The sequence below is a fragment of the Mytilus californianus genome, unplaced genomic scaffold (genome assembly GCF_021869535.1).
Source record: "Mytilus californianus isolate M0D057914Y unplaced genomic scaffold, xbMytCali1.0.p SCAF_10, whole genome shotgun sequence".
NCBI classification, from domain to species: Eukaryota; Metazoa; Mollusca; class Bivalvia; order Mytilida; family Mytilidae; genus Mytilus; species Mytilus californianus.
Genome location: NW_026262582.1, coordinates 22,572,375 through 22,695,218, shown reverse-complemented (window position 1 = coordinate 22,695,218; position 122,844 = coordinate 22,572,375). Strand labels below are relative to the sequence as shown.

The 122,844-nt window shown below is 32.9% G+C and overlaps 2 protein-coding genes and 1 long non-coding RNA gene across 3 annotated transcripts; 1 reads left to right on the top strand and 2 right to left on the bottom strand.

Annotated features, from left to right (window-relative positions):
• The first annotated feature begins 38,842 nt into the window (after window positions 1–38,842).
• Window positions 38,843–56,590, top strand: LOC127717780 (uncharacterized). The gene is made up of 2 exons (XM_052223613.1): window positions 38,843–38,988; window positions 54,088–56,590. The coding sequence occupies exon 2, from the start codon at window positions 54,436–54,438 to the stop codon at window positions 55,936–55,938; it is 1,503 nt and encodes a 500-aa protein (XP_052079573.1). The 5' UTR covers window positions 38,843–38,988; window positions 54,088–54,435; the 3' UTR covers window positions 55,939–56,590.
• A 16,977-nt stretch (window positions 56,591–73,567) lies between these two features.
• LOC127717779 (uncharacterized) lies at window positions 73,568–77,841 on the bottom strand. The gene is made up of 2 exons (XR_007989368.1): window positions 77,488–77,841; window positions 73,568–77,193 (listed from the first exon to the last, which is right to left on the bottom strand). It is a non-coding gene; the product is annotated as an uncharacterized LOC127717779 (long non-coding RNA).
• A 4,445-nt stretch (window positions 77,842–82,286) lies between these two features.
• Window positions 82,287–117,388, bottom strand: LOC127717778 (protein CASC3-like). The gene is made up of 12 exons (XM_052223612.1): window positions 117,250–117,388; window positions 111,790–111,817; window positions 108,650–108,702; window positions 105,418–105,564; window positions 101,803–101,936; window positions 95,899–96,084; window positions 93,854–94,989; window positions 92,928–93,092; window positions 91,844–91,921; window positions 90,080–90,309; window positions 86,738–86,863; window positions 82,287–85,945 (listed from the first exon to the last, which is right to left on the bottom strand). The coding sequence occupies exons 1-12, from the start codon at window positions 117,352–117,354 to the stop codon at window positions 85,112–85,114; spliced, it is 3,222 nt and encodes a 1,073-aa protein (XP_052079572.1). The 5' UTR covers window positions 117,355–117,388; the 3' UTR covers window positions 82,287–85,111.
• Window positions 117,389–122,844: the final 5,456 nt, after the last annotated feature.

Genomic DNA, 122,844 nt, shown 5'->3' with positions numbered 1-122,844 from the left:
CAGTTTGCAGAAAAACCTTTTATACCTGTCAATTATGTTTTTTTTTTTCAAATTAAGTTAAGAGGGGGCTGATTATCATTGATATAACTATGTCAAGTCAGTTTTTATAACACTTTTCAATTACAACTTGATGTAGTTCCTAACTGGGATACAATTTAAAGTAGTTTGTAATAGACAAAAGGTCCTTAAATTTAATAAAACTTAAGTTTAAAACATAATTACTAAATTACAAATAGAATGCAACACTAAGAGAATAGTCATAAAGAAGGGCAATCAATGAACAAAAGACAAACCCGGGAACAGATAAAACACAAACATTATAGACAATCAACATTGAAAAATAAAAATAAATGAGAAACATGGATCTCAAAAATCAGTAAGAGGGTGAATAGAACTTGCTTCTTGCAAGACACTTCCCGTGAAAACAATTTGATATGAAGACAAGCTTTTGTTTTGAAATTTCCAACATGAGGCATTTGCCTCAATGTAGTTACGGCCCTGTAATAAAAGTGAGGTAAATGTTCACGAGACAATATACCTCAAGTGAAATGAAACCCATTTTCAAACATTTCAAATACATTTATTAATTTAATATTTATATTATTAAAAGATTTGGGAAGTTTTTCCCGAAAAAAATATGAAAAAAGACGAATTTTGGAAGAATCTGGTGCCATCTACTTCAGAATAGCATTTATAAAATAGCTTAAAAGACCTACCAAGTTATTTTCAATACATTGTAAGTCAGGTTATTTATTTTCAAACTACCACAGAACAAACCTTTCATTTTTGTTATTATCAAGACTGAGTTATTTATTTTCAAAATCCTCCAGCCGTCCCCTTAAGCATATGGATTATATGGATTGAAATAATAATTTAATGCCATATCTTTCGTACAATATGCAATTAAACTTAAATAATACTGAGGTTGGCACTCACTCATATAAAGTGTATTTATACTTCGGTTGTTCTGTCTAGATGTCCTAGAGCATTGTTATTTCAGGAAAACTATAGCGTTCCATAGGTGTTATCGGAAATAATTGTAAGAAAATAGTCAAAGCATCATTGCTCCATATAAATTGTCTAATCAAATGACTTGGCTATCTAATGAAGTTCACAGCATGGCAAATACGTCTACCAAACGGTGTCAGAGGAGTGGTGTTTAGAGAATGGACATGTGTTCAAAGTATGAGAACAAGCATAAACATCCAAATAAAGCTCTAAAAATTATCATATAATGACAACAATGATACCATGTGTTAAGCCATTTCAATTGATATTTTATAGTGTGTCTTTCTATGTTGTAATGTTACACTGCTATTTCAGGTTAGGGTGAAGGTTTGCGCCTGTTAAAACGTTTAAACCCGTTGCATTTGTTTACACTTGTCCTAAGTCAGGAACCTGTTGATCAGTGGTTGTCGTTTGTTAATGTGGTTCTTAAGTGTTTCTCGTTTCTCGTTTTTTATATAGATTAGACCGTTGGTTTTCCTGTTTGTTTGAATTGTTTTACACTAGTCATTTTGGGGCCCTTTATAGCTCGATGTTGGGTGTGAGCCAAGGCTCCGTGTTGAAGGTTATACTATGACCTATAATTGTTTACTTTTTACACATTGTGACTTGGATGGAGAATTATCTCATTGGCACTCATACCACATCTTCTTATTTCTATGAAATCTTTCTTGAAATCTCTCAGAAAAGGAGTTTTTTCCAAAAGATGTCATTGTGCAACCATTTTGCACAAATAGAAAAGCATATATCATGTAAAAAATTTCTATATAACATGGTCAAAAGAATTTGATGCCAAATAATTCTTCAACATAAGAATGTTTTGATGAACCATAAATTGAATCCCTCGGCACAGATTGGTAAAAAAGGGATTGTTTTTAAAAGTGTTCTCATATTGACAGTCATGGTCTGGGTTTGCTTTGAAGAAGACATAATTCCAAAATATGATACGTGTTTAAATATGCAAACATTGATAAAGTTAGAAATCATTCCACTTGATTCATTTTATATATCAAAGGATATGTGTACACTTAAGGCGACAGTAATTGTACAATTAAGGAAACAGTAGATAAACAGGGAGGTATTAATTGTCGACACTATTAACAAATAGTCCCCATTAAAAGCTTAAAACAAACTAAAAGAATTGATCTTCGTTTCATACACAATGTCCAACGTAGATACACAAGTCTAGGGTAGCGAGTGATAAATTATACTTATCTGATTCATACAAAACATACTCTGAACCTGTCATTGTCAAGATACTTTTTTTTTATTTACAACATATTTTTCACGTTTGGATGACCTGTTTTGTAACAAACAATGGGCAAAGGAACAAACTGTGTTCCTCTTCCTTTTCGACTTATTCCTCTGTTCATATACAACAGATTTCATAAAGACTTTCTACATGTTCTTAGAAGAATAAAAAGATGCTAGCTAGTTTTGATGTCCCTTTTGTATCTTTTGCCTCTATTCTAGCATTAACCTTAAACGTTACGTTCCGCTGTATACGCAATGTCTTCTCATTAAAACCTTTAAAGTTTGGTGCCTATATTAAAATCATTTATTCTATCCAACTTGAAATAGTATAAAATGTGTATAACGGTTTTCAAAATAATAGACAAAACTTGCATTTAACCCCTATGTTATATTTTTAGCCATGTCGGCCATCTTGTTTGGCAGGCGGATTCATCGGACACATTTGTAAACTAGATACCCCTATGATGAGTGTGGCCAAGTGTGATTACATTTGGTCTTACAGTTTCAGGAGAACATTTGTGTAAAAGTTAACGGACGACGGATCCCAAGTGATGAAAAAAACAGTTCATACATATATAGCTGCTGTTTCTGAAAAAAAGAAGTAAAATTTCCTAGATGATAAAAATTTTAAGGGTTCAGGGACTTCATTTATTGTGTATTTATCATTTTATAACTCTATTCGTAGTATGAAAAATAAAAAAAATACGCTTTACTGCTAATAACAGCTAAAATATCACGCTAGCTCATTTCGTTATTTTAGGGGTATTTGTTCATCATACGACCACTTAAAATGATTGATACATCAAAGATGTAATGACTATATTTTACACCATTCAAGTAGAGTTTGTCTGAAATCAACTTTGAAGAAAATATATGAACTGTAGAAATTTTTCAATGATTTTTCAAAGAATTTACGAGCTTTAAACATCGGATAACTACTGGGGCCTCTTATCAATTACCAATTTAAATTTTACGTAGTTCTGTACTCACAGCTTTGCGCCTATTTCAAAAACCAATCATTCTATTAGATTTCAGAAAATAAATCATTCAAAAGAATATTTATTTCGTTCAATTTACGCTTAAAAAAATATAATGCCATAGAAGTTTACAAAATCTTGATAAATTCTGTGGCATCGCGGCAAAATCCATAACAAATAGAAAGTTTAATCGTAATAAACTCATTGATGAAATTATGTCGTCTTATAATTTGAATGAAGATTAGGGGATAGACCCCTAAGTGAGTAAATTCCATCCAGACCCTTCTAAGTGTTGAATTGTCTATAGAAATATGTATTTTTTCTCCCCGGCAATAAATATCTTGCTAAAACTGAGCGTCCATTTAAGCTTTGGGAATGTATAAATACGCGTCTTGTCGTAATGAGGAAGTTAAATCCTGTGCCTCGTGTAAAGTCTCACAGTCAATGCTCCCCCTCTAAAAGAAACATGGGTGACCCATGAAATTTCTCGAGGAGGGTTTACAGGTATTAAGTTTCACACGAAATTTTTAACATTTTTGTATGCCCCCGCGACAAAATGTCGAGGAGCATATTGATTTACCCCTGTCCGTCTGTCCGTCCGTCCGCTCGTCCGGATATAGATACATGGTTTTTCGGCTATCTCCTCATACAGTTTTTGAGCTACAGCTTTTATATTTGTAGAATGTTTCTATACATAATAGAGGTGTGCACGTCCCGGGATTTAGATGTTTTTTTAAATATTCTCAAAATGCCAGGTATTTGGTCATTTTTTTGTACTAAAATCAGAAAGAGGGATGTTACATATTCACAAAAACAGGTAGATGGACTTTATTTCCTTCTCTTTCTATATAATTGAAAACATGGTTTGTACTACTACAGTTTAATGTCCCTAATGCAATTATTTAGATAATATTTTTTAGGATTGTCAAATTTTTAATCAATACCTGGACGTTGAACTTGGTGACCACTGGAAATAGAAAATTGAACTTGGTGACTACTAAAACTGGAAAGTTGAAACCTTTTGGCTGGACATCTAGTCCTGCAAGTGTAGACATTCAGATTAGAAATAAAAGATATATCATCATACATAGTGTAAAATTTATAATTACTTATGGTCAGGCGTGGGCAGTATTTGTGTTTTACAGACAGCGCAACAATTTCAAGCTGTACTTCAACAGCACTGTTTGTCAAATCTAAAGTATGTGGAACTATACTCATAAAGCAGAGCAAAGGGGGGCATCGTCCATATATTGTTTATATTCTCATATGCTTATAAGGAGTCGACTGACAGTGTAAAAACTTAGTATCTCAACATCTTTGTCCCTATCAGATTTCCTCTGTCTATAATGACGTGTTTTTTTTTTATTAATATTTGACAATGAATTGTATTTCACCGCTATATCCTATTCTAAGACAAAGCGGTCATGTTGTTAGTCGGTAGATTCATCAGACACCAAAAAAGGCGTGGATATTGATTTTTATGAGCGCTCAATCCTTTCTCCATGTTTTTCCTACACCATGCAGGATCATGTACCCCATACAAACGTATTGTTTTCACAGACACATTTATTTCTATGAAATTATCATCATAACATATACCTTACAGTACATTTGTAGGCAAATGTTGATGTTTTGATGCCTTAAAATAAGAATTTAATTATTTATCTGGATAAAACCTCATTAATCACATATTTTGGCCAATTTTTCACAGTTGTGTGCACGTGTACTTTCTATGACATGATCGTCACATCATACCTTACAGTACAATTGTTGCCTTCAAACAATTAATTATATATCTGGAGAAAATCCTATTAATCTTAAACTTCTAGTCATTTGGTTTTCACAGTCACGTGTAATTTCTATGAAATGATGGTTATATCATACCTCACAGCATCTTGGTGTAAAATTTTGATGTTGTTTGTACTTTAAAATCAGAATCTAATTATTTATCTAGATAAAATCTCATTAATCACATATTTTGGCCAGTTTTTTACAGTTATGTGCACGTATACTTTCTATAAAATGATTGTCACATCATACCTTACAGTACATTTAATGCCTTAAAACAAGAATTACGTCTTATTGATCTAATTTTTTTTAACAGTCACGTGTTCTTTCTATGTAGTGATCATTATATCATACCTCACAGCATCTTGGTGTAAAATGTTGATTTTTTTTTTTGGTCCTTTAAAATAAGAATTTTAATTATTCATCTGGATAAATAAAGGAAACAGTAGTATACAGGTGTTCAAAAGTCATAAATCGATCTAGAGAAAACAAATCCGGGTCACAAACCAAAACCGAGGGAAACACATCAACCATAAGTGGAAAACAAACAAACAACAAGAACACCGAAGTGCAACAAAAACAAACGCCAACACACATAGAAACGAATTATGTGATAACAACTGCCATATTCCTGACTTGGTACAGGACATTTTAAGAAAAAATCTAAATCTAGATAAAATCTCATTAATCACATATTTTGGCAAATTTTCACAGTTATGTGCACGTATACTTTCTATAAAATGATTGTCACATCATACCTTACAGTACATTTGGTGCCTTAAAACAAGAATTACGTCTTATGATCTAATTTTTTTTTAACAGTCACGTGTTCTTTCTATGTAGTGATCGTTTTATCATACCTCACAGCATCTTGGTGTAAAATGTTTTTTTTTTTTTGGTCCTTTAAAATAAAAATGTAATTATATATCTGGATAAAATCTAAGTAATCACATATTTTGGCAAATTTTCACAGTTATTTGCACATATACTTTCTACAAAATGATTCATCATACCTTACAGTATATTTGGTGCCTAAAAATAAGAATTACGTCTTATTATTCTAATACTTCTGGTAATTTTTTAACAGTTGCATGTTCTTTCTTTGTAGTGATCGTTATATCATACCTCACAGCATCTTGGTGAAAAATTTTGATAATTTTGGTCGTTTAAAATAAATATGTAATTATATATCTGGAGAAAATCATATTAATCTTATACCTCTGACCCTTTTTTCACAGTCAAGTGTACTTTCTATGAAACGGTCGTTATATCATATACCTTACAAAATCTGTGTGTAAAATTTTGATGTTTTGGTGCCTTTGAACTAGAATTTAATTACATATCTGGAGAAAATCTTATGAATCAAATATTTCTGGCTCTTTTTTCACAGTCACATGTTCTTTCTATGAAATGATTGTTATATATCATACCTCATAGCAGCTTGGTGAAATATTTGATGTTTTTGGTCCTTTAAAATAAGAATTTAATTATTTAACTTGATAACATCTCATTAATCAAACATTTTGGCCATTGTTTTTCACAGCCACGTGTATTTTCTATGAAAAGGTCGTTGTATTATACCTTACAATACCTTCGTGTAAAATTTTGATGTGTTGGTACCTTAAAATAAGAATTTAATAATATATATCTGGAGAAATCACAGTCATGTGTACTTTCTATGAAACGATTGTTGTGTCATATTACCCTACAGTGCCTTCGTGTAAAATTTTGACGGTTTGGCGCATATAAACTAGAATTTAACTATATATCTGGACAAAGTCTCATTAATTAAATATTTTGACCATTTTTTTTACAGCCACGTGTACTTTCTATATCATACTTTTCAATAGCTTCGTGTAAAACATGTTAAATTTTGATGTGTTGGTACCTTAAAATAAGAATTTAATAATACATCTGGAGAAATCTAATTAATCAAAAGCAAAATTATTTTTCAATACATTAATTATTTGTTTGTTACAGTGTTTGTTACCATGGTAATGCCATTATTTTAGAGTATTTATTCTGCATCATATTCAACATTTATCAGCAAATTAACAGCAATTTGAAAGACAATTACGGATTAACTTAATAGAGGATATCATTTGCAGCATCCTTTGAAATCATCAAACAACTAGACGATTCAATCGTGAGTAAACAAAATATATGTCATTATGTCATTCTTTCTTTCTTTTTCTTCTTTTGGTTTTCTTTGTATATGTAAGAGAATGATAATCCCTTTCTTCATGATTAAGTACGAGCGTTAGCGAGTACTTATAATGAGGTAAGGGATTATCATTCTCTTACAAACTTGAATATTGTTAAGTCCAAGGCTAAAATGATCTCTCGATTGGTTGTTTTCAAGAATTAGCTTCTTTGTCAGTGCAATATTCTAATTGATGCATGACTTCCTTTTTGGGAATTTCATTTTTGGAGTAGTTTTAGTGATGTAAGGACTTTCTTATAATTTGGGAAATATTAAAAAAATGCGTTATGGACATTAGGTGACAGTTCAAAGAAAAGGTAGGAATTGTATATGTTTCCTGGTTGTGAGTATGAATGTAAACCATGTAATATTTTAGTGAGGAATTATCCTTTTTTATTTACAGTTTAAATCAATAAATACATACTTTCATTTCACAGCCAATGTTTTGGTCTTGCTTTTTAAATCAAATACTATTTCATTATGTCGGGGAATGTCCAAATGAAATGCCTTTAGAAGTTTTAAATTAAATTCCAGTTTATTTTTTTTTTATCGGAATATTGGAAAAACAATTCTTCCCAAACGCTAGTCCAGTAATCAGTTTACAAAGCTAAAGATTTAGGTTATTTTTTTTATTCTAAAACTTTTTTTCTTTTAATGCATTGTTTTAATATTGTTTACTTTTTTAGTAATTTGAAATTATTAATAATTTCATAATAAAATTAACGATACCAATTTTACTACACCAGTAAATTTCAACTTATTTTGATTGTTTTGTTTGTTTCACAATTAATTTATTAGTCAGTTTCAATCACTTTGTGATAAATCCTTTCAATCTGAAAAATGTGCTATGGGGCAGTTGTATCTCATTTATAGAAACTCTTTTGTTTTGAACTGTAAATAGGCCTAAACAATATGATAATCCCTTACGAAGAACATGAACTACATTCCTTCTTCACAATTAAGAAACATCAAATCCTACAACTTCATTGGTCGAGAGCACTTTGCTATATTCTAAACATAAAAGGCAGTTTGGTTCACACTGTTACAACACACGTTTTTAAGACAATACAAAAGTGAGTACAAGTCAATTCTTTATACTTTAAAATGCCCCCTTCACATACATATAGATTCTACCACTGCATCGAGTGTGATACGATATTTATCCACTCGAGACAGTTAAATTTTCAAATTGAAAACGCGAGGCTCGCCGAGCGTTTTAAATATTCAAAATTTAACTGTCGAGAGTGGATAAATATCGTATTACACGAGATTTGGTGGTGGAATCTGTTTCTCTAATGATTTTCAACAATACGCAGGCAAATGTATTCCTTCTTTTCGAATGATCTGCAAAAAGATGTGTTCTTTCTATGTGACGTCATCAGGCATAGTCGCCTTTTTTCATGCCGTCACAATAGGAAATTCAGAGGAAAGCAAGAAAATTCGACGTCATAATCGGATTTTAACCAATGAAGAACTGAGATCAAACGAACCACACGTTGATTAATTTTTTTTTATACAATGGGTGCAGAAAGGGATAAATTGACGAAGAATTAGAGAAACTTATTTATCTAACGAGTCCTTACTGATCGCACGAATTCATGGATCCTTACGATTTTACGACCGATTTAAGAGTTGTTTCGAGATATTATGACATATTTATCATTTATTACTGATCTTCTTTTCTACAGAATATCCACCCTATTTGCAGGGTCACCGCATTAAAATATATGCGTTAATTTTTTTTAAATGATTTAGCTTGTTAATATAGTTATAAGTGTTGACTGAATAATAAAAAAGGTAAAAAAAAAGAGAAAACATGTATTTACATCATTAAAACTTATATTTTTATAAAATGGATAAAACTCATTGATAAGACTTTGGTTAGACTATCTGAATTTAAAAATCCCATTTATTACAATAAACGTATTCATGGTTTCTCATTGTCTAAACCAATGGATAGGGTTTTCTATATCGCGTGGGATTCCTCATGTTTGAGTGATTGAGAATGAAAAATCTTAATAGCATAAAATTTACTTTTTAAAATTTGAGTTTTGTACGATTTTAGAATACAATTGTTAACTTTTTATACATTGTGACTTGGATGGAGAATTGTCTCATTGGCACTCTCACCACATCTTTCTATTTATATTAACCTTAAAAAAGTCTATAAAGTTTAAAAATGAGTAGTTATACATATTATCTATATGTTAGAGACATTGGTGCTATAGAGTTAACTTAGCAAATTGTATAAAATACGTTGCATACTAAGAATCCAGTAAAATAGATTAAAATACAAAAAAAAACATATGTAATTATAATAAAATAATATATAAATAAATACAATATTTATACAACGCATTATATAATAACAACAATTACTCTAAGCGCTTCACATTTGAAAATAAATAAAATACAAAAATACATAAAACATAAATTACAAAGCACCAACTTACAAGAATCAAACAAGCATATAAAAATTAATAAAATACTAAAAATGAAAAATGCATGTGCCCTAAAATATACAAAAAAACAGTCTAAAACTAATGCAGTCAATTAAAAGTATATAAAATCTACAAGAAATCCTTAAAAGCAGTCCGAAATAAGTGAGTCTTGAGTTGCTTTTTAAAAACATCCAAAGAATTTACACTCCGCAAGGACGATGGCAGACTGTTCCAGAGTGTAGGTGCAGCCTTGTCAAAACGCCTCTCACCGTAGCTTTTCGTTCGGACGTCATTCGGAGGATGTAAGAGCATACAATTTTCCGACCTGAGGGATCTACTGGGTTTGTAAGGCGTAATTAAATCTTGAAGGTAGCTAGGAGCCTTGCCATTCTGGGCTTTGTACACATATAAAAGAAGTTTATATTGGCAACGGTAATGTATGGGTAGCCAGTGTAACGATATTAGAACAGGCGTAATTGAGTCAAATTTCTTTTTTCGTGTAATCAAACGTGCTGCTGTATTTTGGACCCGCTGTAACTTACTGATAATGTTGGTGTTAGTACCGTACAATAATGCATTGCCATAGTCCAGCCTTGATGTAACTAGGGAGCATACTAGTGTTTTACAGGATTCTACTGAAATAAAAGATCGAATTCGACCAATATTCCGAATTTGGTAAAAACAAGCCTTAGTGATCGCACTGGCTTGATGTTCCATGTTGATGGTTTTATCAAAGTACATGCCCAGATTTTTCACACAAGAAACGTCGCTTAACACAGTTCCATCAAATGTCAGACGGAAATCGGAAAGATGCTTCAATTGATGCTTTGGTGCAAAAATGATTAATTCTGTTTTGTCTTCATTAAGTTTCAGCATGTTGACACTCATCCAATCACCAATATCAGACAAACATTTTTCTAGGCGTTTGGACAGATCGCACCAGTCTCCTTGCGGTCTTATGATTTGATAAACCTGAGTATCGTCTGCGAATGAATGGTATGACATTCCGTGGCGCCTACAAATTTCACCTACTGGTTTTGCAAAAATACAATACAGTTTCGGCCCTAAAACCGAGCCCTGCGGTACACCAAAATCGAGTTTTATATCGTCAGATTGTACTGATCCTATAGCAACACGTTGAGTCCTGTTCATAAGATACGATTGTAACCATACAAGGCATCTCCGGTAACGCCAAAGGAATATTCCAAACGATCAAAAAGAATTTGATGGTCGATGGTATCAAAGGCGGCCGATAGATCGAGCATGAGCAAAACGGCACAACAGTTATTATCTAGTGCATAGGCAATATCGTGATGAACACGTAAGAGAGCAGTTTCCGTGGAATGACATGCACGGTAGGCTGACTGAACAGTATCATGTAGAGAATGTGAACTCATGTGATTTTCCAGTCGACTGTCGACAACCTTTTCCAGTGTCTTTGAAATGAAAGGTAAGTTGGAGACTGGTCGGTACTTTTTGAGCACCTCTTTATCTAGACTTGGTTTCTTAAGTAATGGTCTCACAACAGCTTGTTTGAACAACAGTGGTACACATTGTTCTGATAGCGACGTGTTAACTATATCTGTGATTGACGGCAACAAATGATCCACACAAGGCTTAAGAAGTTTTGTTGGTAACGGATCAAGTTCGCAAGACTTTGTCGGAGCAGCCAAGATAATTTTACGAAGTTCGTCATCTGAAACTGGTGATAACGATCTTAATGGTTCACCTTCGAATTTTATATCAGCTCTCATTGTATCACGGTTGTAATTGGATGCATCATTCTTGGCCGTTAGATTGTCACGAATGGCACTTATTTTTCCAACAAAAAATTCACAAAATTTGTCAGCCAGAACTTTTTCATCATCATGCGAAGGTAGTATGACTTCTCGCCTATTGCCCATTAAGTCATTTGTCAAACGATGCAATTGCTTTTGATCATGTTCTATTTCGGATATTTTGGTTGAAAAATAGTCCTTCTTGGATTTAAGGAGAAGCTTGCTTGCTTTCAGACAGGTATCTTGAAACATTTGACGATGAACTGTTAAATTCGATTTCCGCATACGTCGTTCTGCTTTCCGACGGTCTCTCTTAGCTATGCGGAGTTCGTCTGTATACCACTCAGTGTTAGGACGCATTATGATGTTCTTCGATTTTAATGGTGCATGCCTATCGATGATTGAACTAAGCTCGGTGTTATACAAGTTAACGCAGTGGCGGATCCAGTGGCGGATCCAGAGGGGGGCGTAGAGGGCATACGCCCCCCCCCCCCCCCCCCTTGCTTGAACTTTTTTTTCTTTTGTAAAATGATGAACTTCGTGAACTTTGCCATTTCCCGGTCGTGTATTTAATTTTTATGCTACAATTCTTTACTTATAAAGATATTTTTCGCTCGTATTTACTGTAATATATTATTGATTATGTCAGTCATGTGGTTCGCTACGGTGGAGTTGATCAGTACGTTTGAAACGTCACTCAGTCATTTTGAAATTCAAATTACAGTAACACACTGCTTAGGCGGAGGATGACAAGCATTACGCCTTCAAAGCGACAAAGGATTGAGCAAGAACGTATTGACTTCTATTTCATATTTCCACTCAACAGAAAGCAGTACTCTATTACACTCTCCTGAAAAAAAAAGTTCCACGGCAATATTATTTACCTACGAAAATATGTTTAACCCCACACGCCCCAGCCAATTAATAACATTGCTGAATAATGACCCCAAGTCAGTAAGCTCTAGATATATTTAAAGTCTAAGGTACGGACCATTTGATTTGATAGGGCAGTCTGAGATATTTTAGAGAACAAATTCTGACCCTGATTTTTGCCTTAAACAAAATTCTGGCCGTATCTGTAATGAAAACAATTATCGTGTCCTCTTTTTTGCTATAAGAAAAAAATATCCAACAGAATTATTCAGCATTAAATGAACATGGTGAATAAAAAACGGGCGTAATTTTTTTTGGGGGGAGTTGCATGCAAATCCCATATCTGACCGGAATGTCTGTTTCGCCGAACTGATATACTGAATACTTTTTTCAAGGCCCAACTGCAACCTGCCTGCTGGGTGTGGCCTTTATGTCTCCATTTGTCGACCGTTATTCACAACTTCGTTGTCATTTGATTTTCAGACTCAATCGTAGCCGTTGATTGATTTGGAACCCCTCATTTCCTTTGTTCAGTGAAACATTTCAACCAAACATTTGAATAAAAATTGCTTGTTTGTCTTTGATCGTGTCGGTCGTATTATAAACTTCATTGAATAGCCGTATATCATGTTTACAACAAGTAATCTGTGAGGTTATGCTAACTAACCATACAACAAACGAGAATTTTCCATGTTCATTTTTTACTGACAAATCCCACATCAAATATATTAGTACATAGCTTTAGATCCTTTCAATCATTTTATAATAGACAACTAATGGGGAGAATGCGGCATTAAAAATGTCCAACCCAAGCTTACACTTTAACTATAAAATAAACATACCCCACGTTAGGAACCATCACTAAAAATGTGCATTTTACACTTATTTTATGTTTTGTAGCCCAAAAAAGGTCCAAAAATTTTTTACATACTACGACCCCCACCTTTCCAAAATCCTGGATCCGCCCCTGTACCGTTTCTCATGACCGATAGAACAACGATTATTGCATACTTGTGCAGACTTTTTAGTCGATTAATGTTAGGTTTCTTAGAGATATAGGTATGTAGGAATTGATAGTGCAACTAACCGTTTCATTAGTAGTTATTACGATGTATATACGACAAAAAGCAGCGATTTGTTAGAAGTTGTCTTGGAAAAGTACGAGCACCTTTCTGGAAATTTTCTAGCTTTTTACGGATTTTTACGAGTATATAACAGAATGTTACTATTCATCGAAGCGTTTACGTGTTATATACGACATGTCTACGTGTTGTTATGAGATAGTTACAAGTATTTACAAGTAATTACGATTTTAAGGCATTTACCCTTTCCCAAAATCAAAAACAATACGTAAAATGTAGGTATTTATTCATAAAGTTCTCGTACGTACACGTTAAGAGCTCGTAAAAACTCGTTACAATCCGTAAAGCTATCGTAACTAGACCCGAAATAAATCGTAGGCAACACGTAAGCACTCGTAATAATCCGTAAATAATCCGTAAACAAATCGTAAACTTACCACAATTAATCGTTAAAAAAATGTTACGTGTCATTTATGGATTCTTTTTGGGTAGTATACGGATGGTTGCCTGTTGTTGCGAGCGGTTTACGATACTTACGGATGTTAACGAGTTATTTACGGAAAATTCAATCCGTGGACAATCGTTAGGTAAAAAAATATGCCTCTCTTTTCACGGATATTTAAGAGCGTACCCGAGTATTTCCGAATTGTGACGAGTTATTTACAGATGCAAGTTATTTAAGAATGCTTGCGGTCCACTACGAGTTGGCGATCCGTAAGGACTCGTAAGAAAAATCTGTGTATGTGGAGTGGGCATAATTAATTAATCAATTGTCACTAGCACAATAACATATACTAAATATATGCTAATGAAATAACTGATGAGTTAATTTATAATTAACTGATAAATGAATACATCGGAGAAGAATAATGATCCATTTTATGTATTGGATACTAAAAAGTATGTTCTACGTTTAAATGCTTGGAAAAGAAATGAACACAGTGTACATATCTCTTTTACATTTTTTGAACTGAACAGCTGTACAAGCCGAAATGGCGATGGACGTCTATAACAATATAAATTAATGTAATATTTTAACAACAAATATTTAGACGATTTAAGCAGGCGTATATACAAATTAATGTAATTTTCTCTTTCTTTCTCTTTCTTTCTTTCTCTTTCTTTTTTTTTTTTTTGTTTTGTTTTTCCTTTAAAGTAAAACGAAGTCAAAACATTTGCTTACATTGTTACAAAAAAAATACAAAAAAAAATGTTACTTTTTTCATTTTATAGTTCTTTCTTTCTTTCTTTTACAACAAAAAGAAAAATTAGTTTTTACGCTATAATAACAATCATTGAGACGATTCAAACGTGAGTACAAAAAAGGTGTAAATACGTCTTTCTTTCTATAATTTTTTTTAAAGTTAATTTATGTTTATATATTTTACAGACCAGAGAATGGACGATCTTCTTGCTATTAATGTAAGTTTACGATAAAGCATTTAAGATGGTAAAGTCAATAGTTTTATTTTATTGTGATTTATTCTTTAATAATCCGCCGTCCTCTTTTTTGCCGAATGTGACCCACCGAATTATAATTATCGCAGGGTATGTAGCTACATCAGCAACACGACGAATGCTTCATGTGGAGCAGTATCTGATATCACCGTTTCGGAGCACCTGATATCACCCCCGGTTTATGGTGGAGTTCGTGTTGCTCATTATTTAGTTTTCATGTTGTGTTTTATATACTGTTGTTTGTATTTCGGACTTTTTTAGTTTTAGCCTTTGGGTTGTCAGTTTATTTCCGACTTATACGTTTGAATGTGCCTTTGGTATCTTCCGCCTCTCTTTAATAGTTTTGATTATTTTGCATCTTCATCTTCTGTCTTTTTTTTTTTCTTGTTGTTATCTTAAGAATCACCACTTCAAATTAAACGTTATATGGGAAACTTCTACTTTGCCAAAAAAGGTCTTGTCTTGGTTTTCGGCCATGTCTTCGTGAGAAAAAACTATGGTACACGTGTTAATTAAAGACACGGAAATATGAAGGTCGTGATTGGGGTCCTTCTTTTCTGTATTCTTTAATTTTTTAGACCATTATTCTCTATTCTTTATACTGTTGCCCATCATTCTCTATTCTTTATATTTTTGCACCTCATTTAAAAGGAGGGCGAAAGATACCATAGGGACAGTCAAACTCACAGATTGAAAACAAACCGACAACGCCATGGCTAAAAAATAAAAAGACAAACAGACAATTAATTGTGCACAAGACACAACATAGAAAACTAAAGACTAAGCAACACGAACCCCACCAAAAACTGGGGGTGATTTAATAATCTCTATTCTTTTCTTTTTTTTTGGTCCATTTTTCTCTATTTTTTATATTTTGTTGCCCATTATTCTCTATTCTGTAAACCCCCATCCACACCCTCAAATAAACTAATATACCTATCGATAGTCTTTGTTCAACGATAAGATTATTTTCTTAATAAAGGCTAGCTGCATAAGATTTAAATTAGCATTACCTTATTCACGCTTTTCAAGTATGTTTTTTTTAAAAGAGTGGTAACTCTTACCACAACTAGAGCAGGATCTGCTTACTCTTCCGCATCACAAGATATCCACCCAGTTTATGATAGAACTCGTACTACTCGGTTTTTCTATGCCCAGTTTATGATAGAACTCGTACTACTCGGTTTTTCTATGCCCAGTTTATGATAGAACTCGTACTACTCGGTTTTTCTATGCCCAGTTTATGATAGGACTCGTACTACTCGGTTTTTCTATGCCCAGTTTATGATAGAACTCGTACTACTCGGTTTTTCTATGCCCAGTTTATGATAGGACTCGTACTACTCGGTTTTTGTCTCGCCTTGACGGAATCAAAAAGCGAGACAAAGGTATGCTGTTTCAGGGTGTATCTAACACAAATATAAACACATTTGCTTTTCTTCTGTCCTTTTGATGTTCTCTTTTCTATTTTGTATATATAAAAAAGAAGTGGAATGATGCCAATAAAACAACTATATTATAGTACACACAAGAAGAGAATTTATACAACTATTAGGCAGTGTGCGGCTTTCAACAATGAGCAAATACAATACTGTATAGTTGGCTATAGAAGACCGCGGCATGCCAATAGTTCTCAAAGGTACCAGGTTTATAATTTTTTACGCCAGACGTGCGTTTCGTCTACATAAGACTCATCAGTGACGCTCAAATCAAAAAAGTTATAAAGCCAAACAAGTACAAAGTTGAAGAGCATTGAAGACCCAAAATTCCAAAACAGTTGGCCAAATAAGGCTGAGGTTATCTATTCCTGGGAAAAGAAAATATTTAGTTTTTCGAAAAATTCAATGTTTTTTAACAGGAAATTAATTAGGCACTATTACCAGTGAGTTAGAAAAATCACCTAATTATCTTAAAGGATTCACAAGAAACAATCATTAACTAGAAGTATACAGGAAGTGGATACTATCATGATAAAATATTAAAACAAAATCACATGCACTTTCAGTATACTGTACTGAAATGTCCAATCAGTTATTATGCGTCTGAATATTATCCGTAATTACAAAATAAGAAATATTCAAATTTAATTCTAAGTGTTACCGAAATTTCTAGCAAGAAAGCTCATTTAAGGCACATCCCGATTTACTCGCAATAGGGATTTCCGAATAAATATTTGAAATGATATGTATCAAAACAGATGAATAAATAAAGGAAACAGTAGTATACCGGTGTTCAAAAGTCATAAATCGATTGAGGGAAAACAAATCCGGATTACAAACTAAAACCGAGGGAAACACAGCAACTATAAGAGGAAAACAAAGGAACAACAAGAACACTGAAGTGCAACAAAAACATACGCTTACATACATAGAAAAGAACTATTTGATAACAACTGTCATATTCCTGACTTGGTACAGGACATTTTAAGACAAAATGGTGGGTTGAACCTGGTTTAATGGCTAGTCAAACCTCCCGCTTTATGACAATGTTAAAAAATGTCGCTAAACTGACAACACTACGTGACAGAAATACAACACAAACACACGAAAGAACATTCATCACAGAGAAACGCACAAACAAATAATATAATAGTCGACACAACATGCAAACCGCAGAACAACAACGAACATATTCCATCAACGACAAAAACCACAGGATATCACAAACAATGACGCGTTTACGTAACTAACATGCAATCTCTAACTTTATACAATTATTTTCAAAATCCTAGTCCGAACAATTTTCATGACAATGATGGTATTGAAAGGCAATTTTATAATTATTTGGACTACAAACGATAATACATAAAATGTTATCCAACAGAAACCATCAAACATCAAAAATAAATACATGAATGTTGGATGTACAAAATACCGAGACACGTCATTTTCTTTTCAAATACGTGAAATAGCCAATAATAATCCAACAATAAAAGGGAAAACCCGCTTTTAGTACAAAAATATCCATAAAAACATACTAAATACCAAAAACGTAAAAATTAAAGAAAAGGGTTAACAAAGGGTAAACAGGAATTCGAACCTAAACCGACAAATCTCTACTTTTACCTTGACTCTACAACTCATTCATCTAAACCTCGCGGCTACCAACTCATACTATACGATTGTCTATTATGTGTATATAACGGTACAAGACCTGTGTGTCAGTTGTGCCGATGTGTATTATATGTTCATTGATATATATAAAATAGACATCGAAATTGCAACACATTGGTAGGCGAGAGGTTTGGTCGATGTGTCAATGTTAGTCACACATAACAGACTTCAATTAGGGGTTCGATTCCCAGTGAAGGCATATAAAAATTACAAAGGTTAAAGGTTACTTTTAAAATTAATTCTATTAGTGAACAGAAATCAGTAATTTAGCTAATTCAAACTTAATGAAATTCAGAATAGAGCAAAGTGATATCGACCGACAGATTTGGGAAACAGTGATTCTAGAAAAAGAAACCACGGTTAATGAATAGGCTGACGTAATGGCAATGGTTTAACTACTTTACTTAGACAACCCGGTTATCAAGGCCCTCCTATGAAAAAATATAGAATTCACAAGAGCAAACAAAACAAAACATAATTTGTTAACGAAAAAAGGTTTCTTATTGTTAATCAATTAATATTCCAATAAAGAAAAGTCGAGACCATTCAATATCTATAGTTCAAATGCATTAGAAAACATTTTTTTCTATTTCAGATTTCGTCGGGACATTCCTCAGTGCATGATACCGAAATTCCACCAGCTGTAAGCATAGCCATTTCTATTTTAATGGGATTTTCAATGACAATCAATGCTGTATGTGCTACAGCATGCTATAGAAAGATGAGGAGTGATTTCTATCGGCTTTCCGTTCTTTTACTTTTATTAAGTGATGCCTTTATGGCATTGTCGTGTATGTGGTATGGTCTCCGTGCGTTCTTTCATCCTTTAAATCAAATGGTCGGCATGTGTTTGTTCCAGGTATTTGCGTTCTCCTTCGGATCTATGACACAGTACAGTATTTTATTTTTTATCTGTTTACAAAGGTTGCTCACAATAAAATCTTACAACTTCGGATCCAATAAGATCTTTAAAGATTATAGATACATGCTGATGATAGGAACTATATGTTTCTTGTTTTTGTATGCTCTGGCAGTAACTCTGTTCACGCCTTTTGAAAAATCAATAGCTGTATGTTCATCTAATGAGTTGTATGGACAGAACTTTGTAATCTTCTTCGCCTTCATTTTCGGACTAGGAACAATTTTGATGTTTACCGTAATTTCAATAACAGTAATAACAGGAATTCGGATCTGGAAAATATTCTTTTCAAGTTATGTGCATCCAGTCAATATCGAAAGAAAACAGAAATGTAGCAGTCTTGATAAAGAAGCCGACTTCTCAAACCAGATCATGTCCAATCAAGGAACGCGATGCCCAAATTTTGTACACATTAAATATCACAATAATTATGTAGGAAATGACATCATTCAAAACGTAATCGACGAACAACCGAAAGGAAATAATGAAAGCAATGGTGTTGTTATGAGTTCTAAACGTAGGCGCAAAGTTTATTCAATATCATCTGTACCACTAACACGATTTCAAAGAATGTCTTTAGCCTGGAAATCTGATCAATATCTGAATAGAAAGGCATGGGAAATTCGGGCATTTTCAACGTGTGTTATAATAGCAATGTCAACAGTAATTTTCACTGGTCCGTTTGTTGCTTCCTATTGGGTAGAAATATTGACGGGTACGGTTATTAAAAAGCAAACACACGTAGTTTTGTTTATCTTACATATGTTAAACGTTGTTGTAGATCCCTTTATTTATGCATGGCGAATACCTGAAATCAAAGCACAGTTGAAGAAAATTTTAAATGTCGGAAAAGGAATTCGAAGAAAATTCTAGTTAATTAAGTTCCGAAAGATAATGAACAAAAACACTTCAGCCTTATTTTTATAATTCATAATCTTGTTCATTAGTGACAAAGTAAATTAAATTGCTATTACATATTTTAGCTTACTTGCATGTCAGTAACTGCATCCTTTGTTATCATTTTGAGAAATAAAAATCAATAAAATGCAATAAACTAAAATTTAATCATTTGTTCATTAAGATTTGTGTTATGCTATAATATCATCATTGGATTTGTTCAATGTTGTGTAGAAGTGGGTATGCTATAATGTATCAAATATGGTGTGTATACTAAACTCATCATAGATACCAGGATTAAAATTTTGTACGCCAGATGCGCGTTTCGACTACAAATGACTCATCAGTCACGCTCGAATAAAATAGATTTAAAAGACAAACAAAAGTAAGAAGTTGAAGAGCATAGGGGACTTGAAATTCCGAAAGGTTTTATCAAATACAGCTAATGTTATCCATTCATCGTGTAGAAAATCCTTAGTATTTCGAAAATACTTATAATCAGTTAATTTATAATTATGACTATTTAATGCTAACAAAGAAGTGCTGACTACTGGGATGGTTATAACCTCGATAAGAGATCAATGATGTAACACTGGGGTTTGATTGAGTAGACATCAATTGGATTTGTGTAATACGGTATCAGTTATTCATTTTTTTGAAAATTAATGATGTGCTAAAATGTATCAAGTTATTGTTTGTTTCAACGAGACTTGGTTTCAGGAGTGGAATCAGACATCCAAGGGTTTGTGCAATACGATATCAACAAGGTTTGTGCACTACTTTAACAATATAATTTGTGCAATTATTTATCAATATGATTTTCGCAGCATGAAAATGGTATTAATAACAGAATTTCGATATTTTCCATTAAATTTATTCGTGACTTTGTTAAGGCTCGGGGTGCTCTGAAGAGTGATATATTTTAAGGAAATATATCACATGTTGAATGCCTAAATAAGAATATGTGGTATATAAAGGCAACAGTAGTATACCGCTGTTCAATAGTCATAAATCGATTGAGCTAAAACAAGTCCGGTCACAAACCAAAACCGAGGGAAGCACATCAACTATAAGAGGAAAACAACGGAACAACAGAAACACAGAACTGCTACAAAAATTGCCAATGAGACAACTCTCCACCAGAGACCACATGGCCATAGAAGGTACCAATTATAGGTCACCAGCAAACAACGAGATAAACCCATACCTCAAAGCAAGCTCCGTGTGGCATCAACCAACGAGATATACCCATACCTCAAAGCAAGCTCCGTGTGGCATCAAACAACGAGATAAACCCATACCTCAATGGAAGATCCGTGTGGCATCAAACAACGAGATAAACCCATACCTCAAAGCAAGCTCCGTGTGGCATCAAACAACGAGATAAACCCATACCTCAAAGCAAACTCCGTGTGGCATCAAACAACGAGATAAACCCATACCTCAAAGCAAGTTTTAAAAGGCCATGACAAATGTAAAACAATACAAGCAATAAAACAGATTTATGCAAAGAGAAACAATAAACGAAAAACAAGGTATATATGAAACACGCCATATATAGCAACAAACGACAGCCACTGAGTTACAGGCTCCTTCACTGCTTGGAACTGGAACATGCAGAATGTGGAGAGATAAAACATGTTGAAGACAGTATACTAACCTTTAAATGTAGTTTGGTCTGTTTATCATTCTATACAACAGATGCACCTGTTGTCCATAAAAGACGCTTCAGTGACGCTCGAATAAAAAACGTTAAAAGGCCAAATAAGGTACGAAGTTTTGGAGCATGGAGGACCCAAAATTCCGAAAGGTTTTTGCCACATACAGCTAAGGGAATATATTCTTTGGGTGGAAAACCAAATAGTTCTTGAAATGTATACTTTCCTCCGAACTGTATATTAAACGGGATGTTTATTTTTATGTTAAGTATACTGATATCAATGAACTGTGTTGCTCTCAAAATACAAACACAATTTCGGGAGATGACGACCGGGTATTGTATTTCTCTGTATTATGAATATATACAAAAACAAGGAGATGTGGTATCATTGTCAATGAGACAACTGTCCGCTAAAGACCTATGAATAAAGATGATATCAACTGCAGGTCATCGAACAGCTTTCGACAAAGAGAAACACAATGCTGTAGATAGTAAGCTATAAAATAAAACCAATTAAACCAAATTTGAAATGATTCAATCGCGAAAACTAACTGCCTAATTTAAGATCACAACAATAAACGAAAAAACAATTTTAACAGACGACAATCAACAGACATACGTATATTCCTGACCATGCTGTTCTCGGACAACGTGTGCTTTCTATGAAATTATCATATATATAAAATGTTAGTGTTAAATTTTAATGTTTTGATGCCTTTAAACAAGAATTTAATTATGCATCTGGAGAAAATCTAATTATTAAAATATTTCTGACCATGTTTTTCACAGACAGGTGAAATGATCGTTATAATAACACCTTACAGTACCTAAGTGTAAAATTTTGATGATTAATGATTAATTATTTGACACAGTGTTTGTTACTAAGGATTTTCTTATCCCAGGCATAGATTACCTTAGCCGTACTTGGCAGTTTGTTACTAAGGATTTTCTTATCCCAGGCATAGATTACCTTAGCCGTATATGGCAGTTTGTTACTAAGGATTTTCTTATCCCAGGCATAGATTACCTTAGCCGTATTTGGCAGTTTGTTACTAAGGATTTTCTTATCCCAGGCATAGATTACCTTAGCCGTACTTGGCAGTTTGTTACTAAGGATTTTCTTATCCCAGGCATAGATTACCTTAGCCGTATATGGCAGTTTGTTACTAAGGATTTTCTTATCCCAGGCATAGATTACCTTAGCCGTATTTGGCAGTTTGTTACTAAGGATTTTCTTATCCCAGGCATAGATTACCTTAGCCGTATTTGGCAGTTTGTTATTAAGGATTTTCTTATCCCAGGCATAGATTACCTTAGCCGTATTTGGCACAACGTTGTTTGAATTTTGGGTCCTCAATGCTCTTCAACTTTGTACTTGTTTGGCTATTTTGATCTGAGCGTCACTAATGAGTCTTATGTAGACGAAACGCGCGTATGGCGTATCAAATGATAGCCTGGTACCTTTGATAAGTATTACTTTGGTAATGTGATGATTTTAGATTTGTTTATTCTGCCTCATATTCTATCATATTATCATCAAATTAACAGCACTTTGAAAGACAAATACGGATTTACTTATAGAGAACATCATTACCAGCTTCTATTAAAATCATCAAAAAACTAAACGATTCAAACGTGAGTAAAGAAATAGATGTAATTAGGTCTTTCTTTCTTTCTTTTACAATAAAAAGTAAATCTTTTCTTTTTTACTAAAACAAACAAAAAAACACCAGAAGATTCAAACGTGAGTAAAACAATAGATGTCATTATGTCTTTTTTTCTTTTTATTTCATTTAAGGGGGTACACAACACTTTGACTAATATAAATTTGGCTTGTTCAATTTTCATAACATTTTGACAAAATATTTACTTTGAACTGTTTACAAAAAAATAAAATTCCAAGAAACTTGAACCACTCAATTTACACGAATAATTTTATTGGTTATATACCAGTTTGACAAATACTAATTTCTATGTTTGAGAAACTTGAATTCTCTTTTCTAATAGTGTGTGATTTAAAAGAGGGACGAAAGATACCAAAGGGACAGTCAAACTCATAGATTGAAAACAAACTGACAACGCCATGGCCAAAAATAAAAGACAAACAGACAAATAGTAGTACAGATGACACAACATAGAAAACTAAAGACTAAGCAACACGAACCCCACCAAAAACTGGGGGTGATCTCAGGTGCTCCGGAAGGTTAAGCAGATCCTGCTCCACATGTGGCACCCGTCGTGTTGCTTATGTTATTACAGATCCGGTAAATAGTCTAATTCGGTAAGTCACATTCGTGAAAAGGGAAGAGTATTGTGGTTACGACATAAGGAACATATCCGACATCATCTGTGAAACGGTTATTCCATAACGGTCAACCAACTCGTGATGGCGTCCGTAAAATTTACGAAGGGATGATTTCAACTTCACCATTTGGGACTCTTGGCTTAATAGCCTCATTGTGAGCAGCAATCCTCTATCAAGGAAATCATGATAGGAAACACAAGCCCGGGAAGATCGTATCAATTGGGAGATATATACTCCGTATGCAGGCGCTGCTGGAATATTGCTACATAGAAATGGAAAGTTCACAATTGGGAAGCTGAAATCATCTCTTTTGTCGTAAAGTTTTGTTTTCAACCGACCCTTATTGTCAATTTCTAGATGTAGGTCAAGATATGAGGCAGACTTAACTGTATCTGTAGTATCCTTTATCTGTAGTTCGATGGGATAGATTCGTTCAACATAGTCACCAAATTTTGTATTATTTAGTGAGAGAACATCATCTATATAGCGGAACGTAGAGTTAAAGGATATTGCTAACTTCTTATCTTTCTTCCTAAGAAGTTCCTGTATGAAGTCAGCCTCATAATAATAAAGAAACAAGTCGGCAAGAAGAGGGGCACAATTAGTTCCCATTAAACGTTCAACTAATTTTTAAAGAGTCAACTCCCTTAGGTGTTCTGTACTCCCTTAATGTACAATAAAGGGTTAAGGTTTGCTCTAATTATTTCAACTAACACCCAGACGTTTCAAAACGGGAGTACAAAAATAGATGTGAGTATGTCTTTCTTTCTTTCTTTGACATTATATACTTATATGGAGTTATTTCCGTTCAGAACGACAGGTCATTGTTTTAAAGAAACAACCTGGACGATACCAAGTTTCAATGAAATGTGCTTCAAGTCATAAAATAATTACCTGGGTCAGGTCATTTTTTGCCCTGATTAAAATGCAAACTACAGAGTACTTAAACATTTAATTGTGTGTTGTTGCCAATTGGGTGTTATTTTACAATTAACTATTTAGAAACAATGTTTTCGTCCGTTTTTTAGACTGAAAGAAATACCGTTTACCCTATTAAATGACAAAATATTCCTATTTTCTATAGGAGGACAGCAACGTTCTTTACAAGAGGAGTTACGATATTTGATCCTGATTCTCAATTTTTTAAGACAAATATTGTATTGCCAGGCATAAGAGAGAAAACAATTATTTTGAAAAAAATCGTTATAAGATTTGTTGAAAAAAGAATCTGCCTTTCCCTGATAAAAATGTCCTGAAACAAGAGAAATAATATAGCACTCCTTTATATAGCTTATATGATAAATTACTTACAAAGCGACTTGTATTTGTCATACATCTAAACAATTCATTTGCTTCTTACTCAATGCAACAACTGTAACATTTATATCGTGACTGGAAAATTATTTCTAACGTTTATATCTAGATTAATTAGTGAGTTTTATTTCACATAAAAAATACACCGTAGTGCGTGTTTTACCTACACACGAAACAAAAGAATATCCCACTTCACACGAAACAAGAGAATATCCCACTTCAATGTAATTGGTAAAAAAGGATACAATTCCTGAAAATCTAAAACAAAACAATAATATTGCCTCGTAGTGTCGGAATTGCCCAAGGAAAGACATTCCTACAGTCGGTCTTTCATTTGATCAATCCTGACACACCTTAAATAAGCATTATCTATAACATGAAAAGAAACAGTTTGCTTATAATGTAACAATAAACATAAAGATCAATAAAATATGAGTACGACAAAATGGTATCATGTCTTACTTTTTTTTTTTCGTTCATTCTTTCTTTTATTTACTCTATAATAAAAAGAAAATATTTGCTTACATAATTACAATAAAAATATTCAAACGTGTGTACATCAAAAGATGTTATTTTGTCTTTCTTTCTTTCATTCTTTCTTTCTTCCTTTAACAATGAAAAAAAATTGCATGACACTCAAACGATTCAAACTTCAGTATAAAAATAGATGTGAGTATGTCTTCTTTTCTTTTTGTATCAATAAAAAGTAAAACTTTGCTTTTACATTGTAACAAGAAAACATCCAAACGATTCTAAAGTGGGTATACAAATAGATCTTTTTTACATTTGTTTTATTTTACAACAAAAAAAAAATAAAAAGTGTAACTTAAACGTTAGAACTGCTGAAGATGTCAATATAATTCTAAAAACATAATTACGTAAACCATAAATATATGTCTACGATGTTTATCGATTGCATTGAGCAAAGAATGGACAATCTTTTTGAGACTGATGTATGTTTAATATAGATCATTTAAGATGTCAGAGTCAATATATTTCGTCATTCTACGGTTCTATGGATTGATTAAGTATGGATTAAACGGTTTGCCCTAACCTGCAAAATGTTTATATATATGTAGGACTCTGAACCGCGATGGTACTCTGAACCGCGAATGTCACGCTGATGTGCGATGGTTTGACGCTGAAGTGCGTTTTTGATCACGCTGAAGTGCGATGGTGGCGTTGTGACGCTATCTTGTTGATAGCTACGCCGAAGTGCGATGGTGATATCGCTTAAGTGTAATTGTCTACATAAACTATACTTTAAATGCCATGCATGTCGATGTCGAAGTCAATTTGTTTGTTAGAAACATTTTTTTTGTTTTTTTTTAGTTAATAAGGGGCTAATAACCTTTTTTTTAATGCTACGGGAAACGGATATTGATTGGTGGAGAGGGCGGAAAGTTAACCTTCTTTTTTATATACTTAATAGTAAATACAGGTAAATTGTATGTATAATACAATCAATGGCAATCGTGCTGTATCAAACATCTGTGATGATATCGATATCAGTCACGGTTACAAAACCCTAACCTGTATGACGTCTCGTCATCGATATCCCTTAATCTGTATTACGTCATCTCACGTGATGATTCTAGAGGTATATAATAAAGTGTAAATGATATGGCCTTTTGAATATCACACACCGTATCAACCCTCAACCAATATAATCCCTCGAGCAGAGCTTTTGAGATTATATTAATTTAGTGTCTCGGGTCGATACAGATGTGATATTGAAAATATCATATGATATTCTCTATGTAGCGGATTGTTTACGAAATCTACAAAAGTTTATCTTTATTATTTACGATGGAGCGTGCCATTCTCTAAATACATACGGGTCCTCAGACAAACTCTCCGTATTATAATATTATGTAAACTAGGAACTCATGAGAGGAACCAAGTAAAGATAAAATGTTAATGCAGAAGTATGTTTTCATACTGAAAATCAGAGAGGACGATCTCTCACTTAGTATGCAACTGTAACTAAGGACACAAAAAGACAATAAAGAATGCAAATTTATATACTAACTATTAAAAAAAATCTACTTCTCATAGGCCTAATAATTGAACATCTGTAAAACTAGCCACAACGCGTAATATAGACCATCGCACATCAGCGAACGAACCATCGCACTTCAGCGCAGACAATCGCACTTCAGCCTCCCCATCGCACCTCCGAGTCCTACATATGTACTAGAGAATAATTGGCAAAAATATAAACAATAGAGAGTATTTTACAAAAAGTATAAAGAATAAAGAAAAATGACCTAAAACATTAAAGAATACGGACATGAAGGATCCCCCATCCACATCCTCAATTATACCACATCATCTTATATTTAAATTTAACGGTTAGATCTCCCATTTGATGTGTCATACAACATCTCATTATTTTTATAAGCGGGTATATGAAAACAAGATATCACATAGTATACACTACAGTGTCCCACCTATAAGCGAGAGCCTACATGGGGGTCTTTCATATCTTTATTGTTTAATTTTTTAATGCCATTTGTCTCTTCTCTTTATACATTTTGCTTTTCATTCTCTATTCTTTATATTTTAACACCTCATTATTCTCTATCCTTTATTTTTCTTTGCCTATTTTTCTCTATTCTTTATTTTTTTTTATCTGCATATTTTGTCCATAATTCTCTTTATTGTTAACCCCATCCATACACATAAACCGTTTCTATTTTTATTTGATCAACGCTACGGTCTCATCTGTCTTGCAGTTTGTCGTGCACAATATTTCAAGAAATTAAATTTGTGAATTAATATAAGTATCTGATCAAACCTAATTACCCCCATTCAAAAGGAATCATTTTTATGAGTCTTTTGTAGACGAAACGCTCGTGAATTTTTCGTGTTTTCGTGAGTTTATTCTTCTTGAAATAGGGGCATTTTAAATTTACGTGGGAACCTAGAGTTCAACGACTACACGTACAAGGTTTGGACTCGCTTATTCTTTGGACATTCAAGTTTCAAGTTTCATCCCGGCAACCTGTTTTTGTAATGACCTTGTTAGCCAATTTTCAACACGAAGTTTGCAAATTTGACGTTTCAGCCATTTTAGCCTGTATTTTATACTGCAATGTTAAAATCCTCTCGCTTCGATTATTAAAATAGCTCAGGAACCTTGATTTGTGCAACGACAGTCATTATGTTTCGTTTAAATGGTGTATATTGTTGTGTATATTTATTTTCTGTCCCGGCAACATTTCTATCACTTAAATTTAAAACAGACATTTTTTTCAAAATTCCCTATCATTTCAATATAATTTCCGTGACCCGTATCCGATTTCTTTAGTATAATATTCAAATAAGCAAAGTGGCGTTGATTTCTGGATATGATTGGAGTACAGCAGTCAACATTGTTTTTATAATCTTAATCACTATTCAAAGTATACAAAATGAATGAATATTTGACAGTAAACGTTTGGCAATCGCCTTTTCAGAATATAAAGGTATAAAGGTAATTTTATTGTTCGTATCCCAAAATGAAAATAACGTCACGTCATTTGTTGAAGTTTCATTGTTTATGACGTTTTTAACCAATCACGACGTTTTGATGTTCGCTTTTGAAAATATTACCGTGAATGAATTAGATTCTGAAACGGCGAATTACCAACTGGGAAGTATTCTTTTTACTCTAAATACAGGTGCCGCTGATTAAAACGTTGCTACATAAAAACGGAAAACTCGAAATAAAAAAATTGAAGTCATCACTTTTTTAAGTTATCCTCGCTGTTCTGTCGTTCTTTTCTTTTTTCGGTGAAAGGATTAACTGTTGTTGAGACAGGGAAAACTGGATAGATGAAAAACAAGATTGATTGATTGATTGATTGGTTGTTGGTATTAAACGCCAGTTTCAGCACTATTGCTTGTGTCGAGTTGTTCAGATGTATTGGTGTAGGATGCCGGAGTGCCCGAGGAGAACCACTGAACTTCGACATGAAAACTGACAATCATATCTTATTAAAATTGGAGTCGAACGCATCTTCCATGTGCGGAGATCGAACTTACAACATCAGTGTTGACAGGCTAGTGATGCATTAGATGAACCCCTTAGACCACTCTGCCACCAAAGTTCTTCCTATGAAAAAAAAACTTTTTAACAGTAAACATAGAAAACATATTATATTAATAAAAATAGTATTCACATTGTATTATTATACATGTAGTAACATACATTTCGCCCAAAATATGCATAAAAATATGCCACTGGACTTTAAGCAATTAATAATCCAATATAAGTATGATGAGAATTATCAATTGTATCTTTTATAAATCTGAAGTTCAAATACATTAGAAAAACAATTTTTCAATTTCAGATTTCGTTGGGTAATTCCTCAATGCATGACACCAAACTTTCGCCATATGAAAGCATCTGCATGTCTATGTTATCGTTCATTTCAGTTACAATCAACAGTGCATGTGCAATTGCATGCTTTAGAAATATGAGAAGCGATTTCTTTCGGTTTTCAGTTCTCTTACTTTTATAAAGTGATGCCTTAAATGCATTGTCGTGCATGTTGTACGGTCTTTCTGCGATTTCCCTATCTTCATATCGACCCGTCGGTGTTTGTTTGCCTTTGAATCCTTGACACAGTACAGTATAGTATTCTTTATCTGTTTACAAAGGAAGCTCACAATTAAATCATACAATAAGATTTTTAACGAGTATAGATACCTACTCCTGATAGGAACTATATGTTGCATGTTTTTGTTTGCTTTGGCAGTAACTCTGTTCACGCCTTTTGAAAATCAATATTTGTATGTTCATCCACTGAGTTGTATGGACATAATTTTATAAACTTCTTTGCACTCATTTTCGTACTTATAACAATTTTGATGTTTTCCGTAATTTCATTAACAGTAATTGCAGGAATTCGTATCTGGAAAATATTATTTTCAAGTCGTGTGCATCCGGTCAGTAACGAAATAAATCCGAGTGGTAGCAGTGATCATAACGAGACTGAATCCTCAAACCGGAGAACACCCAATCAAAGCTCAAGGCGTCTCAGTTCTATACACATTCAATGTCAAGATAGTTATGCAGAGAATGATACCGTACAAAACTTTAATGAGCAACAATCGAAAAACAATGGTGACGTCAATTATAAACATAGACACCAAGTTTATTCGGTATCGGATGAACCATCAATACGACTTCCAAGAATCGACAAGAAGACATGGGAAATTCGGGCCTTTTCAACGTGTGTTTTAATAGTTATGTCAGCAGTTATTTTCTCCGGTCCGTTCTGTGCCTCATATCGGCTAGAAATATTGACGGATACACGGATACAGTTGTAGCAAGACAAACACACGCATCTTTGTTTTTCGTTCATATGTTAAACTTGGTTGTAGATCCTTTTATTTATGCATGGAGAATTCCTGAAATCAAAAAACAAATGAAAAAAATTATAAAATGTTGAAGTAGAAAATGGAGAAAAAAATTTAGAGGAAGTTCGAAAAGATAATGAACAGAACCAATACGTCATTTTTTTTTATCAAAAGTCTTGTTCATTTTCTGCATAAGGAAATGCCTGTACCAAGTCAGGAATATGACAGTTGTTTTCCATTCGTTTGGTGTGTTTGAGCTTTTGATTTTGCCATTTGATAAGGGACTTTCCGATTTGAATTTTCCTTGGAGTTCGGTATTTTTTTTTATTTTACTTTTTCATTAGTAACAAAGTATAATATATGATTATGACTTTTGTTTGCATCTTTGCATCTCAGTAGATTATCACATTTCTTATAATTATGGAAAATAAAAATCGATTAAATACAACAAAACTAAATTATATTTTAAACGTTTGTGCTTGATTTATCAGTTAGGTTTGTGATACGGTTTTTTGTTTAGACTCGGGACGATTAGAGCTTGGCATATTTTATTGACACTCGTCAATAGACGTATTTACACTTGTATGCAAATTTGTCCGCCATTACGTAAAATCACACAGGTTCGTAAACTTTGACATCATAATTCAAACCATTTGACGTCACAATTAAAAAGTGATTGTTGCCTGACGTCAAAAGGTGATTCGGAGTATATCTAAGGTCATTCGGAGGCAAAATATAGCTAAATACCAAAAGCGTAAATACGTTTATTGTTGAAGACCGTATTATAAACTTGAAGACTCTTTTATTATTATATGAAAATTAAATAACGCGAGTTGATATCAAGCGATATCCAATTCTAACGAGTTGTTAAACCAATTTCTTATGGTCAACACTCTTATTCTGTTAAATTATAAATTCCGCGAATCGTTGATCTAGTCTTTTGCACATACCAGTATGACGTCATATGTGCTGTTCCGGCGTCAAACTTTAACATCTGACATTTTGAGATTTTTTGTGCGCTTCAAAATGTAATAAAATGTAATAAAAGGTACCAAAAGAATATTTTTATGTGAAAAATGTGAGTGTTTGTATATTATTGAAGAAATCACATATATCCGTTGCCATGGACGAAATGTACATCATCTTAACCGTTGAAAGTCATCATCAATGATCTAACGATAGAAATGTCGTAATATCGTCTCATGATGCTAGGTTAGCCAATCAAATTAAGGCATTTCTCGTATCACTTTTTCGTATCATACGCCATGCAGTGGTGGGGTTCGTGCTACTCACTTTTGGTTTTCTGTGTTGTGTTGTGTGTACTGTTGTTTGTCTTTTCGTCGTTTTGGTTTTTTTTGCCATGGCAATGTCAGTTTCAATATCCCTTTTTTATATTTTGCCTCTTTTTTTGAAAACCGTATAAAACTTTAAAAAGTATTTGGGTTTTTTTGTTGTTAGGTTGCTGTATCGTAAATGCATTTCCTACATCATATACATATTAAGGCATATTACAGCAGATTCCATTGAGTGTGTAGCCAAAGGTAATATATTTGGTTAGCTTGCTTGTTAGCTGAACCGTGAAGTCATTATAAGGTCAGGTATACTACCCTCCTTTCGAAGTAGCATAGTCCAACAGACAGATCGATTGGTTTTCTGTCGGACTAGTCTATTCTTAAAGTAGGGTAGTTTACCTAACCTAACAATGACTTCACGGTTCAGCTAACAAGCAAGCTAACCAAAGATATTACCTTTGGCTACACACTCAATGGAATCTGCTGTAACATAAAAGTTAAACATACCATTCTCTGGCTTATTTTTTATATTCATGCCCTGGTTTATGTGGGTAAATAGTTTCCGTTCTTTCTCTTTTTATTGTATTTCAGAAAATATATTCATAATTTTATTTGCAAAAGAAAAGTTGGTTTTAATGAAAATGAGAATAAGGGTATGATCGATTAAAAAACATTTGATGATTGCAATAATCATACAATGAGAACTCCCTCAGTGAAATTTGACCGTAAATAGTTTTGTTTGGATTTGTATCCCTCTTGCTACGGAGGGACACATGTGTCCACACCAGGCTGTGCCGGAGGGACACATATATCTATGTTTTAATTTATGCAAGCTTCTCATCATTGCTGTATCTCTTTCAGAATAAAGACCAAAGATTAAACAGCGTAATATTTTTCTTCAATGGCTCCAAAATGTAACGGTGATTAGAGCGTGACGTCATATATCAAATGACGTCATTATTGGGCATGTGACGTCACAGACGTCGAGCTGTCGTATTTTCTGGCACATGAAATGCAACCTTTAACCTACTGGCAGCAAGAGGGTTGTATATTTTCAGGTTACAAAACTTTTGGTTTCAAAGGCACTTTAATATTATTCCAGAAGTAAATGTGCCGTATGCAAGTTGGATTTTGTGTCATACATTTAAAATATTTACTGTTACACGGTCAATAGCGCTGCTGGCGGTCTGACAATCTAATAGGGAATCTTTCACATCTAGTTAATGCAGTAGAAAATCGATCTCAACACAATGAAGTTAATTTCAGAAATAACGCTGCTGATGGCCTGACAATCCAAGAACAAGAGTGAACCATTCACATCTAGATAATGCAGTAGAAAATCGATCTCAACACGATGAAGGTTATTCCAGAAATAACGCTGATGGTGGTCTGACAATCCAAGAGGGTATCAGTCACATCTATATATGCAGTAGAAAACCGACCTCAACACGATGAAGGTTATTCCAGAAATAACGCTGCTGATGGCCTGGAAATCCAAGAGGGTATCATTCGCCACTAGGTTATGCTGTAGAAAAAAATCGATCTCAACACGACGAAGTTTATTCCAGAAATAACGCTGATGGTGACCTGACAATCTGAAAGGGTATCATTCGCCACTAGGTTCTTCTGTAGAAAACCAATCGCCACACGATGAAGGTTATTCATAAACATTGTCTGTTCATCTTTTTATAGACTATAATCAATTAATAAATGTTTAATGGGTTTAATATAAAGCCGCAAAAGATATAACAGCACAGTTGTCTATGTAACAGCTAGAACTCAAGACGGATCACTCAGGTCTACATAGTGATATCGGTTTTTATGGATTCGTATCCTTTGGTCTTGACCTTAAATTTATGGCCTTGATATCAAAAGAACTCATCCTCTTCTTCTGGAGAACCATTACACCATATTTGGTGACGATGAAACAACAAAAAGCGTAATTGAACCGTACACATCTTAAAGTTTTTTTATACAAGTTGGACCTAAAGGGTCTGAGAATGGATTCTGCATGGGTATGTTTTGTTTTTTTGTTTTTTTAAATTTTCTTAAGCATATTTGAGAAACAAATAAAGACTTCAGTTTTATTTTCCTTTACCTTTCTTTTCTCCTTGAAGGAAGATAAACAGACATATAGTATCCATTTAATTTGATACATTTTAAACGTATGTAAAAAGAAAAGGCGATTTCTTGATTGCATATTTCTTACCTGATGGCTTCTTTTGTGTTTGCATTACAGTGTCTTTAGAATACATATAATTCTGACCTCAAACGCTAGCATTTAGAGTTCAATAATTTGTAATTCCATAGAATATTTTAGACAGGCAAGGAAAGGGAAAAAAAGGATGATGATGGATGGCTGCTTAACGTCCACCAGAAATTAAATGTTATATTAGGGTCAATATCGGTGTAAGATATTTTTAATAAATTCATCTATCAATGCTCTCGTCACTTATCTTTATTTATTTTGGTGTAATTTCCACGTTTGAGCGTTTTCCTAAAATAATAGCAGTGTCAGTACGCCAACAAGTTCAATATGATAATATACATATCTAGAACACCATATATACATTATTGTACGTTACATAATTTTTTTTCACGAGTACCCGAAAGAGAGAAAAACGTTTTAGAAAAACTAGTAATTGGATTTTTATAATCATTTCTTTGCTGAACTGTAATCCCTGTGTATCCACCACCGGATATAGGTACCCCCGAAGCGGTGGAAAAAACAAATGTGAAGTCGGGTAAGGTCAAATTCGTCTATTCATCATTATATTCTACGTTTTGTTGACAAGTAAAGTTTAATGATAGTGATTCCTTATAATATAGCTGCTATATAGGGCTGATTATAATCCATAATTTGCTTTCTCTCTCTTCAAATCGTAAGAATCGGATAGCTAAGTACATGTTCAACGAAGCATGTGACGAACTTAAAAGAAACATTTATCTTTCAACTATTCATTTGACGTTTTCGTAGAACAAAGGTATACTGTCATGTATCATATTAAAGCTTGAACAACACTGTATGTTAAATTAACTATTGTTTACACAGAGAAACTCATGTAAATAAAGCGGATAAATTGTATGGTGAATAGTTGTTTACTGTACTGGGATAAGAATATGTACTTTTTGCTATCATTGTTTCTTTGCCTTGGGGTATCTTTATGCGGTGGTGATGCTACACATTGGTAATAAAGAATTCCTCTCTTGTATGAGTCAGGTACTATACTAATGGGCTTTTGATGGATGGATAGATGGACGGATGGTCGTTTAACGTCCAGCGGTATATTAAATGCATATTCAGGACGAGAAGACGAAAACATGTTAGTGCGATATGAATATAAACCCTGCTTTGTACTTAACCGACACGCTGATTTCACAAGGTAACAGTCCACATAAAGACATGTCGTTTAAATTATACACTTGCTTATCTCCTATCTAACTTTAAAACAATTGTAGGCATCAATTATTATGCAAACTGGGTCAAATACCAATTGTAAATTACATGATTTCCAGGAGTGTGACACAATCTCGTTCTTCAGCCGACTCTATGAATATTCTCGTATAATTACAGCTTTATGCCACCATAGGCTGTTCCCGTGTATCGATAAACCTGAAGATCATTTCTGAAAATTAAATATATTAACAGAGGTATTTATTTCATCAACTTATCGAGTATATTTCATGACTCTACCATTCAAAGCTTTATACCTCTCTATTTTGATAACACAGAACCACCTATTATTTCGTATACATGCCAAAAAAACAGCAGAAGTTTAATTTTTGATTATACGTCAGTAACATCAGACGTCAATGTAGAAAATAATACTCCTCTAACTAGAGACTGTGAATCGTTAAATTTTATATGTGATTCCTATGGCCATGTTATTACGGGTGACCGCAATATCGTTCAAGACCGAGAGATTAAAAACTTTTTGAAAAAAGGACCAAAACATCGTCCTCCATCTAAAATCGATCGGAAATAGCGTCGTTAGGTCACAATAGACGCTCTTTCATCGTATTGTAAAAATTGCTGCAAACGGGGAAAATCTGATAAAAAATCTCTTGATTCTTATTTAAATAAATGTATGAATGTTGTGGATATTCTAAAATCAAGTTTTGAAAATAATTCAAAAATAAATAAAAGAGTACATAATAAGCCTATTTCTAGAATAAGAAACAAACTTCCAGTACTTTCAAAGTGGTTTTTGTTTGTACCGGCCGACTAAGTAGTCAACAATGTGGTGGTGGTATGCCGTAAATGCTACTCGGACGTTCTTTAGAATGAAATTTTAAATTCTTTTACACTCAAGTATGTGTGCTCCACAGAGAGTCATATAGCAAACAAACATATCATTATTCATAACAACATCACAGCTTAAGGCCTCTTCTGAACATTTTAAGGTCCCTACTATGTATTGGCTACCTAAACTACACAAAAAAACCAGTAAAATATCGTTTCATCTCGGCCTCTAGTAAGTGTTCTACAACTAATCTTTCAGTGCTTTTAACTAATTCCTTAACTTCTATCAAAGAACTTAATATCATTAACTTTTGTAATAACTTATATGAAAATAGTGGAATTAACTATTTTTGAGCGTAAAAATTCTTTGGATGTTTTAGATAAATTACGTGTTTTTGATGGTCCTTTTGATTCAGTTGAAAGTTTTGACTTTTCAACTCTTTACACTACACTTCCACACAATCTTATTAAACAAACATTTTCCTTTTTAATTAAATGGTCGTTTGGTAAATCTGAATGCAAATATATTTGCTGCAACTCATTTAAAGCCTTCTTCTCTAATGAGAAAGGTTAATATGCTAGATATACTTACTGGAGGTGTGATGAGATAATTGAAGCTGTTATTTTTTTCCTTGATAATATTTATGTACGTTTCGGCAATAAAGTTTTTGAACAGGTTGTAGGTATTCCTATGGGCACCAATTGCGCCCTTTTAATAGCAGACTTGTTCTTGTACTGTTATGAATCACAGTTTATGAACAAACTCAGTAAAGACCCGTCTAAATTGAATTTAATTGATAAATTCAGCAACACTTACCGTCATCTTCATGATATTTTTTTGTTAATTAATCAAGAATGTTCTTAATATACTGCCGAAATTTACCCAAAGGAACTCACTTTAAAATAAATAAATCAAATATAAACAGTAATAAATGTCCTTTCCTAAATTTAGATACTTCGGTTTTACAAGGAAAACTCTACATTAAAATTTACGACAAAAGGGACGTTTTTTTTCCATATTGTTAATTTTCCTTTTTTGGACGGTGATGTTCCTTTGGCACCATCTTACGGTGTTTATATATCACAACTCGTTCTCTATTCGTGTCTGTTGTAACGTTGTGGATTTCAATGAACGTTATCTATGTATTACTGGTAAATTATTAAGTCAAGTATTTCGTTACCACAAATTACTTAAAACCTTTACAAAATTCTTCCATAGATATAAAGATTTGGTTTTGAAGTTTGGTTGTACTTGTAGAAAACTTATTTCAAACGGGATAGCACATCCTCATTTTTGCGGAGATGTTGTTAACCGAGCCCGGAAATTTGGAAATGATCCGGGTGAACTTATCGATCCTTTAAATAAACTTATTCTAAAAAGTTACCAATTCAACACTGTTATTAGATTTTTTAATATTGTTTTTATTGGTATTAATATTGATTTTGTTGTCAGTAAATTAAAATCAAACTTTATATTATTTTTTACATATATTTTCATTAGTTGTTATTGGCTTTGAACTAGCTGTCAGTAACGGCGAGTACTCTCAGATCTATACTTAGTGTCTTTCTGTTGTGTGGATGTATAAGTACCCGTCCACGTCCACTTTTTTTTGTTTGTTAGATGTATTTCTATTCGTATCAATCTGATGGGTTAAGCCTTTTTCAACTGATTTTTATAGTTTGTTCTAATGTTGTACTGTTACACCATTGTCCCAGGTTAGGGGAGGGTTTAGCGCCAACAAACAAATTTAACCCCCGCCACATTCTGTAAGTGCCTGTCCCAAGTCAGGAGCCTGTATTTCAGTGGTTGTCGTTTGTTGCTGTGTAACATATTTGTTTTTAGTTCATTATTTTGTACATAAATTAGACTGTTAGTTTTTCTCGTTGGAATTGTTTTACATTTGTCATTTGCGGTATAGGCTTTGAGCATTGTTGAAGGCAGTACGGTGACCTAGTTGTTAATTTTTGGTCATTTGGGGTTGTCTCATTGGCAATCATACCACATCTTCTTATTTCTATATGTCACCTTACCCTGACACATTGTTCTGATTCCGAACCGACCAGTCTTTGCTCTTACTCCTTAATGCTTTAGCTGAGAAGCAGTAAATACCAATGTTACAGTAATTTTGTTTGACAAGACAGAGGTTCGAACCCACAACCTGCCGCACTCGAAGCATAGAAAAATCGACCATTCTACCATCCTTCGGGATCATATACTAGTACATATTTTACAGAAAATTTTATGTTCATTAGATTGAGGCCCAGTTCAATTCTCAATTAAGACAATATTTTCCGTTTCCAAAACTGGAGTCGGTCATTGAAACATTATCCTCTATGGAGTGAAAGAGAAAATAAAGAAAGAGGGACATTAAGAGAAGGAAGCAGGTAAAAAATGTCTGAAAAAAATCCTTGTGATTAGATATTTAACCTTTGCCAGATAGGTCAGAAAATTCTGTCTTAATCACTAGCACATTATGAAGGAAGGATAGCATTGCTTCAAATACAAATTGTGACTTTGTGGTTGACCTCATTACGACAATATGCCATGAATGTATATGGATAATCTTTTTTGAGAGGACGAAAAAGTGAAACCAATCCCACAATGCAATCTAGCATTTCTTCTCTGGTTAACAGAACAATCAGACTTAAATCAGTAAGCTCCATACACTATTTAAACGTTAAATAATGTAACATGAAACTCAATCTTTTAAACACCCATTAATCTATTGAACTGGTCTTTAATCTATATGCATTTTTGTGTATTACACCTTGCACGCATTATCCAGTTACAACAATAGGCTTAAAGAACAATGATTATGATCGAAATCAATTTTCGTCTATTATTTAAACACAATCGAATAGCTGAAATGGATATTTAAGTTGCGATAAAATTTCTCTCGTGTACGAAAAATGTGTCGCAGATCATTTGGCAGAAATTCCAAATTGTCAAGTTCCTCTTGGAAACCACAAATCAATTGATATTTATAAATCTGAATATAAGAACACTACTTTAGGATGACAAAAAGCAGATTTTGAGGTATGTTCAAGAATTTTTTATAAAATATTCAAATATAAATCTTATTTATTCATATATTTTTTGTATTTCTTAACTTTGTTTTTGTTTTTTTGTTCTATTCTTTTGGGTTTGTTTTTATCGAATACAAATCTGGTAGTATTTTTAATGATGCATTCTCTCTGTATTAGGAGGGTATATCCAACGGACAAAAAGTTTAGCCCCTGCTTCGGAGAGCCGCATCGGCCTATGAAATTTTCTTAGCGAGATAGAAGGCGGACAAAAAGTTTAGCCCCTGCTTCGGAGTGCCGCCAAAATTTTAATATAGAGTTTCCAAATTGTAATTTTCATTTTTGTTGTTTTAAATTTAATTTCTTTCAAAGGACAATTCAAAAATATTTTTACATTTGTTTCCGATCAAATCTAACTTGACACAATAATTTTTAATATTCTCACTTTATACCAGGTATATACTTCAATAAGGTAAAAAAAGATGCACACAAATTATGTTCGGTCATTTCAAATTTTGGAATATGCCTATTCATCAGTTTATGATTTTGCTAAATGTCCAGTAGCAAATATTTCATTCATATTCAGGACGAGAACTATATAAACAAGCCAATATGTATGTTCTGCAAACACAGTCAAAGGAATGATCGAAGGACGTGGAATTAGACGGACACAGGGAAAACCGGGAATGTTGGATAGGGGAAGACATATTGCCATATAACAGGCCACGTATGGACCCACACCCCCCCCCCCCTCACCCCCCCCCCCCCCCCCCCCCCCGGTCCAAGAGTGGTTGCAATGGTTCCTTGACATGCAGCAAGCGTGATACTCTCTCTACACGAGACGTCGGATTGTACGTTCCCAGTCTAATTGGACGTGGCTGCGTAATTATACATCCCGCACAGCTAAACTATCGCCCCTTTTTGCTTTACTGTCGGATTTGAGAAGTAAAGGGATTATCAAATGTATATATCCCATTCCTTACAAACCATGCCCGAGAATAAAATTCACAGAGAGGGTAAAATTTAACAGACTAAACTTATCCTTTGAAATGTGTATATGACAATGTTTCATATGTTTGTGTTTCAGACTTTTTAAGTGTTTTTTGGTCGTCCATCGTTGAAGACAGTTTGTTGGTCTTTATATAGATATATTTTGAAGACTTTTTTGCTGTGACAGTCTAATCTACATTTTACACACGGGCAGGAAATGACGAAAATTCCGAAGAACCCGAGTTAACGCCCGGTTTTTAAAGGGGTGGTGTTGTTCAATTTTCTGTTTTCTGTGTAGTGTTTTGGGGCTGTTGTTCGTTTTTCGTCGTTTTCTTTTGACCATGATATCTATTGTTGCCGGTTTATGAAAAAAAGAAACTCATCCATCAAAGATACCAGTTTCATCTACAACAAACTCACTAGGACGCTCGAATGAAAAAAAGTAAAAATACCAAATATATATAATATATTTATTTAGAAACTACCCCTTTACAACTGGGGCACTTGCGGACGGGGTATCCACAAATGCGTCTAACAGCATATGTAATGAATATATACAGATAAGTGAAAAATATTCATATGTCATTTTCAGAGTCAAAAATTAGTACATTATAAAATAAGACAGCTTATATAAAAGATATACACATTATTTACAACATAAAATATAAATTAAACTAAAAGTTATACGTAAACATATTGCACAAACAAATTACATTTAAACTTTAGGTTCCATAACCAATGATCTGTGAGAGTACATTTCGCTAATCATTTTTTTTAAAGTGTCCATATTTTTACTAATATAGCTATAGGGACCAACCTGATAAAAATAATCACTAATCAGTACTTGCATAATTTTATCGTAGGACGATAACTCTGTGAAGCAGAGGCCCGGGAACGTAGAACTTAGATATTCATTTATTTCAGTTAAGTATTTATTTCGCATAGAAGAAAATCCAGAACACTCAAGTAGGAAGTGTTCGAACAGACTCGTCAAATTTACATAAACATATTTGGCAAGTGGGACTCTCGCTAAGATTCATCCTATCTAAGACTTACAGTTTGTTTGTGTTAACAATTTCAGTCTTGCAGACTTAAAGTCCAGCAAGTTCGACAGATAGGGCTGTCTTCCTTATTTTCTCTTCTATACAGAAGAACGTGCACAATGATTCTGCATATAAATATTTCAAAGTTTGTCACTTTCAAGAACGCCTACCTAGAATTTTTCAGCGTGTATAGGAAAATGTATTTCATAATGATTGTCTCCCATCTTATGTCAATGTCGGATTTGACCAAAATCAATACCTTTTTTGTTGTTAATAGCTCCGTCTTTATAACAATTAGTACCAAATCAAGGTTTCCATTAAGCTTCCATTCATTTTAGTAATAATATCCATTTAGCATAGAATACTTTATAATTGCGTGCTAAATACCATGTATATATATATATAAATACGTTAAAGTTGTGCATGAAGGTCTGAATGGGGGTGTTCTTCATTTCTGTATTATTTAAATTTTTTTGACCATTTTTCTCTATTGTTTAATTGTTTTGATCATTTTTCTCTATTGTTTAATTGTTTTGACCAGTTTTCTCTATTTATGTTTTGGCCCTTTATTTTCCACGTTTTGCCGATTATTCTCCAGTCTGTAAACCCCCATCTAAACCCTCTTGCATATGTTGGAGTCGAAAGTTCTTTCTTTATAAAGAAATAATTAAATACGTTATTATTATTTTTTAAGTTCAGTTGATCGAATTGAATGAAATTATTTCATATTTTGAAATATTGATACACAAATATTGGTACACGTATTTCTTGCAATTTAAGAAAAAAATATAGATTCCACCTTTGCATCAAGTGTGTTAGGATATTTCTCCCCTCGAGACAGTTAATTTTTAAAATTTAAAACACGAGATATAGTGGTGGAATCTGCTTCTCTAATGATTTTTAGGTGTGGGTGGGGTGGGGGGGCTTAGGTTTTTTTTAAAATAATCTGGCCTCTATTTTGACAAAAAAAAAAATAATCTGCCCTATTCAGTTGCTAAAAAATATATTCTGGCTTCATCTTCAGCAAGTATGACATGTATGATGTATTTGATAAAAATATTCTTGCTTTTGATTGACTGAAAAAAAATATTCTTGCTCGGTTTGCATTATAAAAAAAAATCTGGCTTGATATAAAAACCGAGCCCCCCCCCCCCCCCCCCCCCCCCGAAAGTCAAATGGTCTATGCCTTAGCAAAAGACGTGTATTTAACCACTTCTATATCATTCTTCTTCTTCACGTGAAGTTACATTGGACTTAAGGTTAAAGAAAGGTATGCTGTTTATTTATATATATATATATGTATGTATGGCAGTGAAATTACAGGTATGTTTAAAACTAGCTCTGCAGCATGCCAGAAAGAAAGTGAATATTTATTACAGCACATTTATATGAATGATTTTTTAGATAAATCCAATTTAAGATATATGAAGTATATATTAGGTGTAAACAAAAAGTCTTCTAACCTAGCTGAGCTAGGAGAGCTTGGTAGATTCCCTTTATATTTTTCAGTTGTATTATCAATGCTGAAATATTGGTTTAGAATAAAAAATATGAAAGATGGTTTACTGTATGATACCTATATGTGTAACACAAACATGTTTAATAATAATATTGAATGCTGGTATTCATCCATACATTACATTTTTAAAAAGCTGAATATTCATAATTTGGAGGTAAAGCTCAACTTTTTTATCAAGTCAGTTAAGCAAAAACTTTGTAATAGTTGTGTAAAATTTTGGAACACAAAAAGAAGAGATACAAAGAGTAGTAAATTAGATACTTATTTCAAACTTAAAACTTGTTTTTCGAAAGAAATGTATCTATCTTTAAACAATTTTCAATTGAGAAGTGCTATATGTAAAATCAGAATCAGTGCACATGATCTCAAAATAGAAAGAGACAGGTATAAAACTTTATATATAGAAAAAGACCAAAGGCTTTGTAAGAAATGTACTCTAAATCTGGTTGAAGATGAACAACATTTTATTACTAGTTGTCCAGCATACAATAATGGTAGGGAGATATTTTTCAAGGAGATAAACTGTATCTGTCCCAATTTTATATATCTTTCAAATGAGGCAAAATTTGTTTGGTTATTTACTAATGAAAATTTGTCTATACTTAAATATTTAGGGAGCTATATTATTACATGTCTAGATGTTAGACGAAATGTTAATTAATGTATGTAATAACAATGATAATTGTAATGATTTTATAGTTCTGATCCTGCCTGGAATTAAATGTATGTGATTTTTTATAGAATGAAGATAATAACATCTGTCTGAACTTTTTAATGTTTCATTTTAATATATAAAAATGTTTTTCTGTTACAAATCATGATGTATTGTTTTATGTGTACATGTTATGCTGCCCATCAAGGGCCCTTGATTGGAATAATAAATATTCTTATTCTTATTCTCATTCTTATAGTAATCACTATAGTCGATGTCTTGTAGTATGTTTACATATCGGCGAACACATGTAAATAAAGCTTCATTTGTATACTGTCACAATAGAATTATGATTAAAGTGTCGACAATCATCAGAAATAAAGTTGGGAATCGCGAGTCACCTTTAGTGTCTCGGGCTTCATGAAAAAAAGCCTTTTACGGTACAAACAAACGCTTCTTATAGACCAAATAAACTTTCTTAGGGTACGAATAAACGCTTCTTAGAGTACGAATAAAAGCATCTTGAGGTTCGATTAAACACTTTTTGGGTACAAACATACGCTTCTTAGTGTACGGATAAACGCTTCTCAGGGAACGAATAACCTTCTTAGAATACGAATAAACGCATCTTAGGGTACACATAAACGCTTCTTGTACGAATAAACGCATCTTTGGGTACAAATAAACGCTTCTTAGAATACGAAAAAAGCATCTTTGGGTACGAATAAACACATCTTATGGTACGAATAAACGCTCCTAGGGTACGAATAAACGCTTCAAAAGGTACGAAATCAACAGTTAGCTTCCACATTCTCCATTTAAATTAAACGCGACTATTTAAATGCATTGTTTGTCGATGGTCACGGCCTTGTGTGCATATATGGTTTAATATTACAATCGTTATAAGTTAAATGCATGTATTAGTTTTCATAATATGAAAGTTTTATAATTCATTCATATCTCCCAGCGAGTTGCCAGAAATAGATAAAAATTAAAACGAATAGTATGTTAAAATGACATGTACAGACGTTCTTGCTTTATCATTATAATATGATCTAATATCATCATTAATGAATTATAATAAAGTGTTAAAATCAAGGGCACTCATCGTTTTCTTCACAATGTTAATAATTGGTAAAGATTTAATAGAATTCCATAGATTATTGAAATACTTAGTTAAGGTTTTAATTACATACTTGGCTTATTTCATATTCAGCGAAAAAAAGTGTCTTTACATTTGCTTAAATAAAATCTTATGAATCTCTAAAATTAATGTATTTTACCAATCCTATTGATGTGGGTTCGAATATATTTGACATGAATCAAGGAACTATATAATACCATAGAAGGATCAATGAAAGCTTCTTAAATTTCAAAATTTAACTCTAGACCTTACCATGAAATAGAGTAAAATGATTATTCCATTTGTAAATTTTAGTTTAGAATATGTATTTTACGGTCATTGTGTGAAAGAAAATTTCAAATAATTTAAATAACGATATAACAGAATTCGGTCATAAAATTAAGCTAGGGCCATAAACATTGTCTATATATATCTACCATATCTACCATATCTACTATATCTACCACCGATCCAAATACTGTGGATTCATTTATTTTCGTGAGTACCAATTTCATGCATGGATTGAGGGAAACAGTCTATCTACCAACGAATAAATCAGTCTATCTACCAACGAACCAAACAGTCTATCTTCCATCGACAAAAAAAAGTCCATCTACCACCGAACGAAACAGTCTGTCTACCAACGAACAAAACAGCCAAGTTATCTGTCCACTATTTGCTATAACCTCTCAATTTTGCAGTTTTAAGATATCCGGGATTTTAAATCAAAGGATATGTGGGGAACACATCAGTGAAACAGGTTTCCAATAACACAATAAAATCAAAGTGATATAATTTAGTATTTGATTGAATAAAACATATCACACCACGTTTAAAATGCCATTGAAATTCCATTACAGATATAACATTTGACCATTCGTTCTCATTATACGATCTAACGAGTTTTTATTGTCAGGAATTGAATTATAAGTTTCTTAGTGAATTCAAGATAGACAGAATATTTGTCAAAAAATAGAAACCCATCAAAGGTTACCAAGACCTTCAATATTGTGTTCGTAACTTCTATTACATACAACTATATAAGAGAAGCTATTAATACAAACGTAAGATGATACGTGGCGACACAGGACAGACCAAACACAAATACATATAGTGCGGTATAAAGATCATTTAGCATTAATTGAAATATTTCATAATTTTTTAACAAAAATGATAACAGGTACACATGCTTGTGGAAAACACAACTATCCACGCACTTATATAATTATGTAATCAGATTTTGAACTTTCAATGCAATCATTAAATTCGGTGTATAGAAATATGAAAAAAAAAATAATTTAAGTACCTTTTAAAACTCTTTTTAATGTTGTTACCTTTACAGCTAATGTAAGAATTAATGTACATTTCGCGCGCGTCTGATCTCGCTCTCTGTTCTCGAATCAAATATTGCAGACGTAAAAAAGTGTAATAATCTTAATATAGAAATAAGGAGATGAGGTATGATTGTCAATGAGACAAATATCCACCAAAGTTCAAATTTAGTGGATGTAAGCAATTATAGGCAACCGTATGGCCTTCAACAATGAGAAAAACCCATACCGTATAGTCGGCTATAAAATGCCCCGACATAAAAAATATAAAACAATTCAACTGAGAAAACTAACAGCCAAATTTATAACAAAACAATTTACGAAAAATAAATATGACCGACATGACCCAACGACAACCACTGAACTACAAGCTCCTGACTTGGGACAGGCACATAAAGAATGTGGCGGGGTTAAACATGTTTGTGAGCGCTCAACCCTCCCCTAATTTGTGACAGTGGTGAAACAGCACAACATAAGAACAAACTATAAAAATCAGTTGAAAAAGGCTTAACTCGTCAGATCGATACAAGATTTCAAAACCATAACTTCAATGGACAATAAATATGTTACAGTTATATTCATATGCGAAGTACAGGTTGTCTACATATTGGAATGTGCATGATATATCAATATCGACATTGATTTTTTTATACGAAATTTTATCACTTACATCACTTCTATAAAATTAACTTTTTATGAATCAATACAACGCTTTCAATTAGCTTGATCTACATGTATGTCGATATCTATTTTCTTACGAAATTATATCACTTAAATTTGATTTTCAAAATTAATTTATATAATAAATTTAAGGAATTATTACAACGCTTTCAGTAAGCTTAATGTATATTTAATTATCCAGTAGGTATAGAGAGTATTGTAAATATTTATTTCTGTCCCATATTGATTTTGTTTATCGAAGTGATGAGTTAAAAATTTTATAAGTGATTTTGGTAATTTATTGGATTACTAATATAAACATTTTAATCTCAGTATAAACTACTTATGTATATACATTGTCATTGAAAAATCAAAAACCTGTCAATATGATTTAGGTGACTAAGTTCGTTGCTACCGAGACCTAAAGTACAAGGTATTTGGTCCAGTCTCGATTTTTTTATAACGTTTGCATAGTATGTGATTTCAAGTGGTACTTGGCGCTTATCATTCGTATAGGGTTATATTTTAAATCAAAATATGTTTTTTTTCTGGCAGTTTTATGTGATTGTATCTTCAATACCTGTCTGTTTATATAACCCCACAATTCTGAATGGTATGCAATGTGTACTTCAAAGTTCCGTAAAATCGTTTTTTATGGTTTATAGTATGTCAATTTATTCGAAACACTAGTGTTTTTTTTTCTACACAGGCATAGATAGCCTTGTCCGTATTTGACACAATTTTTGTATTTTTCTTATTTCTATTGCTCTTCTACTTCATTATTTTGTTATTCGAGCGAAACTATCGAGCCTTATGTAGACAAAACGCGTCTAAAGTTCCAATATTAAAAGCTTGGCATATTTGATAAATTTTTGCGTTTATTACTTTTTTGATAGATTTTTATTAAGATAGTTTTGTTGACCGTAATTGTCTGCTTCATATTTTGTTGCTCATAAATTTCTCGTTTAGTACCTTAAATGAACAACTAAATACGTACCATTAGTTAAGAGCTTCGAGCTTTCCTTGTTTTGGTTGTTATTGGCTTTCAAATTTTAAAATAAGCTTATATGGAAGTAGGGGACGACCGTATGATTTTCTAGGAGGAGGATTTTGAAAATGAATATCCTGACCCGGTAAGAACTGAAAATAAATAACCTTGTTCAAGACAGGATCAAAATAAATAGTCCCCAATACAAAACGCAGGAAATAATTGTGTACAAAAATGAAAAAAACATACGTAGCAATAGATGAAAATGAATATGCAATCCTCAAAATTTCTCCCGAATACCCTCCTCCCCCAAGTTTATCAAATGACTATTCTTCAGTTTTCCAGATTAATTCTAGGTTTAGAAATACTACCTAGCACACCAATGAAATGGGATTTTATTTTGCTGAAACTAATTGCGTAGTTTAAAAGGGAATGTCTCACATGTAATGATAGACATCTACGTCAAAATATATACATACACACGTAACTTTGCTTTGTCAGTGTGTAAACAGGGTTTGCCAAAAAAACCGGACCATCCAAAAGGTGTTGATTTTTCTAATATTTGGATTTCGCAATTTCACAAAGCCAAAACAAATGACAAATGAGGTTTTGAACTCCATAGTAAAGGCTCCAGGTGCAATGACCAATGTTCACTATTAAAGGGGTGTATAATGATGGACTGTAATAACGCAACACTTAGTATAAGGACTATGGCATGGTATTGGTTGCAAAAATTTGATATTTTTCATTTAAATGCAATATTTCTTATTTAATTGGTATATTTCTTCGTTTAAATGCAATATTTTTTTATTTGAATGGTATATTTTTTTCATTTAAATGCAATATTTTTTATTCAGATGGTATAATTTTTCATTCAAATGGTATAATTTTTCATTCAAATGGTATAATTTTTCATTCAAATGGTATAATTTTCGTTCAAATGCAATATTTTTTATTCAATTGGTATAAAATGTCATTTGAATGCAATATTTTGTATTCAATCGGTATAGTAGTTTTTTATTTATATGCAATAATTGCATTATGGGAAATTCTTTGACGTCATAAGGTCAAATTTGCAACAACGTTTGTGATTGGTCGGTAATTGTTTGGATTTCTCCCCTTTCTTTCTAAACTTGAGTGACCAAGAATTAAAAAACGCGTCAGAATATCGCCCCTAACTAAATTTGGCGTTCGTGCGAGTTCGTGCACTGGCTGTTAATGCCAATAATGGCCAGGACGAGCAAAAAATGCGAGTGACAAGTAATAATAATTAATTTGACACACAACTTGTTCATGGATAGAAACAGAACACCTCCAGTGAAAACCTTTTCTGAAGAAACTCTCCTACAGTCTACACATTGAAATAAAAAGAAATACATAGCTAGCCCCCTCCCCCTTCTAAGTCCAGATACATGTAATCATGACGTTCTTTAGTGCTATATCATTTTTTACTTTTCTTGATCCTCAGGGACGTTGCAGGAAGGCAAACACGAAAAAAGTGTAGGAGAAAGGAGTAGGTTCAAATTTAGATATTTGTATAGAGATGTATATATGCGAGTATTGGCAGTAATGGTTATGGTGTGTGTGTGTGAGGGTAGGGGTTTCTGATCAAAGATCGTTTCTATAATTCTATATCTTTTAGTTTTTACCATTTCACTCTATTCTTTATCCTTTGATCTCTATTATATTTGTCCTAAACATGCGTGACATATTTGCCACTGGACATAAGGCAACCAAAAGTCAATCAACGTATTCTGTATATTTCATCATTTCTTTATTATGTTATCTATAGGTTTGGTCCCGCCCCTTATCTATTTTTTTGCACATTAGGGACGACATCAAAAGTTCAATGTAGGATAAAAAAAACTTAATTCATATAGTTTTTTCACTGACCCCCTACCCCCCTCCCCCCTCTTAACTTAATTTGGGAAAAAATGATTGACCAAGAAGGATATGTATAAAATCGACGTTAATTAAACAAAACTTGCAGCAATTTTGACCCCCCAAACTATTTGAATTAAGTTTTTTATCCTTCATTGATTTTCTGATGTCGTCCCTTATCCTCTCTATGTAAACCCAATTCATATCCTGATAAATGGTGACTCATGCATAGCATCATATGTGGTTATTAAAACAAGAAACATATTCATATTATAATAATTAATGTATGCTAGGACTTATAGATAGATGTCATTAGTCCCAGGTCATGTAATAAAGTAGGTCTTATAAAAATACAATAGCATTTTAATTTTGATGATTATATATATATGTTTATATATTTAATAATGCCATTTTTTTGGAAAAACGGGTAGGGGCAAGGCGTTTTTAAAACATATCAATGGGGCGCGTTTTTTTTTTTTTGTTCTTCGGAAGTGAGCCAGAAGAAGTCCATTTCTGTTTTTTCTTTTGGCATTGGGAAGATCGTCTGGCTCTCTTCCACCTCTTCTTTTTTGATAGGTTGATGGCAGAGGCACATAACAAACATGGCGTCGTTTAGTCTAAATGAAATTAATAAATTTATGAATGCAGATATATTCGAATGTGAGCTGTTTTATAAACGTTTTTATGGTATGACAGCCTTAGTATGACATCCCTGTAGGACGATAAGCTGGATAAATATAAGAACTACACGGACAATAACAGTAAAGGGACGATTATTTGATATTCTAGGGAAGGGGTTTTGATTGATTGGTGTTTAACGCTACTTTCAACACTGTTGGGCTATTCCGTGGTGGTCAGTTTAAATTTATAGATGAAGGATGGGGAAGGGAAGAGAGGGCATTATTATTCAATTCAATCTGTCGCTAATCATGCCTATTTTTCAGCTCTTACCAGGCAACCATATTCATATATGAAATCCTTCTGTCCCCCACCCCAATAAATAAATAAATATCAAATGGTTTTCCTCTAATTTAACACAAGTTTAAATTGATTGATTGTTGTTGCTAATTTTAACGCCCAGTGAAAATTATTTCATGCTTGTTCAGGAAAACACGAGTTTAGAAGTCACGTTTATAATATAAAAATGAAGAGATGGAATATGATTGCTAATAAGGCAACTATCCACCGGAGTTCAAATATGAAGTGAATGTAAGCAATTATAGATAAGATAAGATAAGATAAGAAAAATTTATTTTAAGTCGGGTTACATGAAATACTACAAACATAAGCTCTGTAGAGCTTTTTGCCGTCATGTAGACAAATGCTTTTTGTAGACAATCGTAATGCCTTCAACAATGACAAAAAACCTGATACTAGTACTGTAAAGTCGTCTATAAAAGGCCCGACATGAAAAGTGTGAACAATTCAAACGAAAAAACTAACAGCCTAATTATTCATAACAAAACAATTTACAAAATATCAAATATGAGTCGAGACAGGAACCAACGACAACCACTAAACTACAGGCTCCATCCCTGGGACAGGCAACTAAAGAATATGGCAGGGTGGATATAAAAACGAAGATGTGGTATGATTGCAAATGAGACAACTCTCCACAAGAGATCAAATGACACAGAAATCAACAGCTATAAGTCACCGCACGGCCTTCGACAATAAGCAAAGCCTACACCGCATAGTCAGCTATAAAAGGCCCCGAAATCAAAAATGTAAAACAATTCAATCGAGAAAACTAACGACCGATTTAATGTACAAAAAAATGAACGAAACACAAATATGTATAACAAAGCAACAAATGGCAACCACTGAATTACAGGCTCCTGACTTGGGACAAGCACATACATACAGAATGTGGCGGGGTTAAACATGTTAGCGGGATCCCAATCCTCCCCCTAAACTGGGACAGCGGTGTAACAGTACAACAACATGTTTGTGAGCAACCCATCCCGAAGCTGGGACAGTGGTGTAACAGTACAATAAAATAACATTCTGCACAAATCAGCAAATTAACTCAAAAGATCGGTACGAGACACACAAAAAAACTAACATTAAGACAATAGACACAAAGCACCGACATAAGAGTATTTGCAATTACTGGAAGTTTGCTCAAAACGTGGCTAATTACAACTGGTACTGAAATAAATCTTGTTCTCTCAGACTGAGTTATCAATCAGTACACAACGCGCGGCAAAGGATTTATTAAAAAATCAACAGTCTGAGAAACGTCTTGTTTACGTTGTATATAGATATAAGAAGATGTGGTATGACTGCCTATGAGACAACTCTCCATCCAAGTCATAATTTGTAAATGTAAACCATTAGAGGTCAACGTACGGTCTTCAACACGGAGCCTTGGCTCAAACCGAACAGCAAGCTATAAAGGGCCCCCAAAAAATTAGTAGTGTAAAACCATTCAAACGGGAAAACCAACGGTGTCTTATCTATTTAAAAAAACCGATATACTTGCATATAAATCCATATACAATGAAACGGTTTTTGAAAAGTGGACCGAACGTTTTGACCATCGAAATTTTGCAATAGAAATACTAGTTATGACCACAAGATTTTAACAGCCAGTGCAGGACTCGCACGAACGTTAGATTTAGTTAGAGAGGCGATATTCTGACGCGTTTTTTAATTCTTGGTCACCCATGTTTAGAAAGAAAGGGGAGAAATCCAAACAATTTCCGACCAATCACAAACGTTGTTGCAAATTTGACCTTATGACGTCAAAGAATTTCCCATAATGCAATTATTGCATATATATAAAAAAAACTACTATACCAATTGAATAAAAAATATTGCATTCAAATGACATTTTATACCAATTGAATAAAAACTATTGCATTTGAATGAAAATTATACCATTTGAATGAAAATTTATACCATTTGAATGAAAAATTATACCATTTGAATAAAAAATATTGCATTTAAAGGAAAAAATATACCATTCAAATAAAAAAATATTGCATTTAAATGAAGAAATATACCAATTAAATAAGAAATATTGCATTTAAATGAAAAATATCAAATTTTTGCAACCAATACCATGACATAAAGGACATATTTAATATTTATTGTTTCGCATTAACCTGTGGCTGTAATCTTTTTTGGAATCATTTGTTCGTGTATCTAACGACCTGGAAAGCTACTCAGTGTAGCTATTTACATTTGTGGGAACGTTATGAAAGCGGAAAAAATCTCGTTCATTATTGACGATATAAAAAGACAAGAAAATGTATGCATTCATACTTGACTTGATTGTCATTAAGAGCCCCCCCCCCCCCCCCCCTTTTTTTGTGTGTGTGTGTGTTTTTTTTTTTTTTTTTTTTTTGTTATGATTATTCAAAATCTCTGTATTGGTTAAGCTACTATTATCATATGATTGTCGGTCAAACGTAGTACTTAAGAAAATAACTGAAAGTGTTGTGTTATGGGAGTGTTCTAGTATAGATTTGAAACCATCATGCGAAATTCTTTTAATTTGATCGTACATAAACTTGTTATATATAACAACCTTTTGACCGATGGAAAGCTAATTTAAACGATTGTTATATACTATAAATCCCTTACAATATTTCTATTAGTTTGTATCGAAGCGAGCATTATTGATATTTGCATAAAGAAAAAATGTAGTTTGGCAAAATTAAAATACCTAATAAGAAGTATATGACGTTCAAAACGTTAATTGCTTTAATGTATGAAAACTCTTTTGAATATTTCGGTGTAACCGGTACAATGAAATAAACATTTGACATATATCCAAATATGTAAATTATCATTAAAAGAAAATGAAAACATATAATTGAACATGTTGTATATAATGTCCCGACTACGAGACTAAGGAATGTTTGTAACTTTAACTATTAGATTATATACCAAGTCTATTTTAAGTTTCCCTTTTATTGTTGATTGATTGTTGATTGCTTTACGTACAGTGGCAAATATTTCATGTATATTAAACGGCGAGATAAAAATTGACAATAAATACAACTTGTATGTTCTACAAGATGAAGGGCGAACAATTTAACTGTTACTGGTAAATTTGGCACGGCTTGTTGGGTGCGGACAGACATTTTGCCTTGCAACAGGCCATCTACCGACCCCTCAAAGAGTTATAACATTTAACGTGTCATGAGAAAGGCACTCTTACTACACAGAGCGGCACTTTATGCCTGATTGCAGTAAAGTTTCATGTGTTATACTAAGATTGCTTCTAACAGGTATAAACTACTGTGGCTTTGGTTTTGTGCATGTCAAGCCAACTTGAATGTCTTTACATTTTGTATGTCGTTGTGTTGCTGTTTTATTAACAGTCCTCACCATCTCCGTGTTTTCTTACGAGTTTATCTTAAAAATTAGGCGACAGAATTAATAACCAACACCTGAACCCCCTTAATATAGAAATAAGAGGATGTGGTATGATTGTCAATGAGACAAGTTTCCACCAGAGACTAACTGACAAAAAAGCTAACAAATATATATATATATATATATATAGGTCACTTAAGTTTTAACGATTTGTGAAGGATCTGAAGGAGAAAAGAGTCTCAATATTGTTTTCCTTTTGTTTCACAAACACGTGTATATAAAACTCAATCAGCTTTTTCATCGCCGAACTAAGACGTGTAAGCATATATGAATGGCTGTATATTAGAATGGAGTTAAACTTTACTTACAATAACAAATGAAGATCCTTCTTCTTTTCAATTTCCTATAATTCTATTTAAATGTTTGATAATGAAATGATAAATCATATCATTCTTGATTCATACAAAAATCAAAAATCTACAAACATCATTCTCTTCCCATAGTGTATATACAAGGTGAAAAACGGAAAAAGTATTTAAATCACATTTCAATATATATAATTTCAACTTAATTCATTGTTTTATTTTAATTCACAGGTAGAAAGATTAAACGTTTAGATTCCATGTAAATCAACAAAGATTACAAGAAATTTGATGCCAGGATTGATCGAAAAACATTAAACAGAGAAGTTAAATGTTCCATTGATTTTTCAATATAAAGACCGTTATGGACTGAAATGAAATTCTTCAGAATTAAATCAACCTGTGTTCTTTTTATCTCCAGTAGAATGGCAGTGTTTAAAGTTACGGAAGCGAGGTAATGAACAAACACTAAAATAGACGTATTCAGCTATTGACAAGATTCCAAATAAAAGTTTTTATTCAAATTTATGATTACAGTTTCGACCTTTGGGTCATATATAATAAATAATCTAAGTATATAAAATGGATAAGAATTTTATTTCACACAATACAATTGAAAAGAACCAATCTAGTAAGAGTCCCGTATGTACGAGAAAAAGTGAGAACTCACGAGAGTGTGTTCCAGCCTGTCACTGCTCCCAGACATACGTAAATGGATTACCTCAGAAACTTATTAAATGCCCAGTATGCTTAACAAATATTGTGGTTTCAATAACACAGAATGATTTAAAACGTGCAGAAATGGAAAGACCAGATATACCTCGGTTGAGTTTTTCTCGTGAATTTGTGAATGGAAATTTGTCTTTTTGTAACACATGCAATGGAAATGAGGCTGAGGTTAACTGTATTGAATGTGACCAGAATCTCTGTTTTGAATGTGCTAGGATCCATCTTAAATCGACTGCTACGGTAAGACACCATATAACTGGTATAGTTTCAAAACTGAGCAGTGGAGCTAGCACTCCAAACAGTCCGAACAATAAAAATCAGTTAACAAATGGAGTTTCCAACGGGAACGTATCTCCAAGACTACAGTCATTGACACTTGGATCGCCAACGTCTCCTAACAATAACAGACGACCAGAAAGACGTCTTCCACGTCCGTCACAGCTTGTAAAAGATAATGTATATCAACGGGGAAATTCCCCGCGAGTCACAGACGAGAAGACAAAATTTGATTTCAAAACACCAACCGTTATAGGATGGAAAAAAAATTTCAGTTTGATTAAAAAGTTTGATGTAGAGAGTTATGTTTTGTCAATTTGTCCAGCGACAGGTGACCAGTGTTGGATAGCCGAAGCTATGTCATCTGGAATACACAGATACAACAGCGAAGGGGAACATATCAAAAGTATAGATGTTTTCAACGAGGTCCGCGATATGACTATAAATAAAGCAACGGGTGATATATACGTTTCTTGTTTCACTGCAAAGGTGATCAAAGTAGTCAACCAAGAAGGAGAAATAGATATATTCGCTCAGATGGACATGCATCCAGCTGGCATTGGAGTCACAAGTTACGGAGACGTCGTCGTTTGCGCCGTTCAAGATTTCAGACGACGTCATAAGCGTGAGCACCGGAATCGTCTGCTTGTGTATTCGCGTCATGGGATTTTGAAAAAGGAGATTGAGCGAGATCAAAATGGGCGAATTTTTAGTTATCCGGAATATATTGATATCAATATAAATGGTGATATATGCGTTTCAGATATTGAAAATGAATGCGTGACAATTCTAGACGAGGACGCACGTGTAAAATGCATATATAAGGGTCCACCAAAGGGAACTCTGAATCAGGCATTTGACCCACGTGATTTAAAATGTGATAAAGACGGCAATATAATTGTTTGTGATATAAACAACAACGCCTTGCATTTGCTTAATGTTTACGGGGAATATCAAAGAGTGCTGATCTCGGAGAAGGACGAGATTTATTGGCCGGATGTGGTAGGAATTGATCATAGAAATCACATTTGGGTTAGGGAACTATGGCAACATTCAATCAAAGTATATCAAAATTTATAAACAGGTTTCAAACACGTTTGCAGTATTAACATTTAGACAACTTAATACACAGTGATTTCACGTAAAATGTATAAAGAGAGAATTGTTCGAATGCTGTTAGGTAATTTAACTTGAACGAAATGACTTATTTTATAATGTGTTGCGTTTCTAAGAAAAAATGAAGAACTAAAGTAAATAATCTGACAGGTGGTTCGTTTTTTTCAATTTCTAGCATGAAATATCCGGATTATTCCAATTAGATAATATGCATTCTAAAAAATGATGTTAAAGAGTGTTGTCAGGTACTAAAACCATTTCAGCTTTAGAGGATTCACTTTACCATTCAAGTTTATCTTTTTAAATGTCCCCAGTTTACAAAATAAAACTTAAATAACAAAAATTTTAGTATCGAATATAAAAGTATATATTTTTTTTAGTCATCAGCATCAATATTTATATAATACGTACATTAGACTAGTACCATGATGGAGAGGGACCGTGAATGCTTCGGGTGTTCAAAATTTCAAAAATGGCATAAATATAACCTTTCAATAGTTTTAAACAACTCCATTCCTTGATGAATATTTCATTCTTCCGTATCAAATGTGCCAACATGCATTGTAAACAATGTGGTAAATTATTAATTATAATTAAAATGTATAGAAAATTAGAATTGTTTATAATTTGTTCAGCTCAGTTTACTTGTACGATTTATTTTCATAAAACACGCAATATTCATGTTTTAACCAAATACATGCATGTTATAGCTATTAGTTTTTGCCGCCTTTGCCATGTAGCGATCATGTCACAGTATACGTAATATCTTGTTGAAAAGACATTCCCTGATGTTTACGTTGTCGTGAGCAACAGTGTGGGTGCCACTACTGGAGCAGCAACAGTTTACCCATCTTGAGCATCTGAACTTACTCCGTTTTTTTATCATTGGGTGTTGCTCAAGCTTTTATTTTTAAAGAATTTTTTTGTGGACTAGATGTTTGTCGTTTCGTCTTTCTATCCTTTGAGATTAAATCATCCCTTGATATTTTCTTAATTTTCTTGTATAAATACAAATTTGTTAATAATTTACACTATAATAACATATAATCCAAAGTTTATAGACGGAGATTTTGGACATAAATCGATCGCGGCGCAAATTTAGGCAATTGTGACAAATAGGGGATTATATGAGCTTTGCACAGGCTTATATATTTGTAATATTACGATTTTACCTTAAAATCAGTCCATATACTTTCTTTCCTAGTTTTAGCAATTATGTCAGAAATATTAATACGCTGATTTGATTTTTGATTTTTGTGTTTTTAACGCCACTTTTAAGCACCGCTTTTGGGCTATTTCGTGGCGGCCAGTTTTTATTGGTGGAGGAAGCTGGAGAAAACCACCGACCTTCGTATTCATACGCTGTAAACGTTTGTTAAACAACCTGTTCAATTTAACTATTTAAGGACATAGAAATTTATAATTTTCTCGTGTGATTTCATGATTCTTTAATGCATGTTTTTATATCATAATACTAATAATGAACTTAAAGGTCCCGTGTTTATTATTCTATTCTATTGCATTGAATGCTAGGTACAAAAATATTTTCATTTATGCAGACTAAAATCATTAAATAATATCAATTCACATCGCCTGTACGAAGGAAGAGATTTTAGAGTCCCATAACATAATCAGGTGTGAGATATGGCGGTATACCGAAAATATTGACGACGTAGATATTTCAATACACAAACTGGTCTGAAATGGGTTTACTGTTTTGTTGTAAGTTGAATTAAAGTCATTGTGCAGTACATAATACTTGAGCTATTTATTTTAAAAGCAGTGTGATTTATTCATTATGTAAAGGCTGATTTATTTGTGTTTGTATTTGCTCTTAAAATTTAATGATCTGAAAATATTTTAAATTATCGGTTTTAAAACTACCAATCCAAACATGGATTAGTATTACGTTGTTGTGTGTATTGAAAGATTTAGATTGAAAAGAAGAACCCAATTAGAATTAATTCGAGTAATTTGAAAACTTCAAAAGATTTTACGTGTGTGACAATGATCGCACGAAGCAACGTTTTGAAAAGCTTTTAACTTTCCTAATTCATTAAATCTATCGAATAAAATTTTATTTTGATAAATTTATAAATGCGTCAATAATTTAATTTAAAACTAAAAGAAAGCTTTTAAATGCATTAAACTTCTACCAATTAAACGAAAATCTGACATTTTAATCTAGAAATATTTTCCAAAGAAAATCACGCTCTTCTAAATCTGTTCACCGTACTCGAAGGTTTTACTGTCAAGTACAGTTCAGTTTTGAAATGTATTATTCACCATAAAAATGAAATAGGTATATATAAGTAAACGTGTTGCTTTGCGTCAATCCCACGTAGACTGGACCGAAACCATGTTATTCCGCATGTTATTGGTCATCGTCCAATATACTTTAAGAGATACTGTGACACACGTGCAGACTACGGTTTAGAATATATATATATATCAGTTAATTTTATTGATTCTTCATCGGAGTTCATAAAAAGGATCGTCTCAAAATATGACAGTTGTTGTCTCGCGAGACATAGGCATGTTATTTCTGGTGTCATTGTCAACAACTGTTTTCGGTTTTTTTCAACAACAATAATACTTTATTCTCTAAAAACCAATTAAATCAAAGTTACAGAGATTGCATGCAAATATATTTAATTATATAAAAATCAGATTAGTCTAAGAGGAACTACTAATGGTACTGTAATGATATTTGGTATGTTGTAAATTATTTGGTCACGCTCCTCATTCATGCGGTCCATTCACGATGAAACTTTGCATGTTAAAGTTTGTGATTAGTTCTGTTTTAGGGAAACTACCAATGGAAGGTTTATATTTGGTATGCATTTGTATTAACGTTGGCATGTTTCATTTCCATTGAGATTATTTGGTCCCACCCCGTCAGTCATGGCCATTGAGATTATTTGGTCCCACCCCGTCAGTCATGGCCATTGAGATTATTTGGTCCCACCCCGTCAGTCATGGCCATTGAGATTATTTGGTCCCAACCCGTCAGTCATGGCCATTGAGATTATTTGGTCCCACCCCGTCAGTCATGGCCATTGAGATTATTTGGTCCCACCCCGTCAGTCATGGCCATTGAGATTATTTGGTCCCACCCTGTCAGTCATGGCCATTGAAATTATTTGGTTCCATCCCGTCAGTCATGGCAATTGAGATTATTTGGTCCCAACCCGTCAGTCATGGCATTTGAGATTATTTGGTCCCACCCCGTCAGTCATGGCCATTGACTATTAAACGTTTGCCTAGTTTATGCATGTTAAATCTTGTGGTTATGTTAATGTGTCTTTATACCTACCTGTACATATTGTGTCTAGCACATGCAGAACTAAAACCTTTTCCCCCCAGGATATACAATGCACTAAATTTTCTATTGTACTATATTGGGATGTCCATCCTCTCTTTTAGCCAAGAGCAAAGATAGTCATACTGTGTTGCCATTTAAATTTCAACAATTTTATAATGCTACCAGAATTACACATATGTGAGATATATATAAGTCTCAACATTTTCTCTCCATTTAAATCTCTCTCTCTCTCTCTCTCTCTCTCTCTCTCTCTCTCTCTCTCTCTCTCTCCGCCAACATGAAGCTGCAACTTCAGGTGCATGAACGTTCAACTGACAAAAACGTAACTGAAATACACACCTGGAACACACAATTGTGAAGGGATGAACTGTTATAAGCGAAGTTTTTTTTTCCCTTTCTCGGTTGCAGTGATAATTGCCTGCATATTGTGTCTGCACATCAACTTTTCTGGAGGGGAGCATTTTATTGGAAGTTTAAAAAACAAAATTTGTCATTCGTTGCATTGTAGACCCGCGTACTACAAAAGCTCCAAAAGAAAACGAATGTTAAGTCAGACACATTTTAACGCTTGAAAAGATTAAATTATAAATGAGTAAAAAGATACCAATGGAAAGAGCCTTAACAAGGAATATATACGGTAGCTTAAAAGAGAAGAGAATAAACACAAATTACAGTCCACAAAACACTAAAAACTTTAAACATGAATGGAACCTTAAGGATGTAGTCAGGGGAAATTAAAAAATCTGGAATTTAAAATTGATACTATAAATCAGAAGAGCATTAGTTATGGGACAAAATAAGCTCATCGTACAGTTTTTGTCATTGGATAAAGACCAATACCGTAAGGTAAGCTAAAAATCACGGGTAAAATAAATGTGTAAAATTCACAACAACCATCATCTTTAAGTTATGTAAGTCAATAACATTAGATAAAATACAAATTGAGCACGAAGACAATACCATATTTGAATGAAAGACATCCGGCTTGGAAATGTAGCATTTAAAAAAGTAGGATTTAACATGCTTGTGTGTGATTGATGATTGTTTGCTTAATATCCAGTGGCAAATATTTCATTCATATACAGATCGTGAATACAATAAATCAAAGTGTCAATGGGTTGAATGGAATATGGACTGTCATTGGGTTGAATGGAATATGACTGTCATTGGGTTGAATGGAATATGACTGTCATTGGGTTGAATGGAATATGGACTGTCATTGGGTTGAATGGAATATGGACTGCCATTGGAAAAGGGAGTATGCTGAATATAGATAGTTGGCATTGCTACAGAATACCTACGGAGTCTTTAAATAGTTTACACGAAGTATAAACATGCAGTGAGTGTTGCATTCTCCCTACACGAGACGTCTGATTTAACGTACCAATTCCGATTGTATATGGTTGTGTATTTATACATCCCGAACAGCCAAATGAACGCCTCGTCAAAATTGATTTTACTGTCGAACGGCAGAAGTTCAGGTGACCATAATCTATCTCCATAGGGGAAACCATGTTTGTGAGCGCTTCTTTCATTACCCTAGGACAAGTTAAAGGAAAACTATGTACAATAAATGGCAAAAAAATTGGAACATGGATTAACAACCCTTAAGTACTTTTTACTACTAACAGGTGCTTCAAAACAAAAGCTGATCCAGACTTGTGAATAAGGGGGGGGGGCTTTTATATCGGTATACGTGAAATATTTTTCAACATAATTATAAATTATAGAATGGATTTGCATTAACCATATTTGGTACTTTATGATAGACTTAGTTAATTCTCTAAATCCGATAATAAACTTTTTAAAGGCCGTACGGTGCCTGTAGTTGTTTATACGTCTCATTTAGTCACGTGAAAACGAGATAGAATATACAATGGGAAAAAAGTTTTACGTAATGACCGCGCACTTCATAAAAATCAGAGTAATTTGGCAAAGAATGTACATAACAGGAAAATGGCAATGAACAAAAAAATAAAATCAGAGTAATCTATCAAAGAAAGTTCCTTTGGGCAAGATTCCAGTAATGTACTACAAATTAATTAGAAAATCTATGTTATTTTTTATTTGTATTCTACCGTTCCTTTATTTTAGAGTAAAATGGGAAATGCCCTCAGTTTTTAACGGAACTGCTCGGTAATTAACAAGATAGACCCAAGGAGTGAGACAATTTGTCACTAAACGGCGACATTCTTAAAATGCTTTTTTGGAAAAAACAATGCACTCATATGTTGAAGTAAAAACAAATAGTTGCCTAATGGACTTATCATTTTTTTACCTGAGAGGGGGGCTGGTCATTTTGAAATCAAACATAAAATTTTCTTGACCCCCCCATAATATTTCACTATTCTTATTTTATCCCCCCTTAAAATTTAAAAAAAAAATGTGATCCCTCCTATATTAAAAATGCCAAAACTTTAACATGCAAAACACTTACCTTTAACAAACATGATATGTAGGATATACTTGAAGATTCAAAAGTTCGCAAATGATTCATTAGAGATAAAATTGATCCCCCACTTAGAATTTAATTAATTCGAGCCCTGTGACAAGACCAATTAATTTACAAAAAGCCGAAAAGAAGCTGTAAAGTAATGTTAAAATAAGATTTCTGTGATTTGGGCAGCAAATATCAGAACAATCAATTGAACAACAGAGGTGTATTAAACAATGCATACAATGAATAACTGAGTAATTGCGAATAATTGGAAATTCGTTGAATTTGTAAAAGTTAAAAAAATTGAACTAAAATGAATATTTTTTATGTAATCGTCAAAGATAGACTAAAGGCCAAATATGAAAATAAGATCCTTAAAGATATCGCATTAATAAAGGGAAATGCTCTGTAGCAACTCTTTTATGGAGTTGTTGGTATACTCGTGGTGTTGGGTTAAAGGCCAGTTAAGATCAGTTGTACTTGTTTTGTTGTTCATTACGGAGTCTACTGTCATCAGCATTCAGAACTTTGTTTCACGAAATTGTTGAATGGACTATTTATTCTAAAGCATCGTAGAGGTAGGACAAATCTTTAAAGGTCGTTTATTTCTCTTCTACGTGTTACAATTCAGAGGAAGGGCCATTTCCCTTGTTTGTTTCACTGACGAGACCAAGAGCTTCAGATACCATACACTTGAAATAGTTTCTAACAGTTTTACTCATTTCAATAAAACCAAAATGTAATTCAGTGCTAGAAATTATTTTGATACAAAATTAAAAATTCTCTACATGTGTTTGTTAATTTTTGCATCGAAGAACGTTACTAACCAAAATGAAATAATGTTTATTCAAAATACAATACAAAAGTTTTAAACCTTACAGAATTTTTCATTTGGACTAGAATGTCCTTCTTATATATTATTTGAATTAATACTCAAAATAGGCCAAAGTCTATTAATATTGAGGGTTAGATCTATCTTCAGGCATTTATAGCTTGGTCATCTCTTTAGAAATAAGACGTACATAATCACATCGTTAGCACGTGGAGCTGTGATACTTTGAGTTTAAGTAAAGATTGAAAGACTTTTTTAAAAATGTCTCCTACATGAAAAAAAAATATCAGGGGAAATTTGCCCTACCTCATTATTAACATGTATTGCACTTTTATTCAAGTGATTTACCAAAGTGTGTTTGTTAAATAACGCAAATTATGTAATCATGTTTGTCTTAAACGGTTTGCATAAATATAAGAAGTTGAAAAAACTTAATTTCAATTTAAATCCTTCTATTAAAAGGTTTGTCTCGAATTGATCTATATTTTGTGTACATACATATCCATTTATCAGCTTATATATACAAATTACTGTTTTAATACAGACCACACAATGTGGACAGAAGTGTCGATAAAAACCCCCACTCAAAGTGATCGTTTTCAAACTTTTAACATTCTCTATACTAAATGCTATAAGAGGTCAAAACACATTTCAAAAGTAAATAGTCTAATCTTAATAAATTCGACTGCACAACGTATTCAAATGATCAAAAGATAAGTACAATTTGAAATGTTTTCGTGTGATTAAATGTAACTTAATTTTACAGATTTGTGTAGGTATTTCTTTACATACTGTGCAATGAAACGATTTATGTGATACAGAAAAGATCCTTTCTAATGGAAATAAATAGTTTTATTTAAATGTAAAAGTCAAATATTAAAGTATCTCAATTTTTTTCAACTCAATATATGTTCAATGATAATGTCAAAAACATGGCTATATGAACATGTATAAAAATCTACAGAAAAAGTAAATGTAAGAATCAAAAGTTAAAGTGCCCTCAAGTTTTTCAACTCCATTTACGACGAATAGTAATGTTAAAAGCAGGGTTAAATGAAAATGTATAGAACTCTATATAGTAGTAGAATAAAATCGGTGATAGAAAGCGGGGGATATTTAAGCCACATTAGAAACAAGCCAGAAGTATTTATACTCTTATCAAGTACAACATGTGTAAGAGAATGTACCTTCAACTTTTTGAACTCAATTTAGTCAAATAAAAATGTTAAAAGCAGGTTTATACATGTAGATGTAGGCCTGTAGAACTCCAACAGAAATAAAAATTGGTTATAGAATTTACCTTCATTAGGAACGCTCAAAGCCAAATATCGGAAAGCCAAGGTTGTGTATAAGAGCCGAAACAATTGAAGAGTTCAGGGGTAGATCCAGCCTTTTATAAAAGGGGGTAACCAAGGATAAAAGGGGGGGTTCCAACTATGTGTCCCCCATTCAAATGCATTGATCGATTGATCGTCAAAAAAGGGGGGTTCCAACCCCCAGAACCCCCCTTGGATCCGCCATTGAGAGTTATATGGCCAAAAAGGTCTAAATATAATAGCCAAATCCATCAACGGTCAAACAACTTTGTCTGAAAACGAGGAATTATTTGACCACATTATCAACAAAAAACAGCAGCAGTATACTAGTATACAAAATATTAAAAATATAATATACTTTATTCCAAAGTAATTGGCAATCAACAGGCAACATTAATTATTACAATAAAAAAGTAAAAAAAAGAACAATACTGAGGGAAAGAATTACTTGTTGAACAGAATATAAAGGAGAGAACAAGAACACAAATCATACATGTACCAGTATATTAATCATGATTACCAACAGTTTGCCTTGAACAATTACACTAAATCAAAAGTAAGTAGTGGGAATGATATATGTAAGAATGGCAGTTAACATCATTACCAATAGAGAAAAGACAAACTACTTCACAAAAATCAAAAGACTGAGCATAAACAGGAGTAATCTAAGGTACTTCAGAAAGTTTTAGTAAGTAATAAGGCAGATTGGTGAATGTTTCTAAGTATCTGAAGTTCTTATCATGATGAAAGATCCCAAAGAGTAAAATTGTAATTGAAAAAAGAACCCGTATTCTTGACCGAATGCGACTTTTCGTCTAATGTGTTTTTTTACCTGCTATGAGTAACACGACGGTTGTCACTACTGGGAAGGGGGGACGGCTTACCCTTCCGTAGAACCCCCGAGTTAACCCGGCTGTTTGTGGGGTTCATGTTGCTCCATTGTTAGATTTCTATATAGTGTTTCGACGTATCCTCTACTGACAAATTAAAGTTGCTGTGGATTATATACTCGTATAAGCTGTACAGTTTACCGACGCCTTTTTGATTTGGTCACGTGACCGTAACGGAATATCTGTATCACAGAAGAACATGGATTAGTATCAATTGTCGTAGCCACAATTCCGTTCTCTTTTGCTCGATTGTGATAACACCGAATTAGACTTGTCATCTGGTTTGTACTTACCACGAGCAACATGTAGAACAAGATCTGCCTACCATTCCGGAGCACCTAAGATCACCCCGGGTTTTTGGTGGGATTCGTGTTGCTTGGCGTTTAGGTTTCTTTATATTTTTTTTTTTGTTTAATCGTTCTTTGTCTTTTCGTCATTTTTTTCTGTTTTTTTTTTTTTTTTTTTTTTGTGCCATGGTTTTGTCGTTTTCTTTTCGACTTATGACCTTTGATAATCCTTTTGCATGGTATCTTTCCTTCTCCTTTTTATCAAATTTTTGTATAAAAAAGATGTCGTACAAGAATATAATATAAAGATTATTTTATTTGAAGATGAAAAATATAAATATTCTTAAAATTCTCGATCAAGTTTTTGATTTAAAAACTATAAAATAACGTCTAAAACATAAAACTCATTACATGAAACAAATAGCGTGTCATTTATCGATACTACATATCATTACAAATCCTATTTCAAACAATGATTTTAAAATGTGTGGTATCCAAATGAATTAAATAGGTTTATTAGAAACATAAAATTTAGTATCAAGATTAAATAAAATGCACCCTAATCAATTTAAACTATTTTCTTAATTTATGATATTGCTTGCCTTCAGAGATATTTTAATATTTCATTTGAAGATACGAGATTGAAACTAACACATAGTTGCAACTCAATGCTATGGAAGTTTATTTTTTTCTAATAATTTGATTTGTGTTCTTTTTATATGTCATACAACATAGATTTAATTAAAACATTTCACAAGCTGGGGGTAAAGTTTTTTTAAACTGCACTTATATAAATGTACAAAGATTTAAAACACCAAAGTACCCAAGTTAAATGCATGCTATAATAATTCTTTGGTCGAATTTGTATAACCCTAAACTTTAAACTAAAGGAAAAGTATGTAGTCATCAGAAATTATAATGAGTGCGGTGTAAAGTTTTAACACGGGAACTCGGGGAGGGGGAGGGGGACACTTCCTATTATATAGGTAACATTTTCCAGCTTGAAAATATGTGAAAAGGTGGGGAAAACTATCAGAAATATATGATAAGGTCAATAAAGTTTCCATTACCTGTTATATGAAAAGCCCTGTATTTTTTCACAGTCGAAAGCCTCGCCGTACGTAAACTTTACATAAAAATTCTGAGCCTCATATCTGAAACCAAACAAAACTGGGAAAAGGTAACATATGTACCTTCGCAATATATGAAAAGGTATACATTTTCAAAATATCAAAATATAAACTCGACCAGTGGACTAGCAAAAGGTATGAACATAGGAATGGATAATATTAAAACCCATATGAAATAGCAAGTGTCGCACGTTCTTAAAGCCCACCCCGACTAGTTTTAAGAACGTGCGACACTTGCTATTTCATATTGGTTTTAATATTATCCATTCCTCTGTTCATACCTTTAGCTTGTCCACTGATCGAGTTTAACTCCGCCACATGTTTACGATTTTGTATTTATTCAGGGACCTCGTCAGTGTTTGGATTTTTTTTTTTTTTGTAATCTTGTGAATTTTGTGATATGGCATGCCTTTCATAATCCGTGTAAAATTAGTTCTCAACTTTTTTAGACTCGGGCTGATTAAATACTTGTCTACTATTGACCTTTAGATCGATTTCTTTTTTATTTTTTCCTGGTGTTGTTGGTTTCCTGTCTCATTGACTTATATCTCCTTCATTTAATGATTTGTGTCTATATTTTTGTGTAATCTTGGGAGGTTTGTGTTTATGGTAGATCGTTGATAGTCTCTTATAAATTAGTTCAAGACTCGGGCTGAATTAACACTTTTTTTTAGTCTATTGCTTAATTCCCTATGTTGACCTCCAGGTGTACTTCGATTCTTTCTTGGTGTCGTTGGGTTGCTGTCTCATTGACGTATATCTCCTTGATATGTCCAGTGACAAATATTTCAAGCATTTTCAGGTCAAGAACAAACACACTAACAAACTGGGTAAATTCTGAAATGTCGATCTACTGAGAAAATGGACGGAAAATTTGGACTGCACCTGGGGGAAGTGTATGCTGGATTAGGCTGGGGCTTTGCCTTGTAGCTAGTTACGTATGGGCGCTTAGCGGGTAATAAGGGGTCTTTTTTTTCAGTTTGGCACCCTTCAAGCAAGGGACAGAAGAGTTAAGGTCCAATATTCAGTTTTTCTGGTAAAAGAAAAAAATCAAAATATCCTTAGAATTGAATAAGATCAGGTCACCAAAAAGATTGATTAATAGCTGGTGTTTATTGCCACTCTCAACACTCTTGTCTATACCATCGTGATCTGTTTTATTCATGAAGGAAGCCGGAGTGCTAGAGAGAATCACCGACCTTCGGCAGGAAAACTGACAATACGGGTCAATTGAGATTGTATTCGAACGCACATTTCCAAGGGCTGGGTTAGAACTGACAATCTCAGTATTGACAGGCTAGTGGTTACTCTAGGCCACTCGGCCACCGATACCCCTCATCAAAAGATAATATTGTGATTAAAGATACCCCGACCTATTTCACTCCTGAAATAAATTTGCAATATTTTAATGTAATGTTTAGTAAGTCCCAACTACTCAATGTTGGTATACATTGTCTTATTTTGGTTTTAAACCATAAAAGATGTTGTATGTATGTCAATGGGACAGTTAAGCAACGAGTCCAATAACCAAGAGAGTAATCATAGTGAAAACGTCTTCAACAAATGACAAGTGTCTGTACAACATGTACAATATGTCAAGTTGAGAATCGTCTCAATGTTAAAATAAATCATTTCGCCGAGCGCAGCTGGATACGACCGCAGAGGTCCAACCCTGAACAGTTGGGGCAAAAATGGACGCAATATTCGCGCTTGATACAGGTCTGAATTTGGATTGTAATTAAATATTTGACACATAAAAGGTTTCTGCCACAGAATTTAGAATAACTTAGAATTGGTTATATGATTTGAATTTATATTCAATTTTTTGCTTTTGTGCAATACACTTTGGTGTTGCGATTTGACCCCCCCCCCCTTTCCCCCCACAAAAAAAAAATAAAAAATGTACCCCCTTTTTTTTGCTTTTGTGCAATACATTAACCTGTTGCGTATTAACCCCCCCCCCCCACACACACATTTTTTTTTACCCCTCCCCTTTTTCCCCCAAAAAAATTCTTTCCCTCAAGATATGGTCATAATCTCAATTCAAATTTCCAATGGAGTTTGCAACCATAATAACCCATTTAAATTTACCATAGTGCTAACTTAATCTATTTTATAATAGAATTTAAAATATGGTGTCAAATCTTTCATATGGATCTTTTTTGTAAAAAAAAAGATGCAACATTTGCAGATATTTTTACTGGTCTTCCTTTATAAATATGCATTTCTTTAAACATAATTTAAAAGCAGTGTAAGGGAGGTAATCAAAACGTTGTATTTGGATAACCTCCCTTACACTGCTTTTAAATTGTCTTAATTGATCCTTAACCATTACTTTATACATTATTCAAAAGCAGTGTAAGGGAGGTAATTCAATTGATGTATTTGAATTACCTCCCTTACACTGCTTTAAATTATGTTTTGTACTAAAGTATTTGTCCGTTAACCAGGACAGCCTTGTTTTTCTCCTTTTTTTCCCCTAATTCCTAAACGGTTTGAGCCATAACCCCCCAAAGCAAATCCTAACCATCCCTTTGTGGTATAATTTCAGAGAGATCCATACACCATTCCACAAGTTATTGTCTGGAAACTAGAAAAATGCTTATTTTTGGCCCCTAATTCCTTAATTGTTGGTACCATAACCCCCAAAATCAATCCCAATCTTCCTTTTGTGGTATTGAACCATATGGTTAAATTTCACAGAGATCCATTCACTTAAACTAAAGTTATTGTGCAAAAACCAAAGTGTCATCGGACGACAATGATGCCAACGTCATACCAATATACGACTGCAAAAATTTTTGCGGATGTATAAAAAGTTGTGGAAAATCAAATAAGATCTGCCATCAACACCAAACTCTACGAATAACAAAAGGATTAGGATAACTACTGATTATATTCCTGGTTTTGGTACATGCACATTAATACTCGGATGATGAAGAGTTAGACGAGTTTTATTTTTATCAAGGGCCATAACTTTGAAATTGAAAACTCGTCTTGAAACTAAATTTTAAATTCATATGGTCACTGTAAGTTGAGAACTTCTGTTTTTACCATCCTGATTAACAGACAAACAATGGACAGAGATGGACACACGTGTGCATCAGCATATATATCATGAGTTCTATGGTTGTGTATAATTATTCAATAGGAATATTCAGTAAATGAACACAATTTCAGGTGAACTTATATCCATTGTTGAATACCTACTACTCCTGCTATTCATCTATGGTCTTACCAGTACTGCCTTCCACATAGAGCTAAGAAGTTCTAACTCTTGTTTTTGCAGCATATCAAAACAAATTCCTCATTGTCCAGATGTGTTCAGGCAAATGTTACTGCCTCCTAACAAATTCCAATGTTCGTAATTCCATGAAAAGTATCCCATCCAAACAAAACATGAATTTAATTTGAAATTTTCAAAATACGAATATAAACCAAAAATCTGATTGAAACATGTATGTGTAGTTAAACCAAAAACGTCCATACAATTGTTCAATTAAGTATGATAGAATGAAAGATATGGCTTACACTATATGATTGGCAGCAGAACAAAAATACTGGACCACAATGTTTAAGCAAGGCCTTTGTAGGGCAAAGATAACAGGCATAAAAGCATTTGTGGTAATAAGCATTGTTTATAAGTTTCATAACATTTAGTTGATGCAAACTTAAGTAAGAGAACTGAATGAAAAATTCAGCAATTTTTAAATTTGTAAAGGGGCACAACTCTAGAACGGTAAAAGTGACACCAACAAAGTCGAACTTGATCTGTGTTTTGTGGTAATTAGCAATGTGCATAAGTTTCATTACATTTGGTTGAGGCAAACTAAAGTTAGAGAACAGAAATGAATATTTCAGCAATTTTTCCATTTGTAAAAGGGCATAACTATAACAGTAAAAGTGACACCACCAAGATTCAAACTTGATCTGTGTTTTGTGGTAATAAGCATTGTGTATAAGTTTCATAACATTTGGTTCAGGAAAATTAAAGTCAGAGAACAGAAACGAAAAATTCAGCAATTTTTCCATTTGTATAGGGCATAACTCTAGAACAGTACCAAAATTCAAACTTGATCTGTGTTTTGTGGTTATAAGCATTGTGTATAAGTTTCATAACATTTGGTTGAGGCAAACTAAAGTTAGAGAACGGAAACCAATTTTGTGACGTATGGACGGACATACAGACGGACAAGGGTAAAACTTAATGCTCCCTCCGCTACGGCGGGGGCATAAAAAATAAACATTGGGGTTGTATGGTCTTCAAACATTTAGTAACATTTCTATGTCTAGCAATGACCATAATTTAGAATACTTGTAATCTCAATTCCTGCACATTTGGGATTAAGAGGGTTTGGCATACTGTAAATTTCAGAAAAAAATATTGCAATGTGTTGTTATTATTGCAAAGGAAAATATTTTAGAAAAAAAAAATAAAATGCTCCGCAGGGCGCAGCTTGATACGACGGCAGAGGTCGAACCCTGAACAGTTGGGGCAAGTATGGACACAACATTCAAGCTTGATACAGCTTTGCATTTGGATTGTGATTAAATATTTGACACAGCATAGGTTTCTGACACAGAATGAATGTGGTCTAAGAACTTAAAAATTTTAAATTGGACATTCATCTATTATGGTCCAATATCCAAAATCTAAATACATGGTTAGATTCAGCATATCAAAGAACCCCAAGAATTCAATTTTTGATGAAATCAAACAAAGTTTAATTTTGGACCCTTTTGACCTCAATGTGAACAAAGTTGATAACGGGGCCTAAAAATCTAATTACATGGTTAGATTCAGCATATCAAAGAACCCCATATATTCAATTTTTGTTGAAATCAAACAAAGTTTAATTTTGGACCTCGATTTGGACCAACTTGAAAACTGGGCCCATAATCAAAACTCTAAATACATGTTTAGATTCAGCATATCAAAGAACCCTAAAAATTCAATTTTTGTTAAAATCAAACTAAGTTTAATTTTGGACCCTTTGGACCTTAACGTAGACCAATTTGAAAACGGAACCAAAAATTCAGAATCTAAATACACTGTTAGATTCGGCATATCAAAGAACCCCAATAATTCAATTTTTGATGAAATCAAACAAAGTTTAATTTTGGACCCTTTGGACCTCAATGTGGACCAATTTAAAAACGGGCCCAAAATCCAAAAACTTAATTCACGGTTAGATTCAGCATATTAAAGAACCCCAAGAATTCAAGAATAAAACCCCATTGAAATTGGTCAAGAAATAAGCAATTTATACGAAGTATCTTCTTTTGCACAATACTGTGCAATTGAATATTTCTTGCTATTGCGCAATACTGTACAATTGACAATTTCTTGCTATTGTGCAATATTGTGCTATTGGATATTTCTTGCTATTGCGCAATACTGTGCAATTGAAGATTTCTTGCTATTGCGCAATACTGTGCAATTGAAGATTTCTTGCTATTGTGCAATACTGTGCAATTGAAAATTTCTTGCTATTGCACAATACTTATTATATAAAAATTTACACATCCTGTTTGGTGTGTATCTCCTACCATATCATTATTATTTGCTTTTAAATATAAATCAGAAATAACCAACTTAAAATGGAAAATTTTAAAAGAAAAAAAAAAGGAAAAAAAAAAATCCCCCCCCAAAATTTTTTGAACCCCCTTATGATTCATCACCCCCAAACTCAATCCCAGCTTTCCCTTTGTGATATGGAACCTTGTAGTACAATTTCAGAAAGATCCATACACTTACACACAAGTTATTGTCCTGAAACTAGAAAAATGCTTGTTTTTTGCCCCTTTTTTGGCCCCTAATTCCTAAAATATTGAGGCAATTACCCCCATCATCAATCCCAGCCTTCCCTTTGTGGTATGGTACCTTGCAGTACAATTTCAGAGAGATCCATACACTTGAACACAAGTTATTGTCTGGAAACTAGAAAAATGCTTATTTTTGGCCCCTTTTTGGCCCCCAATTCCTAAACGTTTCGGCAATTACCCCCAAACTCAATTCCAGCTTTCCCTTTGTGATATGGAACCTTGTAGTACAATTTCAGAAAGATCCATACACTTACACACAAGTTATTGTCCTGAAACTAGAAAAATGCTTGTTTTTTGCCCCTTTTTTTGCCCCTTATTCCTAAAATATTGAGGCAATTACCCCCATCATCAATCCCAGCCTTCCCTTTGTGGTATGGTACCTTGCAGTACAATTTCAGAGAGATCCATACACTTGAACACAAGTTATTGTCTGGAAACTAGAAAAATGCTTATTTTTGGCCCCTTTTTGGCCCCCAATACCTAAACGTTTAGGCAATTACCCCCAAACTCAATTCCAGCTTTCCCTTTGTGATATGGAACCTTGTAGTACAATTTCAGAAAGATCCATACACTTACACACAAGTTATTGTCCTGAAACTAGAAAAATGCTTGTTTTTTGCCCCTTTTTTGGCCCCTTATTCCTAAAATATTGAGGCAATTACCCCCATCATCAATCCCAGCCTTCCCTTTGTGGTATGGTACCTTGCAGTACAATTTCAGAGAGATCCATACACTTGAACACAAGTTATTGTCTGGAAACTAGAAAAATGCTTATTTTTGGCCCCTTTTTGGCCCCCAATTCCTAAACGTTTAGGCAATTACCCCCAAACTCAATTCCAGCTTTCCCTTTGTGATATGGAACCTTGTAGTACAATTTCAGAAAGATCCATACACTTACACACAAGTTATTGTCATGAAACTAGAAAAATGCTTGTTTTTTGCCCCTTTTTTGGCCCCTAATTCCTAAAATTTTGAGGCAATTACCCCCAAAATCAATCCCAGCATTCCTTTTGTGATATGGAACCTTGTGGAACAATGTCAGAGAGATCCATACACTAACACACAAGTTATGTCTGGAAGTTACAAAAATGCTTATTTTTGGCCCCTTTTTGCCCCTAATTCCTTTACTGTTGGTACCATAACCCCCAAAATCAATACCAACCTTCCTTTTGTGGTATTGAACCTTGTGGTAAAATTTCATAGAGATCCATTCACTTAAACTAAAGTTAGAGTGCGAAAACCAATGTGTCTTCAGACGACAACGACGACGCCAACGTCATACCAATATACGACCACAAAAATTTTTTTGCGGTCGTATAAAAACTTGCATTTTAAGTTTTGATACCATTATGTATGCTACATTTCTTTTATTCGCAATGACTGATCTCTAAGATTTGTCTAATTTTATACAATAGCAATAAATAAATGCACCCAAAAATATCTGAATTTAAAGTATACCCCTTTCAAAAAAACATTGAATAACATGTATTCTGATTGAACAAAATAAAATAGGACAATAAAGTCTGAGGAATGCAACAAAAATCTGGAAGAAAGCTTATTAAATTTTATTGCAAGTAAAATTGAAATACATGTACAATTATAATGTATTTTATAGTCTATTTGATTCACAAACATATCTTGGTCTTTTACCATTAGAAAGTATAAGTAAGATATCACTGACTGGCCTTATGATAGTAAATTACTACGATTAAATGTGTCCAATTTATTAGAAAACTAATATTAATGTAAATACATGAAATGTTTCACAATTTCAAGTATTTCAATCCCGATTTTTATAAAAAAAAAAAAAATCCAATTCCCCATTTAAAAAAATACACCTATATTTATTGTCATAATGAAACAAAGTACTTGCACCATTGATACAATCACACACACACTAAACACCTATGCTAGTTAAAGATAAAAGGGAGATAATCCAAATTTAACTGGAAAGAACTACAGTAATCTATTACGAAAAAAATATTGAATGCACTTTTTATTTTTTATTTAATCTCGCCATGCATCAAATTTTCATTCATCATTTCATGTAATTGTTAGGGCTATATGTCTAAAATAACCACCACCCATCAAATTTTAATTCAAGTGTCTTCCAACACTCAACTCCCCCCCCCCCCCCCCCCCCCCCCATACAATTATTTCTGGAAAAGCCCTTTGTGAGAATGGATGTCTGCTTATTTTGGTGTTTCATCAGACAATTAACTTTCAGTTGTATTTTTAAATATTGAATTGTAATAATAATATAATGTACTGTAAATTAAAAAAATTTTGTGAAGATTTTATTGTTTCAAAAATTGTAACATACTATTTTTTGCTAAAATAAAAACTCAAGAATTTTTAATGTTGATAGCATTATCTGGATGCAATAATTTCTTAAGTCACCTTATTTATTTGGCATTTGCATCAATTTTTCGACAATTTTTAAAAAACAAATGCAAGCAAAAATTCACAATACAACACCTGCCTGTAATTAGTAGGTCTTTTTCAAAAGATTTTAGCAATGCAAAAAAAATAAGTCCATGCTTCCAATATATTGATTCATTTTTTTATTCAAATTTCTAAAGTAGAAGTGCTTAAATATCTATAGAAAATGATATTGGTATACTGTAAAAAAAAATTCAGTATAGAAAAAAATTTAGCGGCTCATTTTGTAATTTCAACATCCATACTATATTGAAATGATGGTAAAATTAAATTAATATTATATAATATCTACATCAGGAAATCACTTTGGTATGACATAACTTGTGTATATATACAGACATCCTATCCAAATATACTAACTATACAGATTTTGACCATGAGATGTATTTAGATTCTACCACTGCATGAAGTGTGATACGATATGTATCCACACGAGACAATTTAACTGTCGAGAATAGATAAATATCGTATTGCAATAGATTTTGTTGTGGAATCTGTTTCTCTAATTATATTTAGATCATTCTTTTCAAATGATCTGCAAAAAGATGTGTTCTTTTTATGTGACGTCATCAGACATGGTCGCCTTTTTTCATGACGTCACAATAGGAAATTCAGATGACAGGAAGAAACTTTGACATCATAATAAAGTTTTGACCAATGAAGAAGTGAGATCAAACGAACCACACGTTGATTAAATAAAAATAATCAAGAAAACATCATTAGAGAAACAGTTATTTAATGAATTCAGCACTGACATCCTTTAAAATGATCATAACTAGTTCTATGGTATAACAATTGAATACATATTTTTACATAAGTTAGGGATATGATACAGAACTTGTCTAAACCTGCAAAGTGTGCGGAATTCCTTTCAACAATCCCAATTTTGCAAAACTTTTGCAATCCTAATGAAAATGCTACCACCTATATTAAATTTAATTTGAGAGCCTCCCATCCCCCCAACCAATAAATTTTGGAACAGCCCTGAGCTAAATCGCAATCTCTTATTCTACAGAAATATGAACAGAATTTTCTTAATGCAAACATAAAAACATTTTTATTAAGATGAATATAAAAAAAACCACTTGTAACAGGATCCTCTAAAACAATTACAAAAATTTAATACTTATTTTGACAACATAAAACAATGGATGTCCAGCACATGACATTAATTTTAGTCAATAACTTACTGAAAATTTTCACTCATAACAACATTTTTGTTTTGCAGACTAAGGGTTTTCACCGGAAAAAAACACCATGAAAAATGCTTAGGGACAAAAGTTGGTACTTGCAAGGCTAACAATGACTTTAAACAAATGAGAATTTTTAATGAGATAAGATACCTCGTTTTTTTACTCCATTAAAGAACAAATACTCCAAATCATATAAAAAGTCCAACTCCAAACAAGATGTTACTCTGAAGTAAGTTGAAATAAGTGTTTAAACAATACTATCTAATAATTTTACACATCCCATTCATATGAAGTAATGTCATGGAAATGGATGGACTTAGTGAACTGAATGACAGAACTACCAGACTTTTTATATAGATTAGACCATTGGTTTTCCCGTTTGAATGGTTTTACACTAGTAATTTTTGGGGCCCTTTATAGTTTGCTGTTCGGTGTGAGCCAAGGCTCCGTGTTGAAGACCGTACTTTGACCTATAATGGTTTACTTTTATAAATTATGACTTGGATTGAGAGTTGTCTCATTGGCACTCAAACCACATCTTCTTATATCTATTGTTACTTGGATGGAGAGTTGTCTCATTGGCACTCATACCACATCTTCTTATATCTATTGTTACTTGGATGGAGAGTTGCCTCATTGGCACTCATACCACATCTTCTTATATCTATTGACTGTTTATCTGTTTAAAACCTGCATGAACACAATGAAATTATGGTGTTTTTGAAGTTGAATGTGATAACAACATGTTATAAATTCCAGGCGTCCGAAGTGATTTTCTGGATTTACCTTCATCAGGGATGCTGAAAGCCGAACATTTGAAAGCCAAGGGTGTATGAGAACCAAAACAGTTGAAGAGCTATGTGTGACCAAATAGGACCTAAAAAAAATTGCCAAATCCATCTAAGGTCAACTTTGCATGAGGGAGTTGAAACCTTAGTTTCCATATAATTTCAAAATTTATAAACGGACAATTTAAGAAAGGTAATGAATGTATTTTTAAAAGTCCTATGATACACAGTACATCATAAAATATTACTTACAAGAAAAATAAAATTTAAATAATGTGCAAATATTCAACACAAGAGTGCACACGCTGAAATGTCTCGCCTTCTTTACTAATCATTTATATTATGTTGATAGTCCTAAATATAAAGCTTTATTACAACTGTCACATAAACTTAACATTAACCAAGTAAACTAAACATTGACCAATGAACCATGAAAATGAAGTCAAGGTCAGATGAACCATGCTAGGCAGGCATGTACAGCTAACAATTCTTCCATACAACAAATATAGTTGACCTATTGTTTATAGTTTAAGAAAAACAGACCAAAACACAAAAACTTAACACTGAGCAATGAACCTTGAAAATGAGGTCAAGGTCAAATAAAACCTGCATGACTGACATATAGATCATAAAATATTTCCATACACCAAATATAGTTGAACTATTGCATATAGTATTAGAAAAAAAGACCAAAACTCAAAAACTTAACTTTGACCACTGATCCATGAAAATGAGGTCAAGGTCAGATGACACCTGCCAGCTAGACACGTACACCTTACAATCATTCCATACACCAAATATAGTAGACCTATTGCATACAGTATAAGAAAAACAGACCAAAACACAAAAACTTAACACTGAGCAATGAACCTTGAAAATGAGGTCAAGGTCAAATAAAACCTGCGTGACTGACATATAGATCATAAAATATTTCCATACACCAAATATAGTTGAACTATTACATATAGTATTAGAAAAAAAGACCAAAACTCAAAAACTTAACTTTGACCACTGAACCATGAAAATGAGGTCAAGGTCAGATGACACCTGCCAGCTAGACATGTACACCTTACAATCATTCCATACACCAAATATAGTAGACCTATTGCATACAGTATAAGAAAAACAGACCAAAACACAAAAACTTAACACTGAGCAAGGAACCTTGAAAATGAGGTCAAGGTCAAATAAAACCTGCGTGACTGACATATAAATCATAAAATATTTCCATACACCAAATATAGTTGAACTATTACATATAGTATTAGAAAAAAAGACCAAAACTCAAAAACTTAACTTTGACCACTGAACCATGAAAATGAGGTCAAGGTCAGATGACACCTGCCAGCTAGACATGTACACCTTACAATCATTCCATACACCATTTATAGTTGACCTATTGCATATACCTTGCAAGGTACGCACATACTTAATATAGTTATCCTATAACTCATAATAAGAAAGAAATTAACATTACAAAAAATGTTGACTTTTTTTTCAAGTAGTCACTGAACCATGAAAATGAGGTCAACGACATTGGACATATGACAGACGGAAACTTCGTAACATAAGGCATCTATATACAAAGTATGAAGCATCCAGGTCTTCTAGCTTCTAAAATATAAAGCTTTTAAGAAGTTAGCTAACGCCGCCGCCGCCGGATCACTATCCCTATGTCGAGCTTTCTGCGACAAAAGTCGCAGGCTCGACAAAAACCAACATTTTTTTTTTTTTACAAATACTTAGTTACTTGATAACACATGATGATATATTGAATTGCCATCAAATTGTACTTGTGTTTATATATATATCCTGTGGATGTTATATAAACATTAACCCCAAAAAAGACTTTTAACCGACATTACTTGAAACACATGTACAAGATTTTTAAAGTACTGTTCCATCTTTAATAGAATCAGGCAGATATTGAATAATAACTTATTGATATTTCTCCAAAAATGTTATATTCTTAATTTTCATGTACTTTTATGGCTATCTTAGATAAATACACAGTATTGTGTAATGTTAAACCAGCAACATGAGTATAAAAGGGTTGCATCCCTTGAATTCTTAAAATCTGTAAATAATTGACAGGGTTCAAATCAGAGACAATGTTTTATGAATCACTTTTATTATCACTTGTAATTTATTATGATTTTTGTTACATATGTTCTTTCAAGAATTTTCAACATATTATGTGAAAAAAAAAATTAAAAATCTTTCTATCTTTTAAATATTCCATGTTTAAAAATCTGAAGTGAACAGATTTTTAGTTCAAATTTGAATTTTGAAGGCGGAGCCTGACAACAGCTGATTCTGTTTGTAAACAAATGCACATGGAAAATAATGTTCATGCATAATAAAGACAGCACCTACCTAATTTGCAGAGATATCCAATGTTTAAATCCCTTTGAAACATTACACAAACTTTCCTTCCAGAAAACTTATTTTGTCAATTAATCCAATAAGTTAAATTGTATATAAACATTGAGTGCAAAGTAATAAAAAAAGGTCAAAAGGGTTTAATTATATCAGTCACTACAGGTTGAAATAAAAAAAGTATATCATGAATTAGTGCCATCTATGTCCCATGTATGGTTTAGATTTAGGGTTTGGGTACAATTCCCTCACAAGATTTAACACACAATCGGGGATAACCTCTCTTCTGACGATAACAACAGTTTCATCAACCCTATCCCTATTCAAAAGCCTGCATTTTTTCCTGAGATATTGAGGACTGCTCCATGCTCCTCTATCCTGCATCATTCTCCAGAATAATTTATATTTCAGTTTTCTAATTCCACTATTCCTAGCATGTGCCCTCTGTCCTACACCTAACCAATTTTGTCTGTTTTGTGTAACACAAGGACTACAAAAACAATCCTGACACATATCTTCATCATTGGTATCATTTCCAGCACTTTGTTGATCTGACCCACTTTGACCAGGGTGTTCAATTTTATCAGTTGCACTAATATTGGTTTCTGCATTATCTTCTAAATGAAGGTTAGAAGAAGTACTTGATGGTGCTATCTCATTAAAGTCCCAATCATTGTGGCTAAAAAATGCCTGAATTGCAAGTTTCTGTTCCTCTGTTACAGCCAAAGAAAGAATATTTTGATGATTTTGGTTTTCCATTTTACTATAGATTTCAAAAATGTCATGTGTAACAGTTTTAGGTGTGCCAGTATCACTTTGCACACTTTTGATGGGGGTTTGGGGATCGTTAAAATTTTTAATGTCCAATTAAGTGTTTTTTTTATCTTTACACGAAACACATTAGTGTTATAACCTGTGATTTATATACCTAAGATAAATGTAAAAGCTGCTGAATTGACACAATATTTTATCAAATATATATATTCTGCTCTTGTTTCCCAAGTTCACCCCAGATAAATAGTGAAGTCTAGCATTTTGACGATGGGGGGAAACCCACATGTAACTTATTTTTGAGGGAAAGTTTTCAATAATTGCATTACAAATACAAATAAAATCTCAAAAATATTAAATAATTTCTTCCAAAAACCCTCAAGAAAAAGTATAGAAACATATATCTGTTTTAAGAATAAAACTTAGTTTTCATGCACCCCTGCTTTGAGTGAAAAATTGGAATGTCCAACATCAGTAGCTATCAAATTTTGGAGGGAAATTTAGAAATTGAATTTTTCATAATCATGGAAGCACTTGCTGTAAATATGAATGAAAATATTCAACCTGCAGAAAAAAGAAAATATTTAAAAGATAAAGTTGAGAGTGTTAAAAGAAGGAATGATATGAGGAAAGAAAAACCAAAACCTATTGAAGGAAAAATAAATTTTTCTTCTGGATCTATTGATGAGAAGAATTTGATATATGAAATGACCAATGACATTAAAAAGGCAATGGGTGGTGGGAACCCAAACAGGACTACAAATAAAGACATGTTATTTGAAGTAATGACATTCTACATTAAAAACAATATAACACAACTACATGAAGATCAACATATGACTGAGGAAAACAATATACCATTTTTGGACTGTTCTTTTACATCATGTAATGAGGAAACATCAACACAGAAACTTTTTGTCACTGCCGAAACATCAATCGAGAACCTTATTAAAAGAGTGATAAACCATGGAAAAGTTTGTAAAAGTCAGTTGCATCTTTACTCAACTGATATTAAGGGTCATGTTGGAGTATGCAAACTTAAATGTGAGGAAAAACATGAACTACTGTGGTCAAGCTCACCGTATATGGGAGACAAATATCTATGTAATTTAAGAATGTCTCACGGATTTTATGTGTCAGGAATACTTCCAAACCAATATTCCAGATTTTGTCAGGCATCTAACATTGGTACTATTGGGGAGACTACGCTGAATAGTATTTTCCAGAAATACGCCCCGGTAGTGTCACAGCTGGTGAAAGAGCCATATGAAACTGCTCTTTTGGAGGAAATTGCTTCTTATGAAGAACTTCAAGAAGGTATCGATATTGTAACTGATGCAAGACATGGTACCAGAAAAAACTCTATGTACACAGACGTAGTTTGCCTTGGTGCCAGAACACACAAAGTTTTACGTGTTGAAACAATTTCAAAAGTGGATTGTACAAGTGCACAAAAACATGAACTTATAGGAACAGAGAGGATTTACGAATATTTTAAAAATCTCAGAGATGAGTACGAGGTGAAAATTCGCGTTCACTGTCATGACAGAAATACCAGTGTTAACAAATTTATCCGTATTAATGGAATTGACACAGAATCAACAAATGATACATGGCATGCCACCAAAAACATAGCCAAAGAAATCAAGACCATTTGTTCTGGACCTAGATACAAGGAAGGACAAACGTGGCACCCTGAGTTATCGGACAAAGCAGCAAGTATAAAAACTCATCTTTATTGGGCAATGAAAAATTGCAATAAGGATCCAGTGAAACTTAAACTAAGTCTATTGAATATAGTTGAACATTATAAGAACAATCACGAACACTGTAGTGAATTATCAAGGTGTAAAACTGATTCGAATTATGAACCAACTAAATATTTAATCAAGGATCCCAAAGCAGAGATGTTATTAGGTCGGGCTCTAATGAACACCCAGGTATATAAATCGCCAACTGATTATGTTCATTGTATGGACAGTTATTATGTGGAAAGTTTCAATAATGCCATTCTTCAATATCATGACAAGAGAATTAACTTCTCCAAACAAGTTTATATTCTTCGGACAAATCTAGCTGTATTGGATTGGAATGAACATGTAAATAGGCAAACCACATCATTAAAAACTGTTCAAGATGCAAAAAACCCACGAAGACAAGTACAAGTAAAAATTTTGAAAAGGAAATCTTACAACATGTGGTCTGAAATCTGGGATCAGTTAGTTCAAATTTACTTGGATTTATGATATTTTATCTCACAATTTTTAAGTCAAATCGTTAAAACATAATTGTAAGTAAATATTTGTTTTCTTTATTTTTGTTATTATATCTACAACAAACCATAACTATTTTGACCACAGTGGATAAGATAATTAAATCGTCTGCTACAAATTCCTCAAGCATGTGCATTTGTTTTGTTTACATTTATCAGCTGCTGTTTATATACAACTTGTACCTCCTACATCACCTTATCTGTCAAATCTTAATTGCGCATGTCTTACCGATCAGGCTGATCGGATGTTGCTGGTTTAAGCACATTTAATGAATTTATAGGGATCTGTTTTTGAAGGGTGATATAGTTGCCGTAGAAGTTACCAAATCTCCTTTTCTTATTAAGCTTTTCCACAATTTACATTTTTTACTTTAAAAGTATGTGGTTTTTTCAAATTTCTTTATATGTAATTGAACCACTAAAATTAGTTATCATACTCTATTCATAAAAATAAACACATATCGAATTAAAAAAAAAAATCACTATACAACTAAATTTTATATTTGCTGTAAATTCAGAATTTTTTGCAATGTTCTAATTAATGCAAAAATTGCAACAAATATATTTCACATTTTAAAATTCATTAGCATTAACTGCATGCATCATTTCCTGCAACGGAAATAAACAATCTAGCATTTCTGTCAATAAACAATCTAGCATTTCTGTCCATTGATCAACAATCACAATAATAAATGTGCACACAAATTTTGAATTTACAGTACATGAAATAAGTGTGTTTTTCAAAGAAAATTTCTTTGTGCCAATAATTTGTTTATGCTAATCATTTTATCCGCATATCATAATGCATAACAACAATGAACTAAGCTGCCCTAATTTTTCTTATATTTATATACTGTAAATTCAGAAATAATTGCAATAATTTCTGAACTTACAGTACTATAGTGAGATAGGATATGCTTGCTAATCAAATAAACTTAAGTGCTGAAATACTTTTTTTTATTTGAATAAATACAGTGTCTTCATGCTAAATAAAAGTTTTAACCAAGTACTCCTACAATTGGAAAAATAAAAAAAAAATGATGGCAAAAAATAAACAAAAATTGAGAAACCTACATCATATTTAACTTAATATTATAAAAAAAAAAGATAAAAATACAGTGGATTTATTTATTTTTGTGGATGTTAATATTCGTGGATTCAGGAAAAATTTGAGAGAAATTTCGTTGACTCTTGATTTCATGTTTTGGTTTCACATATTCTGTTGTGTAAAAGCTTTTAGGAAATTTAAATTTCTTTGAGTATGTAAATTAGTGGTTTACTTATACTCACAATAATTGTTACCCTACAAATAATAATGAGTCCACAGTATTGTCTGGCTTCCAGCTTTTAAAGTGTAATGAATATGCAGTAAAAAGAAATTGAAACACTGGCACCAATATATTTACTCTTAAGTCGTGTGTGAAGAAAAAAATGATTTTTTTTACTTTATGTCGTTATGTGACATGAATGAGTTCTACATGTAAATTGAAAATTAATAAACTTTCTTTTAACCAAAATTCAAAAATTAAACAAAAACAGAAATTGATATAAAAATTGTTGCTTCATCCAAGGAACATCTAACTAGATAATCATAGCTTCTAACACTTCACCTTGTTTATTACCATATTTATCCACTCAGGATTTCCCAACTTTTCCAACTTTAAAATGTGAGGTTTACCGAGCATTTTGAAATTTAAAAAATTCAATTATAAACAATGGATAAATATTGTGTTCAACAGGGTTAAGTGGTAGATTCTGTTTCTCTAATGATATAATTGTAAATAGTGATTATAAAAATTTATCAAACTGCTGAGAACCTGGTTTGAAGGCATACAAAATGAAAGAAGATAAAGAATTCATTTGAAATACTTTGACATGTGTGAACTAATAAAAACAACCAAAAGTATAATTATTTTATCTTGAATTCAATTTAGGACTTTCATTCTGTTTAAATGGAGATATGAGGTATACATATCAATGAGCAACCCAACAATTCATAAGGTCAAATCACACTCCTCACTAACAGCTGACAAGTGCATGGTTGTATCTATAAAACAAGATGTCAAACTCTAATTCATTGAAAGTCTAGACAAGATGACAATAAATTGTACACAGCTTAACAAAGATCTTCTTATCAATTACAACTACTGAACAACATGTTTGATCAAGTTCCTGACTTGGGAAAGGCACAATGCAGTTAATACCAAAACATACAACAGTCAAAAATTGCTGCTGATTTTTAGTTTTTGACACTGTTACTTCAAAATTCAATTGATCAAAAAAAACTCATCAAAAATACTAGGCTTATAATTTTGTAATTTACAAAACTATATGATTTTTTTTTCTTCGAAAAAACTAAAGGATTTCCTACCTCAGGAATAGATTATCATAGATATATTTGGCAAAACCTTTTGGAATTTTGGGTCCTCAATGCTCTTTAAGTTTGTACTTTATTTGGGCTGTTTAATTTTTTTGATTCTAGCATCACTGATAAATCTTTAGTAGACATGACACATGTCTGGCTTACACAATTTTAATCCTGGTATCTATGATGAGATTATTTGTATGCCAGACATGCATTTTGTCTACAAAAGACTCATCAGTTACACTTAAAAAAAAAAAATTTAAAAAGCAAAAGTACATGTAAATATGATATTGAAGAGCATTGAGGAATTCTGAAATAATACGCCAAATATAGATAAGGTAATATTTTTGGTAGCACAAAAATTGGATATTTTCATATAAATTAACCTTGTGATTAACAATTCAACCAAGAGGTCAATATTTGAGGTTGAAAAGTATACAAATATATGTAACTAGCTTTCTGGTTTTCAAGTAAAACAAGAAATTCATCATTCACAGATAGAACATGTAGAAGTCAAGAAGAAAGAGAGAGAAAAAATAAATCAATATCCAATAATTTTAATATTAACATGATTAAAGCTATTTAAAAAAAGGAGACAAAAGTATATGCAGGAATTTAAAATGTTTTAACTTAAAAAAGAACTCTCATCAGTTTATACATAATTACAGATTTAACTAATAAAATGGACAATATTTATATATGATAATGAAAATGCTATGCTCAAAGATGACTGTGCCTTTTCTTATCATTCATATAATTTCAAAACAAGCTTTAAATTGCAGAAAAGAATAATGCTTGTAACTTTAACACAATCTACCAACATGATATCTCACATACTATACATAAACAAAATTGCAAAAACACTTAACAATAATTATGAAAGACTATGTAACTGAAATTTCTGGTGAGCTTGAGGCATCAGCTGCTTCTTGTGAAGTATCTTTTGTATCTTCAGGAACAGGAGAGCTTTTATCAGCTAACACACTGTTCTTTTCCTCCATGACAGGAGAGCTCTCACCATTCTTCTCTTCTATGGCAGGAGATGTCCTGTCAACTGACAGACTGTCATCTTGTTTCACAACTGTAGAGCTCTCAACAACAGACAGACTATTCTTATCTTCTAAGGCAGGAGATGTATCATCAACTGTTAGACTGTCAGCTTGTTCCACAACTGGAGAGCTCTCAACAACAGACAGGCCTTTCTTAACTTCCAAAACAGGAGAGTTTCTTTCATCACCTTGGTTATCTCCTTTTTCAATGGCAGGAGATATCCTATCAACTGGTAGACTGTCCTCTTGTTCTACAATTGGAACGCTCTCAACAACAGACAGACTATTCTTAACTTCCATAACAGGAGAGTTCCTTTCATCATCTTGATCATCTTCCTTATCTATGACTTCCTGCTCTGTACTGAACGCTATTGTATAATTACTGATGTCTGTTGTTAACCTTGACGATAAAGAGTCTAAATCACTATCAGTGTGTTCTATTGTCTCTAAAGTCTGTCCATCTGTTTTTGTCAATAATGTTTCGTCTGAAACAGGTTCAGTAACAGATTTTCCTTCATACAATGATGGAGCCTCAGTTTGATCCTCAAATCCAAATTCTCTATCAATTGTTTCTTGAAGCATGGCATCTCTGTTATCTACCTGAAACTGATCCTCAGCTAAATCTCTTTCTCCTTCAACATCCTCCACATAAACATTACCAGTAACTTCCTGAAATTCAAAGAATTTAATGTTACTATGGTTTTATTTTCATAAAACATATCTTATCCAATACCAAATCGGAATTCGGTTACAAAAAGCCTGGCTAACTTACACTGAAAATGTTTTGAGGGATCGTTTTTAAAAAGTTTTATCACCAATCATAAATAATTTCTTTCAAGAAAATTAAATCATTATTCCATTTCAAAGCTAGTACAATACAACTGCATATCAAATATCATTGACTTAACATAAGCGGTTCCACTTAAACTGATCTAATCACAAACTTGACATGTAAACTATGCAAAACATTCATAGTCAATAGACTATGTCTGAGAAGGAGGCGTCAAATATTTTCCATGGAAATGATATGTGGCAGTACCAATGCTAATGCTTCTACATACCAAATATCATTGACTTACCACTAGTGATTTCCCTTAGACTGACCTAATCACAAACTATTATAAATACATATTAAGGAAGCAAAAATTTCAAAGTCAATAGACGATGACTTAGGGGGAAGGGTTGAATAATCTCCATGGAAATGAGATGTGCTAATACTAATGCATCTACATACCAAATATCATTGACCTAACACTAGTGGTTCTTCTTAAACTGACCTTATCACAAACTAAAACATTGTTGACACCACCGCAGTCCGAAACAGCATACCTGAGTCTCGCTTTCTGACTCCGTCAAAGGCGAGACAATAAAATTACAGTTTCTACAGTCAGAATGCAGAAATAATGACTTGCTTAACAAGAATACTAATGTAATGCTGGTTACTCAAGGGAAAAGACTCACCTCAGGATTGACTATTGGTATAGCTGATTTTGTTCGTTTTACCGGAGAAAACGTTTTAATCTGAGGATATTGCAGCTCAGGAGCATAGTATGTTGTTCCGTGTCGATAGACTTCTTGAAGCTGATTCTTGAAAGAAAAGGAGATTTTAGTTAGTTTGACCTAAATCTACTGTAAACCAGTAAATTTTCGTGCAGTCTTTTCTTCGCAATTTATTAACACAATCTTAATTCGAACGGTTTTGAATTCACGATTTTCCGAGCCAAATATTTTCATAAATGATTTAGAAAGTGTCAGAACAGCTTTACATGTATAGTAAATCAAGTGATGAAATCAATCAGAATTCTTTGTTGTCGGTTCAGCAATGTTAAAGTAGATTAAAAGTCAGGTTTTGTTTGCTTGTAAAAACACATTACACAATAAACAGGATAGAAGACCTGGTTTTACACTAGTCATATTTGGGGCCCTTTATAGCTTGCTGTGCGGTGTGAGCTAAGGCTCCGTGTTGAAGACCATACCTTGACCTACAATGGTTTACTTTTATATTGTGACTTGGATGGATAAGGGTGAAGGTGTGGTACCATTTAAACGTTTAAACCCACTGCAATTGTTTGCACCTGTCCTAAGTCAGGAATCTGATGTTCAGTAGTTGTCGTTTGTTGATGTGATTCATAAGTGTTTCTCGTTTTTTATATAGATTTAAAATAGACCGTTGGTTTTCCCTTTTGAATGGTTTTACACTAGTAATTTTTTGGGCCCTTTATAGTTTGCTGTTCGGTGTGAGCCAAGGCTCCGTCCTTACTTTGACCTATAATGGTTTACTTTTATAAATTGTGACTTGGATGGAGAGTTGTCTCATTGGCACTCATACCACATCTTCTTATATCTACTAATTAAGAGTGAATTAAATGCTGTCAGGATAAATGCTAATCAATCGATCTTTTGATCTGATTTATCTGTGTAGCAGATACAATGACGTACTAATTTTAAAATTGATCGACAGCTGTCAATCACATATCTGAACGAGTGTTGTTTACATAACAATATCCATATTGTCCGCTTGCTTGAGATGTCTTTCATGTTAATAAGATTAACTTGTGTTAAAGTTATGATTTCTAACACTCCTTTTCATTTAGAAATACAGTTATGATTTGAGTTATAGATCAGTCGTCTGTAAAATCCGTGTTATACAGTGGTCCTCTACATAACCTAATCATATACGTACATGTATGGTCTTTATCTTATGATTAGATTCCTTGATATTTTCGCCGTCGTTTTATTTTAGCGTTTCGATTCTTAACGCGAAAATTTCCCTATTTACAGTATTATACATCAAGTGATCACTGAAACTTTGACAGACATTTTTTTCACTGGCTGATGCAATATTACATGTATATATACAAATTATAACTTTTAATAAATTAGTAAACCAATTTTGATCTGAAACTGTCATGTTGATCTGAAAAGCTCTTAAAAGACTGAACAATAAATTAGAAAGTCATTTTAATTCTTTTAGTCAATTTTCAGATTATCCACTGCAGTAAATTCAGTACTGTTCAGACAATTCGTTTGCAGTTAATTAAGATGTGTTCAGTCTGTTCAGACTGTTGTTATTTTATATAAATAACCTTGATTTATACTCACTGGAGAAGAAAAACCTGGAATGGGAGGTGGTGACCCTGAACAGGAGACAATCCGTACGACATGATTTAAACTCACTGGAGAAGATACATCTGGTATGGGAGGTGGTGACCCTGAACAGGAGACAATCCGTACGACATGATTTAAACTCACTGGAGAAGATACACCTGGAATGGGAGGTGGTGACCCTGAACAGGAGACAATCCATAAGACATGATTTATACTCACTGGAGAAGATACACCTGGAATGGGAGGTGGTGACCCTGAACAGGAGAAAATCCATAAGACATGATTTATACTCACTGGAGAAGATACACCTGGAATGGGAGGTGGTGACCCTGAACAGGAGACAATCCATAAGACATGATTTATACTCACTGGAGAAGATACACCTGGAATGGGAGGTGGTGACCCTGAACAGGAGACAATCCGTAAGACATGATTTATACTCACTGGAGAAGAAACACCTGGTATGGGAGGTGGACAGTCATGGGACTTACTTAAATGAGTGATTTTCTAAATCACTGATTCAAGTAACATTATGTCCATAAAGGTTGGAAGTAAGAGTTGTCTTTCTTTAATAATCATCTATTTAAGTAGTACAAATTAATCACTAGACTAAGTGATTTAATTTTATTGTAGCTTTAAATATAGAATGCTAATGCTCCAGGGACTAATTATGTTGCTAAAATTATCAGAACCAACATCTGTGTTGATAGGATGACCGGGTCATGTCAGGTGATGACCTTGTACTAAATCTAGGATAATGACATAAAAATCACTTGTTTAAGTATCATACCTCAATTTCCTTCCAAAAAATCACTTCTTTAAGTATCATTATTTTAATAACCCCCACTAATTTCAACAACCCCGAACAGTGAAATTTTGATCGCAAACAGTAGAATTTTATTATTTAATCTATAAGATGAAACCTTGAATTTTACAGGAAAATACTCCCACTGCTGGGAAAAATCTGTTAAGAAAGTATCAGTTCATTATGTAAAGCCATTTTTATAGCATTTTTTCAACTAAAATAGAATTTGCAGCCAAATGATTGCATCAAAGGCATAAACCTTGCTGCTTAAAAGAAGCAAAAAGTTCATTTTTTTTCAATTTTATTTATGAAAAGATATTATCTAAACCTATGTGTTTAAAATTTTGGTAAAACTACAAAATCACAATTTGTGACAAAACTTCAAATTTGCTACTTAAATAAGTGATTTAAAAATCACTTATTTCAATAAGTCCCCTGACTGGTTGAGGAGTTGTAGATACAGGAGGTGGTGACCCTGAACAGGAGACAATCCGTAAGATATGATTTATACTCACTGGAGAAGATACACCTGGAATGGGAGGTGGTGACCCTGAACAGGAGACAATCCGTAAGACATGATTTATACTCACTGGAGAAGATACACCTGGAATGGGAGGTGGTGACCCTGAATAGGAGACAATCCGTAAGACATGATTTATACTCACTGGAGAAGATACACCTGGAATTGGAGGTGGTGACCCTGAACAGGAGACAATCTGTAAGACATGATTTATACTCACTGGAGAAGATACACCTGGAATGGGAGGTGGTGACCCTGAACAGGAGACAATCCATAAGACATGATTTATACTCACTGGAGAAGATACACCTGGAATGGGAGGTGGTGACCCTGAACAGGAGACAATCCGTAAGACATGATTTATACTCACTGGAGAAGATACACCTGGTATGGGAGGTGGAGGAGCTGTAGATACAGGAGGTGGTGATGGGAATCCCTGAATAGGAGCAACTGGATATGGTCCTTGACCTGGTGGTGCTCCATAGATTACTCCAGTGTTGATAAACTGTGTTGGTATAATGGGCACTGGTCCAGTCATTGATACTGGTGGAGGTCTAAATAACCTCTGTGGAGGACCATTTGGTAAAGCATTAGTTGACACTGAAATAAAGCAATATTGAATACTATGGATTAGTTATTATACATGTGCTACAAACAATTGTGTTTTTCATGTGCTACAAATGATTGTGTTTTTCATGTGCTACAAATGATTGGTTATTATTTATGTGCTACAAATGATTGGTTATTATACATGTGCTACAAATGATTAGTTATTAGTTATTAAATGATTGTGTTTTTCACGGGTATAGATAGACCATAAATTTAAATGTTCAGCACAAATTTTCAATAGGCTTGTTTATAAGACTTTGGCAAAACCATGAACCACATATCCTTCAAATTAAATCAATCCACATTTATTTTACTTAGGGCTGTTCCATTAAAACATACATGGTACTTTGCACTTCGAAGATGTACAAATTCTTTATTTGATTTTTTTTTAATCTTTAAAAGATAGTTATCCTATGCAATCATAACGAATCTCTTGAAGTACATAAATATTTGTGAATACCTGTACTCATATATTGTACTCGAATATTTGTGAATACTCTTATATTGCACATGAATAATTGTGAATACTCTTTTATTCTACTTAAATATTTGACAATACTCTTCTATTTTACTTGAATGTGTGAATACTCTTATTTTGCACATGGATGATTGTGAATACTCTTTTATTTAACATGAATATTTAAGAATACTATCATTTTACTTGAACATGTTTAATATTTGTGAATACTCTTATATTGCAAATGAATATTTGAGAATACTCTAATATTGCACATAAATATTTGCATGATTTGTGAATACACTTATATTGTACACAGTCATAACTATTTGTGAATACTTTTATATTATACATACATATTTGTGAATACTCTAATAATGTACTTGAATATTGTGAATACTCTTTTTTTTGTACATGAAAATTTGTAATTAGTCAAACCTGCCTTAACGGTCACCTCGTTTTAGCGGTCACTTTCAGACCCTCAAAAATGAGTTCTCTACATACATGATATAATATAACTCTTTTCAGCGGTCACCTGTCTAACATGGTCAGTAGTCACCTAATTTTCACATGAAATCATCATTTCATCTTTTAACAACTGTCATTTTAATGTTTTAACTACCAATTATAATCATGACTAATAATATCTGTGTCAAAATTAGAATTGGAACCCATTTGCAACCGAGTTCGTGCAATAGGAATTTTTCAGAACCTGTTTTAAAAGGTCACCTCTCTTGAGCAGTCATTTTTAATACTTCCAATGAGTGACTGCTTAATAAAGGTTCGACTGTGCTCTTATATTGTGCATGCATATTAATTAATACTTTTCAAAAAGAAGAGATTTATATAGTATATATAAGCCACAATATATTAAATATAACAATGTTTGCTGAAAATGCAAAGTGGAAAAATGCATAAATTAACAAAGTTATAATTGCATGTTTATTTTTATTAATACCGATACTTCAGATTCTTTTCTGGCATTTCTTACTGTTCAAACTATTTTAACATTCTTGGTAGCACTACAGTATTTTAGTATCCACTATACACTACCTTGTTACTACTTACCAGGAATTGGATAATTAATGGGTGGTCTTAGGATGGGCTGTTGAAATGGAGGACCTACTACTTCTTGTTTTTGGAAACCTGTAAAATATGAATATTAATTGATTAACTGCAACTTGACAATCTGAAGAAATTTCGTATTGTAATTCAGAATTTATTTCGTAGTTTACAATCAAATTGATACATCCGGTTTGAATTCAGAATCAAAAGATGCATGTTGCACAATATATTATATACTATGAAATTTGCAATTTAAAGTAATTAAAACCTTTTAAGTTAGAAATGCTTGTCCTCCAAATCTTTCTTCAACTTTTACAAATTTAAACAGATACGAAACTTCTTGTTGTTGATGCTGCAAATCGTCAATACCGGTTCATGACTTCTGAATTTGACAATGACAGTGAAAATGGATCCCCCAAATTTTTAAGCCCTAAATAATTACCAAAATAGCAAGAAAAGGACTTGGGAACCTAAAGGACAGCTTGTGGTCATTCTTGAAATACATTCGCTCACGCCACACCGTAGATACGGGGTTTTGTCATGGTGAAATTTCCTCCATCGTTAAATTTTCATCCATGGAGATCCCTGATTTACTTACTTCAATACATGTATACTAATTGTATTTACGTAGAGGTGGGGTTATCCTTTTGTGAGTTCACTCAGTTCTAATTTAGTCCTATTAGAAATTTCTCACTTGCTATACTTATTGATGGACCTGGTTTATTTGTTTTGAACCTATCATAATTTTTACAAGTATTGATCTAAACATAGAAAAACATCTGCTGGATAATATTCAAATACATAGTAATGTTTTGTATAATATTTCATGGACTATTGACACAGTGATTCAAATGAGGCCTTTTTATAGCTTACTATACAGTACAGGTTTTTCTTATTGTTTAAGATTGTACAGTGACCTATAGTTGCTAAAATGCACATCATTTGGACTCTGGTGATTATTTGTGTCATTAGCAACCATACCACATCTTCTTATTTTTACATATACATTTTTATATTGAGTTATTGCAAGATGTTCTGAGATGGATAGATGATATGGTATATCAAGGATGTATACAAATATGTCTACCTTTTGGAACCTCTGAAGGAAAGAACTGAGCAGTATCAGGTGAAGCTTGCTCTGGATTTCTTTGTCTTTGTGATGAGTAACGTTTTGACCTTCCACCATCTTGTTTAGAGGATGCTTGGTAATTATCGGCTGGACCCTGAGATGATCGTTTAGATTTCTGTTCACCTATAAATAAGGATATATGTATTAGGTCATATACAAAATAATGATCAATTAAAGGTAGGGATATTCCAGGAAAAAATGTATGGAACGGTTGGATACCACATACTAAGTTGTAACAGAGTTTGAAGCAAATAAAAATATGTTACAAATGAAAATAAAAATTATGGGTGGTGTGGTATGAAAATAGGTGTTGTCCAACCCTTCATACATTTTTTCCTGAAACAGCCCTAATTAAAAACTCCCATCAACATTCAATGCCATACAAAACTAATCTGTTAATAGCTGTTCAGGTCCATTTCATTATAGGGTGGCTCCAAGTTATTAAATTTCATGACCACTGCACATAATATAAGAAATGGAGTACCATACATGCCATATGCATAAAGACCTGAGATCTGTTGTTTACGTTTTCATCATCGTCCTTTGGTCACATGATGATAGGTGTCTCATATATCATGTGTATATTGGCAATCATACCACATTTCCTTACATGTATTTCATTTGCTATTTTACGTTAAACAATGAAATGTATCATTAATTTCCACAGTTTTAAGTCCTATTAATAGTGATGACAATAAGTGTACTTCTTGTTATTTAAGATGAAAAATTTGTCATCTATATGTACAACCATGACATTGTAGATCTATTTTGTATATATGGGGTATCACCATTCATTTTTTATTGTTATCCGTGAAGGTAAATTTAACCCCCCCCCCCCCCCACCCCTTAGTGATCCCCTCCAAAAAACATATGCATAAATGTACCTCTATCTTGTGCCTCCCCAGCTTTAGAACTTTTCTGACTCTCTTGAAGCTGAAGATTAACCATTCCTTCCTGCACAGCATTCAAAGCCGAATCCTGCACTCGCGTCTTCCCAACAGTTCTTGCACGTCGATCTTTTGAATACGACTTGCGTTCACTGGTACTTGACTGCACAATGACGTTTTCATTTTTCTCTTCTGCCTTTTCTTCTTGAGGTTGTTGTTGAACATCTTCTTGCCCACCTGCTGGTGTATAAGTTTCTGTTTGAATAACAACATGTTGGCCTTCTATATCACCCTCTACAAGCTGATATCCTTCAACAACATTGTCATTATAATAATTCTGTTCATGATCAATGTATTCTCCAGTATTATAATTATTTTGTAACTGTTGTTGCAATCTTTGTTCTTTCTTCTTGAGAAAACGTGGAGGGATTTTCCTTTCTTGTTCAAAATTTCTTCTTGGGGCAACCCCTCTGCCGCGATCAGGTCTTGACCTTCCACCTCTCTGACCTCTAGAATAGGTAAACTCCCTCCTAGGTGGATCATTTCTATAACCTCTACCATTATATCTCCCTCCTCTTTGGTATTCATAGTTCCCACGGTCACTACGATAGTCACGATTATCACGATTATCATACCTTTGACCCCTGTTATCATATTCCCTACGAGGTGGCCTGTCATAACCCCGATTATCATATTCCCTACGTGGTGGCCTGTCATAACCACGATTAGAATCCTGATATGATTCCCTTTCATAGCCTCTATTTGAGTCTCTATTCCTATTGTAACCTCGACCTGAATCTGAATTTCTGCCGTATCCTCTGCCAGAATCTTTGTTTGAATCACCACGAGATCTATATCTATATGACTGATTTTCTTCGTAGCGACTATTCCACTCGTCATATTTTGGAGGCTGATGTTTTTCATTATTGTTACCGGTATTCTGATTTTCATATGAACGACTTGGTGGAGGACCTCGTTCTTCATCCTGTTGACGATATTCTTCAGATTTGCCTCTGAAGTATCGATCCCTGTTTCTATTATAGTCATTTTTTCTTTCTACTAAATAACTGTCATCCCTAGAGGATTCCTGAATAAAGTCACTAATCTTTGGCTTCTCATCCATTCTTGGTCTCCTAAAAAATTATACAATATTTGCATTTTAATCAAAGGTAGAACAAATAAATGTCCTTAAATGTTTTCACTAATTCTTAACCCATTTATACTTTTCCTGAGAGGTTCATTATCTTTTTTTATAATCAACATGTGGTTCAATTGATCTCAATCATGTCTGTTACTTATTGGTCAAAATTCAATGATGACATCAAATCTTATGGTTTCCTATTGGGATGTCAAGAAAAAAAATGTCCATATCTGATGACGTCACATATAAAGAACACATCTTTTTGCATATCATTGAAAAGGAAAGGTAAATCTTGTTTACATGTAGAATAAAATCATGAGTGATGAATCTGAAAACGCATCACACGGTATAGCTCACTCATATAAACCTTGAAACCAAATTTCAGAAATCCTTGTAATGTAGTACCTGAGGAAAATGGAACGAAAAATATTCATGGGACGGACTGAGAGATTTAAAACAGTATACCCCCACTTTTTTAAAGCGGGGGTACAATTACTGAACATGCTGAATAAATGGAAGCTGTTTTATAAAAATGTTGAAGGTTTGAACATTTTTTTTATGTTTTTTAGCATACATTGGTTTATACTTTATAGAAGAGAGGCGAAAGATACCAGAGGGACATACAAACTCATAAGTCAAAAATAAACTGACAACGCCATGGCTAAAAAAAAAACCAACAAACAAACAATAGTACACAAAACAAAACATAGAAAACTAAAGACTGAGCCGTTGTCAAATGATAATTTTTTTATATTTCATTAAAAAAGATTAAATGCAGAATTTAAGACTCACCTTGCCCAAAAATGGTGAGTCCCTGGCCCACCATTAAATGTCTTTTGTCATGTTTAATAGTGAGAAATTCAGAGCAAAAAAAAAATAAAAAATTTAAACATAGGCTTACCTGGGCCCTCCCCCTCCTCCTCTACGGGGTGGAGCATCTGGAGGTTTGTCTGCCAGACGGATATCATATCCGTACATAGTGATAAGTTCTTCTCTGGACTTAGGTGCTTGCATGTAGTCTGCATACTTATCATGGTTCCATCGTCCTTCATCCTGCCATAACTTCTTTCTTGGACCTGTCGGACGCCTAACACAAAATAAAAGAGTACAAACATGGGTTGTCAACTCACAACTGGAAATAACTTTCAGCTGGAAGTATCACATGTATGAGAGTACAAGAGTACAATACTTTTCATAACCCTCTCATTGGAGATGTTATATTTCTCTTATAAAAAAGATGTACTTTATTCTATTCCCTAGCATCTTTAAAAAAAAAAGTTTCTCCCTCTTCCCATACAGTCAGGTGTACTACTTGTACAAGTAATTTTTATTTACTTGAAGAAGTAAATATTAATATACTTATATAAGTAAATTTGTTGGATACTTATACAAGTGTATTTTATTTACTTGTATAGGTAAATTATTTTTTGGCCTAATTATCTCCCTTAGACATTCAGATTTTTTTACTTATACAAGTAAAAAAGTCATCCCATCTTCTTTTCTTGAATTCTTAGAACTTCTTTGCTCTAAGAGAATTTTGAATTGTCTGTCCTTTGCAGATGTCTTTACTAATCATTTAAGTGTAATTTCATGGACACTGAAAATCTCATTTGTCAGTTATCTTCAGAACACTGCTCATTTACAAGCCCCCAAGGAGCAATTTTTGAAGGCCTTGCGCAAATACTTTAGATCTTTGCGCAATCAGTTTCTTTGTTGAATTAATGAGATGAAACATTGAACTCTTATCAAAAATTATGAGCTAACCTGAGAAAAATTGTTAAAGGCATTATTTTACATCTTAAAACTTGAGAATTTTAGTGGGATTGTAAAAAAAAATTACTTATACAAGTAAATTTTTGAGAAAATTAAGGGGAGATTATTCAAACATTATAATTAACTTATATAAGTATATTTTATTTACTTCTTCAAGTAAATAAAGATTACTTGTACAAGTAGTACCCCTGACTGCCATAATTTTTTTACTTGTTTTACCAATTTCCATACTAAGTACCCCAAACTCTTTGTTTGGTCAATTGTCTCAATTAAAAAATAGAAACATTTATATTTGTACGCAAATTTGTCTGCCATTACTCATGTTACTTAAAATCACACAAGTTCAAAAATTTGATGTCATTATCAAAATGTTGCTTGATGTCAGATGGTTATACAGAGACAGATATAGGGTCATCCAGGGCTTCCAAAACGGTCATATATTCCGGACTTGACCGAAACTTTCATCAAAAGACCGGCTGCTCTCAGCCTCAAACGGTCAAATAGAATTGGTGTGCCACATTTTGTTATTCAAGGCATTTTCATGAAACGGTCATTTCAATTTTTACCAACTATCGATCGATAAAAATGTCCGTTTGGGGCTTTGGGCATGTCCGTTTGGGCATTTTAGTTTATAATTGTGGCAATCTATTTCACAAAGATATTTCGGTCATAATTGGGTTTAATAAAACAGAAGCAGCATATTTCAGATACTTTGAAGTGTCTCAGTTAGTCTAATCCTCTGGGTGCATAAATGTAAGGCTTGGTCTTTAGCTTGTGTACATCAATAAAAAGTAGAAAAAACAAGTTTTCTTTTATTTAAATAACAACAAGCTGTCAAACAATTATCCCTTCAATAAGTTATATTGAAGCCATAAATCATTCACTGATTACAGGTTTGTTACCTTTGATGAGGTGTCCTTAGCTTATCTTTATCAATAGAATTAATGATGCATAACAATGTACATAAAGGTAATCCGGTAAACGAGGTCAAACATGTAAGCGTGTATGGAACAACATCCTATTTAATTACGCTTTATAGATATTATTTTAAATGAGCATTCAGTTTTAAAAGTATCCTGATATTTAAAAGTTATTCTTCAAATAAGGATATTTATAAATGAATAAGTATGATATATATATTTTATTTAACACTGTACATCGTGTTAAATACTGGGGTACTCTCAAGGGGAAAATTTACTAAAATATATAGGAAAAACCAATGGACAAATTTCAGTCAATAAATGATTTAACTAAGTTAAATGGTGCCGTGATCACTTCTAAATTATATCAAGAGAACAATGCCTGCTCCGAATTTATTCAGACAATTTCCGATGTTATAGAGAAAGAGGTGATGTCCGACGTAAAGTTAAGTCCCGCCGTGGGAATTATGATCGACTAAGGTGTAGTCTAGGTATTGACGCTTTAGATCAACTTATGAGGATAAGCTTAGTAGGTGTAGATGTTAAAGACTTTGACCCTGTTCCTGCTATCCGCAAATGGCAATCCGTTCGTAACCGCCATGTTTATCAGAACAATGCATTTAGCAAGCTCATGAATGTAAAATCTTTAATTAGACTAAATGAACTCTAATCTTGTGCTGTGATCTGTGCTTCTTTTCAATGTGCTCATTGTAATATTTATTGCGTGTGTTTGTCAGCATTGTGCTCTTCTGACATTTTATTGTTGTTATATGCTTACATAAAATATCATGTTGTTATTCATTAAATTATTTATCAACTGAGTATGTTTTTATTTATTCCTTATTTTCTAAATCAGGTTGGGAAATTGTACAAAGAAAAATGTTATCACTGTTCAGTAGATTTTACACGGTTTAAAACAATATCCTTCATCGGGCCTCCTCAATGTTATCTATAAATACCGCATCAGTTGAAAAAGTCACGTGGTCAGGTAATCAATACACAAAAAGAAAAGTATCACGTGTATTGATGATCAAGTTGTACTGCAATTAAAGCCAACATCAACAGTTTCAAATAAGATGGCCTTAATTTACAAAGTGTTAAGTACTCACAGAGAGAAGATAGATTATATAAACAGAAACAAAAACATGAGAACAGTCAGGTACTGAAGCTGATTGATGCAATGATGGTTACTGTATTACGATACACAGAAAAATGACACAATACCGAGGATAATATTTTATTTATTTTTAGAATGAAGAAAACAAAACAGTTATAAATAATTTTATTGCATATATCACAACTAATTATTTAGACACATATATCAATTTATGCATCCTCTCAGTTACATTTAAGTATCCAGCTGATCATTGACCGTCAAAAATATTTCTTTGAAAAATGTCCGGCTGTCGTCAGGAAATTTTGGAAGCCCTGGGGTCATCTGAAGTCAAAATTCAGCTAAATACCAAATATGTAAATATGTCTTTACTGTTGGTGCATCAACATAAAGTCTCTGATTGATCAATTTATGTTCCTGCATAGTAGAACACAACTTTTGTAATATTTATAAAGTAAAGTTTGATGGTTCAAAGAATATAGGAAACCTACTTATAAAGTGCCACGTTTTTCCATAAAATTGCTGGTAATATTTATTCAAAATTTTCTAGGAAAAAAAATTTGTCAATCATAGCTGTTTCCGAGCATACCACTCCATTTTCATTTTCATTGTATAAATTAAAACACATTCCTATATCAACCACTGCCCTCAGCGAGATAATGACTATGATGAAATTAGTTTCAAGTAGTGCTTGAGAAAATTTTAATTAGGGCTGTTAAAGTATTAAACACATGATGGAAATGGGAGGCACTTTTTTTTTAGACTCCAAGCACCAAAAATATAATATTCTCCCCTTAATCTTCTCCAAAAAAATTTACTTAACCAAGTAATTTTTTTTACAACTCCTTAAATTTAAAGTTTTGGTAGGTCAAAACGTGCCTATAATATTTTTTTCTGGTTTACTAATATTTTTTTAATTAGAGTTCTTTCTTTTATCTCAAGAACTAAACATAGAAATCTACTGCACACAGATTTAAGTAACTGTGCAAGGCCTTTAAAAATTGCTCTCGGGAAGCTTGTAATTGAGCAGTGTTTTAAAGACAACAGAAAAAGGAGATTTTCATTGTCCAAGAAATTATACATTTATGCATTGTAAAGACAACTATTAATGACTGACAATTAAACACTCCTTTACAACAATGTAGTCAAAAGAAATTCAAGAAAAGAAGGAAATATGACATTTTTACTTATATAAGTAAAAAAACTAGAGGCTCTAAAGAGCCTGTGTCGCTCACCTTGGTCTATTTGCATATTCAATAAAGGATACTCTCCAACATTGTAAACAATAATAGAATTCATGACAAAAATCTCTGTTTTGTTGATCTTGTAGTGCTGATCATTTATTCTGTTTAGTTTCTCTCTATCTTCTTTAGTTTTTGCTCAAAACAGAAAAGAGGGTAAAAAAATCCTCATTTAAAGGCACGCAATAACTCCTATAAAGAGTGACAATCTACTATCAAACTATATCACCAAATTTGACTTGTTAGTATATCTTACCTTGCTGATCACGCTTGTGATTTAAAGTGTCTATTTATCTATTGTGAATTTTATCATATAAGGCAAAACGCAAAAAAAAATGGTGAATATCGTCATTAAAGGGCAATAACTCCAATAAGGAGTTGTCAGACGATTTCCTCCATTAATTGTAGATCTTGTCTTGCTGATCATTTCTGCTAATTTAAGTTTCTATCTATCTATTATAATTTCTAAGATATAAGGCAAAAATGCAAAAGATTTGTAAAAATAGTCATCAAAGGGCAATAACTTTAATAAGGAGTCGTCTGACGACTTTAACAATGGATAGACTTATTTGTAGAACTTGTCTTGCTGATCATTTTTGCATTTTAAAGTTTCTCTCTATCTATTATAAGTTTCAAGATAAAAGGCAATAATGAAAAAAAAAAGTAAAATTTGTCATTTAAGGGCAGTAACTCCTATAAGAAGTCGTCTGACAGTTTTGATGTATATAGACAATTGGTAGAGATCAACATTCTGAACATTTCATCCCGGTCAGATTTTCTCTAGTTAAATCGATTTTCAAAATTATAGACAAAACTTGCATTTTACCCCTATGTTCTATTTTTAGCCATGTCAGCCATCTTGGTTGGCAGGCAGGGTCATCAGATACAATTTTTAAACTAAATACCCCAATGATGATTGTGGCCAAGTTTGGTTAAATTTGGCCCAGTAGTTTCAGAGAAGAAGATTTTTGTAAAAGTTAACAGATGACGACGGATGCCAAGTGATGAGAAAAGCTCATTTGTCCCTTTGGGCTAGATGAGCTAAAAAATGGATGTAAAAGGGAAATAAATAGACCTTCGAAATAATTCACCTGTACAAGTCAATAACAAATATTTGTATAAGTATTACCCCTAACTCTCCTACAAAAGCCCAAGGAAAATGCAACCACCCACAATTAATTAATTTGAGTGTGTCCCATCCCCCCACCACATTAAGTTTTGGAACAGCCCTATTTAATTGTAAGAAAGTTGTTCCAAAAGATATATATATATAGAAAATACATAGCATGGGCACAAAAAGAGAAATGTTTTCTGTTGTAACCCTGTCTTTCATGTCTATAGCTATTATCAACAGAATAAGCATAGACAAACATGAAAGTGATCATAAGGAAGTCCTGCCAACAACAAAGTAATCAAAGATAATTCTGCAACTTTTACGCTACATGTATTTACCTTGAAAACAGATAAAATGGATTTTGTTTTTAGAATGTAGCCTGTCTATTGATCAGGAAACACAAAAGATTAAACCCCAAACAGATATCTTGATACTGACTAGTGGTGTACTACTTATACTTCCAATCAAAGGGAGATAAATGCAGAATCATTGAAGCTCCTAATGTGGGTTACAGGCTTTCTGAAAAATTTCATTGGACTTCCATCCCCTGAAAATTCCTGAGTACGAATATTACATTTATACCCTCTTAGATTAAGAAGACGCAGACTAAATGAATGTGCTCTGTTAAGAAATAACCACTCACTTATCTTCTTCAAGACCCTCTTGACCATCTTCTCCTAGTCTGAGATCATGTTCGTAAAAAGCACCCTGCCGTGGAATGAAAGCTGGATTCTTTCTGTCTTCATCATCATCTAATTTCGATTTGTCGGGTTGCTCCTAAATTGTAAATTTAAATAACAGCTTAAAATATGCAAATTTAGATAACAGCTTAAAAATGAAAATTTTGTAGAACTTTTAATTTATTCATCAGCAGAGTTTATAATAAAACAGATAAAGTTTTAAACTATGACAGGATAAAATTGAATTATGTCTTTTCAAAAATTATAGGGTATGGTGTCATCCTGGTTTGCCCACTTTTAATTACATGCATATGTAAGCACAGGGTGGATTGTTGTTTTAACAATTATAGTTTATTTCTGAATTATAGTCATATTTTGTACCTTTTATTTTACCTGTAAAATGTGATCAAATACTATATTCTGCTATCAAATCAATGAAAATGTTCAAAAGTTTTAATATAGTTTTTATCAGGAAAATGTATTGAATTTGACAATAAATTCTAACAAATAGAATAAAAATGCAACTGTTCAGTAGCCAAGCTTTACAAATGAAATATTTGAACAGTGATCTGCATTCAAGCTAGCATTTCTTCTTTTAAAAAACCCAACAGATTGTTATTTTACCATAGTGCTCTATTTATTTCCTTATGCAATGCATTTATAAACTTGATTCATATATTAGGTGACGACCATTGGATATTGTAGGGGGGATTTTGAAAAAAAATAACTCAGCCTTGATAATAAGAAAAAAATAATGGTTTGTCCTGTAGTAGTTTGAAAATAAATAAACTGACTTAAAATGTATTGAAAATAAATAACTCGGTAGGTCTTTTAAGCCATTCTTCCAAAATTCGTCTTTTTTTATTTTTTTTAGGAGTTTTATAAATCTTTAAATAATATAATTATTGTTTATGACGTCTTTACACTAAATCCATTGGATGTTGGATGTGTACGGATTGATAATTTAGTCTTAGATGCATGATTTTTTTTATTAGTTGTTAGTGTCAGTAACTGTGAGTACTCTCAGATCTGTACTTAGTGTCTTTTTGTTGTTTGAATGTACAAGTACCCGGTCACGTCCACTTGTATTTGTATTATTTGTATTTGTATTCATTTGATGAGTTAAGCCTCTTTCAACTAAATTTATAGTTCGTTCTTATGTTGTACTGTTACACCACTGTCTCATGTTAGGGGGAGGATTGGCTCCCGCTAACATGTTTAACCCCGCCACATTCTATATGTATGTGCCTGTCCCAAGTCAGGAGCCTGTAATTCAGTGGTTGTAGTTTGTTTATGTGTTACATATTTGTTTTTCGTTCATTTTTTGTACATAAATTAGGCCGTTAGTTTTCTCGTTTGAATTGTTTTACATTGTCATTTCAGGACCTTTTATAGCTGACTGTGCGGTATGGGCTTTGCTCATTGTTGAAGGCCGTACGGTGACCTATAGTTGTTAATTTCTGTGCCATTTGGTCTCTTGTGGAGAGTTGTCTTATTGGCAATCATACCACATCTTCTTTTTTATAATGTATAAATATTAATTTACTTGAATTCAATGTCTGAAAATGTGTTTCATTTAACTTAGGTATATTGTCTCAGAACATTTACTTTATTCTCTTAGTGTTGCTTTCCATTTGTAATTTAGTAAAAAAAAAATTTAACTTGACTATTATTTTTTTTAAGGATTTTTTATCTAAAAAAAATAGCAGCCACATCCATAAAACTATATGTGAACTACATGTTTTTGCTTTATCCTACGTATTGGTCTTTTGATGTCCCTAAAAACTAAAAGTCTTACACTGAAACTATATATTTTGCCTCGAGACCAAAATATTGTCAAAAAATAATTAAAACAGAACTTGCATTTTTGATCAAGAAGATATGATTTATTTATAATTTATCTATACATTTATGAAAATGGAATTACCAAATAAAAAATACCCGAATATATATAGATAAACTATATACCTAAGTTGGAATAGACTATATAATTGTATGCTCATTAACCTTTTGTCTTTTTTGTTTTCTTTACTAAAATATAATTGGTGTAATTAAAAGTGGGCAAACCAGGAGTAAACCAGTTTTTTTCATCATACCAGTAATCTTTAATAAAAATATAATTTGAACGTATTATTTGGTCAATCAAATAATAATGTCTACTAACAGTACACCTGTGATTATTCTGGAATGAGAAAAGAAAAAACTGAAATGTTTAAAGTTGGAGAAAAACTATTGGCCATTAAATCTTTCAGAATTTACTACTAAATAGGAAATTTGAAATGGATCCAATTGAATGCTTTTTTGCCTCTTCCCTTTCTAAATCTTTCTAATTGATTGATTGGTTGTTGGTTGCTTAACATGCCCTACTAATTGACTAAATACCTTTTTTTTTGTCAATCAATTCTCAACTATCACGACTATCATGACTGTGTGTCAAGGAAAAATTGATCTATTCAGTGAAAGTGAGGTGATGTTCATCAACATGACAATGTTTTCAAGTGTTAAACAAACTGATTTTTTAACTCAAGTTTATAAACAGAACAAAACATTTTTTTACAAATCAAACTTATAGAGGCTGTTCCAGGAAAAAATGCATGGAAAGGGGGTTGGAAGACAGTTTAAATTTTATGAAATGCATAACATTATAGTTGATTATTTCTAATAAATGATTAGGCTACACGTATCTCTCTAAATTATCACCACCAATCAAATTTTAGTAGAAGTGCCTTCCGACCAAATTCAACCAGAATTAATTCTGAATTAGCTGCAGAACTGTATCTCCTATGGTTCTTCTGATATTGGTAAGCAATTGCAAATTGTCAAAAAATATCACAGGACCATAAGAGATTTGGTTCCACAGCTAATTCTGGAACAGCCCTAAACAGAGCAAAATTATCAAATAGGAGGCAGTAATAATACTGTCTATGACATAGAGACAATGTTGACAATAACAAAAATAATATACTGTATATTCCGAATTTATTTCTTGCATATACAGGGAATAAGTTTTAAGGCCATACGATACAATTTTGATCCCACCGTGATTTTTTTATGAACATTTGCATACAAGATATTTTTCACCCAGACACTCCAGATATGTAATTATACATATACCTTCATGTGCTGCTCTTAGAGATAAATGGGGTCTAAATTTCAGACTCAAGATTTCAATTTCCTGGAAATTTCTATACTTTAGATAGACAAACCTAACTTTTTTGTTTCAAAAGATAAACACAAGTAGATTTTTGTAAAAACCTTTGGAATAGCTTCTTTACATAACTATGCTCTAAATTTGTGTAGCAATTCTTGGACACAATTTATTTTTATTAAATTTTCATGATGTTAGGGAAAAAAACGTCATTTTTGCTGTATATTTATCTAATTATAAAACAATTCATCTGTGATTTTTTCATAAAAATTAGTACAAACAATCTTCATACATAATCAAATGACCGATAGCTGCTTAAATCCACATCATTTGAACTCTTGAGGATAGTTGTCTCATTGGCAATCATACCACATCTCCTTCATTGTCCTTATAATTATGATTTATTAAAGAATTTTTTGAAACAACAAACCTCTCCATCTCCACTTTGTCTTTCCTCACCCACTTCATCATAGTCTTCTATGATAACATCTTCATCTTCATATTCTTCTCCTTCTTCTTCTTCGTCGTCATCTTCCTCTTCTTCTGATTCCTCTTCTTCTTCATCATCTTCTTCTTCCTACATAGTTTTAAATATGAAACTTTATTTTGCACTAAAGGAATTAAACACATAATTTTATATTGGTGTAGGCCTCTACAATAACTTTTTTTTCAACTTGTCCAGTAGGACAAGTACAACCCAAAACTTACTTGTCCGAATGAAATTGGAACTTGTCCAAAACAAATCTTAATAATAACCTTTTTTGCCTAATAAGTTGATCCAAGGAACAAAATGAATTAAAACAACAGAACAGAATTTGATTTATATCTTTTGAAATACTTTTCAAAAATATGAGTCGAGAACAACTGAATCTAGTCATGTCATAGGGCTTAGGTTCTAGTTTTCATCAATGCCAAAGTCTCATCAGACTCTGCACATGAGGCACCGTCTGATAGGCCTGTCAATGTACACTCATTGGATTTGTATCCTGGTTGTTTAAGTTGAAAAAAGATTATTCAAATGCAATCAATAAAAAAAAGAAGATGATGTATGATTTCCAATGAGACAACTCTCTGCAAGAGACCAAATGACACAGAAATTAACAACTATAGGTCACTGTATTGCAAGTATTGTTTCTTTCTACATATGATCAAATATGATTTTGTGAATTTTATGGTAAATAATTTCTTCTTTTTTATTTAAAAAATATTTTTGTTAAAAAAATTACCGGTATGGTATTTATTATAAAGCAACAGAATAAGGTAGGAAAAGGAGGTACTGATTTGTCTTGGTCCCGAAATGTCTCCTGCGTTTCCAAACTGTCTATTAATCATGTCTATTAAATATGTCTCCTACGGTGCCAAACTGTCTATTAAACTTAGGAGCCAATTGTTTCGGAGCTGGTGAAGAACTGTCTTGTAAAGTTACCTTTTCTACAAAGCGCATCGCTGATTCGGATCAGTAAAACTGGTTTCCGAAAATAGTATGCCTTTTACCTATTAAAAAGTACCTGACAAAGATCCAGTTTAAAATTATCGGTTTGCAAGTAAACATGTCAAATTAATACTTGTTTTTATCTTCTTTTCTTGTTTTTTGTTTATAATTACTTTGTTCATCAAAGTTGGATTAAATTTATTTTCTGCAGAATAATTTTACTTGTCCAGTCGGACAAGCTTGATCTAGCTTTTACTTGTCCGACCTTTTTTTCCTCTGGTACCGGACAATCGGACAAGCGTTATTGTCGAGGCCTGCGGTGGAGTTTTAAATACTGTTGATTCTGTAAATCATGATTGGTACCAATATCATGGATTGAGGGGGAAATGTTTTTTTTTCCTGGATATTTGATTGCATGGTTTATTTTCAAAGTCTGCATAATTTTTTTTAAACGTGTACTTCTTTGAACATGTTGAATATTAAAATTCATGGTTCACCTGTAACTACTAAATCGAAGAATATTGGTATCCTACGAATAATAATGAATACACAGTACAATGTACCGGTACCACACTTTTGACGATACATGAAATTGCACTGTGATGGACATATAGGTCATGCCAACCTAATATTGGAATTATATTTCTTTTTTTCTGACAGTAAATCATGTAAATTGACAAGTTCTCTCCATACAATATAATATCAGTATATATTTTTGTTTTAATAGAAGTCGCCTATTGTATTGCAGAATTTGTGACTAAACCAAATATAAACCTATTGCTGTTCGGTGTGAGCCAAGGCTCCGTGTTGAAGACCGTACTTTGACTTTTAATGGTTTACTTTTATAAATTTTGACTTGGATGGAGAGTTGTCTCATTGGCACTCATACCACATCTTCTTATATCTAGTCTTGACGTTGCATCAAATATTATCTATTTCTTCTTCAAGTTCACTCACATTTCATACCCTATGAACTGATCATGTACTATTAAACTTTTCTTGTCCTGAATATGTATGAAATATTTGTTGCTGGATCTTAAATACATGCCATAAGACACCAATTGTCAATTGCTTCTGTAGAGATGGTTTCTCTTAAGTCATAATTCATATCTAAGAGAAAATGGGTCATAAACTTAACATTCGACTTTGAAATCATACATGTATCTAATGATGGGAGCAACTAAGATTATCCAATGAACTCATTACAAAAAATAATCCTATCAATATCCCAGGACCCTGCCTAGCTAGCATGTCAAACAACATATTGTTATGAGGATTAAAATGTTACTTTATAGTGATGACAGTTTTCTTAATTTTAAATTTCACATTATAGATGAGGCACATCAGTCATCAGAAAATCTGACATCAATGTCACAGTCATGTGACAGTGAGATATGTGAGACAACCTATATAAATAAAATCACAGTTTTCTTAATTATAAATTTCACATTATTGCTGAAGCACATCAGAAAATCTGACATCATTGTCACAGTGAGATATGTGAGACAACCTATGTCTCCTGATATCAACAGATTAATAGTGTTGCGGCTTTTCCTATTGCAAGATTTTCAGACACAGGTTAGTTGGAGGGTTTGGCACCCCAAAACATGTTCATGATGTTCAACCTGCCACATTCTGTATGTGCATGTCCCAAGTCAGGAGTCTGCAATTGAGTTGTTTGTTACTGTATATCATATTTGTTTTTAGTTTATGCATACATATGTAAATCAGACCATTACTTTTCTTGTTTGAATTGTGTTCCATTTGTCAAGCCTTTAACATGTTTAATAGCTTAGTATGGTTTTTGTTCATTGTTGAAGGCTGGATGGTGAAGTATAGTTGCTAACTTCTACATCATTTGGTCTCTGGTGGAGAACTGTCTCATTGGCAATCATACCACATCTTCTTTTTTTATATTAATATCATTATTGAAAGTTTAAATGATTAAACTGTGTATGTTGTGATGGAATATTATGTATACAACAAGTTTTTGTTACAGGAAAAAAATCATAATGATTTAAAAAAACTTCTTTGGTCATCTTTAAGTTTCCTGGAACATGTACAATGATATAAAACCCCCATGGTAAGAATTCTAAAATCAGTAGTGTCAATACTTTGTCTCTAATTGAGATATCGATAGGATAATTCATATACCAAACAACCTACCTCAAACTTTTTTTTGGTGAGGTATAAACTAGATAAATGACAATACAACATGTTTAAAACAAACCTCTTCCTCTCCATTGTCTTCATTAGCACTCTCATAATCTGATACATCTAGGTCTGTAAACATAAACAAAAGTGTCAAATTCTTCCTTACTAGGTCAAATGCTTTTTTCTACACATATAATTCTGCAGTCTTGAGTGTGGGTCTCATTGGGGTCTAAGCGTGACACAGGATTGTGGACTTTTTGTAAGCGTGACACATGAAAGTCAAATTATTGTGCCGTGAAAACGGGAAATGAAGTCTAGCGGGATACGGGAAATTACAAAAAAATGAGAATTGCTTATGTACATAGTGTAAGCGGGATACGGGAATCTGACAGAACTGTAAGCGGAATCCGGGATGAGAACCCCCAATGAGACCCCCTTGAGTGATGGATAGGTAGTCAATTTTCAATTAACTTTATACATTGTTATATGCCCAAAAACAAAGCTAAGCATGCAAAAAGAAACTTTTTTAAATACACAATGAAATAAGGAGTAAATGTAAGCTTAAGAATTTTTTAACTTTTTTTAAATGGTTTGTTTTTCCCGCTTCGTAAAATGTAATGGTTTATCTTAGATATTTTACAATTATAAAACATGATAGTTGTCTCATTGGCAATCTCCTTTTAATTTTATATTATAATGAAGTTTAATTGATATAGTTCTGAAACTTAAAATCTATGTACAGATTCATATGTTTCATATTAAAACAGAGTGAGCAAGAAACTAGAGGCTCCTGAGAGCCTCTGTCGCTCACCTGTATATACTGTGGTTTTGGAAATCATGTAAAATAAGGTTAAAATCATAATAAATAGCATTAGATACCCCAATAATGATTGAGACCAAGTTTGGTTTCAATTTGGCCCAGTAGTTAAATTAAAAGCAGGTCATCTCATTGCAGTCTTACAATAGTTACTGAGACCCCTTATCATTATTTAAATTAGTTTTCAAGTTGTGACCATTTGAAATTGTTCTTTTACAATTTTCCCATAGACTTCTATACTAAACCCCTATGTTCTATTTTTAGCCATGGTGGCCATGTTGGTTGGATGGCAGGGTCATCAGATACATATCTAAATCAAGATACCCTATTGAAAATTGTGGCTAAGTTTAATTCTATTTTGTCCCAGTAGATTAAGTTCAGAAGATTTTTGTAAAAGATTACAAAACTTTACGAAAGAATGTGAAAAATTGACTATAAACATGATAAAGGGCAATAACTCCTAAAGGGGGTCAATTGATAATTTTGGTCATGTTTATTTATTTGCAGAGCTTACTCTGCTGAACATTTTTGCTGTTAACAGTTTATCTCTATCTATTATAATATTCAAGATAATAACCAAAAACTGCAAAATTTCCTTTAAATTACCAATTCAGGGGCAGTAACCCAACAACAGGTTGTCTGATGCATCCGAAAATTTAAGAGCAGATAGATCTTGACCTGATGAACCTTTATACCCCTGTCAAATTTGCTCTAAATGCTTTAGTTTCAGAGATATAAGCCAAAAAATGCATTTTACCCCAATGTTCTATTTTTAGCCATGGTGGCCATCTTGGTTGATGGGGGGGGGGGGGGTCATAGGATATATTTTTTTAACTATATATCCTAAGGATGTTTTAGGCCAAGTTTGGTTTTATTTGGCCCAGTAGTATCAGAGGAGAAGATTTTTGTAAAAGTTAACGGACAACAAAGACGGATGCCAAGTGATGAGAAAAGTTCACTTGGCCCTTTTCATGCTTTTGGGCCAGGTGAGCTAAAAAATCCGGAGAGATACCACCTTTCATTTTCCTAGAAAAAGCTGCATTTTTATCAAACATATTTGCATATATTTGTGATCTTCACATGGGAATGGGCTCATTCTTTATGTGCCTGTCCCAAGTCAGGAGCGTGTAGTTCAGTGGTTGTCGTTGGTTTATGTTTGCCCTATTTGTTTTTCGTAAACTGTTTTGTTATAAATTAGGCCGTTAGTTTTCTTAATTGAATTGTTTCATATTTTTTATGTCAGGGCCTTTTATACATATTTGTAGCTGACCATACAGATGGGTTTTTCTCATTGTTGAAGGCCGTACAGTTGCCTATAATTGCTTACATCCACTTCATTTGAACTTTGGTGGATAGTCTTCTCATTGGCATTCATATCACATCTTATTTTTATCATATTCCTGGTCAATGTTTCATATCTCCAGAGCAGCCAGGTGATTGGTGCATAGTTTACGGACAGGGAATATGAGCCCATATATCATGTGAAGCCTGAATAACAATTATATTATACTGACTGTAGTGTCCTCATTACAACATTAATTACAATTATATACATGGGCTCATATACCTGTCAAGGTAAACAATCAAACTGCAGGATTAGCTGGGCTATAACACACCAATATAATACAACATTGTATAAGATTATTCTCTCCAGTGACATGCTCGTAATCCATATAGTTAGTGTTTTTGTTTTGTTTTATTCGCCAGTATATTTATATACATGTGTATGCAGTTCTTTTTTAATAAATACAATGTGTGTATATATGTTGTATGTTTTAATCCACTCAATCATTGAAATCATGATTAGTATGCTTTGTCTTGTAGCACTAATTAAATTACAATTCTTCTGCTCTAATGAGTGCACTTTCATGGACTTTGATTTATAGTTCATTAAATTATTGTACAGACTTTTTTCATATTACAGACTTTTGACTCCCCATTATATAATTTTTTCGACAGGTTACCTACTCTGCAGTAGGACATCCTGGTACTTGGTCAAGAAAAAGCAACGTAATGAAGTAAAATCAAGCTTTCAATTGGTACCATTTTTGGTGAAAATTAAGTGTTTTATGTTTTATGTACATGACAAAATCTTCGGAAAACAGAAAACTTTCCCCTCAAATTGCACCGATCATATGTTTGATTTTACTTCTTTTAGTTGCTCTCACTTGATCCAATATCAGGATGTCCTACCACAGAGGAGGTAACCTGTCGAAAAATATATAATCCGGAGTCAAAAGTCGGTAATATGAAAATAGTCTATTGACATGATTGAATTGTATTGTCAGGCTTTGGTTGTGTGGTCATGATTGTTAGGCTAATGCTTCTCTGCATTCTGACCTGAACTGTTAATAACCTTTGCACTTTTAACTTTCCTGTTTTTTGTTCCTAAAACTTACCAGCTTCTTTAGTTTCACCTTCACTTTCCTGTCAAGAAAATATAACAAAGAAATTAAGAATTTAAATAGTGATTGAAATTCAAAACGTTTACTAATCATACAGATCAAATAATATTGAAAAATTTTGATCACCTTAAATGACACAATTGGATCAAACTAATATTATGACAAAAAATTATGTGTTTACTGTTACCCAACCAACCCCATTACTTATCTGACACCAATCATGCCAATATGAACCATATTTTTCAATTTTTGGATAATTAATATTCTAGTAAACTTTTATGGGCAAATTAGGTATGAACAAGAATGTGCCCATAGTACACGGATGCCCCACTCGCACTATCATTTTCTATGTTCAGTGGACCGTGAAATTGGGGTCAAAACTCTAATTTGGCATTAAAATTAGAAAGATCACATCATAGGGAACATGTGTACTAAGTTTCAAGTTGATTGGTCTTCAACTTCATCAAAAACTACCTTGACCAAAAACTTTAACCTGAAGCAGGAAAGATGGACAAACAGACGGACAAACGAACGGACGCACAGACCAAAAAACATAATGCCCCTCTACTATCGTAGGTGGGTCATAAAAAAGCAAAATCTATCTGAGAATTGTTGTGTGTGATAAAGCCTGGTAATACAGTTGCTCCTGCACTCTCATAATCTTAAGTTCCTTGTGAACAATAATTTTGTAGTCTCATCTGGGTGCTTGGTATATAAATTGGTGTGCATGGCCATTAAAATGACTCATGTTTTGATAACTTTTGACTTAATAGGCCAGTAAATGTTACAAATACAATGATCTGTTTGAGTTGAAATTGAGGTTATGAAAACGAAAGGTACTTCTTACAAATATGTTAAACCTTTTTTGACTTGTGGAAGGATAAACATGTTAAGACTTTTTTTTTGTCTGAGCTCCATGAGCTCTGACTGTTAAAAATGACCTAATGACACCTTTCATCTTGAATTCAAATAGATTTCAAGCTATCCCCATAAACATGCAGTCAGTAGATTAAAATTTGCAAAACTGTCCAATATTGTTCACTGGATATGATTATTTACATTTGTACTGGTAAATGTGGTTCAAAAAAATCAGTGACATAAATATTATTCGAATAAAAGAACAGCGTTCCAATGTCCCCAGTGTTGAACATACATGTGTTTTATCTATTCAATGGTAATAACTATTCAAAACTTTTTACAAAATATATCTTAGAGAAATGAAGGCTTGAGAGAAATACAATCAGTTAGGATTCTACTTCGTCAAAATTATCTCCTCATTACGCCAGTTCATTTTTACAATCGTAAAAATGGAAGCCATTGTAGAGATGACGCGCTTCCAATTTAGCTCTTGAAAACCGATAAATTTATCCACATAGCACCATTACGATCCTTATATGCCAAGTGTATTTTAAAAGACAAATGTATCTACTAGCTAATGAGCATCAGTTAATGTACATTTAACTTGTCTGCATTCAGTCAACTTAAAACTATTGTTGGATCGGTTGTCAGGTGGAATTTTCGGAAATTCATAAACATTTAAAAAAATTCTAATTAAATATTTCGTGGAAGGGCAGACTAAAAATTTTCAGTGGTTGAAGACTATAAACCCTAATTATCACAAACAAAAAATGAAGTTTTTTCGAAGATATGCATTTTTAAGATCCAACTTAAAAGTCAGTCGTCAAGTACTTTTAGTAAAAATTTGCTATTCGAACACACCTACTCTGCTTTTGTGATTCATTAAAAAGGTATTTCACTTGACCCATACATGTATATTTAATTTTTTAGTACTGTTAACTTTCGATGTTATAAAGTCAACCTGTAGCCTTGATATATAAAACTAATAGAATCTGAAGCGAAGATGATGTATCAAATACTCTTGCTTTATCATATTTATACGTTTTCAATAGAAAATATTTAACTCAAACACGCCCTAACATAAAAAAGTGCACTCGATTTTATCTTTTCGATGCAATTGTTACCCATTTTTTAAAATTTTTTCTTGAGTTAAACAATAGAAGGGCAGAAACGAAAATTAAGGAACAAATATATTGATATGTTCTCCGTCCGTGGTAAAAAAAAATATAAAAAAAATCGGAGGTTATGCATTTTTTAGATCCAACTGAATAGACACCCATGTCGTCGACTTGATATCTAATTGTTCTGCTAAATTATGTAATAGATAAATTGAAAACTTATGCAAATTGTGTTTTTATGATAAAATACTTCGTAATTTACATGATTTAGCCGAAAACTGTCATTTTATTTGTTTCTATTAACTTTTAAAAATTTTGTTACTAGAATAAACATTACTGTAAGCATTTATCGCCTTCTCTAACAAAGAGCTTCGATTCTTTTGTTATATTTCAACTGGGTTTCCGCCTGCAATGCCATTTCCAATCCTTTAAAAACATTTGATCAGCATTATTTTCGAACATTTACTAGACATTGCTTCTATAGACCTTTAATATAAATTTGATAAAAAAATCTGGCAAAAATTGTACACATGCGAGCGCTAACAATACAATTTTCCATATAATTAATATTTCTAAGGGGCATTACTCTTTTAAAAATAGTTGATCGGTACTGATTTTCAAATTGTCCGAGACATTGCTGATATAAATCTATGATATAAGTTTCATAAAAATCTTGCAAGAATTGTACATGAGAGTGCTAACAATGAAATTTTCCATACAATTAATATTTCCAAGGGGCAAAACTCTTTTTGAAATACTTGCTCGGCACTGATTGTGGAACTTGTCCGAGACATTGCTGATATAAACCTATGATATAAGTTTTATGAAAATCTGGCAAGAATTGTACGTGACAGCGCTAACAAACCTGGATGGATGGAATTTCTATGTCCCCCGCGACGTGTCCCGCAGGGGACAATAAAATTTCTAAATAGCATGGTTTTAATTACATTGTAGCTGCAGAACCATATCTCTTATGGTTCTTATGATATCTTTTTACAATTTGTGAAGTCTGCAAATTGTCAAAAAATATCATAAGGACCATAAGAGTTACAGTTCTGCAGCTACATTTTAATTTATCAGACTAGTGTCCTTCTGAAGCTCAGCATTTGTGATTTTATATTCTAATGCAATCTTTATGTAACAGTGTTTTCATTGACTAAAATTTACCATCAAATCCAAAATTGGCATGTCTTGAGCCACCATTTTAACATGTTTAAATTGTTGAAATCCACAAATGTTAGATTAATAGAAAATAGTCCAAATAAATCAACACCTTCTTCAAAACACTGTTTTAATGAGATATTATACATTTATTTCCCGTACCAGAGGGAGATATGAAGATTTGTTCACCCAAGAATATTCATATTTCACAAGGGCTCTGCCCGAGGGAAATATGATTTTTAGAGGGTGAGCAAATCTTCAATTCTCCCCAGGCAAAGGGAAATGAATGTTTTATTCCACTGCCTATGCTTTGTTTACTATCAATACATTAAATATTATTTTGCATACATTTTTTTTCTTATCCGCTTGTTTTTGTAAGTCAAACTAAACATGACATACCCATTGATAAACAGTAAGGATCAAAATTTAATTATAAGTCTTTTTGTTTTATCGTCTGAAATAAATTTGAACATGATAATGATTTTTGCTATCGCTATTTCAAGAAGAATAAGAAGTTCAAAACGTTATGTACATTAACCGCGCTTAACGTCGCACGAAGTAATCCAGACATTTCAGAGGGGAATATGATCCTCAGAATGGAATATGAAGATTTGTTCAATGACACGTGGGATAGTCTCAACCAATCAAATATTGATTAAACTATCAATATGTTTAAACAGTGGAATAATATACAAAACTGAATCATAAAAATAACCTTTGGTTTGAGCGTTTTCATTTGTATATCGTCATGTTTTGCTACAGAGGAGGGGCGACAGCCTTAGGTGCTGTGTGCAATTTTTTTTAGGTCATGTGGTACGATTTTAGCATCCCTCGGCAATCATGGCAATTTTGAATCTGGTAAAAGATCGATTTGTTCATGTTTTAATATCAAAGATACTCTCTTGCACTCGCAGAAAATATAGAAAGCTTTGAAATAAAGAGATTTATCAATGATAGAAGATCACGTTATATGAAATATTTTCATTATTTTTTTTACCTTTTAAAGTAAATTTTATCAATAAATAAATGCACTGTAATGGCGGGAATTTTTATTGGATCTCTGCGAAATCACAAGGCACAGATTTTTGTTAATTTAACAAATGTCAGAACGTGAAAATTATTCAAATTTATGCCAATTCAAGAACACTATTAGAACATTCTAAATCTTCTTAAGTCTCCAGCCGTTGCTTCGTAATAAGTCGCTAAAATATGACTTCCGGTAAGTAATATATCAAAAATATTTGTCAAATCTGCGACTTCATATGTTATTTTAGGCATATAAACTCATATGTATTTTAATTATTTTGAAAACAAAATGAAAATTTTGTCTTATGAATAACCATGATGAAAAAATATAGTTTTTTTCATTATTCAATCGTGTATTATTTGTGTATTGGATTGCTTAATTGCATTCTCTCTAGTGTTATCTCTGTTTTGTTACCTGACAAATGACGAAATAATGCAGTATTTAAAATTTAGTATTTTACAAAACTTTGTCCTGATTAAAAACTTTAAACCGACTGAATAAATTAAGATATGAGAATTCAGTGATTATCGATGTCGAAATTAGCCCTTGGTAATAAACAGTCAGTTTATTCCCAAGAAATAACTAACAAATTTGTTTATTATGTATGTACAAAGTATATGTATATTGTATATTACTTGTTTTTAAATGCTATGACATTTATACATGTACATGTTTATATATATACATGATAAATGCTCAAAAATCATTCATAAGTTTTGTAGAAACTTATTTCATCTTAAATATATACATTTTTACAAGCTCTAATATACTTTTTCTTTTTGTGATGCATAATTAGAATAGGAAAAACAGTACACATGTACTTGAACATGTTGAAGAGATGCCTCCATCAATTGGAATTTGATGGTCACCTCACCAGTAAAACTATCAGCAATTGCAACCATCATATCGCCAATTAATGACAGCAACTCTTCAACTACAGTACTGTTAATCCTTACTTATATCTAAAGTGTCATTTTTGGGGGACACTTTCTAACATGTTTCCTGTGTATATCATTTTTTGTACATGCACATGTTCATGATGTTTGAACTCTTGAATTCATGTTTGTTTGTAAACATTATAAATGATGTTCGATACGTTAACTTAAACCACGAAATTCATAGGGTGTGACGATTTTAGCACGATGCACACCATGTGTAAGACATAAAATTACATAAAAAGTATTCATAAAATGTGAAATGAACATTTAGTTCGATTCATAATTTAGCAAAACACAAACGGTTTTCATGAATGGACTTGTAAATCAATCAATTTTTCTGGTGACTACTAACACATTCTGACTGTCGAGGTTTACGAGGACTCTGGGTACTTCCCGTTTCTGTACTCTCTTCATCACTTTCGGCTTCTGAATGAGGCCTTCGCCTCCTGTCGGCCATTTTTTTTCAACTTCCCACATGAGATCTTGAGTAATCTCCCTTTGGCAAATAAATTAAAAGGGGGAGGTCAGGCATAAGATGAACCACGGTGGCTCACACATTGAAAATCAATTGATTAAAATCCTCAAGTTTCATATTTTATAGCTATTTTGAAGTTATCTCCCTCATTTCTTTCAAATATATGTTTTATTGCACCTTTTTAAGAACAAGGGTTTACAGTAGAATCCCAAGGGTGAGCTTCCTCATGGGGTTTTTGATTATAAATGTGATTACTTGGCCGTTTCAGAGACATATATACACATATGTGTATATATGTCTCTGGCCGTTTTTATAGTGATTATTTGATTAACAGACCAAATATTTCATGATTATTTGATTATTTGATAATCTACGACTGTATTTTTGATTATAAAATTTGATTATCTTGTTTTAAAAAAATAATTAATGATTATGTGATTATATTGATTATCATCACGGTGATTATTTGGACACCCCCATGAGGGTATGGGCCTCACTTGTCTGAAAAATGTTAATTTTAAACATGATATTTTATTTAGAAGACTGAAAAATATAGGTATATTCTTGTTAATAGATCTTAATAGTCATCATCCATTAAAATGGCGTTGCTATTGTCATCAGATAGACTAACGGCCTAATGTATAACAAAACAGTTTACGAAAAACAAATATGACAGACATGAACCAACGACAACCACTGAACAACAGGCTCTTGACATGGGACAGGCACATAATGAATGAGCCCATATCCCATGTGAAGATCACAAATATATTGAAAAATGTTTGATAAAAATCTCTGTATTACTGAAAAATTATAAAACCAGGGTTTTCGATATCACAAACTAGTCAAAACATTTACTAAATTTTGTCATCGGTACAAGGGCATCATTCGTAAATATAAATCGACATCATCGCGGCAGACATCTTATACGTTCAGGTATTTCACATCCAATATTTTATGGTAATATTCTTTACAAAGCACAAACATGTCGGCATTCTTCTCAAAAGCTAACCAAACCTTTAAACAGGCTTATTCGGAAGGGATATAGTTACGATACTGTTGTCAGGTCATTAAGGATTGCATATTTTGGTATTAATATTGATTCACTCATAGGGTCTTTGCATCAGAAATAAACACATTTATTCTAAAACCAGTTGTTGGCATGATACGGGTTATGGTCTTCTCATATATTTTATGATGGTATGATACCAGAGACATATATACACATATATGTCTCTGATGATACTAAACCCTTAACGGGAGGGAATTTACCTGCCATGATTTTCATATTATGAAGACATAATCTTTTAATCAGTTTCATTGAGGTCTGGAGCTGGCATGTCAGTATTTGCTAGTAGTCCTTTGTTAATTTATGTATCATTGTCATTTTTCTTAGTTTTTTTTTGTTACCTATTCTGACATCGGACTCGGACTTCTTATAAACTGAGTTTACTGTGCGTATTTATGGCAAGCCGTTCTCGTCAAAACTATGTTTAAACTATTTTTTCGAAAAAATTATACACTCTGAGAATTAAAAAAATCACACTGAGATTTAAGAACCTAAAATAACACACTGAGAAATCGAAATTACGCACTGAGAAATCGAAATTACACACTGAGATTTTCAAATTACACACTGAGATTTAAAAAAATTAAAAACACACACTGAAAATTTAAAATTACACACGGAGATTTTAAAAAGGCACACTGAGATGAAATAAATTGAAAAACACACACTGAGAATTGTTAATTTCACAATGAGATTTTAAAAATACACTGAGATTAATATGCAAATTACTAATGAATATTCATGAGATGAATAATTCAACAGATTAATATCTTGGTCTCCCGAACGCTTCAAGTGTCATTATAATGAAATGCGCTTTCTGCAACCAACATTCGAAATAAATTTCAAGACTTAACAACTTTTTTTGCTCACTCATATTCATAAGTTTGTTGCCTATAATTCAGATTATTACTAACAGTATATCGGGATTTTTTGCTTAAAACTGTTTAAGCATGGTCCCTTTCCAAAAGTCTTTCAACTGTTACCCTGATATCGCAAGGAAATCTTTTATATTTTTGTTACGTATATATGCTGAAATAGGCACTTGGGAAAAAAAAATCACCGCATTGTTTGTATTTTTTCAGATTGTTACAATGTTTTTTTTTAATAATTTTAATAAAGTTCTTCACCATTTGGTTATATTTTGTAATGAGAGTAAGTGGGTATTTTTCTTGCTCTATAATTCGTCTTTAATAACGTAGTTTTTCTATGCGTTGCATTTTTAATGTTTTTTATAAAACATTTAGCGCCAAATTGAAGGACTAATGAGTTCTGTTCCCTAGTTGTTTTAAGCTTGTTATAGATTCAAATTAAGTATATGCTAATTAGATATGTGCGCACAAATCTCAGTGTGTATACATATATAATTTTAAATTCTCAGTGTGTAATTTCAAATTATCTGTGTGTGTTTTTCAGTTTATTTCATCTCAGTGTGTCTTTTTGAAATCCCATTGTGTAATTTTCAATTCTCAGTCATTCAGTGTGTGTTTTTCATTTTTTGTAATCTCAGTGCGTTTTTATGAAATCTCAGTGGGTAATTTTTAATTCTCAGTGTGTGTTTTTAGGTTTTTTAATCTCATTGTGTTTTTTTTTAATTCAGTCTCAGTGTGTAAATTTTTCGAAAAATGGTCAAAACACAGTTTTGACGAGAACGGCTTGCCATACGTATTGCTATGTGTTTCTTTATTCTACATTGGCTAGAGGTATAGGGGGACGGTTGAGATCTAACAAAACATGTTTAACCCCGCCGCATTTTTGCGCCTGTCCCAAGTCAGGAGTCTTTGGCCTTTGTTAGTCTTGTATGTTTTTTTTTTATTTTAGTTCTTTTATATGTTTTGGAGTTTAGTGTGACTTCCATTTTCACTGAACCAGTACACACTTTTATTTAGGGGCAAGCTGAGGACCACCTCCGGGTGCGGGATTTTCTCGCTGCGTTGAAGACCCATTGGTGGCTATCGGCTGTTATCTGCCGTCTTTGGTCGGGTTGTTGTCTCTTTGGCATATTCCCCATTCCCATTCTCAATTTTATGATGAAAGGTGGAATCTCTCCAGAAAAAAATATAATTAAATGATATTCAAATTTCATTTTTTCTTGCTCGATCTGTTTTAATATGAGTCTGTACATAAAGAGATTTTAAGTTTCAAAACTATATCAATTTAACTTCATTGTAATATAAAATTATAAGGAGATTGCCAACGAGAAAACTATCATGTTTTATGATATCATATATATATATATTGCCTAGCCATATTTTTTTACCAATTATTTAAAGAAACTGACAAATATAGAAAAGAGATAAGTAAAGCCTCCGATATATACGTGTCGTCCAAAATAGACTGAAGATGGTCCAAATCACGTCAGGTACTCTGGGATATAATATATATTAGTATAATAGTTCCAGATTTACTACAATACCCCTATGTACATATATTCTTCATTAACAGATCTAGAGTAAAAAGTGTTATCATCAGTCCCACTTTGTTTTTAATAGTGACCATCTCATGACCATCCCGTGAGACTACTAAAACATTATAATAGTTCCAGGACCAACGTAAAAAAGTGTTTAAGAAACGAACAGATTATACTTGTAAAACAAAATATAATTCAAACAACAGGTAAGAACTGTAAAAGTGTCGGACACACTGTTGCTTGGATTGTTGTTGTTTTTTTTTTTTGTTTTTTTTTTTTTACATAATTGTAACATATAGAACGGCACACGGTGTGCTTTTTAACCGAGACAGTTATCGTTCGCGTGCACATGGGAACTAATCTTTACATTACAGAACCTGTACACAAACACTTTTAGAGATTTCTGTAATGCAGTTACTTTGTATGGACCTATAATTTCATTACCTAAGATTAAAATTTTCATGAACCAGTTTATTTAGCAGTGGCATAGAAAAGTGCACACAGAATCTGCCGGCAAGGGGTCTGTAGGTAGTAGCTAAAGGGGCGAAGCCCTCCGCTTGCTCAGAAGATTTAGCAAATACAAGTCAGAACAATTTTGATTATTGGAAATTTCTATGTTTTGTGTCATTTTCTTTAGAATTATGTGAAATGGCCTGGTCTAGTTATACCTCGATATATAGACGAGGGGCCTGATGGGTTATTTTCGTTCTTCGTGATCGGCGCATTTTCGCTATCGTGATCCGTTTTTCTACAGATTTTTTTTTTTATATTTTCGTGATCCGTGATCATGGAAATTTATTTTCTGTGAATCGTGATTGACAAAAAAATCAACTCGTGAATCGTGATGAGACCCCCCATCAGGCCCCTCATTGACGCGGAAAGAGTATTGGACTGATTCATTGACGACAATTTATTTATAAATCAATATAATTATACGACTTTAGAAATTTGCCTATTGAGTATATGCCAGAGAACACGACGAAGACAATCGACCTTCAGGGAGTGATACAGACATTATGAAACCTTGTATACTGGCTATGTAGGCCGTAACATAATTTTATGAATTAGATATCACCATTGGCTTATAGTCATAGGCTCGAGCGTTGCTGGTTTAGGCCGCTATGATGACTGAGACCACAGAAGTCAGCTGATGACAAAAAAAGTCAATACAAAAAAAGTGCATCAATAAAACCAATACTTGTACCTTTTTAAGATTGATTCGTACGGTACATGGAAAGAAGAGTCTGTACAACAAATCATACTGACTCAAAACAATCCGCCAAGTATTCAATATAAAAATGAGGAGATGTGGTATGATTGCCAATGGGACAATTATCCACCAAAGTTCAAATGAAATGGATGGAAAGTTTGGTTGACATACCGATAAATAAGGAACCCCCTCTTTTTTTGAAGATCAATGCTTTTGAATGGGGACATATGGTTGGACCCCCTTTATCCTGGGTTGGAACCCCCTTTTAAAAATGGCTGGATCCGCCCCTGGACCCGATCAACAAAGTTCTTAATAAATGTAACAGAGACTATTAAGATCTGTCATTGACACCAAATTTCGAAGATTATCAAATTATTAAGACATACAAGCTGACTTCCTGACTTCATCTTGGGTTAAACACATAATTCATGTAGCGAATTTTTGAAATCTGTAGCCTCCATTTTTTAATGTGAATTAACGAAGATGTGGGTATATATAAGACAGCAACCAAACGACAAAAAAATAAAATGATAAAAGATATGTCAAGGGTTAACCTATGGTTTTTAAATTGCATTTGCAAATAACAACAAATAACAACAATTTACTAGTTTCATTTATGCAAGCAACATTTTTCTTAGTCTAGTATTACCAAATATTTCAACAACTTCTTTCAAGCAATTTCAAAATCATGCAGCATGAAAGTGCAACAGTGCTAGAGATGATAGCCGTTTTTGTCCATTGTAGATCTGAGATAGGTTTTAACACGTCAGGATCGACGCTCAAATG

Excerpts from the sequence above, each read along its gene's own strand:
- LOC127717780 (XM_052223613.1), top strand. The coding sequence starts at position 54,436 with ATGGATAAGAATTTTATTTCACACAATACAATTGAAAAGAACCAATCT.
- LOC127717778 (XM_052223612.1), bottom strand. The coding sequence starts at position 117,354 with ATGGCCGACAGGAGGCGAAGGCCTCATTCAGAAGCCGAAAGTGATGAA. Across the intron at positions 90,310-91,843 it reads CATTAATTATCCAATTCCTG|TGTCAACTAATGCTTTACCA; the intron begins GTAAGTAGTAAC and ends GCTTTATTTCAG. Across the intron at positions 85,946-86,737 it reads TACCAATAGTCAATCCTGAG|GAAGTTACTGGTAATGTTTA; the intron begins GTGAGTCTTTTC and ends TTTGAATTTCAG.